We start from the raw sequence: 144,179 nt of genomic DNA on the forward strand, positions 1-144,179 counted from the left end.
ATTTGTCGCGCGCCCATCGGCATGTTTTGTGGATAGCAACTCGGCTAGCAGGCACTGATCTGTGAAAGGTGCAGTAAATGCCCTTGTGATTGTTTGCACTACTGTGTTGTCGTTCCTTTGCCCCAAGAGCGCGGGAGGCGAACCCTACAACTGCTATCTACCTCCGTAATCGAGGCGTGGGAATTTCCTCCGAGAAATGCGCACTAGTGCTATTTACATGAAAACTCATTACAAACTAGAGCGTAACGATAAATGGCCAAGGAATACAACATGTTCGATCTTACAAGTTTCTAGGTCTCATAATCGACAGGGACCTGTCATGGAGCCCTCACGTATGATACGTGAAAAAACGGTTGACAGGCATCTGCCAACTGTTCAAGCTTTTCACTGGTAAGACTTGGGGAATGTCGACAAGAGGTGTGCTACAACTATACAGGTTGCTTTTTCTCGGCTTTCTGCGGTACAGCTTGCCAGCAATAACCAACGCAGGCAAAACGAATCTACGCGCAATACAAGCGCTCAAGTGCTCCGGATCTGTCTAGGCCTGCCTCAGATTGCATCAACAGTGGCAACTCTAGAAATCGTTAGAAACTACCTTGTCAAAACCCACATTGAAATTGAAGCGCTGCGGACCCATGTAAGGTATCTTGCCAGGACTCCTCGCCACCACCTAGCCTCTCTACCAGCGGACAGATCACGCACCTCTTTCAGCCAAACGATAACCGCACATGGTGAATCAATGCCAGTTAATGCCAGTTTGTTTCACTCCTGCCGCGATGCCCTCCTTTTCTCCATGGTGACTCGCTCAGTCAAAGATGAACCTGACAATACCTGGCGTTACGAAGAAAGCTGACATATCATCACCAGCCCTTAAACTGCTCACGTTACTACTTTGTACGAGAACTCTACGCATATCTACACTGATGGATCTGTCCTACCAAACAGCTCCGTTGCGGCAATTGTGACACCAGCGAAAGTTACAAACATCAAATTTAAGACGACTCACGCGACAACACCGTCAGCAGGAGAGCTCGTAGTGCTCCTTACCGCCTTTCATTACATCGGTGAAGACCCGCGACACAAGCGTACGATCTTCTGCGATTCAAAGGCGGCACTGCCGTCTCTACTGTCCCCTTTACGACGCGGACCGCACGAACAGCTAGTACTTAAGATTACAAAGACGATCCACCATAAGTGATGCAGGCCATGAAATAACTTCCCAATGGCTTCCAAGTCACTGCGGGAGTATCGCCAATGAACGGGCCTATCAAGCTACCCGTTCAGCCCATACTGGGGACGACAACGTGCCAATAGCACTTTCTAGAACTGACGCAGCACGGAAGTTCCGCCTTCTTGCTCGCCAGTGCACCACGTCGCAATGGAATGAGCCACATTTCAGGAATTCCCAGCTATACTCCCTTGATCCCACATTAAGCCTTCGAGTCCCATCGAAGCTTCGCCGTAGAGATGCCACGCTTCTGTATCGACTGTGGTTGGGCGTTGCTTCTTACCAAAGCCTATGCGTTCCGCATAGGGATGGCCGCCACCGGAACCTGTCACCACTGCAGCCACAAAGAATTGATTGGCCATATTTTGTGCGACTGCCCGCAGTACAGTCCACAGAGGGAATCCTTTCGCCACGAACTCAACCAACTGGACCACCAACCACTGTCGGAAGGAATTCTACACCATCGACAGGACCTGGCGTCACAGAAGGCCGCGCGAGCGCTACTGCGCTTCTTGCGATCTACCGGCCTTTGTGAACGTCTCTAACTGAGACTCCCTTCGTGTGTGTGCCTCCGTGTGGGAATTTTTAAGCCCTAGTTCCCAACCCCAGTGCAAGGGACTAATACCGGAGACTAATATCTGGGTTAACCTCCCCGCCTTTCCTCTTCATATCTTTCTCTCTCTCTCTCTCTCTCTCTCTCTCTCTCTCTCTCTATATATATATATATATATATATATATATATATATATATATATATATATATATATATATATATATATATATATATAGTGTTACAGCTAACTTTAGCCAGCATTTCAAAATATGCCGTTGCACTCTAAGACGACGCGACCAAATGCATGTTGCTTACTTTTTTTATGTAGTGTGTCACGCTATCTTTCGTATGTTGCTTAATTATATAATCAGGCAAGATTAATTAACCAGCTTCTGATGCAACGAAGTTAGGCAAGAAATTCCAATTAGAAAGTTGTAGAGCGGTTTGCAAAACGTTCGATTAGACAGCTTCCAACTTCCTATCTATTAAGTATTAGTGTTTTTCAGCTTACTGCGGATGCCCGCGAAATACAAAATACTACGTGACATACCCGCTTGCGCGCCGTGATTGCAGCGCTCTCAAACTATCCGTGTACAAACGAGCATAGCATTTACCGGTGCGTGCTGCCGCTTAAAAGGCGACAGGGCAGTGACGAAGGCGCTGGCTGTGCGATTTACGCCACCGATGTGCTTCCCTCGCCGCGGTTCATGAAAGCGATAAGCAGGCGCAGCGGCAGCACGCACGGCTAAATGCTATGTTCGTATGTGCGCGGAACGCTTGGGAGCAGCATAAACACGACGCGCGAGCGGGCATGTCACGTGGTGTTTTTTTTTTTTTGTATTTCGTGGGTGTCCACAGTAAGTTGAAGAACACTAATACTTAATAGATAAAAAGGCAAACTGTTTATTCGGACGTTTTGCAAACCGTTCTGCAACTCTCTAACTGGAATTTTTTTCCTAGCTTCGTTGCTTCAGAAGTTGGTTAATCAATCTTGACTAATTATCCAATTGAGCAAAATACACAACATAGCGTGACACACTACATACAAAAGTGAGCAATATGCATTTGGCCACGTCGTCTTAGAGTGCATCGGCATATCTTTAAACTCTGGCGAAAGTTAGCTAAATGTTTATATATATATATATATATATATATATATATAGGCCTGTAGATCATGAACTCTGGAGATGTGTACCAGGGTTCTAAAGATGATATAGAAAACAGGCTCGAGAACAATAATGAAAGCAAGCATGATAGGGACCCTTGTGCCAGCAAACTGGGGGCTCTGCTTCAGGATTAGAACGACCCGAACGCACTGCTTCATTTACCGGTCTATTCAGCTCTTGCCAAAACGATTGATGAAGGAGGTTGGGAAAAACGTTGAATACAGAGAGCAGCAAACGTTTCTGTAAGAATGGAGGCTAATATTCGAGGCAATTCATCCTTCTTTCTCTGATTAGAAATGCAGCATTGCGATGCAGAAGGTTTTCCGCGCATGTACCCTTTATTAGAAAGTGCACGTCCAACGGAAACTTACCAACAAGTAATCAAATTAGCAGATTTAATTTTACGAAACAAGTTTTTGAACAACTCACGTCGGGTCCAAAAAGATGCTGATGTATTATCCCTTCATTTTATTTCGTTAGAAAACCTGCATCTAGTATTAAGAAGGTGATTACTATGTTTATTTTGGGGTTGCTTACTTGAGTTGCTTTATCGGCGTTTCTTTCTTCATCTTTGCGCACGGGACCAATGAAATAAGACGAATCTTTCTCGTATGCTAGAGGGCTGTTTCATTTCATGATGTTGGCGATTTTTATTTTCTGTCACAGACTTTGCAGAAAGAGGCAAGCATATATTGCCATTCTTCCTGTGTTTCTCCTTTTTTTTTTGTACGCAGCTATACACACCGTACGTGGAGGCTAACCTGCCCGGTTTTTGTAATAATTTGTTCGAAACATTTCCTATAGCACAGTAAAAATGTAAATAAATAACTCAATTGGTTAATGAATAAACCAAAGCTGTTCCAAACGTGGACAAACTTGAACGTGCTTATTCGGCTTACCATGCTTCTATCATGCGCATTGGAACTGTGTGTGAACCATTTGTGGACGGGTTCCCGACTTTTCTTTAGCGCTGTTACTATTTCTAGGATATTTATAAAGGGTCGGCTATGCTTGCTCTCTTTTGTCTTGCACAACAAAAAGTAGTCGGCATCACTTATGATGTCAGTGTCTGCTACACACGTGTAATATTAGTGACGATTAAATCGAAGACAGTCGTTCTTTGTTCGCATGCTTAATCCCTTCACATACATTTCCAATACATTTCAAGAAAAATGCAATAAGTCCGCACTGCTGTTGCCGAACGTTTTTCGGAAGGCGTCGAAACGCATAACAACCTATAGCGTCGCCGCCGTACCCGTCGCTGCAGCGTAGTTTTTCTTTCTTTCGCTCTGTTGCGTCTCTCCTTCTCGATCTCCCTGCGCGGTCGTCAGATGGCGCTGGCGATTCGGGAAGCGCCGCTGCCCACCTTCCCGCCTCGTCGTCCACGGCTCTTTCCCTTTCCGCCTCCCCTTCGGTGCCCGCACAACCCCGCTGCGCTCTCCGACGGATTCCCGCACTCGCGTTCGCGATCGTTGCGCGCCGGCTGCCACTCGCGCCTCGCCAAGCTTCGTCGACGTTCCGCGTCGCGATTCGGAAACCGGCGCGAGTGTCGAGAACTTGATTAGCTCGGCTTTCGCAACCGTAACTCTCAGCTGGCCTGCGGCTATCTCGCTGCGCGTCGAGTTCTGCGCGTTTCAGCTGGTCATTCGAAAGCTGTTGCGTCCTTATTTAGAAAAAGCAAAGACAGACAAGTCGCTTCTAGTTGTCGGAACTTTGGTTATATCGTATAAACTCTCGGTGAGCTACTTTCGGTGAGGACTAAAATATTGAGAAAAGCCAATTTCAATGCGAAGTAATTAGCTGCTGTTCGCCTGAATACGCAGAATTTTGCGCAGTTATTTACAATTTTACGTTAGTCTCGTTGTTCGACTTTCTTGCACTCGTGTCCCTGTTACGTTTAATATGCGCCGCTTGAAAACTAGCGGTCCACCTGAAGAAACCATTTGGACTGCAACAAACTGGGAAAAGCCGACGTCGCTAAGTCAAACAAGGATAATGCCAAAGGGTGTGCGTATTTGGAAAACAATGGATGTACTTTTATCGGCGGCCACATTTTGCTGTCTCCTGCTACTTCTTGGGCCAACTGCGGTTGGTGGTACGTACCTGCTTGAATACTTGCTTGATTGTCATCTACAGGGCCTATAATTCAGCTGTATAAGTGCTCGTTCCTTACTATATAGAGAAATATTCGTATTTTTTTATACGCCTGCATGAGTTTGAATATGTTTAGTTTTCCTTTTGATCCAGTCCACGCCATATCTATTCGTGTACAGAAACAGGTTAACGCTTATAGCGTCCTAAACCTTGTCTATTTGGCCTGACCAATTGTACTCTGACCACCTGCATCTCCATAGGGCTTTGTTTGCTTAATGTGTGACAACAAATTGCCCGAAAGATTGTCAACATATTTTTACATAGACACACGTGATCTGTTAGCCTTTTCTTCGGGACATGTCTATGGGTACGACGTGTTTTTTTTTTCTTTTCTTTCATAATATTTTTTATTTGTTAGTGTATCCATAGTGAATGTCAGTTGATGCAATCTGGATAGCCGTGCTTTTAGTTCAATTGAAAATTTCCCCTGTCTGTCAGTCTGCCTCCAATTTGGGGCTGTGGCTTTTTTTTCGGTACTCACATTTGGGGCTCTTCGGCTCTTTCACTCGCTGATAGATCTAATTTCGGGAGGAGACTTCAGTAGATCTCCGCGGTGGTCCCTCGGCACTGCTGATTTCTGTTTTATTGTTTCTTTCTGTTGCTATATTTCCTCCATTGTCCTGACCCTTAGTGGGCAAAGTGCGTATGTTTTCTTTTTTTTCTGCTGGAAGTACAGTTAGGTGCAAACCACATTTCGGAGAAATAATGAAGAAGCGACAAGAAACATAAAATGACTTAAGCCCGTAGAGATAGAGAGAGAGAGCGAGAGGAGTGATAAAGAAAAGGCGGGAAGGTTAACCATGGTCGCGCCCAGTTGGCTACCTTACACAAGGGAAGGGGAGAAAAAGATAACTAGGAAAAAAGGAAGATAACAAGGAAGAAGGATGTCCTGCGTGCCCGTTTGCTCTATACCTCACGTTAAAGAAGGATAGTCAGTGTGCTCGCAGCCGCTGATGATGGTGCACCGGTGGGCTTTGTGCAGTGCCACTTTGAGAATTATAGCTCTGAAAGTCATAAAACATCGCAAATCTAATTGACTTCAACGTTTGAACTGTGCGCAAGGAAAGTTATTTTGACCGTACAAATGTTTCTGTGTTATTGACGGCATGTACACTCCATCTGCTGCGTCTGAATAATTTATTCTGTTTGCAGGTATGAAAAATAGTTTCCCTGCCGTAGCATTAGTGGTACGCGTATATCAACACGCGAATAAAGTAGGTTATTTAAGTGAAACTTTGTAAACCTTCAAACAACTTCTTGCTTGCTGATAGTAGTAGTAGTTAACGACTTTATTGGGGTCCTGGGGAGCTAAGCGAGGGCCTGCTAGGTAGGTCCCTACCCAGCCGTTGGCTAGTCCCATGTCGGAACAGACAGGCCATGCCTCTTCTCCGCTCGTTCACGGGCCCTCTGGACAGCCAGGAGCTGGACGTCTTGTTTTGGGTTTGTGATGGCCTTCGTCCAGTCTTCTCTGCTAAAATCATGTAGCACAGTACTGCCAGAGCATGTGATTTACTGAGCTAAATTCAATGCCACAATCTGGGCAGAGTGGATCAATGTCCTGGTGGAGCATGTTCAGAAAGCCCCTAGAGGGGTAGAACCCCGTCTGGAGCATGCGGAACGTGCTAGCTTGTGGCCTATTGAGCTTATGATGGGGGAAAGGAAAATTCTGCCTATTCTCTCTGTAATGAGATGTGATTTCATGAAAAGTAACTGGTGGATCACTGCGGACGAGCTCTCCCGAACTCACCCGAGAAACCATCCCGTCGCGGCATACGAAACCTCGCGCACGGTCGTGGGCTATCTCATTAGGGTTCAGGTGACCCGGTAATACGTCTATTCCCATGTGAGCAGGGAACCAGACTATGTGGTGAACAATGTCAGAGGGATGTTTGCCTTTCAGATACCTGGCTGCTTCTTTGGCTATCAATCCCGATGAGAACGCTCTAACGGCTCCTCGGGAGCCCGTGTACACCGTAGTGCGTTTTGAGTCAAGTAATGCGAGAGCTATAGCAGCCTGTTCCGCCACATCGACCGAGGAGGTCTTCAGAGAGGCTGTCGAGAGAAGTTCTCCCCTGTCATTGACTATGGCTACGGAGAACTTGTTGGCACTGGCGTGTCGCACCGCGTCAGCAAAGGTCTCGGTTCCGGATGTGTTCTATAAGAAAGTTCTAGCCCTCGCCAACCTTCGACCTTTATTGTGTTGGGGGTGGACATTTCTTGGAAAAGGGTCTACAATAAAGGAGTTCCTTGTTTGAATATTTAGTTGCGTGGTATTTCCTTGATTGAAGCTAGGACTCAGGCCTGCCGCATCCAGCAGTCTTCTGCCTGCTTTGGAGTTTGATAATATAATAATTTGTGCTGATCTTTGTGCTTCTATTAATTCCGAAGTTGTGTTGCGTACTCCCAACATCATGAGTTTCTCTGTGCTAGCCGTGATTGGCACGCCGATCACCCTTTTGATACTTTTTCGCATAAGCGTGTCTAATTTATCTATTTCGATTTTCGTCCAATTGAGGGCCGCGACTATATAAATGACATGGCTCATAAGGAAAGCATGGTGGGCCCTAAGGAGTATATCCTCGCCTATGCCGCCTTTCTTGTTGGACACTCTCGTAATTGATCTAATAATGTTCTCAGTTTTCGTGGTTAGTTGGGCTGTAGTCTTAGCGTTGCAGCCCTTTGAGTCTATTGAAAGCCCTAGGATGTTGATAGAGTCTACTCTCGGGATGGTGTGCCCATCTCTGGTACGAACGCTAATGGGCACCTGATCGAGTGGGGTGAGTCCCCTAGCACCTCGTGTGGCCTGTCTGTACAGCAGGAGTTCCAACTTTCCAGGCGAGAGTGCCAGTCCAGTACCTTCCAAAAAAGACTCTGTAACATCCAGAGCCTCCTGTAGAGCTTGTTCGACCGTTGCCTCCGATCCTCCAGGACACCAGATTGCAATATCGTCAGCATATAATGCATGACCTACGTAAGGAATTTCTGCAAGGCTTTCCTACAACTTGCGCATTGCTATATTAAAGAGAAGGGGGGAGATAACTGCCCCTTGGGGAGACCCCTTCTTCCGAGTGTGAAATATTCCGAGACTGATTGCTTCAACTTTATGGCCGCCGTCCTGCTCTCGAGGAAAGATGCAATGAAGGAGAAGAACTTAACTCCTAAGTTCAAGGCTGATATCTCCTGAAGGATATAGTCGTGTGTGATTGTATCGAATGCCTTGGATAGATCCAGTGCGAGGACCCCTTTTACATCTGTGCTTTGAGAGTCGATTATCTGTGTTTCGAGCAGAAGCATGACATCCTGCGTTGAAAGCAAGGACCTGAAACCTACCATATTATACGGGAATAGTTCGTTCCGCTCGATATGTCTCGATATCCTGTTATGCACTGCATGTTCCGCTACTTTGCTAACGCAAGAATTAAGGGAGATGGGCCGGAGGTTCTCTAAGCTGGGTGATTTACCTGGCTTGGGGATTTGGACCACTGTGGCCTTCTTCCAACTCTCTGGTACAACGTCCTCCTCCCATACCTCATTTATCTCCTTCATTAAAGTTTGAATTGCTTTGTCGCCCAAATTTCTTAAGAGCCGCTTTGTAACTCCATCAAGGCCTGGGGCAGACCTTCCGTTTAAATTGTGCAGCACTTCCCTGATCTCAGCTTCCGAGAAGGGGACGTCCAGCTCTGGGGCAGGCGCGCCCTCATACTGACGGGGGTGGGGTGGGGGGAAGAACCTGGGCTTTGACCAATTGGAAGGTATTTCTTGGCTAGTTTCCGAAATATGGAGGCTTCTGAGATGCTTTCCATTTTTTCCTTATTAATTATTCGGTCTATGACTAGTCTCTGATTACATTTGGATTGTCCATCGTCTAAGAGATGTTTGAAGAGGGTCCATTTGCCTCCTTTGCGCATTTTTCCATCCGCTGCTGAGCAGGCGTCTCTCCATTGCTGTTTATTAAGTTCGGAGCAATGCTCCTCAATGTGTTTATTGAGCTCCGAGATCTTTTTCCTTAGCCTGCATTGAGTCTTTCTGTTTTCCATCTCTCGAGGAGAGAGCGTTTGGCTTCCAGGAGGTGAGCTAACCTTGCGTCCATCACTGGGGCATCAAAATATGTAACCATTTCCTTGGTGGCCTTCTCAACATCCATCTGAATCTGTACAAGCAGTTCACTGAACGTGTCGTATACTGCCTCATCTTCACCTCTTATTTTCCTAAAGAGGTCCCAGTCTGTATATTTATAGGTTTTGGGAGGAGCTGCTATTATTTCCATCCTTAGTTCTATTATGTAGTGGTCGCTCCCCAAGCTCTCCTGTAAGTTGGACCACTGAGCCACCGCATTTCTACTGAAGCTGAGATCAGGCGTCGTGTCTCTGGCGACTGAGTTGATTTCCTTCCTTCCTTCCTTCCCAGCCTCGTGGGGAAACGCGGGTCCGATACCAGCGTTAGGTTAAGCTCTATACTCGTTGCAACTAGGTTGGCCCCTTTCTTTGTTCGTGTTACATAACCCCAAGCCGTGTGGGGAGCGTTGAAATCTCCTGCGACTATTGAGAGCTGCGATTTCGCAGTGGTTGCGACCATATTTAGTAGTGAGCGGAGATTATGCTTATAAGCGGAAGGAGAACTATACAAGTTGAGAATGAAAGTGTCACACTTCTAAGGTGAACAGGATATTTTGCTTGTACACTTCGAAGCATGAGTAGAAATGTTTATTTGTAGCTGATTTCCTTGGCCTGGCCACTGGCTGAAATGCACAAAAATATGTGCGCCAAGTTTTATTACCCTTAGCCTGTGATGTAGTTTGTTTTTTCCTCCTCTAGCGTGCAGGTTGTAGCACTACATATATATCAAGCTAAATGTTTTAAAAGATACGGCCGCTGCTAAAATGTATCGGTAGTTTGCGAACTTATTGAGAACAAATAACACAACGCAGGGTTGGGTAGTCTCGTCTTTTTTATTATTTTCTTCTTTCTCTCTCTCTCTCTCTCTGTCTATTTTTTGCACTGCTTATGGTGGTCAGTTTTTCTCTGTTGTATTCGTTTATTTTATATCGCGTCATCTTCTTGCGCTGTTCTTCAAAAAGTAATTTTCGCAACTATCCTAAATCTGGACTCTATTATAAACTAAACGTGGTCTTTTACTTAGGCAGAACAAAATTCATCGTATGTTTGAGACGGACAGACGTTGCACGGCCAGGTTTGTCAAGGTCCTTATAATCGAACCATATATACGTACATTTACCTTGTTTTTATGAGAATTGGCAAGAGCTGACTCAAATTTTACCTGTAGTAAAAAAAAAAAGAAGAATCGTTGGCGAAGTTACAGGCCCCTGTGCAAATGTTCGTCTATTTTATTCTTTCTCCCCACGAAAGAGCACGACTCTATGCCGAAACGACATGGCAGCAGTCGAGCTGTCCGCTCATTTCAGACCTTTCCGTGGGCTCGTTCACTCGCTCGCTTGCCCGCTCGGTGAGTGCAAGAGCGGGCGCGGATTTGGCCCTATCATTATTCATTAATGCACCGCGCGAACCAAGTCCTTGTAAGCCGTTGTTCAAAATTAGGCGGCGCACTTTCTCCGATTTAATCTACTTCTTCGTGTTCCGCTCTATAGTCGCGAGCCATTCCATGCCCGCAGTACGAAGACGTATACGAGCGGCACTTCTGGTGGCTGGATGGCCGCGCTATGAGGACGTTCTTTAATTAAACTTTTGAAACCCGTACGCTAGGTCGACTCTATCTCGAAATGGAGGGAGCATTTGCAGGATATTCAGCTCCGCATGCGTGCTATCACCAGAGGTCCTGTCGGAGCAGACGCTGCATTAGTTGTGTTTAAATATGCCCATTGTGCCTACTCGTTCTCCCGGGCTGCTTCCTTTTTCACTTTAGTGGCCTCACGCACGACGCTACCGTTAGCGTCCTTCAAATGCCTTGCGTCTGCTGCTCTGAACAGGACGTCGTTGGTGGAGGAGGCAACTTCGTATAAGCGCGTGATTTGTATTCATGGATGCGATATCGGCCCTCCGCTGATTTTCCTACCGTACTGCATAATCCAACAGGCGAAAAAGTGGAGAACGGCTGGCGATCGGAGAGATTCGAACGGGAAAGGAATCGAGCAGGATGCTTCCGTGTAGCAGTCGTGATTAGGATAGTAAAGGGGAGAGCTCCAGGTGTCCTGTTCTTATGAGCATCGGCATCAATAATTTAAAGATTTGCGTGGTTCTTGTGCAGGAATAACAGTGCCGTTTTCTATTTCTTTCGCGTTTCAGTTAGAGCCCGACTGTTGCTCGCCAAGGCGGTGATGAGGGAGCAGGACATCGGGAATTGGGTTTGAGCTGACGATTAGGCTTTTCGCAGACATTGGCGATTTGTTGGCTGGTGGGAAATATCCTGCACTTTTGCCACGATAGGGGATTACTCGCGAAATCTAGTTCCCTTGAAAGTCGTTATGAATGCATTTTCGCCTTGGCGCTCCAGTTAGTACGCCAACACAAACTGAAATCTTTCACTCACTTCCTTATAGTGCAGAATAAAACTGCTAAAGGACCAGTCAGTTTTCTTTTGTAACTAGACTAGCTAGTTTCCAAAGCGACGTTAAAATTTAGTTTCACTTTACGACGCTAGGGAAATAAGCTATTGCGAGGTAAGAATAAGGCCTAGCTTATTTGACGTCTAAAGAGTAACTAACAGCGCTCGACGACGTGATAAAAATGATGATACGATGTAGGAGCACGTTTAAAAGCGAATACTTTCTTTGCGAACATTGCCGGGTTTCGGGAACGTGCCTGCGGCCTGGCTATACGCTTTGCCGAATAGTTCAGCCAACCACAGCGGAGCACGCGTGCCGCACACAGCGCTGCTTTCCTTGCAGCACCACCAGATGGTATTCGCCTCCGAGCATCCGTGGTAGCGGCGGCGCCGGCCAGGCGGGGGCAAGGGAAAAAAAAGAGGAACCAGAAAGCTCGCCTTCGCGAATTCGCGGCTTCACGGATATGAGGAACGAAACGCTTATGCGTAGAGAATGGATTCGAATTGCGCTACGTATGTATGCGCATGCTGCCTCTGAAACCATGGTGCATTCAAGGCGTCCGTCGTACTGGCTAGCTGTCAGCAACTCCGCTTAACAAAAGGCTCGGTATGACTTGCGTGCGCATGCGCTTTTGTGTGCGCGTATGTGTATATGCGTGCGTGTGCTCGTGCTTCGACTCCTTAACCACTCAGACCAAGCTTTGCCGTCTACAGATTCCAACTCGTTGGATGTGCTGCATTCTTATTTGCCTTTTCTTTGTTTTACGTTAGTGCCTAAAGGGAGACATGACAATAGACGTATTCTAATAAGTAGTAGTGAAGGTGTGCTGCCACCGAAAGTGCAATTTTTCTCCCATCTACACTGAACTTGTACGTAACTAATTACATGTAATTATTTATATTTACTCAATTACATTTCTTGTAGTTTTGTATTTGATTGATTACATTTTACTCAATAACGCTCACTGTGATTCACATACGTTTTTCAGTAATTTTCAGTAATTGATTACATGTAAGCAATTACTTTAATGACGAGACAAGCTGTAATACGCGACACAGCCTTTCAATTTGCCGGGAATCGCGGTATGTGCCCGCGATAGTGTCACGCAGCAGCCTCTCGAGTGCGCATGTTCACACAGGCAAACCCGGGCGCTCGGTATTTGTTCCTTAATCTGAACGCTAACCCAGATGTCGGCCGACAAACCGAACCGGCGCTGCTATGGGTCTATACGGAAGACCACTTCGGACGGTGATCCCACGACGGGCGATTGATCCTGCGGGCGATTTCTCCAGCTTTTTATTGGCCGTGCCACGAGCACCTCCTCCGAGCGCCAGCAACAATAATGCGCAGCGCTTTAGAGAGGACCAGGCCCGAGTATCGCGGTATCGAGTAACCACAATCTTGTGCGCAAAGTGCTCGGACGTTACAACAAGCGCAAGCTTTGACAAGAAGACGAAGGAAGATGTCTAATGAAAAATTTTAAAACCGATTATTAACGAAGATAACATGTAAATGGCTGCAGAGAACGCACTGAAAGTGCTAGACCAGCTCCTTTTGTTTAATGTATTTGTGACTTGATAATAAAATGTAATAATAATAATAATAATAAGGTTATGTGAAATGCGATCGATTACGTTTAGTAATGGCTTGATTATTTTCGTTGAATAGTAATTGGTTGATGTAATGAATTACATATTTAATGAATTAATTGTATTGCTAGCGGTTCTTTTTTCTGTAAGCGTACAATTAAGTCTGATTTGCGAGGCATGTATTGCGATAAGACATGTTAAATAATGGCAGTCATTGATGTTCTTGGTAAGCAAAATATGTAACAGCATAAAAAGTAAATTTAAATAAAGAAAAAAAAATTTGTAGACCTTGCGGTAGTAAGTAAGTCTTGATATTACCTGCCTTAAGTAATAAGAGAGGACATTGACGCCTGCCCACGCTAACCATACGTGGAAGTGGAACTCTGCATTTTAATATATACGGTGCTGTAGTTAGCGCAGAACGTAACAATACTGTAGCGCAGCAACTTCTGCTGTATTTATATTATTCAAATTGTGCGGTTTAAGCGTCTCCACGCTTCACTCTGTTCATGAGAGACTTGTAGTGGTATCCTACAAATAAATTTCGGCCACCTGGACAATTCAATGAACACTGGCCTCAATATCCATCAAAACCGTAATTATAATTGTGCTTGCTTGTCTGCAGTTTTTCAGCTAAATTCAAGGTACTTGAATTTTAAGTTAGGCAGCGAATCGTAATACAGTCCTTTTTTATTGGCTGAACATTGTATAGGAAAGTTAACTGCGACAGGCGTTTCAAGCGTTTCAAGTAATGTCTCCAAGGCTCTGTCACACAATCAAGGTTATATTGAAAGGCTTTCAGGTCAATGCTTAGAGAGAGAGAAAGAGAGAGAGAGAGAGAGAGAGAGAGAGAGAAATGCTTATTTGGAAGCGCAAGCCACGAAAATTTGGTGTAAAATGCGGCTTGGAAGCTTTACTCACACGGTCGCGTATAGTGGCCGGCGTTTTTATTCTAACACTTTTGAAAGAACTTATTGCCCTATTCGGTTCTTTGTTTTCTTTCGGATTGCGCATGAAGATTCCATTTGGTTTTTTAGTCCGCACCGTTCAATAAATCGCGTGGCAAAAGTATTTACCAGGTTAGTCCAAACATTTGGTTACGGGCACGGATCCTTCTAAGAACTCGCTTCGCTGATAGCAAGGTGTGCATCCGACAGCGGCGCTTTTTTTTTCTTGATGAAGCAGGCAAAGAAAGATGACAACTGCTTTAATAATGATGCAGACCAAAAAGGTGATCTTTCTTAAGAATTTTCTTGAGAATAAAGTAGCGGTCAGCGAAAACTATTGTTTTGATGTTGTTAGAATAACATACGAATCATTCTATGTGAACACATGTGAGCCGGTATTCTTGTGCGCAGTAAACTTTCATTCGACAAATAATTTGATCCGCTCTATAATCCTGCTATCTTGTAAGGTGTCCAAGATGTAATAATAATATTTAAACACTTTTTTTTTGTGGGCAGATCAGTTAAGTTGGACATATTTTGCGTGCCCTGCCAGGCGTTAACAGAATCCGGCTAACGTGCTTTTTGGCGTCTCAGCTATAGTTAATGATATCTGGATAGATGTTGATGCAAACAATGTAGGCAGAGTTAAACCATCTGTAGAAGCTTTAAGAATAAGCTTCCTCGCTCTTCTTAATGGTCTCCTGTGACAAGATCTCGCCAGGCTAACCACACGAAGGCTGAAAATGCTTTCTCAGTGTCCTAGGACACGGCGGCGTTGATGGAAACAAGGCATAGGATAGATGAGTTCGCATCGGATGCTCACAACACACTCCTTATTCGCATGTCGTTGTCCATCACGCCAGATTCGCCGCAATGACCGACGAAGGAAGTTCGGCTACAAAGCTAAAACGCAGAGTGTACCAACGCAACTCCGCCAGCACGCAGCAGAGGAGAAGCTTGACCTGCCAAGTCAATTTGATGCGCGTATGACCATGGACCGCTCGTGCACAGCACATATTTTTACGCTGACACGGCGTCGTGTTCCGGGGCTTGACATGTTTGCCGATGTTGACACATCCGTGTTTCCAAAACCTCTAAGGAGACTACCGCAACACGCGGAGAGCTAGAAAAAGACCTAAGAAATATTATTTGCTTATCTTATTTAGTTACATACACTGGCCGCTCTATGGCCGGTGTGCATACATAAAGTTGGTCTACATAGTTACATATAGCTGGTCTAGCAGCTCAGAGGTATGGCAAACTGTGAAATAGTTTAACAAATTGCTTAGCGCATTTTGACCGTACTCTTCCACATTGCTCGGTCCAGTGCACGCTATGCCAGATTTAAGATATTTGAGCGTGACTTTAAGATGTCGCCTGTGCTGGACAGAACAACTCTTTTGGCTGGATTACTCGAATAGGCGGACGCTATTTGCACTAAAAATTGAAATGCATAGGTGACTAATGAGAATTATTAATTAACTTGATGTCCAGTTCCTGTGGGACATATATTGCAATTTGCGGATTGAAGCCAGTGAATGCGCAAAACATATATATACTTAGAATAGCTTCCGAGGCTGACACTAGTTTAATATTCTTTCCCAAAATGTTCAATGAAATGTGTTTGGGTTATATTTGTTCCGCACTGCTTAAAAAAGCTTTTCATTATAACAGGAAACGGTATATCGCTGTACATTGCCACTATTTTGACGGCGCTTAATTCAAAACTGTTGCTTATTCCAAATTTGGCTCGAAGTCGTAGTACTTTCGGAGTTCATATCGTGATCTTGGCACGTGAAATTCCAGAATTTAACACAATTTCACTCATTTCGCTGAATCAGGGTTTGTGACCTGTGTACTACGCTAGGGCTTCATAGACGGTGCCACAATGCTGTCTGATACGCATAGGCTGCCTGTTTCGGAGCAACGACATCGCATGATGAAGTTCTGCTATGATGCCCATTATGACGATGATAATAATGATTATTCAGGAGAGTGTTCATTTACATAACTCGCATTGATATTACCAACAATGGGTTCTACAACGTGTATGTGCGCTCTCGCTTCTGTTCAGATAATTGTAGGGTGCCATCACCTTGTAGTATCTCGTTGGTGCTCCTTCGCTGTCGCGTTTACTGCGATGGCACTGCTCAATGTATCTAACATAGTATCGAGGTTTACAGTAATGGCAATTTTAGTTTTAAAAAATACTTCGTTAAAATTATTCATTGCTACATGTCATGCTTAACGACTTTATGGGTGCCGAATAATAATGCACTTATTAACGACTCTAAGTAATAAGTGGGATTTATTGAATCCCGCGTTTCGTGGCCACTGCAGCTACGTCCACAAAGGCTGAAACGAGTAATGCCGTGGGAGCGCAGCTTTATCGCAGATATTTATAATAAGAGAGAGGGGGTATCACTTGTTCTAAGAGTTAATTAGGCTAACGAGACAGGAAGTTCTGTCGCAATGCCTGGCTTCGAGGGTTGAAGAAATATTTAAGGCACTTCCTTGCAAGTGTCGAAAGCAACTGCGGAGGTTTCGTAAACTAGCTAATCTGTTGGTGCAGCCCACGGGTGGATTAAGCGAACGAACACGACGTCGTAGGCATACGGATACCTGACTGCGCATTGCGGGCTTAGCACGCGCTATGCGTCTAATTCTGACTCCGACAGACAGCTTGTGGCGAGAAGAGTAGGATGGCGCCCTCTTGGGAAAAGAACTTGCAGCTTCGGTGGCAGGAGCTTCAGGATCGGCTCAACGCTGCAGTGCAGATTATTTTCTCCAGCAGACTAAATGAACGACGGCCGTTCTCTCAGGCATTCCAAACTTGAGAGGAAATTGAGGCGTGAGCAGCCTGGAAATCGTAGCCGAACGACGACTGCGCGGCGCTGAAGGACCGACGCGATGAGGCGGAGGGCATTAAGCCACGCAGGCCCGCGTCGGCTGCGCCGCAGCTGTCAATAAAAGAGCTGTCGCAATCTGCTTGGCTGTCACGTCCGTGCGCAACGTCACGACTGATCTTTGCTTGCGCTTGTATGCGAGATCAATAGTTGCAGCTTGTTGACGTGCGCTTTGAAAGGCTCGCGTGCTGTAGTAATGCGCTTCTCCGTCATCTCCTCCCTTCGGCGCTGTTTATCGTGATTGCTTTGTATCCGCATGGCCCACGACACCGTGTTGATATCGCAAACGTCCAGGCTCTCTATTCCTTTCTCTGATCGATCACATTGGACACGTGTTGTTACTTTGAGCGGAGTTGCATGGTGGAGGCCACATCTGTGCGATAGGGCGGAGATGGTAATCGCGTGTTTATTCTTACTCAGCTCTGGCATAGCTTAAAGCACGGATGCAATTTATGCAGAAACTCTAGAACCTCACTAACGAGGGAGAAAAAATCGTGCGTAAGAATTACGAGACGCATGGTGTCAATAGAAGTAGGCAAACACACCGGAACCTGTCACAAATAAATAAATAAATAAATAAATAAATAAATAAATAAATAAATAAATAAATAAATAAAAGAGCGCACGCAGCGCGCATAGAGGCTGCCATTATGGTTTGTTGATTGGTATACGGGCCGCGTACAGGACAAATTTTACTGCGTGAATACTTTCAATCAAGTGGCCGCATCTGTTTGCTATCGAGCCGGTTTCAGCGTTTTTCACGATTTTCGCTTCTTGCATTTTGAGTGATACACGCAACTACCCAAATCTCAGTGGGAGCCGCATGCGCTTCGCCGTGTGTAATACTCAGCACAACGTGTTGTTAGCTCTCATATATAGTGCCTACTCACTTGGTAATGCGAAACTAGAAGGGATTTCAGCTTTGATGAAAGCAGAGTAAAAAAGAAACAAAAAAGAAAACTGGCATATTTTCTCCCTGCAGGTACGAACGATCACAGATGGATAGTTACGGAAGACAGAGTTTTTGCGAGAGAGACAGTCTTGCACGCATACTTTTAGAGATACACTCAGCAGCAACCTGGCTTGCTGTACCAATGAGAAACGTTGAATTGACGTTCTTCAACGATCGCTCACTATTTCAACCAATCCACTGATTGAAAGGCACATTGAATAACAGAGAACTCGGCTTGAATTGAGACGCAGTGACCGAGATGAAGATTGCTGGCCCGGTATAATGTAGGGATTCATTTAGCTTCATTCGCTTCATTCCTTATCTTCTTATTCGTTGTTCACGGCTGGCTGATCCCGTGGTTAAAGTGGTCAGAGCGCCATGCGGATTATAATGACCAAGTGTGACAAGGAATAGCATAGGAATAGAATCGTTACATTATTCCGTCCCTGTATTTATTATTACATTATTCGTTCTTTTTTTCTCGAGTGGATGTTTCAGCTTTGTTACACTAAGTACCTTGTCTTTCTCATGATATACGCTCAGCATGATATACATTGTTATTAATAAAGAGTAGCCGGACGTCATTGACTGTATTGCACTTGCATTTTATAAAAATTAAAATTTAGAGGTTCTGGTGGAGGTGTATCGTATTTTAAGATATTCTTGAGCTTCAAGTGCTGTTATACACTAAAAAAATTATAAATGAATTCTGGGACTTCGCGTGCCAGAACTACGATCTGATTATGAGGCACGCTATATAGTGCGGGACTCTGAACTAATTTTGAGCATCCTGGATTCTTCGACTTGCGCGCAAATATATGTTCATGAGCGTTTCTGCATTTCGTCCCCATTGATACGCGGCTGCAGCGGCTGTGATCCAACCCGCAACCTCGAACTCAGCAGTGCAACGATATATATAGCCACTGAGTTACTGCGGCTCTACGCTCTATATTTTTGTATCTTAGATCTTTTCTTGTATTTATTATCAAGAACGTTCAGATACCGCTTCTACGGTATTATAATTTCCCACTCTTTCATCATTTGAAAGTCGTCAACACGAATGTGGTTGGTATTGCAGCCTGTGAATGCTGCCAACCTCGTTCCAGAGCAGGCGTTTGAGCCCGCGAAGAAAATGTGATAATATACTTGGGTGCCAGAAAAAATGAAGAAAGAGAAAAGAAAGCAATAATTCGATAAAGAAACAAGTCAAGTGATCGCGGCTTTCACCAACCTTGCTAGTTTCAGGTTTTATGTGATTGCGAGACCAACTCCAAGTGCAGCTTATGTAAAAGGAATGGAAAACACTGACGTGTTCACGCACCATCTAAGAGTCTTGGTATAGGGAAGCTTACGTAAATGTCTAGACGAATCGAATTTAGGATTTCACATTTCCGATGCGCACGTGCAAAGAAACAAAAGAAAGCGTGATTAAGCTGACACTTAATGTGAACCGGAGCAGCACGACAAGTTCTTGTGCTGAATAAAATGAGAAGTACGGAACAATGAAGAGTGCATAAATTTGTCCAGATTTTTTTTTTAACCTGAACTGCAGAAATACCCCTTAAAATAAACATTTACATCTCAAAGGATGCGAGCCCTTATCGCTCAGTAAAAAAAAAGATGGGAAAAGAAGCCATACCAGTCTGAGAAAGAAAAACGTACTGCGACAAATTGAGCGTCTAGCCATTGTCTATTACTTTATCTGCCGAGACGGAGACGCTAACATGCAGAAAAGGTCCTTCACCCTAAGGCGAAACCCATGATGTTCTTTTAAATAAGCCTATATGGCCCAAAGCCCCCTTATTCAATGGTCTCTATGAGATCAGTAAACGACAAGCCGAAAGTGGACGCTTGATTCCGACGTGGCTGTTTTCCTGCCTCACAAACAAGATCTCTTGCAGAAAGGTGCGTCAAACTCCTAAGGCTCAAAGCCCAACACCATGTTCGCCTGGTCGTTGCATCCTGTATATGGACGCTGTATGTACGCCTAGCGCAGGAATAGCAGCTTTCACCAGTTTCGCCTGTTCTCACCTCTAAAATAATAAGAGATTTCGCGCGGCTGCAAGCCATTTATGAAGCCCTCCTAACAACATTCAAAGATAAAACCCCATAGCACGTCATAATTTACACCGATTCAACACCGGCCATCTGGCAACGCCTAACAGACGAAACACGCAATCGAAATCGTTCAGCAGATTCAAGCACTTCCTAGGCGTGGTGATAATGAAATGAACTCGGGGTCATGGCTCTGCACTACAATGCAAAGCAGCTACCCCACGAAGCAGCTACGCAGGCACCTCTGTCTGAGGACTTGCAAGGTCACGTTCTCTCCAAGGACCCCCTGGCATCACTCCTGGTCTTGAAGACTATAGGATTCGGGCAAGCGCGCGAGCCTATATTGCGCCGTGCGCCGTCCATGCTTGTCTGTTCTCATACTTCCGGAAGAGCTGCTGCGGCGCATCCCGACTACGTGCGCTGTCACTCCTGTGGTAGCCGCATCCTGGGGAGAAGACCGGCTCAGAATCCTCAAGCCAGCTTGCATCCCTAGGTCTCGTTGGATGGATGGATGGATGGATGGATGGATGGATGCAATGAGCGTCCCCTTTGGGTGGCACCACCAAGCTCTTGTTATTTTGTTTATGTACGGCCTATTTATGGAAAAGAAAACACGAAGAACTTCTCAACCACAATTTGGAACTTTGTTTTTGTACGCCTCCATTCTTTGTGGTTGCCCTACTTTTCTGCCACCAAACTTTCATTCACCTCTTACTAAACTTCCCCCCTCCCCCCGATTGCGGACATGTTTACTTTCCCCCTGCTATCGCTGAAATCAAGGGCTTCAAGGAGGCCAGATGGGCCTAACCGACAGCTAGGCCCATCTGGCTAGCTAACCGACAGCTAGGCCGTTGTCCGTGGATGTCCGCGACCTCCTTAGGACCTGTCCGCGAGCGGGGGCGCACCGCGAGCGCTGTCTTTCCGAGGAAGAAATGCACGCTAGCCTGCGACCATGGTGGTAACGAGGAAACTGTTCGTCACATTCTATGCCTGTGCCAGCGGTACTGTATGCACAGACTGTCACTTACCGCTCTGCTCGACAAGGTGGACCGTCAGCCTCTGTCGGAAAAGATGATTTTGCAACATCGATGGAACCATCACGTCTGAAGGCCGTGGAGGCAATAATGAGATTTTTTGCAATCCAGGGCTTTTTGCGATCCCGAAATTTCTCTCTCTCTCTCTCTGTGCATCATGAAAGAATTAATGTATTTTTGCTCTCACAGGGATGTAGCTGAATGAAACACGTATCCAATGACATACGAGTGCAACGAAGCTAATGTTTACATGTGGAGACTTCAAATGAGTTTCGGCATTAATCACGAATTCGATCAGGTTGCGGCTCCGGCAGGCGTTAGAAACACTTCAATTTATACGATAGAGATTTTCCAGCCGAATACTCCACTTTTCAGCTGCTCCGTTGATATTAGATGGCAAGGACACTAAATGTCAAACTATGTCTACGGAGGAGAAATATGAACCTATGTCTGGAGTTTTTTTTTATATATATATAGCCACGGCAGAACTGCATATTGAAGGTTGCCCTCTTTGGAGCCGAACGTGACTACAGGTTGTCGAAAATATTAAAAGCGCAGAGGATAATCTGGTAGCGACAAGTCCTTATTTCACCGAGTATTCGGCGAAACTTCGGAACATGGGGTCGCGGGTTTCACTGCCATCTGAGCCTCCACCGCTCGTCCTGCGATTTTAACAGCGACAAAACTGAAGGTACGAGCTAGAACTTTCAATTATGTGGGAAGTATCCTGCCCGAGTCTTGATGGCCAAGCCTGCAGCTCTAAAATGTCTGTGATAATTCTAGTTCTTCTTTCCGTCACCGTTGTATATACATTCATATTATGTATAGTCGATAGATGTGCAGTTGCCGTGCCGTAAGGAAGCTTTGTAGAAACTCTTATATGACCGAAGCTGCTTGTATATCGAAGAAACGCAAAGAAGTACGAATTTTTGTCGTTTTCTTTTTTTTTGGCAGCAATGCACTTGGAGTGAACTTTGAACAGAAGTAAGAAAGCGCCGAAAGACTGAAGAAAGCGTCTTGCTCTTCATCTGTATGCAGAGTCACGAGTTTGGATATTAACCCCGCTGAGTTAATATCAGCTTTCTGAGCTCCAGCGTTCCGAGCTCCCAGCAGCGCGGATGCAAGCGCAGGGTTCTCGGGTGCTCCAGCGTGTGGGTGGTTACGGGTACCGAGTTGAATTTGCATGCTGGAGTTCGTGGAATTCGCATCCGTAGGACAATAGTAAGTTCGGAGAACAGCTGTAGATTTTTTTGTCTTGCAGCAATGTCTGCTTCTTCGCGTATGTTCCTGCCACTCTCCCGTAAGGCGTTCGTTATGTGTAATATTCTGCCTGTGCCATGAGCCGTAGTCAGGATGCACTACCAGTTCTTCCAACCAAAGGAAAAATTCCTCGTCGGGACTTTATTATTGTTTGTGGCTGTTAGAAATGTCACGTGTGGAGTGATAACATCATTCATACATCTGACAATTAAGAATGAACCCCTGGCAACCTCCGTAAACGTCACTGTTTATTTTCGGTCTTGACGCCTAATTTTGGTACGTGTAATATTTTTCATTACACGCTGGCATGTGCCCTTTCCGGTGGCAGTTGCCAGCCTGCTCCTCGCTTTCCCTTTCCTGTTAACTGTGTATATATGTTCAAAACAAATAATAATAATAATCGCACGCGAAGTTACTGGCCGCACATGACACTGCGTTTTACACGATGCGTTTTTTTTAAATGGCAGTGCTTTGATCACCAACACAGAAGCGGTTATTGGTCTACTTTTTCGTAGTGACCTACGTATTAACTGGTATCTTCTGGCGATTCACTGAGCTGCGACGTATGTGGTAGGTAAAGAATAAATAGGTTGAGCAAGACTGACGCGTATTAGACATAAGCTACTCCTTAGACACTTGTAGTACTTGGCGTAGAAAGGCCGCATTCTCACTTGAACGGGGAGTCACCAAAATTAGCAGAACCTCGAAGAACACTATGTGAACGCTGAAAACGAAGCTGCCTGCTGGCTATAGGCACTACTACCGTAAACTCCGCGGCTTGCTACGTATTATTATTCTGCGAGCAGCGCCAGGACTCCATGCCCCACCCTTTTGAGATTCTCAGTGCCGTCCTACGTGCATAGTGTACCAAGTGTAATGTTACGTCCACTATGCTAGGCATCGTGTGTCATCGATTCAAGCGCGTCATTGGGCTTGTGTGTTTACTGCTTATTTCTTCATGTCATGTATGCCTATTCATTTGGTAGTAAAAAGGAAAGCGGGCAACGAAAGCTGCGAAGATTTACGCGCGCATTGGCATTGCTTGCGAGCTGGCTCAATCAATCAATCAATCAATCAATCAATCAATCAATCAATCAATCAATCAATCAATCAATCAATCAATCAATCAATCAATCAATCAATCAATCAATCAATCAATCAATCAATCAATCAATCAGTCAGTCAGTCAATCAATTAGTGTTGATTCGGAACACGGATGGGTCACACGATGGCTAACAGCGTGATAAGCCGATTTTCTTCAGAGACACTGAAAAACCAATATAGCATCTCTCAACCAACAGGGTCCACGAAGAGCAGAGAAAGTGCAAGAGAATGTAGGTGCCCAAGAAAAATTCGCTGTTTCGCCTGGGAGTGAAGCGTTGTGACCGATGAGAAGGTTTAGCCTTGCGTTTGAGCTCCTCGCACGTTGTTATAACAATACGGGGAGGCGTCATATAGCGCGACGCAGCCCGCGAGAATAAAAATTTGGAGAACGCGTAAGCTTTGCCTTTAAGAGTGGAACGTGATAGTATTCAAAGACCCCTGATTGCTTCTCACGCTTCCCGACAACTGCAGCTTATGTAACCGTAATGTTTACGGGGAAACGCTGGCGACGAACTCTATGCACGAAGGCGGGCTTTCTGGTAGAAACGCGGCCTCTTGCCTTGGCCGCATCGCGGCCGAGGCAAGAGGCCTTCTCGTATATTCTCGTATGCTTTCTCGTATATTCAAACTACAATCCTACGCTATCATGTCTGTAGGTTGTGTGTAAATCGTACTTTACGATTTTTCTGACGCATCTTAGTTTGAAAATTTCAATTATTCAGTAGCTTCTTTGTGCTAGATGTAGGGTCTGCGTGGTTTGGTATGCGTGGTTAGGTTTGCATTGCTCGGAATGATTGTTGCCAAAACGACGGTCGACGCTGGACGCCGACGCCGGATTTTCTGCGATACGGCGCCGCGATTAACGCTGTCGCGTTAATACTGTTGTCCCTGCTGTGAAGCAGGAACTGCGCCCTGGGAGATACCGGGCTTTTCGCAACGCCGGTGCAAGGATGAACGCCGGCAGCCAGGCTATGGACTGGTCGTTTTGTCGCCACCCAATGATATGATTAAACATGTTTAACTTGATGTTTACTGTGCGTTCCGTTCAAACTCATATATGCACCATGGTGCGGTATGCAAACTATTGCTCAGGAACACTAATACTATATGTGCGCATAACGCTGGCACCCTCAGCGGAAGCCAGAATGCTGCTCTGGCTCTGGCAGAACCGACTGAGGGGAGCGTGATCGTGCGTCCACTTGTATTCGTCGTTTTTGCAGCGAAATGCACTGCGTGTTTCTGCACTCCTTCACGCACGGGCAACGCATGTGCCGTCGACGCTAGGACAGCACGGTGATGGCGGCAGAGGCGGCGCGATCGTACCTTCAGCGTCCCTGTAGTTGCTATCGTAATAGGATGAAGTTAGCAGTTCCATCCTATATCCCAGCAGCGGTTGCAAAAATAAGCCTAATAGTCAAATTTTCAAGCTACTCACTCGCATGGGCTGCCAAATAGCACAACATGTGTTTACCGCCTTGACTTCATGTTATTTCTCTTTAACTGTTGCTTGATGCGACAGAAAAATCACCGGAATTCGATGTGGTATTGAAACCTTCATTTGGCCAATATCTGTATTTTGCTCTTTCGTAAAATTTCGCTATTGGAACAGCCCCAATAATGAGTTAGACGATAACGCTAAAAGTTATACTTTCCACCTTCACTGACACTCGATTCGATCATCTCTAACTCGATACCACGAGAAGTGTAGAGTAATTTTATTAAGTGCATGGGCGGAGCGAAGAAGCTCTCGGCCGTCCGTGTTCGATTGAGCGTAAAGCGCACGGTCGCCTATAAGTTAACCAGCGACTGCTACACGGCACATCGATTTTTTAAAGCACCATAATTATTCGCAGCCTTTGCGTCTGTGCAACAACAAAGGAGTTGCTAATGTTTTCGCGTAACTCGCTAGCCTCAGTGCTAGCGGAAGCATTAGTTGCAACAGGGGAATCTACTTTGACACCTGGCGTTCCGCTTCAGAAATACGTGATCGATGACACACAAGCAGGCGAAGGACGTGTGCGGGTGTGACTTAGTGGCGCAGCCACAGTTCGGGTGACGACGTTCAAGCATTCGAACATCCCCCACCCCCTACCCCCGCCCCCTTCTGAATCCTACCTCCGCTTCCCTAAATTAAATTCTGGCTACGCCGCTATTCGTAATCATCGAGCGTCAATTGAGGGAGGTAGGTTTAACGAGCTTAACGGAGGAGAAGTTGGCTTGAAGAGCATTTGAAAGGGATGCTACTTCACTTTGTTCAAAGAGGAAAAGGATAGTACTAAATAATTCGTAATTATCAAAATAAATATTATTACATCCGTCATAGAGATAAGAGAACAGGAAAGGAAAAACGATAAGGGAAGATGAAATGATGGAATGAACTTTGTACACAGAGTTCAATACACGGTACGGCTACTATACATGCTCAGGATGCAAAAAGACATCACCGTGAACCTATGCATGTCGACATGGTCAAGAACTTACGAATCAGAGAACAGAGTGAAAGCGATGGACTATCCTTTACTAGGATAGACATGCCTTGAAAACTCAAATTAATTAACTTCAGGTACCTGCAATGCCCCTAATAAAGTGGGTGGACTTCGTGTCAGCGGGTGATTTCTAATATCAGTCTCTTGAAACCTGGCGGGTGGAGAGGACAAATGTAGCATGGGGCAGGTCATTCTAAAGAAACAAATGTACAGTGATGTTTTGTTGACTGGCTATTCTTCCAGTTAGCATTGCATTTTTCTTTCTACCTCAAATTTTTGTACCAGCAGAGAATACAACACGAAGTTTATTTCATCTTGAAGCCACGCAGACATTTGTATGATTTCTATGCGTGTGATGTAAAAAAAAAAAATGTTTTGCCGTTGGAAGTTTCGCCTGTGGTTGCTTTGATCAGACCCAGTGAGAGGAATCGTAGTACTCCTGACGACTTGAGAAGAAAAAAAGATGATTGCGGGAAAAGTGACCGGCTCAAAAGCCGATCGACCACTGGCACCAGCTTGACGTGCAGTTTAACATTGTCATGATGGCGCTGCCAAATAGAGCTTTCCAGCCTCACTGAGATCATCAGAGACGTACTCTGCAGCTCGGAAAATGACTAAAAAGAAATTGAAAATAAACGCGCCACAAGTTGGTTGAATAGAAAAATACGCCGAAAGCGCCGACACCGTACCGCGGTGTTTGTGAATTGACTCCTCGGATGCTCCAGGTTGGCGACGGTCCAAACCCATACACTTCGATTCAGATGTCCTGGGCAACGCGCTTCAAATTAGGCCGTGAAAAATGATGCCACCCGGCTTGGCCTAGAAAAACAGAGTACGAAACCGAATAGAAGGCGGTATCACTCAAAAGAACAAACAAAAAGCGGGAGCAGAGTGCCATCACCATGGTTGTCGTTTCCGTGGCTTTCGACAAACGACGTCTCTCTCGCCGCTACCGCTTTCTCACTCCGGCGTGCGACACCAGCTTTGCTCGTTGCGTCCTCAGCCCTTGCGACGCGGTTCCAGAAGTGCTTCGTCGGGCAGGAGCACGTACCGCCAGTAGATTCATTGTTCACACTGCCAACGACGGTGTCTCGATATTTTCTGAGGCTTTCGAAATAAGAAAAGATGTTTCTAATTTGAGGAGAAAACTACAAAGCCGTGCTGTCAATACAAAAAAAAAAGAAGCGTCTGCCTCTAGGAAGTGCTACCAAATGTCTGATGGCATCTTCGAATATTCGTTTTATATGGCGTGAACTGGCAGATAACAATCCTTACATCACGATGCGCAAAACGAGAACAAGGTGAAAGCGGGAGCCAACGTTTCGACACGTGTACTTTTCTTTTTCAAGGCGACATATCCTTATATCAGTAAGGCGGCTCCGTCGTATGTATGACCACGCTTAATTATGACTCTTCTAACTCATCTGTTCTCGGAACACAGCTTGTATGCAGTCTCACATGTTCCCGAGGCACTGAATCGGATTTCTTTCCATATAAGTTTACGGCGACGAAATTGTTCGAAGAGGGCAAAATGATCAGTGAAGCACTGCCGCATACTGTACTCCCCCCCCCCCCCCCCCCCCCCACACACACGCACGCGCACATGCTTGCACACAAACAAAGTCGCGGGAGAGAGGTTGCACTCCTCTAACTCCTGAAAGGCTATGCAGCACTCTGGAAATTAGGCCATACGGGAAACCATCAAGACAGGAGTTCACACAAGTGGCTGGTTGTGCCTAGCGTGTCGTTTCTTTTGCTATCGAGAATGACCACTTCATGGGCGTCGGCGAGTCATGACACAAGCACATATACGTGCAATGACTCCAGGGTTCACTAGTACCGGGTGTAAGCTCCGCAAGGCTGCACTGTTCTAGTGAGACGATGTGCGGCCAGATATCATCGGCCACCAAAGCTGGCTAAGTTGTCTGCCCAGACGCGGGTGCTCGTCACCCGCGTGCGAGAAATTCTTTGCGCTACGTGGCAGCGGAAATTGCCGCGCCCGCTTGCATTATTTTTGCGCCTACTGCGTGCTGTTGGCATTGTTTCTCTTTTCATTTCAGATTCTTTATGGGCGCATTGTTTTCTTACATCGCCTTCAGTGTTAACACTTCTGATGTTCGCGATAAAGATACAGCTCTTCAAGCCCTAACGACCATCTTCATTCTTCTTTTACGACTGCTGAAGCTATAAAAATGACAGGCCTTTTCTACCCGGGGTATCTTTTTTCCTCAGTGCTGAAGCCCAAAAGCAATGCATCGTCTCAATTGTTGCTGTTACGCGTGCAGAAAAAGTATGCGGAAGCTTTACTGGAGTTGTCTAGATATGCGTAATCCCCCAAATTTCAGTTGGCCCATCCCGAAATTTCAAGTTGCACCACCCCCAAATTTAACTTGGCCCACCTCCAATATTTCAGTTGTCCCACCCCTACTATAGGCTTCTCCATGCATATTATATGGAGCCCTATGCATTCTCGGATGAATTTTATGTTTTATTTTGCTTTAAATTGTTCCTTATCGATTTTAAAGTCGCAAAACATATACATTTACGCTATTATAATGATTGAATGTGTTAACTTCGTAAATTACGTATTTTTTGCGCAAATACGAGGCATTACACTTCTCGCGTGACGGACAGATTTTGCTGAAGTACTCGCCAAAGAATACTTGCGCATTAATATTGACACAGTGAAGCCTGCTGACCCAATGGGTTGGCCATTGAAAGACGGCGAGGCATAACGTTTAACTGATGCCATATATGCGCGATCGAACGATTTCGGCAAGGCTTTCGCAGAGGAACGTTTTCGAAGCGCTAGCTGGTTCATGACTGAAGGCTGGACAGAAGCGCCATGACGCACGGTCGGCAGAGGGGAAACATTGGTGGACCCGCGTGCTGCGGTACTCTGTGTTGATGTTTATCGTAGGCTCGCCCTTTCCTTTTTTTACTTTAGCAATAACGCACTTGTAGAACACGATGCATTGCTGTGGTACCAATACCTATGTTGACATTGTGGACTTACTGCTGGTCATTGTGTCATTTAACTCGAGAACTGCCGTTGGGTCATAAGGTTGTCGCGCCTCTGCAGCATTCATTCCTTGCGCACACTTGTGCTGCCTGAGCTCGGCTCGTTCCGAGAGTAACTTCTCGGAAAATGATTGATCGAGAAAATTTTTTTTCAATAATGGCTTCTCGTGCTGATTCGCGCGAGTAACTATAGCATAGTGGCACTTTCACATAGCGACGAGTAACCACCAGCGGGAGTAAAAAACGGCTTACCATTTAGCATTGGCATGATGCCCTCAACGTTTAGCTGTTCTGAAGAGAGGGTAGTGTTCATGACTCGTCTGCTTGATTCGACGGTATTGGAGAGGCTGGAAACTTTTGCTGCCGGTTCCTTCAACTTCGCAAGGTCACTACCACGGCAGATATTTGGACAGTGGCTTCAATTGCAAGTGGCTTCAATTGCAGATTACGTAAACTGGACCCCACGCTACGGCTACAACTGCCATCTAGCCTTTCCCGCGGCGAAGCAACCTTGTTGTGTCGCTTGTGGCTGGGAGTGGCGTTCACGAACGCATACTCTTACCGTATGGGAATGGCCGAGAGCCCGATGTGCGACTCCTGTGGGTGCGAGGAGACCATCGAGCACCTATTGTGTACCTGCCCTCGCTGCGATGTCCAACGCCTCTCTCTGCGGGCAACTTTACGCAGACTGGACTCGAGGCCTTTCACCGAGTCAAAGATACTCGGACCGTGGCCACACCCGTCACTGGCTCGAAAAGCGATTCGTGCACTAGTGCGGTACTTGAAGTGCACGGGCTTAACAGACCGTTTATAGTGTCCTTGTGTATGGTGTCCCTCCTACACGTACTCAGTGGTTACTCTCTCCCTTTCATCCTCTTTCTATTCCCCTTTCCCCCACCCCCAGTGTAGGGTAGCAAACCTGATGCTGTTCTGGTTGACCTCCCTGCCCTTCCTACCCTTGTTTTCTCTCTCTCTCTGGACAGTCAACTTAGTTGGGCAAATATAACTCGCCAGAGCCTTCGCTTTCTCTGCCGCGAAACACTTCTGAATAATGTTGACTACACCGTTAATTGGACCTTTGTCGGACCGCAGGCTTTAGTCAAATTATCCGGAAGGTCGAATTAACGAACGGCGGCAAATTGAACGAATTCAAACCTTTCTTTATTGCTTGAAGTAATCTTTTGCCATCGATGGACTACTTCAATACAGTATTACAATAGCAGAGTAATACCGAAGCGACATGCTCTCGCGTTGGAACTAAACGAGTTGTTATTCTATTACAATGCATAATTTTTCACTGTGGCATTCTTCTGCATTTGAATTAAACAAAAAGTCGAATTAACCGAGGTATCATCAACGGGAGTCGACTGTACTTTGGCTATGTAAGCGCATATGCTCCCGATACCTAAAGGCAACACAGGGACATATGTGCTTTTCAAGTCGATGCTTATTAGTGACTAGTATGTTACGGACGTGAAAGACCTTTTTTTACATCCTAGTTTTAGGTGCGGAAAGCAGACATTCCAGACACGTGTTCGAAATAACAACCTCATGTTCGGTAAGTAAAGGAGTGATTTTTTCTAAATTAACACAGCAATGAAGATGCCACATCCTGTGGTAGGTTGCCGCGTTGACACTGCATTATGGATTTTCATGTCATTACGCGGTAGCCTACTTATGGTTGTCTTTCGGCGTATGTCCGAGCATATAAGCAATGACCTATACCAAATTAGTATAAATTTTCTCGAAAGCTGGTGGCAACAACATGGTTAAAACACATTCATTAACAGTTTCACATTGACCGCATACCTAGAGAAAAAAAGTCACGCAATCGCTTCGCACTTACTTTTCAGAAAGATTGAAGGTAATGTGTACAAAGGTCCTACGAGGACATTAATAAACATCATGCGCTACAAAATATGCTGTTTGTAACAGCTTTAAGGGTTAGGAAAGTCGACATTACCATGTTTCTGGCAAGTCCCGTTTTCCGTATTACTTCCGCCTCATATATACCTCGGCTGTGAAGAAACCGTTCGCTGATAGCCATCGCTAGCTTATATTTTTTTTTTTTGGTTCTCTCATTCGTGCTTTTGCTAGTGAGCCTTGTTTAATATGCTAATATTGAGCCAATTCGGACGGCTTGTGGAACTGAGACGAGAACCAGAGTGCAGCGTTAGCATTAGCCCCTCCCCCCCTGTACCTCCCCCCCCCTCTATAAAAAAAAGTCAGGTAAAAATAATGAAACGAGCTCAGAAAGATGAAATCACGGGCATGCTCGCTGACTCAGCATGCCAGTATTGGAGCTAAGAAACCACGAGAACCCGATCCCTGCCATAAATGATCCCTGTGCTGTCCGGAAGGAAGTATTAGGCACCACCGAATAGCGCGCATCGTTAGTCTGACGACCAGGTGCGCATATTTCGCTGATCGAGAATTGAAATTCAGGGGTGAAACAACGTACAAAAACGCAAAAAAGGGAACCTTTCTTTTTTAATTTGGTTGGTAACAACAAACTGAGACCAGCAGTAGACTGAATGCACACATCTGCAAAGCGCGAGTTTATATCAGTAAACAGGCACAAACAAGGAACGATAAGAATTACCCATATATATGAGGTTTAAAATAAAGACTGTTGAACAACGGCGAGTTTGCAAAATCAGCGCTGTAGCTTGGACTACAGTTGTAGCGGTGCTACCTACGAAATTCCCGAATGCAATACTCTGCCTTATGTTTCCAATTGTTGCCAGTTCTGCACGCTTATGCGCACGTAAATTCTTGGTCAAAATAAATCATCATAATCATCATCATCAGACGAAATGACAAGACTAAACTTTCAATTCTAAAACAATGGCATTTTTCTTTATAGGAACAGCTACTAATAATCTAATGGCATCTTCGAATATTAGTTTTATTCAGCACGAACCAGCCACTAGGAATTCTGACAACGCTAAACCTGTTGCGGCTTGCATTTAATGGCGCTTGATTACGGATGTTCTAACTCGTCTGGCAATTTGATTTGTCTGCCCATTGTTCCGGGCCAATACCCTCCCAGCGAGCTAGAGTGATTCCTGTCTTGCGTTAGCGGACTCAGCGTCATCTTCTGCTTGCCAATTTCATAAGCTAATCACACCATTTAATCTTTTGCCTTGCGTTTCCCTACCCTTTAAACACAGTTTGCTGCTGTAAGAGACCACTGATCACCTTTTTTATGTTTTACATATGACGTGGCCAACTCAACTTCACCCTATCTTTCCCAACTAAAATATTATCTGCCCTAGTTTATTCTCTAATCCTTACTGCCGTCTTTGTGCTTCTAAACGTTGCGCCTATCATTTTGCACCCAATAGCACGTTGCGCGCCCATTAACCTCTTCTCAGCTACCTCCTTCGCATGATGAGTGATTTATTGATCAAAGAGACGATAATAAAGAAGTCGTGGTTGTTGTACGTCAGTGATGTATTTGGCAAGCCAAGGACAGCGCTACGTCAGGCTGTTTGGGAAACAATTGGAAGCTGTCGCTGTCTATGACGTTTCATTCCAGAACCACCTGCGTTTACAGATTTATGTGGTAAGCGACTATAGGAGTGGGCTATTGATAGTCACCATTCATGTCAGAACACAGGACAAGTAACGTTTGCTAGAGGTCCCTTTCGTTGGGTGTTAGATTTAACATTGTGTAGCGCTGGCATCAAGGTTTTGTCGTGGGTAGCGGTTGACTCAGCAACCAACAGGGATCATCTTCCTGTGTCACTTAATCAATTGCCCAATAACATCTTTAGAATACCAGGCATGCACATTTGTGACCCATACGAAATTTAAGACTTGCTTGCGTTCAGCCGTTTGGAAACTTGCCAATGCCAATGATAAGGAAATCGCTTCAACCATTTGCTCAATTCTAGAGCATTCCCGGAAGCAAGCTGAATTTGTCATCCCTTCTGCTAAAGGCACCGCTTGTCGTTGGTGGAAAAATGAGTGTACGCGGGACTATAGAAAAAGAAAAGCCGCTTGGAATATGCTTCTGCATAATCAGTGCCCGACAAATTGTAAAAATTATCAGTTTCACGCTGGTGTATTTAGGCGCACTGTTAATCGAGCCAACGATGAATATGATATTAGGCATTACGATTATCTATCAAATTAAAAAAATAAGCATGCTTTATTTGCATATCGTCGTGCTGGGAAGGTGCTACCAACACTCTTAGCATTAGACTCAATTGTTTTGACCCCGCAAGAATTGAGCGTCTCCCTAGAAGAGATTGCCAAAGGCTTAAAAAATCGATTGACGGCCCGGCTTCCGGCTATTCATTCTACATTAGATCCTTCGGATGGCTTTACTCCAATTTCCCTATCCGAAGTAAATGTGACTTCACCATGCTTGCCGAATTCAGCCCCTGGCCCTGACGGTGTCACAAATGCAATGTTAAAAATATTGTTGCAGGAATCGCCTAACGTTCTTTTAGACCTGGTGAATTATTCAATTAAATATGCTTGGATGCTGTTGCAATGGAAGCTCGCCAAAGTAATATTGATGCTTAAGAAACAAGAGGGGAGGTATGTATTGGAGAACATTAGGCCCATTGCGCTTGCATCAAACGTAGTAAAATTCATTGAGAGGCTTCTTCACCTTCGTATCATGAAATTTATTAATGGGAATTCCATTCTTGGTCCCCATAAGATAGGTTTCAGTGCCGGCTGCTCCATCTGGCATGCCCACGTCGACTTAGAAAGCCGAATACAACTCACTCGAAGTCATAAGCATACGCTGCCTTAGTGACGCTCCATATCGCTAAAGCATACGACACTGTGGAGCACACTGTATTGATCAATCGGTTAACATCCTGTAGTGTTCCTGGGTATATAGTAGCGTGGATTCAGTCATTCTTAGGTGAAAGAGAATTCTATTACTACGAAAGCGGCCTTTCTTCTTCTAAGCACAAACAAACGAGAGGCGTACCGCAAGGCTCAGTCCTTTCCCCGGTGCTTTTTAATATTTTCATGAGCACACTACGTTGTCCTCAAGATGTAACTACTTATGTTTATGCAGACGATATTGCGTTTTTCGCATCTGCCAACCACATCCACACGCTATACCAACGACTGGAAACTTACTTTTGTGCTCTGCAGAGGTGGTTAGATGTTAATCACTTTATACTCAATGCCAGCAGATGTGCTGTTCTCGTTTCTCCGGTACGGGATATAGTGCACATCTGATTGTCTTACCACCTTCAAGACATACCACAGGTGGAATTTGTTAAATACCTCGGAATTATTTATAACATCTCTCTCAACTCGCCCCCACACATAGATCATGTGACTGGAACAGGTACCCGTGCAATTGGCATATTGCGTAAGCTGAGCAGTCGTCGAATAGGATTGAGAAGAGATACACTCCTTATGATATATCGCATGTACGTTCGCCCTGTATTAGAATTTGGTTGCGTTCTTTTCTCTGGAGCTCCAGCCTACATGTCCCGTCCTCTAATCCTCTTAGAGAAGCATTACGTCTGTGTTTATGTCTTCCTAAATATGTTGCAAATCCTATTCGTTATCTAGATTCCCGTGTTCCTCCTCTTTTGTGCAGGTTCCAGCTTTTGACAGTGCAGACGTTCTTAAGGATTTATGAATTACCGCTGCGACACCCCAAACAATCTTTATTTCACAACCTGCGTTGTTTTTCGATGTCAGCTGGCCGCGACTACACACTCCGCAAATTATATTGTCACGTGGTGGTGACGTTAAGAACACAGTGACAATACTGCGAAAGGCAAAACTAGATTTTATTGGGCGAACCTGTGCCCACAAAACAGGCTACACTTATAGCACAACGAAAGCGGCGAACACAGTCGGCGATCGTCGAAAACCTGATCAGCGAGGCAAGCGCGTCGGCTTTTATACACAGTCGTCGAATGTTCCAGACTAATCGTTCGGACCCGCGTGCCTTCCACAATGTTCTACACCATTCGCGTCACGCGATGAAATCAGATAACACAACGTTCGGCGACAACAGACAGCCCGGTAGAAGCATCGATAACTTTCCAGAAACTTCGGATACATGCAGGCGCGTCCCGCGCTGTGCGATTACATTTGTTAGGAGGCGAAACGTGGTCGCCCGATAAAGATAAGTACACGTGTCAATATTCGTGCAAAAATTACATGACTCTTTGGGCGTGCGCATATGTGGTGTAGTTCATATTCCCGACAAAGCTGTTGCAACCGATATTCAATTCGATGACATTTTCCCTAATAATGCAAAATTACTTCCACACCATATTCTAGGCGGTATATTACAAGATCATCTGAAGAACCTTCAAACAAACATTGTAATTGCGACAGATGCTTCACAATGTGAAGAAAAGCCAGGTTAGAGATATTTTCCCAGATTCTTGATTGGACATGTTCTCTTCGGCTGCCAGATTTCATACCGATCTTTTTAGCCGAATTCATGGCCGTGGTGCTGGCATTACTCAAATTAGTACTATCGATTACGTCAGCCGTGATAGTCACTGATTCGTTATCATTGTGCTCATCCCTTACTGCTTCTCGTGATTCTCGCGTGATGAGGACGTTTCAATCATTGGTACCTGGGTACTTGAGAAGCGTGCACTTTTATTTGGGTGCCTGGCCATAAAGGACTAATTATAAATGAAATTGTAGACTCTCTAGCCGAAGCATCGATAAGTGGCCTGATTCTCTCTTACTGCCCTTTGACGGCTCATGTTACCGCTGCTAGATTTCGCAGGAGTGTCATTATGCAGGCAGTATCAGCCTCCGCAATTACCAACTATGTGGATTACCGACATCTCCTATACCCGTGGCACAGAGATTTTGTCGAACGCGGAAAATTGAAGTGTCAATCACGAGGCTGCGCTGCCGTATACCTGCGTTGAACTTTTATCTCCATAGGTCTGGTCTGGTCCCCTTACCATTATGCTCATTCTGTGGCGAAGCGGAGGCAATAGACCATTTCTTGTTGTCTTGCAGGCGTTTTTCTGTTATAAGAAAATGACTACTCGAAATCACGCTTCGCACTACTGGTCTAAATTTATCAGTGCCCGTGATCTTTTGGAGCCTCCATTATTAGGTTCAGTCACAGAAATGTTTGCTTGGCAATCCAAAATTACCTCATTCAAACCAATCGATTTCCATGTTAGACTGATCGTTCTCCCTCCCCACCATAGCTTCCTTTTATTTTTTACCTATTATTAATTTTTTTTAATTATTTTTCCTCTTTTCTTATACCCAGTTTTCTTCTGATTATTTTTTTTCGCTCCAAACACAACACGTTTACTTTTAAACTCCAATGTCGAAATTGTCAACTCCCTTGTTGTTATTATTATTTTTCTATGCACCTAATTTAGCCACCCGATTCATGGCTAATCCTCCACTGTGGGTATGAGCTATGGCCACTCAGAACAGCAACAACAACAACGCTCCGCTCAATCGGCTCTGCTGGAGCCAATGCAGCGTTATGTCTCCCGCTGCTGGTGTGGCCGTTGTGCCATCGTCTCTTCTATTTTTCAATGCCAGTGCAATCGCTCGCTCCCCAATGAGAGCCGTTGGTACACCTCAGTTCAGTGAGTCGCCGCGATGCGACGCTACCCAGATTGTACGACTAAAGTCATTAGGCACGACTACTTGCGTCACGCGTGCGTCTGAGAGCGCGCTGAGCGGAATGAACAGTAAATGTCAAAACTAAATGTATCAATTTTTTACAGCGAACCTGTTAAAGGCTAGTTTCCCCAGGATCATGTCCGTGTATAGACACAAAATCTCGACGATAGTACAATGCCGGGCCGATCTCCGGCAGAGGTGAAGTAGGCGTTAACTATTTCGTTATCGCGAGAAAAAGGTCGTTTTTATTCGTCTCGAAATATATATATATATATATAATTTACCACTACAAATAAAATTCTAGCACACATTGCAGCATAGCATATTGTGCACAATGAAATGCTCTTTCCGAAAACATACGCTGAAAGAAAATATTAGGTAAAACATAAAAACAATGGAAAGCGCCATTCTTGCTGCCAGTTGATAAAAAAAAAACATGATATCTACAAGGAAATCATCATCAAAGGAAATTCAGAACATACATTTCAAAGATGAATAACCCAAGAATAGTGTCTGAAAAAAATAAACGCTTAGTACACCGCCTTTATTTGGATATAAAAAAGAAACTAAGACCAGTTCATCTCTCATGCCCTGCGGTGAAGCAGTTCCTGGATTTTGTTAAGCATAGGTGCACTCCGCACTTTTCCTGCAAAACGTCTGGTTTTTGTTCAACTTTGCAGTCCTCGTAAAACATTTTGCAGTTCCACCTTTTCGGCATCTTCTGAAGGTGGTCCGATGAGAAGTCCAAGGAACATACTTCACCATTTCGTCTAGAGTCGTGCACCTCTTCCACGACCGATCGCTCGCGGCGTAGCTGGGCGACTACAAGATTATGCATCCAAGCATATCTATTTGCATTTTTGCAGATTGTCTTTGTCACTTCTGCAGAGAAGAAAGGTAGAAATAAATGTCACGCCATTGTAAACTGTCTTACGGTGATCCGTAGTGCTGGGCCTATATGTGGTATAGGCGGCCTTCTTGGCGTGAACGCAAGTTTCCTTGCTGCCGATGCCAGCACATCATAACCAAGCGCAGTATGCACCCTGAACGTAATCAGTAGAGCTTACAGGTCGTGTAAATAGATCGGCAGATAAGCGTGTACAAAGAAGGAGATCTCTCAAGGCCGTAAAGGAAACTCGCCGGTGGACAGCTGCGGATGTCCCATGCTGACTGAAAACATCGTCGCCGTGAGAGCTTGAATCTGCTTTGCGTCATCTTCGGAACCATAATTCGAGTCGTCATTACTAAATTGAAGTGCGGTTGCAGCATAGTTTTGAGCACGACCCTTTTTACGCGACACAGCCGTGCGGGACGACGCCATGGGAGCGACTTTCGATAACTGCGCGGTGACACCGGCAGCGCCCCTCTAGATTTTATGAGAGAAGCGAAACCTAAACTGTTGAAAACTGGTTGAAAATGCCAGGTCCACATGTTGGACATGCGGCGGACCGTCAGAATTACACTTTGGCAGAATAAAACGACTCGGACTTTAAATCAGAGCTCACTAGTTAACAGCTGGTGTCATTTTCAGTTAGTTATCACCGCTCAGCCCTGTCGGACGGCGAAGCCGGCGATGTAATTTAATTCTGGACTTCGTGGGAGTCATTTGATTACAAAATTTTGATGCTAGTGCAGCGTAATCGTGAGCAGCATGCTTTTTTCTCGAGCGCGGCAGGAGGTGACAGCCACGCATCTTTTTGCTACATTATACGCACATTAGTTTCCAAAACGGTCCGTCAAAAATGACAACGTCACCAGAGTTCGAAAACTTAAACTGATTATGAAAGTGCAGTGCCTGTAACTACTGGATGGCCTTGAGTTGATACGAAATTGCTCCAACGTGCCGAAATTGGCGATCTAAAGCATCGATCACTAGGGATTGATTTGAATAGACGTGGTAACGAAAGAGTTACACTCTTCATACGTGGGCCGATCCCGAAGATAGTGAAATACCGGGTTGACCCGCGGTGGAGATGCAGTTCGCCATTAATTGGCCCACATACACAGTTTCGCTGGTCATCCTTCTTCACAGAGTGGAAGGGCACTAAGTTTTTTCCCTGTCGGTTTCTTGCACAGGGTTGGAAGATGAGCCTCATGCTTTGATTTAAGTACCCCGTACCGTCTCGAACTCATCTCAGCATTTTTTGCTTCTGTTATGCCGCTACAACGAATGTGACCAGCGTTTTACACAATCATAAAGAAAAATAAGAACGGTGACGAAAGAAAGAAAACAAAGCACTTGTCAGGGGGTATTCTTTCCGGGATAAAAATACCTCGGGTGGGGCTCGTGCGTTCTAATTTCCCATGGGCGTGCTTATATATCACGTGGGAAGATGATTTGAGAGGTAGATGCTTTTCGTCGCCTTCGGGCCAGGGCTTTGAGTGCTTGCTTTATTGTTTTGTTTCCGTGACGTGCTATTTCAAGAAGAATCATCGAAGCAAGCGATCATTGGTTTATCTCAACACGCCAGCGAGATGACGCGTGTTTGGCCCTCCTTTTATTGATACTTCGTTTTTTACGCGAAGTTTACGCCAGCGGCTACAATGGCCTGATGTTAGGGCGTCCTGACAGTAGCTCCTCAGCATCAAATAAGGTTCGTTGTTTGTCTGTCTGAGACGAATGTATGCAGCAGGCTCTTGATTTTGGAGTACCGCTTTGTTGGACAATGGCGGAAAATTAAGAGAATGATTTCTTGGGTTTTACGTGTCAAAACCACGACTTCGTTTTGAGGCACGCCGTAGTGTGAGATTTGGAATTAATTTTGACCCCCTTGGGTTCGTCGACGTGCACACGATGCACAGTATACACGGGCGCTTTTATATTTCAATCCTATCGCACTGCGGCCGTCGCGGCATTCGATCCAGCGCCCTCGTGTTTAGTAGCGCAACGTCATAGCCACTACGCCACCACGGCGGGTCGCACAAATGTTCGCAATTGCATTCGGGAAGAGGCACGAGCGCCTAGCCTTAGTCATGACATCTCTCTTCCGTGCAGTAGTGCAGCGCGTCCACGTGATCCCTTCTGTTTGCCATTCTGTTTGCATTTTTAAGACGCACTCACATGTCGCCTTTCAATAATGAACCTATATGGAACTTATAGAAGCGCTATGTGTAGTGCAATAATTATATTTAACAGCTGTTGAACCTAACGAAACCGCGTTATTTGTAATTTGTAATTTGTTGCGAAATTTCCCCGAGTGATTGGTTATGGAAGCAAAATAAATGTGACAGAAATGACGCGGACCACGCAGTTTTATTTGCTGTTCATTACCGATATCGTCCGATCGAAAAAGCATGAAAGATAACGTAGCACCGAGCACATGAATCTGTTTCAAAAACAGAACCATATATGAATACTCAGTGCTTGGAGGTGTCGAGACAGCAAAATTGTCCTGCGTCGCTTAACGATCGCTAAGCATACGCGCAAACACGTACTACATACACGCACACAAACACACACTGAACGGAGTAGCGGAAGTGTAAATAAGCAGAGGGGCCGTGTTTCCGTTTGAGGCGTCCCCAACGTAAATCTAATTATCCTGCCTCGCCGACGCCGGAACGCCGACGGCGCCTCTGGAACGAAGTGGATGCATATAGCTCGCAAAACTCTGTTTATGGTCCCGGATATTTGCGGGAAAAGTAACGGGTCACCCAGTGCCGCCGCGCGAGTTGGGCACGACGTGTATTGCAGACCAGCCCGTGGGTCATTCGAGGGGAAAAAGGAAGTATTATCCTGCCTTGAGCTTCCAGGCGTGCAAGTGGGCATATACTGTATTCACATCGCGCGTACGCGAGAACTTACTTTGTGTACGGAAAGTGCTGACGGGCATACTTTTACGAATAAATAACTTTATAAACGCAAATATTTTGTAATCGCACTGTGTGCAAACATCCGCAGCTGGAGTATTCAGATATAAGTTTACGAACTTTGTAGCCGTGAGCGAATTCAATTTCCTGGTTGCGTAGAGGCGCGGACCTCAATATTCCTAGATGCATTGTGATGAACGCACACAAATTTCCGCACAACAACTCCCAATTTCGAGTTGAATGTTCTGGATGCGCCAACGACTTGTTATTTGAAAAATTATTTTCCCTAGTCTGCATTATTGGCGATGTCTGTGGAACTTGCACATTGTGCGCAAAATACGAGCTTGTGCGTCAGCGCAGAAAATGTAAGTGCAAAGCTGTGTATCTTGCTTTTCGCTGCTTCTTAAGTGCCCTAGATTCTTCTAACTTGGAGTACGAAACAGAGAGCAGGGCGCGGTGGGTGACAGATGTTTGCAAGTGTGAAATGACCGCAGGAAGTGTCAACTTAATTTCAGCTCTAGCAGGCTTTCAGTGCTCTCTCTATGTCGCACACTTCTCACTGATTTCGCAGATTGTCGCTGTAAGCGGTCTTACGCATGCCGTCAGGCCTTGAGGCAATTAAAGCGCTGAACCTGCATTTCTTGCCTCCTGTCTATCCTTTGAAAAATGAAAATGGGAGAAGTATTTCAGGCGCAGAGTAAATATTGATTTGGAACAAATGCAATCGCCTGTTCTCAAAGTAGCTTGTATACACGAGCGGTTTATAAGGAAAAAATAAATAAAGAACATGCGTTACATAGCGAAATACTAAATATATTGACTGGTGAAGTATTTGAAAACCATACTTTCGTGCATTTTGCGGCAATAGCTCGAATAATAGCAGAGCAGAGGCAACAGGTTCAGGCACCAGGTTCAAACATCATTCTATGAAGTTCTCGCCCAAATCCCCGCTTCGGTACATAAGGTGGCGTCACGTATTTCAAACTATTTCTTTTCTTTTTTTTCTGGCTGTCGTGGCTCCATAAAAACCCCTCCAAAATTGCTAAGTTTGCAATGTGGCCTTCAGAATAGAATGTAGCCCATCTTTATCGAGAACATTGACACGGTCCGAGCACACCCGTCATAATGAAGGACATCATGGCCAGCTAGTACGGAAACTTCAAGGCGGCGTCCGAAGCTTGCGAAGTAGTTTGTCTGCTAGAGTGTTTCATAGGAACAGAGTTCGCGAGTCGTAATGACGAAATTATGCTAGGGAAGGTGGCCGGCGAAAGGCAAACAGTTCGCAAGAACGAAACGATTTGTGGGTTCATTATCGCAACAGCGGAAGTAAACACAATGATGATGATCACTAGAAGAGGAGGAAATGGAGCTGCTAATGAGAGGTATAACGTAATGATGTGAAAAAGAAGGCAGAATATAAATGTTGATAATGTAACGGGAAGGATTTTCTCATTACAACGCAACGGCGGGTAGCAAATGGGCAGCCACTTTTTGTGGGTTTATTTGCACTGAGAAACTATTCTACTATAAAGGTCACTATTGCATCAAGCCAACTTCATAAATAAATAAAAAAGCAGGAAATAAGCACGCAGTGCATTTATAGGAATAAATGTGTGCAGTTAAAATACTTTCGTTTTTTCTCATCTACAAATAATTACTAAATTTTCTCGTCCCTTCAACAAGTACTTTCCTCGAACTGGGTGTGCTACTTAAATCTAGTAATTATTTCTCCTGTTATCCTATTCCATGATGTTCTTTTTTATGCCATAAGTAAACAATTCTGCCAAGGTTTCAACAACGCTCTTAAGCTCTTAAATATTCTATAATAAAACATAAGCATATAAGAAGGATGCATTGTTCTGCGTACACTTGCGTAACTCGTGATACATCCTGCTGTACAGCTCGTCTGATAATTATCTAACAATACTTACCCATTTCATCAAAGTTTTGGTAATGTTAAAAGAACAAACTGTTTGGACGTCGCCGAAAGCAAATTCAGATGATTGTTCTGGGGGACTTATTGCGCTTCTTCATTTTTCTTTTTCTGCTGTGTTGCATGCAAAGTTTTTGTAGGAATGTTTAAACCGCGAAGTCCACCTTATAAAGCTCTGCACTAACATTACTAAGCAAAAACGTAGTGTTGTAGTGTTTCGAAAGTCCTGGGAATGGTGCGTAGTGTTCGAACTTTATGGACCATTCGGCCAGGCATTGTTCAGAAAACGTATACGGCGGCTCGTTTTATTGCTCCTTGTCGATAAGCGATGTCGCGCGCTAGCTAGACAACGTTTGATGAGAGCACCCGAGTCTTTCTTTAGTTCACAACTAATTCGCTGTGTAGCTTAATTTTAAGCGCACAGGGAAGTTACTTTTCGAACAAGAAGAACACGTCTCGAAAGTTGTGCTAGTCTTATAATTTCTTTTAGGCAGACGTAGCTCACTACTCCTACGCTTAAATTTCGCGATTACATGCGCCCTCAAGCTAGCAAATGAGAAATTAATTAGCATATTGTATGATAGCTGCAGCGCGAAAGACGCGCACAAAAGGAATAGGAGGGGACACAATACGGCGCCGTATTGTGTCCCCTTTTATTCTTTTTGTCCGCGAGTCTCGCGCTGTAGTTATTTTGAAGTTTCACCAACTTGCCCTGTTTTCTATCTTATTCTGGCACATTTTACTTAATTATCGAAATTATGGTTGAAATTTATCGTTCTGCTAATGTCCGTCTAGTGACGTAGCCTAACGCAAATAGAGAAGAGGTCTATAGATATATTTTTGAAGAAGTATATTTTTGAAGAACCCATTCTGTGAAATTAGGCAAGGACGGGCACACACCTAGTGGCGCATGCCCACCTGCACATACCCAGCCACACATACCCAGTTACACATACCCAGGGGTCTAAGTTGTCTATCTGGCAAAAAAAAAAAACAATACTTGGGTACCTAATTACAACAGTACTCGGGGGATATAAAGGCAGGAAAGTTTTGCTTTAAGAAATCTATGCTGATAATTCGCTTTGCTTCGTGTTTAACTTTTTGCCAAAGGTTGAACGAGAATTACCTTTACAGATAGTTAGGAACCTTAATACCTCTCGGAGCCCTTCTGGCAGCAGACATTTTGAGCATAGCAGACAAAAGCATAAAATCCTTTTTCTCGTTCCTGTACAGCTGGGTGTCTCGTATTGTAGGTATTCTTTTCTAACGTACAAAAGCAAAGCTTCAAATCTAAAAGACTCTGCGCGATGGGCCGTGTGAAAGGAATAGCAAGACTCGCCCTTCGCTTGTGACATATAGGGACTACATCTTTTCTGAAAGCAGGTACTCACCGTGTGCAAACATTGCCCGTGCGCTCCCAGATCAATACCAAGCTGTCCGATCGGGCGGGCTGCTTGAAGAGCGAGATATGCCCTGGAACCGGTAGATGACTTTCGAGCCGACTGGATTCTTAGTGCTGTTTTCCTGCCGCAGCACATGTGATCACACAGTGCGGGGAAACGTATTGCAAGAACGAACAGAGAAATAAATGCGTGTAGTAAAAAAATAAAATAAAAAAAAACACGTTTGTCGTGTGAGTTACGATGTTTACGCTGCGCTCTTTGATGCTGGTGGTTGGTGAGCAGCAACAGTGACACAAAATAAATAGAACATTAAGAAGCACAGAGCTTTGGCAAAGCATGTGCCGCAGTCAATAGTTTGGGTCTCTCGTCGGAATCATTTTCATGTGAAAGCATTATGCTCCCCATTACGCGAAAATCCGTCGGCGTATTCGGCGTGACCGAAAGATGGTAGCAAAAATGGCCGACGGCTCAAAGAACAAACACGCGTCACAAAATGCTCGTATTGACGTCAAATTTCACAGGAAGGTTTCTGCAAGCAAAGTAAATTAATCGTTTCAAAATTTGGTGAATTTAGGCCTGGGTGGGAATCGAGCCCGGGACTCAGGGGTGCGAAAGAATGAAACCACGTTTATTTCTCATTGTAATGCGCCGAGGGAGCTGCGGTGGAAAGGGCCAGGGGTGCCAGACGATCGAGCACGCTTCCCCAACGCCACAGCGGCTCCACGGTTCTGGCTGACTAAAAGTGACTTGTGTGCGCTTTATTCCACACGTGACGATGCAGCCAATCAGGAGTAGGTGGCGCCACGTCATGAGTGTATAAAATGAGTGTATAAAATAAAAAAAAACAATAATGTCCAATTGAACGCCGCTGAGCGGTCCTTCGGTCCTCCTCGCGGGCAAGAGAGCGCGTTGAGACACTTGGCACGTTTGGATTTGACTTTACCGAGGCGCAGTTAAAACGCAGGAGAGAGCTTGCGTGGACAATGAACGCATAAAAAAAAATATTTCACCGAAGGGACCACAATGTTTTCGCATTCACACACGTAAGCAGTGTTAAGTGCCATTGCAGAATTTTTTTTTTTTTATAACGAAAGGTGTATATTTTTGCTGTAGAACGGAGAGAAATTAAGCAACTGCGGTTCCCTTTACCTCAGGCAAGAAGCGATGTACTATAGAACATAAAGTGTGTTTGAATACATTTCACCCTCTTCTTCAAACAAAAACAAGAATGAACGCTGTGAAATCTGAAGTCTGAATTCTGAATTTCATTTCTTTTGCACTAATAATTTACACTAAAATTTGTTTACACTGATCCTTACCGAAGATTTTCCACTTCTCCTCGTTTTTTTTTTAAATTGTTGTTACTGTATCTGCTTCTGGCAGGTGATCAGTGGGGAAAAATGTTTACGCGCTGTACTTTCGGGCTTACACTTAGGTTTATGCTATCGCTCTTGGTGTTAAATGAGCGTTGTATGTTTGTGTGATAACAACAGAGAGTTGTTGTGAATCCCAAGACAAACAGGTCTTCGAAATTCATGGCAATGTTTTGTTTTAGGCTGTCTATATATATAACTTGGTAAACTGAACGCGAGTTGTTTTCTAAAAAAAAGAGCACGAAATAAATAAATTCGTAGCATATTTTCGAAATTTGTGGCGCCACGAGCTTCGTCGATATATTTCTGTTTTCCGACGTGTCGGCGCACACACGAATGTGGGGTGACAAATGAGAAAGTGCACAACAGTTCTTCAGCATTGGAGGGCTAGAGAAGCAGCCCTTATGCGACAAATAGCAACTTGAGGCGACAATGACTGTGTACATATGAAAATGGATCAAGTGCACTGTGCTGTTAAATATTTGTACACCAGTTGTGCCTTAAGTTTCTCCTACGAACACTATTGACATCAATATTGCGAGAATTATCGCTATTTAATGTTCTCCGCTCACTACTTTCCTGTCAGGCGCGGTAAGACGCGTGTGGCGTTTTTGTTACCATGTCAACGTTAGCGCATTCGCTGCTAAAACGTTATAATCTTAGCCCTTTCCAGCTAGTACAGTTGTTGCCAGTAATGCGCGTGACAGTCGATACCCGCAGCACCGTCTAGTCATGATGACTTGCGCTATCGACGCATGGGCAGTGCCAATGGCTTCTACTTGTTGACACATCTGAGGTTTGTGCTGCATGGCGCGCACCGTCATAAAGTGAAATGCACGCAGTAATTAAGAAGGTCGGTGTTACGAAATTAAGCGACGCCCTAAAGGACGCCTTGTTTTACCAGTGGAGATGTTGACGTCACAAAATGACGCGGGTCTTGAAAGAGTCTGAAAATGCCCCCAAAACACTTGCAGCAGAAATTTACTCATGCGCATTCTTGCTGTGGAACCTTTTGAATACATTTCGTCGCATGCAAAGAACTCTCAGCAAAATTATTAGGCTTTCACGCCAGCGGCTAATCTGTAGGTTTAAGATGAAATTCATTCAGCATTATGGCGCGTTTGGACAATGAGGGGCACATGCTTTCTTGTTATATCAAATCACGGTAAACACTTACATTCTCTCGGAGCAGTCCTTCTCTGCTTGAAGGAAGAGGGTTCAAAAGTAATTACCACCGCCAGACTTTTCATTTTTAGAAGATAATATGTTGCTCAATAAGGAAAACAAAGATTTGTGTTCATTTCACGCAGAAATTTAACTGAGAGTGTATCTGATCAGACAAATGAAATCAAATCAACGTAACCTCATTGTGAAAATGTCTGCCGCAAGATGTTCTTTCCTTTATGAAAAAGAACGCATTTGCTAAAGGCGGATGCTTGCACTACGCTGTTTTGCTTGCATTCCAGAACAAACTGCAATAATTGTGGACTCGGTAAATCTTATTTGTCGAATATGTTGAGGCATACATGACAGAATACCTAACGAAGTTAAGGTTTAAACAACTATGGTATATTCGATAGCAAGTCAGACAATAATCTGAGTGCTTCAAGAATTTCAGTGGAAGAAAACAAACACCTAAGGCGAAACACAATCAATCCTGAAACCTTTGTGTGACTACGAACATAGCATCTACGGTCCACTTGTGTTCTTTGTAGAGCAATTGGTACGCTGATTACGGCAGGCACTGTGTTTTGGCGTTGTGTAAAAAAAAAAAAAATAGTGTCATTACGTGTTCCGGAGCAATCCCGTTTTTCTGGCAACAACAAATCGATTTCGCTTTTGTCGAAAGAGCGGCGCATCTAACTGCTCAGTAAAAGAAGTAAGTAGTCACTCTAGCTTTTTGTTGGCTTTTCTTCTGCTTGCCTTCTGTCCGTTACATGAAGAATCGAGCGAAGTACGCCGCGTGACATAGCCTTTTTGCTGAAACAGCGCAATCAAAACGAGACCCTGCAGCAACATTTCCGAATATATTCCTGCGGACCTTCAGTATCTGCTTATTAGAACTGAAGATAAGGGTCAAAGTTGAAACTTTGAATTTCTCGCTGGAACCCTAGGGCCGTCACGTCAGTGTGAGGTCACAGATTGCAAATAGTTTTTTTTCTCATTTCAGGCTTTGTGGTTAAGTAAAAGTGCTTCAAAGTTCCGAAGTTCATTACTTGGCGGTGTCAGCATACGATGTCGTCCATATTTACCGGCAAAAATTTAACTAGGCCTGAGCAGACGGCTCAAAATCAATGACGTCATGGTGATATGATGCGAAAATTTCGAGGCGGCGTTGCCAGGCGTCTTAGGTATTTGCATCTTTTCTCACGTACCAGGCCTCTTCTCGCGGTAAGACTGGCTTTTTTTTTGGTATTGTGGAATGGCAATTTAGTAACACCTCTGAAATCATTTCTCTCTTCAGTGTCATCTTAATAGAGAAAAATCTGTTGTGCGTTAATGACCCCTGTACTACGTAATTTCTAACGGAAGTATATTCTGTTAATACGATTCAGCGAAAAATATCACACTTGCCTCTGCACCCTTTCAGATAATTGGTCGTGTTGTGACTAGGGAATGAGACAGACTTTAGTACGAAAGAGAAGGACAGGAACCCGATAAGCTTGTCTCTGTTGTGGTATTCTGTGGCTTGAATGAAAGTCATGTATGATACAGGCCAGAGAAATACAGTAGTGAACAAAAAGGCATAATATCGTGTAGTTGGGTCCTGTGTGCTCAACAACTCAGAATGTTGGAGCTTCCGGCTAGGTTAGGGCAATGGTCTCTTGAACATACAATGTCATCGTACTTTATTCACACCGCATAGCTTACACACCGTGTACATAATTCGCGCGTCATCACAAGGAATCAATGTATGACAACGAATCCGTAATATCAATCACCAGTGAAAATACGGGTGCACTATTGAGAGAAACTCTGATGATGGGTGGGGAGGTTAGCCGAACAAAATGTGCGGCACGATACTACAGGTTTAATATATGACTAGATCAAAGGACGAAGGAAAAGAAGGAGCATGGGCCCATCTAGTCACAGAACTCGGAAGCGGGCAGCATTGAGCACCATTGAATGCACAGAGTGTTAACTCGAGCTTTATTGCACCGTCAATCACCAAAATGTTATTTATCTCGGACCTTTTGGGTTCACATCAGAGATGGATGACGATGTTGTTTGTAGACGGTGCCACAGAGCTCGACTTTCCACTTTGTTCATTCAGTGGTACTTACTGCTGCCCGCTTCCGAGTTGTTGTGCGAGTAAAAAAAGAGAGAGACATGGGTTTTGGTGAAGAAGGTAAGAGGTTGGTACTGTGTTCTGCAGTCCTTGAGGGAGAACGGCTCAGCGCCAATTTTGTGAGTAGATGGGCCCGCGTTCTTCCTTTTCTCTCGTCCTTTGATCTATGCTTATATATTAACGCGATAAGGTTATGGGCCCCTTGTCGAAGAAAATCCGGTGTCGGCGTCCGGCGTCGGTGCCGGCATCCTGTGAGCGACAGTTGCCGTATATATATGATATACGGCTATATAGGTATAGGTATATGCCACACCTTGCTATATGACATGCGGTATATGAGTGTTATATTGCCACACAGTTATATAACTAAAGTTGCTCATATCTTGTCTTAGATTCTTGACAAAGTAATTCCTCGGAATTTAGAAAATGACAGCCCGCTAACAAATGTCATGAAAGGAAACACTTACACTGCAGGCCTTTTATGTTAAATATTCTCAGACTGAAATATTAAAAGTGCGAAACAGTAACAGAAACATTACAAAATTTGGCGCGGCTGTGCGTAATCTCCGAAATCGGCCCACGCAAGACGCCGAGTTTCTATCAGAAAGCTCGTCTTCGCGCACAGTGTTCGCCGCCAGCGCTTCCCGGTAAACATTATGGTTACATAAGCTGCAGTTGCCGGGAAGTGTGAGAAGCACTCAAGTATCTTTGAATGCGATCGCGTTCCTCTCTTAAAGTCAAAGTTCAAGCGTCCTCCAAATGCTTTCATAATTAAACTACAGTTCTTTCCAGTGGTATGCTTGCGCAAGCAAGCAGGCTTTTTAGTGTTGTAGTGTGTGCTTTATAATTACATTATTGTGTTCATCGTCCACGTCTTGCTGCACTAACCTCACTAGGATTCATCTTAGGAGCTGTGGATTCATGCTAGTAAGGTTGTACCTTCGGACGCATTAATTTTTTTTCGCTCTTCACTATCCTTGATGAGCTCACATGAATACGATCACAAGCCTTTATCCGAACAAGTAATGTTCTGAGAAAGGCAGGAAGAGAGACAGGACAGAGCGCAGTGCCGTTATCAGATTTCTGCTGAACGGGCGCAACTCCAGACAACTGACCAATGTGGTGGAGGTGCAAGAGTGCTCGTGAACATATGTTTAGGTGCGCGTTAAAGAACCCTAGTGGGTCACAATTCATCCGGAGCCCTCGTCTAGGCCGTTTCAAACAGTGTACAAAGTTCAGACGCCAGACCTCATCATCCATATACTATTTTGAAGCTGCAATGCAATCAAAATATACGCACCCCGCAGGCAGAGTAAACTTCTTTCTGCATGGTTCCTAAGAAATTGCACTTCCAGCTGAAGGCTCGCATAGTTTCCTTCGCCTGCGGGAGATTGCAATATTTGATAAATTAAATTTCATAAGCATCAAACGGCACGAGCGCAAGTGCCATAAACGCGTCTTCAGGTTTGATTGCACGAGCCTCATCATATTGAAGGCTCGGGGAGCGACTGGAAATCAGCAAAAGTATTCAGGCAAAAAATTGTTCGGAGAAAAGCTAGGCCCAATCTTAGAAAGCGACGCACTAAGAACTATACGCGAAGGTGGTAAGAAAAGTAAGCACCCACAAGGAAAGAAAATATGGCTGAGCCGAAGATGTGGACACAGCCGAATGTAATTTGAGAAGCCGTCGATAATGCGTAGCGCCAACTTCGAACCTGCGATTTAATTAAACGCGAGCCCTCCGCAGCCGCGGCTTCTTTTATTGATCGGATGGGCACAGTCCTTGTCGGGTTTCTTTCCTGTGTCACTCGCTGTGCATATTTTGTGTATCTGCTAAAAGGAGCACTTAAGCACATATGTTGCCTGTCAACCCACTAGCAACCCTTTCTCGATGATCAAGTCACGCTCGTTAAATAACGGTAGAGCTCCTACCCTGATTGACAACACTGGAGCAAAATCTTTGGGCCGGAGAGAGAAACACAGAAGAAAGGGGAAAGGCAGGGAGGTTAAACAGAATGTAAAATTCGGTTTGTTACCCGACACTGGTGTACGGGGGAGGGTGGGTTGACAAATAAGAAAGCAGAGAAACAGAGAGTTAGAGTGCAAAATAGTATAACTGTAATATTATGAATTGATGCGCACCAGCAAATAAAAAACAGTGGCACCTAAAAAAAAAGGTTCTCAAAAATTACAAACACCCGCCTTACCAGCGGAAAGCTGTAATACTTCCTTCTGATGTTGAAATCTGCTTTCTCTTCTCTTTCGCTTTCTTTTTTATTTACGCTTCAAGCGTGTGGGCGTGGTGTCCTTTTCAGGGGACAATTGCTAGTTCACTTTTCTTTCTCTTTTTGTGGTGCTCATATATGTTTGCGTGATTAATAATCAAACAAGTAATCAATCATTTTCTGTACCCAGGAACAACCCTAAGGTCTGAGTGCGGGCGCATGCATACATAAAACGAACCATACTGCAGGGACGTAAAAAGAACACAATGACTAAAAAGAACAATTTGCACGTGGGTTCTTAGCTGGGCTTGTTGGTTTACGTACGTTATTGCGAAACAGCGCACACGACGGTGCGTGTGAAAAACGGACAGGGCAGTGCGCTGGAAAATTTGTCTACCACGTTCAGAACTCATTGTAGGGCCTCTGCAGACATTCAGACAAGATTGTTGTCCTCTCTTGCTCAACGATGTCAGGCAATACTGCCAAGACTGCCAACGCCATCCTGGAGATCACCGCAGTAGTGGGAGGCGATGCCTGGCTACCCTGCAACGTCACGCCGGCGGCCGGTAAAGAGCGTCCTGTGGCGCTGGTCCTTTGGTACAAGGACAACGCATCGACGCCCGTCTACACGGTGGACGCGAGGTGGGGAAGCCTCTTGCAGGGAGCGCGACACTTTCCCGGGGAGGAGGAGCTGGCAGACAGGCTTACCTTCGAGGGAGCCCACCAGCCGGCGCTGCTTCGCGTGTCGCACGTCGAGCCCGCGGACGCCGGCGTGTACCGGTGCCGCGTGGACTACCGCCAGGCGCGCACCGAGGTCACGCTGTCCCTGCTGCACGTCATTGGTGAGCCAGATGTGGGGGGTTTGTCATGAGAGAAATTTTACGGTGATTATTGGGGGGAGAGAGAGAGGGCTCTTTATTAGAAAAACAGATAATTTTGCCGGCGCGTATATAACCGCTGGCATGCTACTCTGTATAGGGATGGGGAATTGGATGAAAAGATTCCAGAAAAGAGTGGGAGAAAAAAAGGATAAAAGTAAATATGAAATGTCCGAGTGGACTTGATACTAATATTTACAGGTGGCATGGCGGGTAAATTTAGGCTTTTTTATAGGAAGGATGCAATTTTTAAAGCTTTCCTATTTGACCAATTTCTGTCAGGTATTTGAACAATAAACCCAAAACCCGTCGCTGTTTTGAAGGGCCGGGCATTGGACCTAAGATGCTCGGTAACGTTAACGGTGCGTGGCAAATCATGTCCATTTGGTGCTCTAAAAATTGTCTCTCGTCGCGGTGATTATTGGTATCTATACTAACGTCCACTTTTTAACGGGGCGGTGGCAAATAGTAACCTAGCCTACTTTTTCTGGCTCTCCCTTTTTCACCTTGTGTATCCCAGTAGTGAAAATTAAAATCATGATGATGATGATGATGTAATATGTGTGTGTGTGTGTGGGGGGGGGGGGGGGTTATTCTCTAAGTCTCCATATAGTGGACACTGTCCATTTTGTCTGCTGCTGAAGTTCTGATTGGCTGAGCTAGGATACGCGTGCGAAGGAGAAAGGTTCATCCAGCACAATCAGCACCTCATAGCAGTAGACGAAATGGACATGTGCTTTAGGTGGACACTTAAGGAATGCGCCCCGCCCCCCTCTCCTTCCAGGCTTTACTACATCTATTGCAGTCAAGCATTTTTCTTATCTTTCCTTGCTCTTATACCTGCTCAATAAAACGTCTATTTCTATATTGTACAGTTACCTGTGCCTGTAACGAGCCCGGCTCTATTTATCTTTCCACTGCTTTAATTCCGTCAATACTTGACCGCTGAGCAGTTACTGCTCTAGTTCTCTTTCAGTTCCAGTGCTTCTGCAGGGTGCGCGTTCTCTACGGCTCTTGATGTGTGAATGTCTTGGCATTCCGTTACGATGTGCTGAGTAATCTCAGGACTTTTGCTGCAGCAGGCTCGTGCCTCCTCCTGTTGCGAATATTCGCTCTGGGATATATTTTTGTCCACAGGCAGCCCACTCAAGTTTCCAAAAAGCAAGGCATTGTCCATATAGGCAGGCCTGCAGCATCGCCTATGGTGGTGTTTCATCTATCCAAGTAACACCTGAAATATAGAGGTGCTGTAGTGGAGGGCTCAGGATTAGCTTTGTCCATCGGTGTTTCTTTTTTGACGCTGTAACGCCCAACGGTGTCATATATGAGCTACGCTGAGTTTGATGCCTCGAAATGCTGATTTAGCGCGAAAAACTGAGCAGAATGCCCACAGCAGTGTTATTGATAAATTGTAGGGTGTTTTGGCTATGGATAGCCTAACAAATAAATTGCTAACTAAAAGAATTATGTGTTAGTTGGGTTTTGGCTCAAATAACATTAAATTGTTATTTTTTTACAAATTTACTCTCCATGGTAACAAATAAAGGTTAACTATCGGTTCAATTTTTTTTGTCATGCTTAACTCTGTTTGGGCATTAAATAACATTCATCTTATTAATAGCACAGGAGCATTTTACTGTGCTGCCGCACTTGGAATGACACCGTCGTGAATGAGAATCAAACCCACGACCTCCTGCGCAGCAGCAGCTGTTCAACAAAATGCTGGGTACGGTAGTCGGAAAGAAAAGATTAGTGAATGGGGTTGTTCACGGCGATGAACACCCAAATCATGGGCAGGCGGCCGAAATGAAACAATAAGAAATTCACACGCTGAGGTCACCGTTTCATCTAAAACACTAAAAATGGATAGGTGAGAAATTTGCACAAGCGGATGCCGAAAATAACCTACCCGCAAAACTTCAGCTCTGTCATTCAATGGAAGCAGTTTCACTGACCGAGCAGGCGAAAACAGGGGCTTGCGTTTCTTTTCTCGCGTTATATTGCGATGTGATAATATTGCGTGATGCAAAGAGCAAAGGTTCTCCGTAAGAGTATGAAGTCCAGCCCTCTTTTATAAAAACTGTTATTTAGTCAGGTGCCCTATAGCATAGCGTAGGTGCGTATTGGAATATTGGAACTAGCCTCGTGTTCTAGCGATAATGGCGACAGCTTGTGTTGTCGTGTTCAACAAAATCGCGCCAGAATTGTTCTACTCACCGAGCGTAAATGCGCCTGCAACGACGTAATGACTGTGAAAACATTTTTGAGGTGGTATGTTTCATCTGCCGGCAGTAGCGTCGTAAGCATTTGTTGTAGAGTAGGTCGTCGATTATCATCATCCTGTTGCTGCCATTACAACAACAAATTAATATATTTTCCAATAATGAAATTAAAGAAAAGTCACCGGCATGGAACTTTCGAAAACTGAAGCTTTCGTCGCTCTTATTCTTTATGTCCTTACCAATCACGATTTTTGATGTATACAGATATCAGATGGTCGCATAAAGTTCTTACTTCGGAAGGTAAAGCATAAATGACACGACACTTAGTGCTTGCGAAGGGCAGCTTCATAAATTAGAGGATCTCTTAAGATCTCTCTTAAGAGGTGAACGGCGAAAGCCTACTTTTTCTCCTCTTATCATCCGCCTCTTTCTGTTTGCCTCTTCTCTTTTTCTTCTTTCTTTTAGTCATTACTGCTCACTACTAAGAATTTCTAGTCATTTCTAAACAATCGTGGTCATTACAAGCCGTCGTTAGACATGTTCGTCATATCATAGTCATAAGTAGTCATTACAAGTAATTTCAGTCACTATTAGTCATTACTTGTCATTACTTAGCATTTTCAGCCATATCTAATCTATTGTAGTCGTTACAATTCGTCGTTGGACATATTGCTCATTTCGTAGTCATTAGTGGTCATTACAAGTGATTTCAGTCTTTACTAGTCATTACTAGTCATTGCTAATCGTTTTAGTCCTTTCTAATCAATTGTACTCATTACAAGCCGTTGTTAGACATATTGATCATTTAAGAGTCATTAATAGTCAATATTAGTCATTACTATTCATTATTAACCTCTACCAATCTCTATTATAGCGTTATCATTCACTGTCACTATCAATCAATTTTAATTCTTTAATCTATCTTTAATCTGTCTTCATATGGCGTGATGAAGCGTCGGCAGACACTCCTGCGGTCAGGTCTGCTAACACAAACTTCACCATACGCCTAGAAAGATTTTCGCCTTAAAACTACTGCACGGTTTTATTTCCAGAGAGTTCAGTGGACCGAGCAATATGATATCTTTCAATAGCTAATATAAAGAGCCCAGAAAGCATATAATTCAAGGCTATTAAAAATTGTTACTTTCATCGCCATCAGTACAGTACGCTTCAGGTAGAGGCTGTGGCTTTACGGTGAAGCTCTAAGCAGGGACCCAACACATCATGGCCTGTCGCTCACTGCTGTCGGTTGACAGGTTGTGGTGGACGAACCGAGAACTTGAAAGGCAAGCTGTTTACGGATCGAACTTTTTCTTAGGAGAGAAAAATCAAAGCAAAAGATAGCTTGCGTGTTGTGCGGCTGACAGGCACGCTGACGTTCGTCGAGCCGAACGCCGGGAATTTACGCGTCATCGCTCTCATCCCTCAATATAATTTGCGAATATGACGATAAGTCCAAAACAATCAAACAAGATCCGCAGAGGATGGTGTGCGTAGCGCCGCTTGGTTGAGATCGCAATAATGACAATAATGACGGTAAGAACTAGGGGGAAAACAGAGCAGTTAGAAGAAAACTCCGGTAGGCTACCTCGCCTCCGCAGGTGCTGATAACAAAATATAAAAGAGTGAGAAAAACATTAGCATTACACGCTTAAGCGCTATGAGTTTTGTAGACCGCCAAGTACCCGTTGTGTTTACATAAAACGGACTCTTTATAGATGTTTGGTATGGAAGCATAATATTCACTCCCTGCCCTGGAACTCGTCAAGTGCAGGCGTAACGTGCTTCTGTGGGAGCCCAAACTTAACGGTAGTCAGGGATTAAACGTGCGGTTGTCCCATAATAGATGCATAGGGTTTTCAGTGACTTCACTTAAAAAAGATAATTACCTAAATAATTTATTTGTATCTATGATTTCACAGACAGATTAGAGTGAAATTTACACACCGAAAATAACAATTGGTTGACAGCATGCTGAAATGGTTTGTGGGGGCCCTCGTATTGCAGTGCCTCCACGAACCGTGATAGTGTTGGACGAGCACGGCCAGAGACAAGTGGACATCCTTGGCCCGTACAACGAAGGAGCAACTGTGATGCTCGTCTGTGAAGTTGAAGGCGGTGAGCTCTGCATTGGTCGCACGTGTACATATATAGGCGTGCTATGGTGCGTGGGAACTCCAAAAATGAATATCACAAATAAAAGCGAATAGATGATAATGCTGCTGGCCGGTTATTTGTACATCTTTATGCTTGATGATAGTATGAGTTTTTTATGAAAACGTCGGCCGTCCTCTCCGTTCTAATGGTGCGTAACGTCTTTTAGTCTGTGTTCACGTCACAAGCCTTGATTTCAACGGCCTTAATTGGTTTGATCGCCACAAAGAAAAGTGCTCTTATTAAGTGGCACTGAACAAAAAAGTAGAAATAAGCAAACCGTTCCGTTCGCGAATATAAGCGTAGATTGGTCGTGTCGCTTGTCCTTTTATGCGCAGCTTCGGCTCACTGTACAGGAAAGGCTTTCGGGTACCAGGCTATAAAGCAGACATAATATCGCTTGGAGGAAAGAGGCAACAGTAAGGGTCCTTATACAGGGGAGTCTAATAACAGACAACGCTTTACGTATGTGTAGTTGTATGTAGCTGTAAACAGATAACTGTGTGCGTTTACAATTTGCTTGCACAGGCGATCCTCCCCCCGAAGCGCTTTGGTTCCGGGACGGTGAACTGGTGGATACCAGCTTTTCGGTGCTGCGACCACAGGGCGTGGTTCGCAACGAGCTGCGCCTGGGTCCATTACGGCGCCGGGACCTTCTCGCCGAGGTTGTGTGCAGTGCTTCGAACACCAACCTCACGGAACCACTAACGAGTAGCCTCAGACTTGACTTGAATCGTGAGTTCGAGCACCGCCACCTGTGTACTCTGAGTATGACCTTTCGCGAGTCAGTTTGGCACGCTAGTTCTGTCTGCACAAAGCACGAAACTAACAAGCGGGACAAATGTTACGGGGTTCTGTATTGTGAGCGAGAAAAGCCCAAGTCGTGGTTATATCATTTTGCATTATCTGCGCTTCACATTCTCGGTAAAATGAAAGAAAAGCTGATCACAGGAATTATTTTTACCACGTGTATATTGAAGTAACTGCGGTGATTAATAATATAATCGCACATATTAGTCACGGCTTATGACTTAAACTTAACTTCCCAAAGTAATACCGGTGCTCTTAGAGACTACGTATAGTACAGCATTCCACATTAATATCTACTACCTGTAATTATTCAAGTTGCAACCACAACGCATTACACGAGTAGATATATGCATTGATCCTCCATCAGAAGACTGCTGGCGTGGCTGGGAGTCAAACTCACAACCTCGTGCTCTGTAGCGTACGGCCATAGGAACTGAGACACCGCAGTGAATGAGTGATTGGTATGCAATCCTCATCGGGATAAACGATGCGTGCGACATTTCACTATGCCCAGTAAAGCCGACCGAGGTGAAGGTTACACTGCCGGCGCTGTCCCTGTCCACGTCCGGTGACGCCGCCCTGGTGGCCGACGAGGTGGCCGAGGCCCAGTGCCTTGCCGTGGGAGCGCGGCCACTGGCACAGGTCGCCTGGTTCAAAGGTGGCCAAAGGCTGCTGCACGACCGCATCGTGTCGCAGGAGGCCGGCTCGACGCTGAGCGCCATTAGCTTCGTGGTGCGCGCCGAAGACCACGGCGCCAAGCTGACGTGCCGCGCCGACAATCCAAGCCTGCCTGGCAGCGAGACCAGCGACTCACTCCTTCTCGGCGTCCAGTGTGAGTATACTCTTCAGTGCGCGCTCCAATAAGCTGTACTTTTGATAACCTTGTTGCATTACAATGAGCACGAAGCATTCGCACACTCTACACTATGTACACCCGCGAGCAAAAGTATACGGACCACAGGGCCGCTGAAAAAAACTAAGTTTCGTTGTAGTTAACATGCATAAACTGAAATTGACGAGTACACTGAAACGTTCGCAATGCCAAGTTTGGGCTGCAGTCCTCATTTTCAAGTTGCATTCAGAGGCAGAAGAAAAAATTGGCATTATTGCGCAATCCCTGGTCTGTATACATTTGCTCATGCGTGTACACGCGCCCAAAAATGTCATTGATTCAAAGGAACGACAGTGCGATCTTCAATAAGTATTATGTAGCGCTCATTGGCACGTGGTGTGGAATCCTGCAGCCTCCTATTCACAATATTACGAACGCAAAACACAGGTATTCGAAAACATTAAGTCAGAACCGAAAATTCACCGGTTTCGTCTAAAAAAAAAAAAAACACTATGCTAGAGGCTAAATATGGCGAATAAGCAAAAGCAAAAGAACATACAGTAAGCGAAAGGGAGTATTTGCGTCAAGTGCACGCAGATGTTCATAAAAAATATTACGAGACTGAGCGCATCCACAATGGAACCGATTAGGCGCACTTGAACAACGGGTCTCGAAATGTTCCCAATAAGGGCAAGCTGCACCTGTACATGTTGTAAATGCTTCTGACGAAAAAAAGAAACCCTTTGAACACATAAATATATCAAAATACCATAACCTTTCTGGAAATTATCGCAACATATTTATGGAAAGCACCAGCGAGAAACGGCGACTACCCTTTTACGAGTAGCGTTCGATGACGTTCCCACCGTTTTCATTCAGATGTGCCAGAGACCGGCTGCGCCTGCTTACTCTTCTTAAGTACACTTTCCTTTCTTTTCCTTACTTCTGCGGAAAATGATCTAAATCTTCTGGCTGTAGGTTTTGGAGTGCCACCTTTACTTTCCGTCTAAGTTCTTCGTGATCATATTTTTCTTCACTGCTCACCGCGCTTTCAACGCCCATGGTTCTCCATTCACTAACTCAGATGGCTCGAATGAGGTAGCTTAAAAAGATGAGCTGTTGAAGGACGAGCTGTACAAGGTGTGCACGTATGCTAGATTAGTAAATTAAGCTTCGAGGATACATAAAGCATTAGTCCTACCGTGCGCGAAAGGTGATAAGCCAGAAAAAGTGCAAGGACAAAAGGCAGGTGGTGACACCACCTTGAAGTTTCCGCACTATCCATCCGTGACTTTACGGATTCGGACGTCTGCTCAGCGCTAGTTAACATTTGCCGATATTGGAAGAATTGCATTGCATTAATAAGCAGCTAAAGGTGTAACCTTACGACTTCTATAACTTTCTCGTCAGAAAAACGGTCCAGACGCTCAAAAATACTTTGAAATTTGCGACGTACAGCTGAGCGTACTGGCGCTTAGGTATATGAGCTATATTCAAGGGGGAAACACTGGCCCTCATTTTCTGAGCTATAGTACCGATTTTTTTACGCATAAATTAAATCACATTATCACAAGAATTATATGGAAAAACACGGGGAAGGAGGGAGATGGAAATTCATGACGATGAGCAAAACGAGGACAAGGTAAAAGCGGGAGCCAACGTTTCGACAAGTGGCCTTGAAAAAGACAAGATTTGCAGCAACCAGCCGTTATCGGTAAGTTGGCTTAGTGACCGATGTACGGCGGTAGTAAAATCGGATGTTCCCAAGAAAGAAATTGTTCTTTGTTTTTTCGAAAGTTGTGATCACATTGATTCCCTGCAGCCTAATTTGATTTATATGTAAGAGGAAAATGCGTCCTGTAAAGTAACGAAATTTATGTGATATTCAGGACGCGTTGCAAAACATAGATAGGAAGCCAAAGTCTTGTGAAGTGAGCTTTCCTTGGCTCCACAGTTCCTGCAGTGTTTACTGTAGACCGGCTCTGTGCTTTTGCAGGAACCATTCGGCCTTTAATGTTTCCTCACACGAGCTGCTTTTTTTTAATCCTATAGGGCCAATATCAACCAATTTTAAACAAGCGATTTTGTGCTTCGCTCAGTGGGAAATAGCACTGATCACATCTGAAGACCGACAAAATGTGATTACATAGAGTGTGCAGCGACCTCCAAGCCTAAATCATGGCGGGGGCGAACGAAGGGGATCCCAGCTGCTGCGTTGTTTGCATGAATAAAAAGAGTTTTACTTCGATTATCTTGCAAGCTGTACGCAGAATACAGCGCATTTTTTCACAATACGCAAGCCTGAATGCGCTCTTTGGAACGCAAATCGAATTTCTTCGGAAAGAGTCGTTCCATAAACCCGAAACTTTAAGCGCTTATTTAGTATACGGTGCAGTATAGTCGTAAGTCTTCATTGTACCGCGAGCTTTCTCGTGCATAATATTATTTGTGGCGCTATATTTTAAGCTTATAAGCAGCGAAAAAAAACTATGAAAAAATAAGCCTACTGACGATCTTTTGGTAAGTCAAAGAAGAATGGTGAAAATTACTGCACGAGAAAGAGGTTCTGGACATGAGTAACAATACTTCTAGTGGCAGTGAGCTAAGAACATTTGCTTGGACGCCGTATTTCGTGAATATTTAACCAGATAAGCAACAAACTGGCATGTAGGGGATAGAATATACCTGCGAAGTTTGACAATAGAAGCGTATCTATATATAACAGAAGAGCAGCCATATTTTGCGCCATGATATGAGGATGAGGTAAATCGCTAATTGAAAAGCAGAGCTCGTTATTTAATCAAATTACGAAATTATGAAATTATACAATGCGAGCAAGCCCGCCCTAATGCTTTGGTTGTATGTATTTTGTGAACTTCAGTAGGATTCATATTTTATCAACTAGGCCTATGGTTCTTTCGGATAAGTGACGCAAAAGTACATAATAAATTTTTCGAGAGCCGCATTTTTAAAAACATAGTCAGATGGTCGTTTGGAATAGTAGATTATTAACCTCGCCAGTGCAAATAATTTTCGCCCACGTTTTGCGCTCAGGGGTGCTATGCAATATGCGCCTATTTTCTCGCTCGCCTTAGTTCGCTCGATGGCAGTTGATCATTGCAAAAAGAAATGAACAGACAATACAATATCTAGAAGTATGATTGTTTGGGCTAGTTGGTTAAATACAGCAATGGGGGCCATATCGCTTAAAGACACGGACAAGAGCGAGACAACAAGGACGAGCGCTATCGAGATAAAGCCACTTAGGCCAGCACGAGTGCAGCTTGCGCACACCGCTTCCTCGTTTCAAACGCAGAAGAAAGGGCAATGTTATGCGCAGGCGTCGCTTATTGCTATCAATGCAATATTGCAATACCGCCGACTGTCTCGCTATCTGTCGGCAGATTCGGGGCAAGCCGCTTGCCACGCTTTTCTGGGATGCTCCGTGGGCGTGTCTTCTCTGTCTATCTGTCTATCTACCGTCGAATGGGAACAGTGCAGACATGCCGCATTCTCACGCAAAGCCCTTTCCTTTCTAGAGTGCCTTTCCTTTCTAGAGCGTCGGTGCCTTCAATGAAGGCAGCGACGGCTTGACCACGTAATGACAAAGTGGTGATGACAAGGTAATGGCAAGTGTCATTGTCATTACCTATGACAAGGTAATGACAAAGTGGTGACAACACAAAAGTGAATCAAAATAAGCTAATAAAACTAGAGGCGTGCCGTGGGTTGAATGTTCTTTCTTGATACAATTAGCTCATTAATTTGAGTACATCGCCTGCGCTCGCGGAGGTCAAACTCGGGTCTGACTGCGGAGCCCCTCAGATGTAGTTTTGCGGCAAAGCAAAGATGTGTTCACTGGTTCGATACCAGCGGTGCTCTGTTATCTGTTCGGTTTGTCGTGTCAATGAAGTTTTTTATCATCGCTGGCGTAAATGTCTCAGTATGCATGACAGTCACTATTTCCTATTTACGTGAAGGCGTGATACGTGCATTCGCAAGCGAAAGTATGTATTAGTTGTCGATGGGAAAACAAGTCGGAGCGCGAAATGCTTTAGACTACTTTGCGGTAAGCAGTTTGTACAGAATCATATAATCTGAAAAAATGAAAGAAAAAGAGCCCTAATGTTGAAGTGTGAAGTGAAAGCAAATGGTGCGGCGTTAAGAGGAAGCTTTAGCTCGGGCCCAACTCCGACGCGGCCTATTCAAATACATGTAAAACGCAAAAACGTTTTTATGAGATAACTCCTGGACCGATTTTGATGAAATTTGTTGCATTTGAAAGAGAAAGTCAAGTTCTAGTGACTGTTAGAAGCGGAATTTCGATTTAGGGCTTGAATTTTCTTAAAACGATTTTCAAATATTTGACCGTTTGAAAAAAAATAGAAGCACGAAGTTTACGAATTCATAGCTCTGCATCAAGAATTGATAGCGCGGTTATGTAAACGGCACCTATTAGATCATTCAAAGCGCACAAATTCAATATGTCATTTTACATATTACGTGAATTTGTTATGTTGGTTACAACGATTTTGCAAAAGTTGTATTTCCCTATGATTAATTTTTTTTATATTCATGCGTAACATATCAATTTTGTCCGTTTTAGATGTACTATTAAATGCAATTCACAGAATTGTTTTATCATTTTTAGTGGTTGAGTTGCAGGGTTGTAAACTTGATAGTTTCGTTTTTTGAAAATGTTCAATTTTTGCCAATTTTTAATAAAAAATTTATGACCTAACTAAGAAATTCGGGACCAACAGTCATTACATTTTAGATTCGTCTTTTAAATGCAACAAACCTCGTCAAATTTGGTGCAGCGGTTGCCGATAAAAAAGAATTCTTCTTTTACATGTATTTAGATAGGAGCACTCGAGCTAAAGCTTCCTCTTAAGTATGCTGCAACGCTATGTTCCTCTTATGACGTGTTGTGCCTTTCGGCGCACTCACTGAAATTGGCAAGATGCGGTTAGATACAAACTTTGGCAACGAATGTTCCTTTCTAAAGCTGCCGAGTTGATGCCGGAGCACGCATCCGTATTTTGGCGTCTCCCGCTTGGTGTACAATAAAGGCAATTTTGGTGCCACATTTGTGCGGGCAATGTTTACATTTCACCGAGAAATGTGGTTGATTTAACGCTTCCTAACACATACATGCATACGCACACACGCACACACGGGCACGCAACGCAGCCCGTGTGTGCGTATATATATATATATATAAAGTGTTGTTCAAACACCGGGGTTCAAATTACACAAACGGCTGATAAAGGACGTCAATTATGTCTGTCTGCATGCTTAACATTGCCGCTGGTAAAGCGTTCATAAGCATATATCATATTATTAATTTTACAGCAAATATGTTTATGGCTAGGGCTCTGTAAATGTTTCCTGGGTGCAAGCAAAAAAGATCTTCCTCAGCAATGGCTCGTGCCACTGTTCGCCCGTTCCTCGTTGTCTTTTTCCACAGCTGGCTCCGATGGCGCTCATCATGCCAGCGGTCCCATACTACCCCTTCCTCTGCGAAGGTGCTGACGCCACTGACTCACTGCCAGTCGGTGCGGTGATTTTGGTCTCAAATTCTTTGCCTCAATATATCGTGAAGTGTAAACACGAATGCATGCAACAAATGTGTACAACGAATGTATAACACGAACAAGCATGTGGAATAAATTTGTGTCCCTACCTTTGTTCAAAATTCTGTGTCACCTCTTTGTCGTGTGCTACACAGCTTCGAAGGTCATCCGCCTTCGCAGAGTGGAATGGTTCACGATATTTTTTCTTTAATATTACTGGGGTGGAGGCAAAGGGTGGGTACAGCAAAACATAAAAGCAACTATTGTTGTAACTATTAGGGCTCCCTACATTGTAATATTGTTGACCGCATTGTTGTGCAGATCCGCCAAGGATGTCACTAACTTCCTCTGATCGTCGGCCACGTGAGGGCGACAACGTGACTCTGCGATGCGACTGGAGCGCTAACCCCGCTGTAACCGCCATCTGGTGGCGTCAAGACGGCCGCCTATTGGAGTGGCGCGACGAGTTCGTCGACCTGGTGAATGTAACAAGGGCGCAGTCTGGCCTGTACGAGTGCCTGGCCTCGAACCGCCTGGGCGAGGGATATAGCAACCAAATCCGCCTGTCCGTATTGTGTAAGTTACCATGGCGACGTTCTTGGTATAGAGAGGCAACGTTATAGCAGATTAGGTGGAATTTGCGGTGGTTGATGCAGATGTGTTTAGCCTGGCCACCGATGCCTGCAATTGCTCTATTGGAGCGTCTTTTGCAATGTCACTGCTAAACAGAACCACATGTTGAACTAACCAGTCTCTGTTAACATGCAAGAAGTTGTAAAGCTTCTTTGCTGGCTAGGATGGACCCTTCTGGAAACACAATGCTTTGATGGCGCGTATGTGAGCACCGTTAGCGCGGACGCTTGAGAACATGCTGCCGTATGCTACACGCATGTTCACGGATAGGTTGTAGCGGAGCGTGCCGTGTCACCGCCGTCAAATATTGTGGCGCCATTTGGTAGACGAAAAGAAAGGTACTTTCGAGGCGACAATGGGGCTTTTGTTAGACTTGCAGCATCAAAGCAGACAACTTTCTTGAAAAAAGACGACCACTCACTCGCTCATACTCTTCTTACCTCGACGTCAGATGTTGTTAAGCGCAATCAGTCTTTTTCTATTTTTTTTCTACCCCGTATTTCTCGCTTAGGCGACGAAAGGCATGTAGAGCGACGCAATTCAAAGCCATTGTCATCGACGCGGCTATGTTGTCACGTCAGCTACGCAAGCCAGGTAAAGCCTGCTGCTCTAAATGAAAAGAATGTGTGTGCATGGGTGCGTAACACACAAGGCTACCCACATCACGTAGCGCACTCGCTGTTTGTAGTAGCAATTTTCTAGTGTGCATATGGACTCTACGCAAGGCTGTGGGATTCAGAATGTGTGAGAGTACACGCTTACGACAATACAGGACGACGCAGATACGAGCAGTGGTATACGTGGCGATCATTTTTAGGTCTTACGGAATATTTAAAGATCGCCCTTGTCAGATAACGTTATTCTACTCCTTGAGCGGGTTTATCCAGAGAGCCGAACATTACTGGCACGAGAAATCGAAGTAGATCTAATTAACTTCTTAATTAAATACTTTACGGCACACATTGCAATTTACGAATTGTGGCCAGCGAGTTTGCAAGGCGGTACCATCCACTTGGAATTAATTTTCAGTATGACACGAATTTGGATATATGTATCATTAAACTCCCCGTGAAAATACGCTATTTCACTTACTTTCTTAACAAAATACTTTTTCATGCATTAAAGCGCAAAGGTAACTAGAACGACCATGTATTTAGTCCCATACTTTGGCAATGCATATCCGAAACTGATTTGATTCTGAAAATTCATTCTAAATGGATACGCTTTACAAGCTCACCTGCTACAATTCGTAAATTGCAATATGTGCCTTAAAGTAATAAACTAAGAAGTCCAGCCATGCATGCTTGTTAATTAGTTGAATATGCATTTCGATTTCTCGCAATAATAATGTGCGCCTTTTCGAATAATGCAACTCAAGGACCAGAATTATGCTACCTACCACAGGAGATTTTATAAATTACGGTAAACTTAAAAATGATCACCCCGTATGGGCTGGTGACGCCTTGCCACAATGTTTCTACCCTATCAAGCAGGGGCATAGCCAGGGGGGGGGGGAGGGGGGGGGGGGGCTTATGGGGCTTCAGCCCCCCCGGAGATTTTTTCATGCTCTCCATTCACCGCCGATCAAAGCAACCCCCGGCGCCGGAAATCATTCTGGATTTCGTCTAGAATGTCGTTTTCACGCTCGAAAAGACATTTCGCCGCGCACATTGCGAACTAGGGCTGGATTTCGTGGCAACGCCCATGCACCGGGAGTCACATAACGCAAGCAGCCCCATCCGAGCACAAAGTTTCAAGGACGTTTTAATGGCGAATGGGCTCGCCGCGGCTTCTCGCGCAGGCCGCGGAATCCACGGAGCGCATGGATGTCAATTCCGAAACTTTATGGGTATAAATTTCTCATAAACTTTTGATGTGAAAGATGCATTGACATTTCCAAAGTTGGGCTTTATATTTTCAATTGTACATTGACTTTTCTGAAATCTTACATCAGAACATACAACGAGACAAGCCAAATCAACACACTATCAGACTAGTTGACAAAGCAGGCAACGAGGTCCGATTTCACTCGCATTTACAAAAGTGATACGCAGGTGTGAAGATAAATGTTCTTTAATGCTCTCATACACTGGGTGGAACATGGTTGCGTGATGTAATGGACGCTCCTGAAGTTGAGCAACGTGGTGTTGTGAGGTTTTTGACAGCTGAAGGTGTATCCTTAAAAGAAATTTGTCGCCGTATGGCTGCCGTGTACGTTGAACGTTGCATTTCATTGGTCACTGTGAAGCGTTGAAGCAAATGCTTCAAAGAAGGACGTGAAAGTGGCAAAGACGATCCAAGACCGGGCCAAAGTCCCTATGCAATCACCCCCAACACAATTGCAAAGGTTGATGAGCTGATTAGACAAGAACGGAGGATAAGCATCGACGAACTGGCAGAGCATGTGAACATCAGCCACGCTTCTGTTCACCCCATTATTCATGAACATCTCGGTTATCGGCTCTTGTGTGTGCAATGGATGCCCAAGATTTTGAACCACCGCCAGAAGACGGAGAATTTCGGCGCTGCCTTGATTCATCTGATCTGCTATGACAATGAGGACGACGACTTCCTGTCGGCAATTGTGATCGGGTCCGAACCATGGTGCTACTATTACAAGCCTGAAATACGACGGCAAAGCTTACAGTGGGAACATTCGAATTCACCCCCAAAGAAAGCAAAGGCCGTCATTTCTGCCGGAAAGGTGTTGTTCACTTCTTTTTAGATCGTCAGGGGTCATTACTGATAGAATTTGCCAAATATTGAGAGAGTATTAATTGTTTCCGATATTGTGAAACGCCTGATCGGCTGCGTGTCGCAATCAAGAGCAAACGACGTGGAAACTCGACGAATGGGGTCATCTTGTTCCACGACACTGCCCGTCCCCACGTCGGTGATGTGGTTAGTACAAAACTGGCAAAGTTCAAATGGGAAACGCTGCAGCATCCGCAATACAGCTCAGACATGTCTCCTTGCCACTTCCACATTTTGGGGCAACTGAAAGAACAGCTCAAGGGAACGAGATTCGTGATGGACGATGACGTGAAAGAGTCAGTTGCAGACTTTTTGAAGAAGCAACCCAAGGAGTTTTATAAGACGGGAATAACGCGACTCCTCAGTCAATAGGACAAATGTCCAGACAACTTTTAAATAAAATACCCCGTTTGTCGTACGGTCGCATTGGCTCACTTTCATTTGACTGGCCCTCGTATATTTTGCAGAAATCCTGCTTTTTATACGTGCTCTCTGTTGCCACTATAATTTCGGTGCAATTACTCACGATACACGACCGGGGACAGCTGCTACTGCGTAATATATTGGAACAAATGACAGCGTCATTGAGATTTTTCACTGGCTGTTGCATATGTACAAGAATGTAAACAAGGTTCTTGAATGACAAATTTTAATTACCATATTTGTCCTCAACTTGTTCATTTCATGGCCTAAAGTTCGTGTGATATGTTCTTTACTTATTAAATAGACAAAAATATGGAAGCACTGATATAGGTTAATTTGGGCGCAATTTTAGGCACCATTTTTGGTACATACGAGAACATTCTTTTATGAAAAAATACATATTTTGCTTGCATTGACAGTGCGTAACGTTCAAGAAATCGTTTGCAGCATCTTTGGCAATGGCAATGCAGTATGTATTTGATCCATGAATTCATGTATTTGATCCCTCGACAAATTGTTTAAGTGGAAGCTTTAGCGCGGGCCCAACTCCGACATGGCTTATTCAAATACATGTAAAACGCAGAAGCTCTTTTCTGAGACAACTCCTGGGTCGCTTTTAGTGAAAATTGTTGCGTTTGAGAGAGAAAGTTAAATTGTAGTGTCTGTTGGAAACGGACGTTCGATTTAGGGCCTGAATTCTGTTTAAAATATTTTTAAAAATTCGAAAGTTGGAAAGATACAGAAGCACGATGTTTACAAATTGATAGTTCTGCATCAAGAACAGATATTGCGGTTCTGTAAACGGCACCTATTATAACAGTCAAATCGGACAAATTTGGTATGTCAATTGGTATCTTAAGTGAATTGGTTACGTTGTGTACAATGGTTCTGCAAAAGCCGTATTTCCATAGTAATAACTTGTTTTAGAATCATGTATAACATAACAATTTTGTCCGCTGTCGATGTACTATTAGATTCAATTCACATAATTTTGATATCATTTTTCGTTGTTGAGTTACAGAGATTTAAACTTGATAGTTGCGTTTTCTGAAAATTTGCGATTTATGCCAAATTTTAATAAAAAATTGGCTATCTAAATTAAAAATTCAAAAGTTGCAGTCACTAGAATATGAGGTTTTCTTTTAGATGCAACAAACCTCATCAAATTTGGTGCAGTGGTTGCGGAGAAAAACAAATTCTCCGTCTACATGTATTTAGATACGAGTACCACAGCTAAAGCTTTCTCTTAAGGAGGAGGCCTGCAACGCGAGCCCCCCCCCCCGAATGACATTTCTGGCTACGCCACTGCTCTCAAGCATAACGTTTTAGCAACAATATAATTCATTACACTCATCTGATGGCGTAAGGTTGTCGAGAGAGACGCAGCAACCGTGAGAATATTCTCTGCACCTTTTCTTTTTTGACTAGAGGAAGAGTCGTGCAGAGCAAGAGTACCTATAAGGAAATCGGTGAAATACAGCTCGAAATAGACGCGGACAAGGGAGGAGCACAGGAGAAGCACTTCCTCCCTTGTCCGTGTCTATTTCCACATTGTTTTTCAAAGATGGATTCGTGCCAACTAGCGCGCATTCATACCCTCTTAAGTTGCCTATATAGCGTGGTTCAGTGGCGCGACAAAGCGTCTCAAGTATTGGGCACCAGCTCTCCTGACATCGCCGATACATGCCCCGATATCGAACTATGGTTCTCTCCTAGTAGGTATCCTCGATTAGACATTTCCCCATTATTCTAAAGATCGAACTGATCCGAAAACGCTACTTGACATCGACAACGTGATTAAGAAATGTGTTCGCTTCGTTACAATGTTTGTGTTTTATTCGATCCGATAAGAGCCGCGCATCGATGAATGATGAACGCAAGCAAGAGACGAGAGCATAGGCTGATTACTTTGACTTTTCAGAGAGGGAGAGAAGCAGACGTGGAGAAGGGAGGAAGAAGGAAACGGAGAAGGGCAGGGAGGAAGGGGATCTCTCTCAGAGCCTGAAGACCACCAGTCAAGAACAATAATAATATATCCTGGACCACACGGGCAACTGCTTTTCGACAAGGACAAAGAACGGGCGCTGGTGTATTCATTTCCCGAGAGAGCTATCTCTTCGGCGACCGATAATATGACGCGTAATGCGGTCATTTTATACGCTTAGGACGTTCAGTTCCTTTGCAAGTAATTGCTGTATTCTCGACGCGGTGCATGATTGATAGGCTCTAAGACAACAAAAGCAGCATAAAGGGCGAGGCATGGTTTCTCAGCTCGCTGTAATGCTTGCGGATACACCCCCCTTTGTTTAAGAAGCGCGAAGGCCTTATAGAAGACATGACACCCCCTTCCCCCTTTCACGCGGGTTTATTGGAGCCGAAAAGATTGGTGGCTAAGGAAGTGAGACGGCGATGGCCCGTTTGTTTCTTGCATAAAAAGTTCAACTACCTACAAACTGCGTTGATATATATATATATATATATATATATATATATATATATATATATATATCACCCTCCGCGTTGGTGTTGCCTTGTGCGGGGGTTGCTAATCGCAGCATGTACCGTAATGTTGTCGTCTATATTCGGCACCTAGTAGAATTTACAGTCGCGAATTTCAGCAGAAAATAATGAACAAGAAATGCCTCTTCTTAGGATAATGTCCAACTAGAATGTATTCCACAAGAACCAATTCAGCTTCCAGCATTTTCTGTCCAATATATCAGTTTAAAACATCGCAGGTGCATTATTCCTTGTTTTATTTTTTTAATTTCAGACACGCTTATGCTGAAAGACCGAGCGCTTAATGACTTTGTGTCTTGTAGTAAAAATGTGATAACGAAATATTTAATGGCCTAGAGGCCGTACGTGTGAGCAATCCGCAGCACACCATCATTCAGCGTTGGGACACTTGTCTACATGTAATATTACATCGAAAAAATGGCAGTAATATCGCTTAATTTTTCTTATGTGGATGAGTCTTCTTGGATAACAGCGTTGGGTGTCGTTCGTTGCCACCTTCACTCAAAATTATCGCATTGTCGTATTTACATCAAGCTGTGCCGTCGGCCCGATATCTTTACTATACAGTGATTGCCATTATCCATTGCCAGTGATTGCCATTGCCAGGTTAGTGCTTTAAAGTATTGGAAGTACTCGCGCAGTTGGTCGTAAATAGTCATTATAACCACCAATTGTTTACCGCCGCAATTGTACACACACACACACACACACACACACACACACACACACACACACACACACACACACACACACACACACACACACACACACACACACACACACACACACACACACACACACACACACACACGCACACACACACACGCACACGCTCGCGCACGCGCACGCGCACGCGCACGCTCGCGCACGCACACGCGCACACACACAGGCTCACGCACGCACGCGCTCACTCACACTCACACGCACACGCTCACGCACGCACGCGCTCACTCACACGCGCACACACACAGGCTCGCGCACGCACGCGCTCACTCACACGCGCACACACACAGGCTCACGCACGCACGCGCTCACTCACACTCACACGCACACGCTCACGCACACGCGCACGCGCACGCACGCAGGCTCGGGCGCACCCACACACTTCTTTCTTTTAATGACGGGATGTCACAGGAAAGCTCGTCGCCTTCGGTGGCACCGGCTACTTGCAATGTGGCAAACGAAGTGAAGTCGCTAAATATTGCGGAAGACACTGGATACAATCAGAAAGCATCAGCACAATCTTCTGCACATGTATCCTGGAAGCCACAGAAGATAAACATGTACAGTTGTGCAAGTAAATGGAAGTGCTTCTACGGGCTCTTTTCTGCCCCTCCATATATCTGACCTTCTACTGTCTTGTTGCTTTCGCGAGTGCAGTCGCTCCCGAGTGCGCCGATGGCCAGCGGGAGGAGTACGCCGCGTCGCCAGAGCTCCGCGTCGCTTGCGAGGTTCGCGCCAACCCGAGCGACGAGCTGCACTTCGAGTGGCTGGCCAACACCACGAAGCGTGCGGGCCGCATCAACAGCCTGGCGGTGAACGGAACCCGGGCCCTCGCGCGGGCTGTCGCCAGCAGGGAGCTGGAGTACGGCCTGCTCCTCTGCTGGGCATCAAACAGCGTGGGAAAGCAGCGCGATCCGTGCATCTTCCGCATCGTGCCGCCCGGTGGGTTACCCAACATGATGTAATCATCATCATCATCATCATCATCATCATCATCATCATCAATTTGTTTTACTCTTTCATAGAATTGAAGAGGGAAGCGTGTAATCAATACTTTCTGCGAGTATACTAATAACCTTGTAGAATGCACGTCGTAGAAAAACAAATTGAATGAAAGCTGAGGACCACGCAGGGCGATGTAGATCGGAATAGGCTCAGCGTTGAGAAGTTGGTGAACGACAGCACCTACGAGAGAGGGAAAGTGGAGTTGAGTTGAGTTGAGTGGTTGTAGGCTACTGGTGGGATTAGCCTTGCAGTTGCTGCCGGCAATGGCTCCACCGTAGCGACACTTAAAATACATAAATCATATAAATCAGACACAGACCTCACAACTACACATAGTCACTCCTAAGGTCACCATGTGGAGGCCAAATCCGTGTCCTCCAGGTAATCTAAAAGAAGGCGAGAAACCTCCTTCCTATCTAACTGGTTCCCGCGTGGGAAAACAATGTCCTGAAGAGAACTGTGGGGAATTCCTGTCTTCTTGAGGTACCCGAATAACACACTCCTTTCCGCGTTATACAGAGTACAGTACATAAGGAAATGTTCTATGTCACCGCACACACCACACGTTGAACATAATGGAGACAATGCCAGGCCAGTCTTGTACATCCACACAGGGGTACGAGGAGAGCCCGTGCGAATGCGGAGCAGTAAAGTGGCTTGGTTTCTTTTGAGACCCTTGGTCACACATGGCTTGTGAGGTGAGCTCCACAAAGAACTGAAGTAGCACGAGACCGCTTCTCTGAAGAGTCTCTTGTCCTCTTGAGGCACTTTTCTCAATGGATTCCCAGACAGCGCTCTATGGGCAAGGCTGTCCGCCATCTCGTTGCCTATGATACCTATGTGCGAGGGCGCCCATTGGAATCGTATGGAGAAGCCTTTGATATGGAGATTGTTCACCGAGCATAAGGAAATTAGGCATAAAGCATCAGTAGGGAACCCGTGCTCTTACCTTTGAAGGGCGGATTTTGAATCTGTAAGAATGACAACAGGTTGATGCGTACAAAACCGTAGCTTCTTTAGAGCTGCCTCAATGGCAACGATTTCGGCCGTTGTGGAGGACACGACTGCAGTGAAGCGAACCGACCAATCATACTTCAAAGAGGGAATGTGAAAAGCAGCTGCACTAGATCCTCTGACCTTGTCCACACAGCCATCAGTAAAAATTTGAAGATGACGTGCATATTCAGCCTCAAGATGTTCCAGTACGAGCGAACGCGTTGCCGCCAAAGGAGAACTCCGCTTAGCAGTGGACAGCAGGTGTTCTTGACGGTAAAGAAAACAAGAGTAGGTCAAGTCCTGCTGTGAGTAGAACTATCAGGTCACCTAGTAAGACTGAATGTGTGCGGTGGGGAAAGAACTGCAGCCGATGGTGGTAGAGGATTAGATTGAGTGATCCTCTCTCCAATCCTCAGCCTCTCTCCAATCCTATTCGTGCCAGTCGGCTGGCACGAATAACAGATAACTGGTAATTACCGGGACAGGTCCTCATAGCTGCAGTGAACGTACTGAAGCTCTGGAGGCGGTTGATTCTTTTTTGCGGAACAGTTTAATCTCGATTGAGTGTTTTTATAATGCCACCGACAGTTCAAGCGTTGTTAGTAAGGGCAGACATGTAACAAGAAGACACAGCTTTTTTTTCTAGTTCTTCATTTTTTTTATCCTTTTTTTCCTTTTTTCATTGCTCCTTAGCACACCCTGGTGACCCTCACAACTGCACCGTTGCCAGGAAAGGTCCCGACAGCGTTGCGGTCAGGTGTCGTCCAGGCCCCACGGGCGGTCTGCCAGTGACTTTCATCGCAGAGCTGCTCTCTGGAAGAGCCTCGTCGCCCTCTCAACTGCTGTCGCTGAGAAATGCGAGCAGCACCAGGTGGCCAGAGTTCAACTTTGCGGGGCTGCAGCTAGGAAGAGTGTACCTCGTTCGCGTCTACGCCTCCAACGCTCACGGACGCAGCGGCGTTATGGAGGTGCGATTCTCTGCGGGCCGACGACTGCTGCACGAGGCTGAGCCTGCGGCAACCATTGGTGAGCGCAGCTGACGTATCCACAGCGCACAAAGAAGTGCACAGCTGCACGGTTTCCGTTATATTTTTTGTAATCACTAATTAAAAAGAATTAGTGGCTCTCCCGTAATCGAGAGTAGATGTAAGCATGAAATGGCAACCAGCGAAGCAGATTGGTTGGAGATGATAGTAGCCGCAATATTAAAATAGGTGTAGTGCATGTTCGCAATGGCACACCCCACCATGCCATACTGCGTAATGGTCCGTAGGGACGCTGCCCAGCTAGAAGAAGAAAAACGGCTGAAGGCGGCACGACGGGCAGCGAAAGACGCCAGGGAAACAGAGCGCACTACCCAGCTAGGAAAAGCGCTTGAAGTAGGTGCCACGCACCGTGGCGCCATCTCTTGAGACGGCGCAAAACCCGCGTCGCGGAATTCACGGACCGCTGCCGTTCAAAAGAGCGCAGGCAACCCTGGCTCAGCGCCAAAAGATGGTAATGAAGTTTATGGTACCTTGTATCTGCCTTTCGAACGTTGCTTTTGGAAATGACGAATAAAACTTCAGCGTACCAGAAGTTACAGCTTGAGCGATATTGTGAACAAACATAAGGAAGAACTTGGAAGCAATATTTTTTGTAACTTGTTTGCGCAGTAAGTAGCGTATATAATGAGGTCCTGTACAAATGGTTGGGGCCCAGAGACCGCATTCTTTGTTTGACTGGTTGCCCGGATGATCTCGTTTGAGTGCGCGTATAACGGCTGTGGCTTTTGGCTCAAGGTCACTTGGAGGTCGCGACAACAGGAGCTAAATGCATTTCATGCTTAAAAGAAGCCGTCTAAGCAATTCATCTGTCAATCATTGAGCCAGCACGAGGTGTATATACTTTTCAAAAATGCCTGCGTTCTTGTTTGTTTGGCTGTATATCTGGTACACAATGACTGAATGAACGAATGAATGGAACGGTGATGAAATATGTACTTGGAAACTGGAGAGCATGCTAGAAGAAGGACAGTGGGCTTTAGTGTTAACATTGAAATAACGTTCTACATAAAACATGTAAACAAACCCACAAACTTGACTGAAAAATCATTGCTATAGCAGGTATAATGGGGTGATAATATTTAAGCTTCGCGGAATATTAAAAAATCGCCTGTGGCATTATAGGATAATTCTAACCCTAAGGCTGGATTATCCATAGAGGCGGGCATTACTTGCACGAGAAATCTAAACGTATATTCATCTAATTAACAAAAACTCACTAATTCACTTATTCATTAGTTACATTACGGCACACATTGCAACTTACGAATTGTAGCCGATATGTTTGGAAGGCGTATTCATATAGAGTTAATTTTCAGGATGACACCAGCTTCGAGATTATCACCATCATCATCATCAGCTTATTTTCATGTCCACTGCAGGATGAAGGCTTCTCCCTGCGATTTCCTATTACCCTTTTCTTGCGCTTGTTGATTCCAACTTGCCCCTGCAAATTTCCTAATTTCATCACCCCACCTTATTTTCTGCCGTTCGCGACTGCACTTCCCTTCGCTTGACATTTCGAGATATTCATTGCCAAAGTGTGCGATGAAATACAAGAACGTTGCAGTTACTTTTGTGATTTAATGCATAAAATTGCGCTTTCTTTAAAAAAAAGTAAGTAGAAAAAGCGTGCATTTTTGCCAGTAGTCTGATGACGCATATATCGAAACCCATGCCATCATCTGAATTCGTTCTAGGTTGATATGCCTTGCAAGCCCACCGGCTACAATTCGTAAATCGCAATGTGTGCCGCGAAGTAAGTAATTAACAAGTGAATTTGTGAATTTTTGTCACATAACTGATTATGTGTTTCAAATACTCGTGCTAGTGTTGTCCGCCTCTTTGAATAATTCAGCTCAAGGATTAGAATTAGATTCTGCCACAGGCGATCTTTCTTTAAATCTGTAAATCTTAAGGAAAGTGATAACCCCCTATGGTAAACCTGTGGTTGCAGAATGACCACACCGTGAGCGGATGCTTCACTTCCTCGTTAATGAATGCGCAGATGGCAACGCAACCAGCCTGCCAGGGCACGTTCTCGCTTTTCTCGCAACGATAGTGGTGGCCCTGGCATGCGCCGCAGTCTGCCTCGCCGTTGCCAAATATCGAAAGCACAGGAGAAAGCGAAAAGGTACGAAGTTTGAAGAGAAAAGAATCCTTTCGCATGCTGTGACTTCTTTGCTTCATTTCTCTTTTTCTGGTGGGGCTATAACCGCCCCCGCTTTTCCTACTCATGCACAGGAAAGTGTAATTGCTCTGAAAGTGAAAAAAAAAAGGAAATAAAAGAGTTAATCGATAAGTTATTTGTGTCTTCTTTTACTTTTTCTTTCTTTCCTGTGCTATTAAACGGGTGAGAAAGATCCGGATTTTTTAACGAGTTTCAAGCGTTACGCTGGAGTAATTATCTCGTTGCATTTCTTTTTTAAGCGGTTCAGTTGCTCGATGGTGAGATGCCGATCTGTCTTAATTACGCGCTTAGCCGGTTACGGAAGTTTAGTAAACGTTATCGTTTCGCCCATTCCCGCCGAAAGCATGGAGCCACGAATTGGGTGTATTTTTTAGTTGTTGCTCTTGCGAAAGTTTTCAGAGGACGTAGCGATAAGCGTTACACGGAATAGGGAAATAGAAGCCTGCCTCAGCGTGAATCGAGGTAACAAGGCGGAAACGAATGCGAAGCGTTGTACGTCTCCCGATGATATTGTTGGCTGCCTTGCGATATCGTCTAACGCATAAGTTGCTTTGAACTTTCAATTAATGAAAAGGGTCACAAAGGGTTGCACAGTGGTTTTAGAAACGCGGTGATGACATTCCAATTCACTGCAGCGAATGGTTGAAACGGGTAGGACCTTACAATCTCTTTTTTTTTTTCGTTCCTTAGCAGGCATGAAAGAATCCATCCAGCTTCAAAAGTAAGTCACACGATTCGCTTTTCATCGGGCGTTTGTTTTGAGCAGGTTGCAAGCGTCAACTTTTTAAACTCATTACTAAGAGAAATATTGGAATCTAACCTGTTGGCAGTGTGTCTACCCGCAATATCCCACCCTGCACTGATGCCCCACATGGTTGCTGTAGGTATAAATATATAAATAAATAAATAAATAAATAAATAAATAAATAAATAAATAAATAAATAAATAAATAAATAAATAAATAATCAACTATATAATTAATTTAAGATAAAGGTTATCGTGACAATAGCTGCGAAATTGTTGTGGTCAGTGATTACACGATTAATGTGTCGTGGTTTGAAGTGCTGCCTTGTTTGTGATTTGCTAACCGTAGATGAATGAAACGCAGACTACACTGGAGCCGGCTATTCAAAGGTACAGTTAACAAATAGACGCTGCCTCTTTCCCCATATAACATGCCAAATATACGCCAAACACACAAGAGTACCCAGTCTACAAATAAACCTAAATGTAAACAAGACAAAAATAAACCTACATCGAAGAAGCGACCCATTACTTGCATCCGCGTCAAGTCACAGAAATGTATGTCGATCGTGCAATAACAACATTGTTATACGCGCGCGCACGAACCTCATTGTTTTCAAAGTGCGCTGAAAGCAAATGTTTGACATAAATAGTGTTCACAGAAATCTGCAATTCAAATCAAATTGGTTATCTCGCTCGGTTAACATGCTAAACGTGGGGCACTTTGACGCACAATGGGTTTAAGCATCATTCCTGTCAAAAGCCTTTTGGGAGTATTTGCGACAGGACACGGCAATTCTCACGCACTATAAAGAAAAGTACATTCGAACGCGTCTGCCTATGCCGCTGTAAGTTTACACGATACTGTGAACCATTCAGTCGGGCAGGTTGTACGTATTTATTTGATTGCGGGCCAGAACTCGAGGAATTCTCTGCAGGATCTTGTGGAGGTTGTTTGCTCGCTGTCAATGCCAGCAGTGCGTTTGCAATGTTTATCTTAGCATTCTGAGTGCACAAGTAAGATTTGTGAGCACGCTTTTTGACAAAGGAAAACATTAAAGTGGTCGTCTGTGGGAAATTGTGGTGCATAAACATGAAATTCCAAGTCAGCTGCGACAGGGTGACAGTTGTTGGAGCGACCGCGCAAAATGCAGGAATAAGGAAGAGAACGAGAGAAATTTAGTACAAACTAAAGATACTTCGAAGCATTGATGACTGGAACGAAGTTAAATTATTATTATATTATTAAGTTATGATTACTAGAACAACCCATTTTGAGGGGGAACAACCAGCAACGTTTTTCTTTTCTTACGCGTGCGTAGGTCTTCCCCGCAGAAAGGCTTGTGCGAGTGTGGCTCTGGTGACGTGGTCTACCAGTCACCTGATCTCATCGCGAGCAAGTGCGGAATGTCAGGCAAGTTCTTTGGACTCTTTCGGGAACATTGAGCGCATTTTCGATCGTAGCCACGCCATCGTATCATTTATAATCAATTACGGAGAGAGGCAGGGAGTATAAAACGAAAATGCATGTGCACGAATAATGTGTTCCATATAACCACTAGCACATTATGAGCTCATAACTAAAAAAAAAGTTATGCCACGTCTGATCTTATGGCATGTCATTGAACCCTTCATACTAATAAATTGTCAGTAACGTTACTCATTCTTCAAGCAAAATACGAATAAGCTAACTGCCGATCGTTGTTTCCTACTATAACAGAGGCAAGCACAACGTTTCATAAGGGAGTGCATGGTGGTGATGGAGAAGCCATTGAGCGTTGCTATTGGGGATATCCAAGCACAAAACAGGGATGCAGAACTTCTGAAGTTGCCAGTACCGCGACTGATGAGCTGGATCAATGCCATCGACACGAGCGATGGTGCCATGTATGGAGCCATCTGCTATTAAGGAAAATGTTATAATGTGCGACTCTCACTTTTTTTTTATCTCTATTCAAGGAGATGTTGGCACCGGCAGACGGTGCCGGCTACTCCTCTCCTCTAAATGGCAGATGTACTCAAAATGATGCAAATGTTTCAAGCAAAGGGAAAATACAAAACATAGAGCGACAACGGTTCTAAAGTTGAAATAGGCAGGAACACTCAGCGTAAGTACGCGAAAACAAATGCTCCTGAACAGTTCACCAAATAGAATTGTTCTTGTATTCGTACAAATGACGATCCTCATTAGTGGCGCATTCCAGATACAGCACTCGCGAACACGTGCACAAGATCCGTGGGGACACGCTTATAAAAGGGAGCAATTTGCTGGCACTGTAGCTGCAAGGGCAGGCTGAATCTACGTCAGTGAACTGCAGAGCTGCGCAGAAATTTGCCAGTAACCACCGCGGTAGCCCAGTAGCTATGGCATTGAACTGCTGCGCTCGAGGTCGTGAGTTTAATTCCGGCTGCAGTGGCCGCACTTCGATGGGGGTCTAAGTGAATAACGCTCGTGTAGCTAGATTTAGCTGCATTTTATAGAGAACCACAGGTGGACAAAACTATTCCGGATTCCACCACTGCGGCGCGCTTAATAATCAGATCGTGGTTAAAATCGGGTATAAAACCAGAATTTAATCTTTTTATAGCTGCCAGTGGCACCGTCCACAAGTCATCTCCGGCGGAGCCCGGCAATTGTATACTTGCGAGGAGGAAACATTTTCTTTTAACAGTGGACCGCTCTGTACATCTGCCGATTTCTTGGCATGCGATTTTTCCTTGCCTTTCTCTTTCTCTCCTAATTTTTGCGTTCGTCCGGTATAGGATGGTAAACCGAATCTGATGGTGATGATTATTACGATGATATTCTTAAAAGTAGTGGCATTTGCCCACTCAGAAATATTGGCCAAAAGTAGGGCGGATTCCATATTTTTATTAGGGAGATGGAAAAAAAGAAACCAAATGTATATCTACCTAATCGTTAGATGTCTGCGTCTCCTTTTTCTTGCTCTTGCTAAACACGCTACGCTGTCTTTTTACTGATCACGCAAGGATGCTTGTTACCGGCACAAGCTCGGTATTACATTTTAGTATCTTGCACAGGGGCGCATTTGTCTCTCGCTTATACTCTGACACAACTAACTTAGGTGGCGACATGTTTACTACTTTCGCTGCTGTACTTCGGTGCTTGCAGGTCAAGCCGACATCACCGCAGTGGCGCCCGTTCTTCACAGCAAATCAACGGGCGACAACGGGTTGGATCCGTGCTACCATGAGACCGGGGTTATCACGGTATCCCTGTCGCCGACAGTACAAATAAAGGTTCGCATTGAGGCACATCGCTGTTGTATATAATATCTCAAACACATCACTGAAGCTTCGCTTCACGTGGATTCCGACATGTGCGTTGAGTTTGCATAATGTTTCTTCTCTCACATTTCGCTCTGTGAAAAAGAAAGGCGTAAATTTTTTGGCTAAGATCGCTCTTTTACCCTTCGAGCCTTCTCGATTTGCTGGAAAAGGCAAAATATTGCTTTTGGGAAGGCAATACAGCATAGCGAAAGTCCTTTAAAATAACATCGTGAGCCGAGAAACCACTATGTATTTTGGTGTCGTCATTACACGTAGTTGCAAATTTCAATCTTCTTTGACATGGTTCAGCCATTGATGTTCGTACTTTAAATTGCTCAAGTAAAAAAATTGTTTCCTTGGAATGTTCTTCAATCCATTCAATCTAATTTTATAAAACGATGCCAATCCGGGAAGCGAGAGACACGGGGAAAGCTTTCTTATAATGGAAGAGGTCAGCCTAGCTATAGTTTGGGAGAACAGGTGGCTGCAGGGCCGGCTTTCTCTCTTTCTCACACACACACGCACACGCACACGCACACACACATGCCGATGTTAATAAATGCGAAGGAAAACTATCAAAGCCAGGAAGGAAATAAGTATGGAGGAGTGAAGGTGTAATCAAAGAGGGCATCTGCAATAGTTGAACGTCCAATCACCGCGCAAACTACTACATCTGTGAAGTCAGTATATGTAATGCTTGTGTCAGTACACGAAAACAAACGTTCTTATAAAAAAAAAACAAGAAAACTAATGGTCTGTGCGAGACTGGGAGACCACTAAATCTGCCACGATGGGCAGCTTCTCCGAGAATCCAGAGATGAGTTCGCCATCGTTAGTAGTGGTGTTCTTTCGGGGGCAGTTGTCCTTTTGGGCAGCAAACGCGGCACCTGAGCACCTCTTTCTGCGACGCAAACATACGTTAGCGAAGGTTAGTCAGTCCACTATCATGCACGTAGACCGGTATATGGTCCAAGATTACAATAAAGTTCGCGAGCAAACGATATGAATGTCTTATATGCGCACCAAGATGGTACCAAGAGACGAGAAAAAGAAAAAGTGAGACGTGTTCTTTCTCGTTTACAGCAGTAGCAGACCGCGAGCGGCTGAAAGCGAAGCAGGCCTGGAGCGGACACCGGCAGCGTTAATACCTGTCAGCTTCAGGATGGAAAACGGGCTTCCACGCTGATACTCGTGTCCCCGATAACGATGACATTGCACGAGGCCAGATCCGCCACTCATTGACCAAGTACTGCTCACATCACAAGAGGTAAGGCTTCGTGGAATGATACAACTTCTTGAAACATGAAACGACCAAAATTTGCTCCAAGGGAAGCACGCAATCTTTGACCGTATTCCGTATCTTCGCAATCCGTATTCTTCGCGACTTGGTCGGGGCATAGTTAAAGATCGGAACGACTTTTGAACTGCGCTCTCAGCAGTTCATCAAGTTGCAGATGCGCTTCCTGCAGTATTTGCGTTTTGGGTGATTTCAACTTATGGGTGTGGTGTATTGATTGGTTGGCATTAGACTAAGGTTGGCATTAAACTAAGCTTCTCTTTTATAACACCATTAAATGAAGGGTAAATTCGTCAGTAGTCCACAGAACCTATATGGGATCCTCATTAGGTGTCTGCAATTATGACTTTTGATTGCTTTAGGTTATGTGAAACGCAGATAAATGTTTCTCCCGATGAAGATAAGATAACAGCTTGACACTTTTTAAGCCCTTGTTGTGCAGCTGTGCTCGTTTGTTTTCAATCGAGTTAGTTACCGTTTAATAAAAGGCGTTGTTGGGCTAGTTGGTGCATTGCATTAAAAAAAAGAACCAGCCAAAGAAGGATGCCGGCAGGGAACATACAAGAAGACAGGAAAGAGGCTGGACTACCAATTGTTTATTGGACAGAACGGTGTGATGGTCATGTGACAGAGTTCCCTTTATTAATTAGAGCTCCGTTCTGTCGAATGAACAGTTGGTAGTTCAGCCTATTTCCTGCCTTCTTGTACGTTTCATATTTGCGTCTTTTTTGGGCTGTTTCTTTTTCTTGATTTCTGAATAGTTACCTTTTTTCCCTCGGCGCTACAACGTTACGCACTTCATACGAGAAGCTCATTTTACGCTGATGTTCGCCTGTTAGGAATCCGTGCATGTTACAGCAGTTATGAGCAATGAAACTAGAATAAAGTACGTAATATCTAGAGTACTACTTCCTTGATGTGCCATATCTACACCTGTCTCGAAGTGTGCAGTGAACAGAGCTCCACAGAGAGTATACCTCACGCTAAACTGCTTTTACTGGGGCACTTATCGTTATCGTAAAATGCAAGTCTGTAGATAAGCGGCGGAGACAGGGGAACGTGTTCTCGGACGATCACTTTCGGCGATACTGCCGCCTTCGCGTTTCGCGTTACGTAGTGCTCAACCAGCCAATCAGCTTATCCGGTTTCGCTCAACCAGCCAGTCAGAGCGCGCCTGGTGACCGAGGCGATGATATCGCCGAAAGTGATCGTCCCAAAGTACGTCCTCGGGTAATCGGCGCGTTGCAACATCGATCAGGGAAGCAGCGCATCTGAAGCGTTTGAGTGGAAGCAAAAAAAAAAAAAAAATGTTTTCATCAGCGACTGTATGTTCGATTATTATTGCCGATGTTATTGCCATCAAAACAAAAACAAAAACTCACACGCAAACGTTTTGTATAAACAAAGAGCAAGAATGACATAGCATGAATAACGACGCTGTAGTAGGCCCCCTGCTTAAACGTATATGGCAAAACCGCTGCATAAAGAATGAAAGCAGGCGGAAAGCAGCGCAGAGCACAGAGAAACGGTGGCAAGCAAAGAACGCCGACATGGTGCGACTCTTTCAGGCGAGCCTCCATAACTCCCGATTACTTCCACGCGAGCGCTGCTTCAGCGTTCGCTCCCGGGAGTCCGCGTGCGTGGCTTCTGTTCTCACTGAGGCTTCGGCAATGGGCTCAGCGGATCGTAAAATAGAGCGGCTGAACGGTGTCTTCGCCGAAAACACTTCCGCTCACGTCGCGTGTGGTTGCACGCTGCCGCACTGTACACACTTTGCTTGAACGCTTCCTTGGGCGGCCGGTATTGTCTCCCCGCGTTTTGGCGCGTGCCGTCGGAAGTGAGAAGCGAGCGCAGAACTTTCGTCAGTTGGTGCTTGTGACGCGGGCGGTCTTCTGTTTTCGCTCGGTGAGCTTGTCGAGCTTGAAAGTAATAAGAGACGGACAGCGGGGTTCATGTTGTGCCACGAGCTATGTTGTGAAAGTATGAGTGCAGGAATAGTTGCATCTTGAGCTGTATTACCGGAATCTGGGTCAGTATATAAGTGCGCTGCGAATTTTTAAGGGAGGGCTGCACATCAATTTAAGCATATATATATATATATATATATATATATATATATATATATATATATATATATATATATATATATATATATATATAAGCGTTGAGTTAGAAATGTTGTCTGGCACTGTTGTCCGTTTTATTATATTCAGTAATAAATCGGAACAGCTGTTTCTTTCGTGTGTTTGTGCGTGCGTGTGTGTGTGTATGTGTCTGAGGAAGGGATTGTGTCTTGTACTTGTCCATGTTATGCTTGTACTTGTGTTTATATCCTTTCCTGTCTGAAAAGCACGCATTCGTTGTGCCCCTAACTTGCCACCATGTTTCTTGTTTTTTCGCTCCGTATATATTTCCACGTCTCCAAACGTTACCATTAATAATAATGATCAATCAATCAATCAATCAATCAATCAATCAATCAATCAATCAATCAATCAATCAATCAATCAATCAATCAATCAATCATGTTTATTTAACGCGACCAGGAACAACCCTACGGCCTGCGTACTGGCGCACACATTATACTACTACTACTACTAATACTACTACTACTACTACTACTACTAATAAAAATAATAATAATGCATTATAGCTTGCAACATTCCCTCTTGGTCATGTGTTTCACAGGAACCACAAAGTTAGCCCAGTCTTGGGATGCGGAGAACGACCGCATATCTTGGATAGGAAATGAAATCAACATCTTTGAATGTTTCGAAAGAGCTCCAAGTTTTGTCGCGTTCGCTGATTTATGACTTTTCAGCGATTTATGACTATTCAGTACGTTAGCTAGGATATTATTTTTTGCCATGCGAACTTCCCAGTACTTTCGCCCTTCATTATACCTTTCTCTCCCCATTTTTTTTTCCCACGCTGTAAAGTAGCAAACTAGACAGTCTATTCTGGTTAACTTCTCTCTCTCTTATTCTTTCTTTGCATTTCCCTTTTCCAAAACCTTCTTTCCACTTACAGCCTTCGTCCTCCGGAAATGCATCCTGCGAAGTTGCCTTCCGTACATCTAACCCACCACTGACACAGAGTACGTCCGTGCTACCGGAGCATTTCACACGACGCTTCTGCAGACACAAGTAAAAATAATAAAACACGCTGGTGTCCAAGACGGTTGATGTTCCAATTACTGGCCGTAAGTATGAAGACGCGTGAGGCACGTTCATTAGACGCGACCGGGACGTTCAGCGCACAGATTAGCCGTAACGTTTTTCGGTGTCAGCACGTTCATCTTTCGATGTTCTATGGGTTCGCCTTAATTGCGCCCGAAGCACGCTATTTATGGCTATGGAATGAAGTGGGCTCCTTACGGTCCGCATTTCGGCCATGATAATCAGTACCGCGCTGCACTGTATGAACGCACAGTGGCAGTGCCGCGCTGCGTCAGAAATAAGTCGTAAATAAGTATCTTAGGGTTGTCGCTTTATGGGAAAGTTTACAGATCTTGATTCCAGTCCCTCAACGGACCGTCAATTGTGAGGCTGGTTGTCATATGTAAGCAAATGTTCGTACTGGACGAGAAGTAAAAAACAAATATGTAGAAACATTGAGCGTGAAAACGACGTGAGTGATATACATGTGCCGGAACCCGCTGTCTTTGTAACCGTTGTTTTCTTTGTCTAGTCATTCCTATTTTTCGACAGAACATGCGATATCCTCCCATATGTGAAGTAGCAGTTCTTCATATTTTTGTTAATAAATATCTTCTTCCACGCTTTTTATTCACACTTTCATTTATGCATTGTAGAGAGCCACTCAAAGGAAAGGCTTAAAGGGGCCCTGCGGCCATCTTATACCTGCCAAGTTCGGCATCGCAACGCATTCATTGAGTTATTTCGAGGTGAATGCCAAAATAATTACGAAAGTTGACGCGAACAAACAAAAGGTATTCAACTTACAAATTCAAAACAAAAGCAGACGACTGAAAGAGGTATAACCTTTCGTCTTTCGCTCGCCCAGCGTGGTCTTAGGTTTCTTCCAATCAAAACGCTGCTTGCGTCCCGTGGTAACGGAAGTTTGCCTCACATTGCGGCCTTCCTTTTGTAGCCCCCCTTCATATGGTGGCGGCATCTAGTTAAGGCGCCTGCAAACGCACCTTCCCACACACACACAACACTTTATAAACAATCATCGGATGTTTGTAAAAAATATGCAGAATGAACTTCACGCACTGTGATTAAGCACGTGCTACGCGGGAATGCTCTTTCTCGCATTATATTTCGAATGTAGGACGTTAGACGGTGCACCTGGTGTGAGTTGCTGAAGAAGTTTATTTGTATTGCGAAGATGTGTGCACGCTTCATACAGCTTCAGAAAGCATAAACCCCTTTTTATTGCCAAATTCGTCGTTGTGTGTATGGCATCAACACGCACAATGTATTCTCCATGCCCAACCGATCAATACGAACAACATAAGTCGCGTGCTTTTGTGTCACATCCACTGCCGAAAATGGTTGATGTGTGACACCGCAATTGGTGCGGGAAATGATTTCATAAGCAAATTAATATATCAAATGATCTGATTTCGGTACTTTAAATGGCGCTAAACGGATCGCCAAGTCCTGTAGCGAGCAAACGTGGAATAAAAAGAACATGCGCAATTTGGGGCGCAGGGCCCCTTTTAGTGCCAGCCAAAACAGCGATATTTGACCCAACTACGACAATGCCAACGACAGAACGACAGCGACGGCTGGAATACGACAGAGACGACAGGATATTGACGACGATGACGCGATGACCGTGATGATGATAATTGCGCGTCTCACAGCTGAAGAAAGCTCCACCATAAGTCACAGTAGTTCGAAGATCATGGACTACTGAACGCTGATAAATTTTATGATAATAGTGAAAGATGTCCCAAAAGCTGAAGGAGGTTCTCTAAACAGCCATTTTTGTAATGAAAAGAAGTGGGCATGTTCCGCCACAACGTCGAGCTGTGTACAACAGGCGTACCGTCGTCTCACCGTTATTTCGCGTTCCGGGTAATTCGTGAGCCGAACTGCCCGAGCAGCAGTTTCCTGCAGTGCTAGCGAATCTGCTTGCGCATACAGCAGCAAGGATATTATGCTCGATACCAGCCGAGTATTGTACTTCACTTGTTTTGCACGCCCTCGACAACGTCCGGTAACTCAGCCCTCTTCGATGAGAAACAACCTGAAAACAAAGTAATCCTAAGAGAAAGAAAGAAACAAAAGTATGACGTCGACGAGCTTAGCTTGCTTCGCTTTTCCTCTTCAAATATATTTCTCATTGACTTCGCGCAGTAGGCGTGTTGTGGGTTGCTGGGCAAACTCTTCCACGTGACAAAGAGAAAGAAATAGAGCTGTGTTGGTCGTGTTATACGTGGTACTGATAACCGATGGTCAGCTCAAGTAATAGAATCGATACCAAGGGTAAGAAAACGCAGTCGATGGCGGCAGCGAGAGATAGATGGGTATGAGATTAGGAAACTTGCAGACATAAGCTTTGTTCCGTTGACGCAGTATAATTGGATGTCTTTGGGAAAAGCTTTCTTCCTGTCGTACACTCAGTAAGCTGAAGATGATGATAACAACAGCACTCTTTACCTATTTGACATTTAACGAATATGTTTTATATTTATTCATTTGCTTTTCGCCGTAGCTGCCCTGTATTGTTGCCCTGTATATATGCCCTGTATTGCTTTCTGACTTTAGTTAAAACTTTACTGCATTCACAGAGCTCAATATCAACGTGAGGATTGTATTACTGATCAATGCTTCTACAATGATGCCGAGTAGACCTACTGCGAGAATATTCATTCAGCCCTGTCATCGTAATTGAATGAGTGGGTTACATGAGGGTCATGGGGAAACGTTAACGTTTGTCAAAGACCTTAGTTTGCACGAAATGGATATATTGAAACACCTGTCATAATTTCGCATGGCATATCGAGGCAGATGTGAAGGATAGGGAGAGGGGGGGGGCGTTAAGATACAGAGGGAGAATCATTAAGGTATTTTGATGTCGTGGCCACGCAGTGTCTTCGGATATATTGCTTTTGTGCTTGAGAGAATCCTGTGTTTCGACGTTTGTTTAACACCTGCTTTACCTATGTTTTTGGGTCGTCGGGTTAGACAGTGATTTATCTCCCTATGTTCTGCTAATACCGATGGATAGATTCATGTTTGTAGAGCCAGTAACGTTCTAGTTGATTTGAAGCGTGATTTAAGATGAACTAATAATCGATCGAATGCTGCATCGAGGGCAGGACAAAGTTGCTCTTTGGCCCGAAGGAAGTGTACACATTTACGTGCCGCTCCATTGCGTTGTGGTCCGACCAAGGCATTTGTGCAAGCACTAGAAGCTAAAGCATGAGCTGCGAAAGTAAAATCAATAAAAGTGGGCCAGTGAAGCTGGTGCATCGAAATAACCGAAGTCCTTGGTTGCTTTGCATATTATTATAATTTCTTTGCGTAGATAAAACTACCATCAAGGGAGAGAACAGTGCTAGAGTCAGCGGGAAAAAAGTGGGAATACTGAACCGATGATCAGTCTTTAGTCGCGGATCCGTTCTCCGCCGTGGCCCGCCAACAAACCTCAGGGGAAGAGGTGGCCGTAGAATAAACGAGCGAGAGGCCACGCAACGGGCTATTTTTTTTTTTACTTGATAAAAAATGAGCCCAACCTCGGCCGAGTCAGCGCGATTACCCTTCAGCCTCGTTGTCGAGGCGGTAATGCGCGCACACCCAGAGCAACACCGTTTCCCAAACTGCTGTGGCGATGGACAAAACGCGCACTTTTGTGTCATTAAACGCGGGTGCCGCTTCATCTGTCGGCCCACGAGACGTGAGCGCCTCGGTTGGAACCGCGTGGGCGCAGCCAGGCAAGGGTGACGTATATAATACATGTTGCTTTGGCGCAGCAGCTTGTCGTAGCAATGCGCGCAGGGCGTGTTCTCGTGTTGTGGACCCCTCGGATGCACGAAGCAAGGCAAAGCACGCAGATGTCTTTTTTGTTCCTTGAAAATTAGTGCCGCCACATTTCTGGGGAACTGTACATGTGATACACTGCAATACGCAAATAAAGTGATCGAGAGTCACGGACTGCAGTCTTGTATCAACCAACTAGGTACTGCACATTAAGGGGCATCTGATGACACGGGAAGCACAGAGTGAACGTTTGCGTAAATCTGTGAGGCACACAAAACGGTATTCGGAAACCGGCAATAAGATATCAAACGCTAAATTAAGTTGAGGTGGCATTGGCAGCACCTTTTTCAAAAGCAATAGCGAAGTCAAATTGAGTGCAGTATTATAACCTCGTATTGCATGAACATCACGACATTTGTTAGCGGCAGAGATTGCAAGGAGCCGTCCTGCATCGCCATTAACTGCAAATTGCGCAATAAGAAGTACTGTTCTATTGCTCGCTCTGTTCTGTGTAAGATCTGCCCATCGTTGATATTTCTTTATCCGGGTCAGCATCTTGCGTGTCAAGTCCTTGGATATTTGAGCCGTGATGTCACGACGAAAGGCTAACGTTTCCGATCGCTCAATGGGAGAATGCAATCGCGGTCATTCAATTTTTTTTTTTTTTTTTTTTTGGTGGGGGGAGAGCACGGTTTTAAACGGCCTTCCGGTCTTCCTGCATAACGCCACATCTTATTGTACGCCCTCAATTCTGAATTGCTTGTCGGAAATAACTGTGTGCCACCGGCCTTTGCTGATATATTTTCAAACATAATTGGCCAGCGACCCTAAAGAACCCTTCCCGCGTGTGACTTTCGTTGTGAATATGATCACTAATTTGTAAAAAAACTGTATACAGCGATGGCTCACACCATTGTTGTCACGCATGTTCTCTTTCACGAGGGGCTGCGTTTTCCTTGTGAACTACCCTCTTTCGCGTACAACTAATATTTGTGTGATTTCAACGATCGAAAACATAACGGCGATTCACGAGCGCATCGCAATCTTTTGGGGCACCTTTTGCTTCAACCATAGCGTGTAGTTAAAATAAAATATCGCCTAATTAGCAGGTAATGCGCTGTGAAGAGGAAGAAAATATTGTCGTAATGTGTACAGTAATGGTGCCGTAGTGCGAGAGCGCCTGCTTCCTCGGATAGCGCGGCGTGCCTTGGAAGAAGGTTGACGATGGAATATATATATATAGAAAAGTGCCTCTTTCAAGAAATCAAGCTTATGGAAAGGACCCTGACCCCACACCTGGGAGGGTCCTTTGATTACTAAAGTAAATAAATAAATAAATAAATAAATAAATAAATAAATAAATAAATCGACCAATATAGTGGTCGATCGCTAACGGAATACTTTCGAGAGAAATCTTAAGCAGAGCCTGCTAATTGCGTAGCACTTGTAGCGTGAACGTGAAAGCCGCTGCGTAAAACTGAACAGGTTTGCGTGTCACTTGGTGAAAAAGGTGTTACATTATTTCTGCCCTGGACTCCCATCTATAAGACGCTTCAGTGTTAAAATATTCGACGTCAAAGAACAGGATTATAACGTGATAGCGTTGAAGAGCTAAATAAAGTCCGACGTAGCGTGAGCGCGCGCAACAACAGCGTCTATGTTTCGACCGATGGTTCGACGCATTGGCGCAGCAAACGGCAGTGAACGCGGCCAACATGCTCCGACGCACCCGGCGTCGAGTGATGCTCGCCCGCGCGCCGATAACGTCGTCCTATAAACGCCCCTCAAAGACCGTTGTCGCAGAAAAGTCGGAGTGGGCGTCCCGCGTCCGGCACCCGGCGTCCCGTGTCGACCGTTCTTTTTCGCGAAATGTCATTCCGAATCACGCAGACACAACCGCGCAGGCCCTCCGTGAAGCGCAGATACGTCACTGGACTAATTGCATTTCTCAACGTAACATGCGTCAGAAAAATCGTTAAATGCGAAACATGATAGCGTCGGAGTGTAATTTGAATATATGAGAAAACACAATTCTGTTACGCGGAAACTAAAACGCAAACCCCTCTTAACGTTTTCCAGATGCCGTGTGAGGTCTGTCTTATCAGGAGCGGTGCGGCCCGCTCGGTTCCTTTCAACACCATAAACAAAAAAAAAAAAGAAACATAACCACAGAGCACGCTTTCGTGCATAGTCGGGGATCTTTGAAAGATATCGCGTTCAACTCTTAAAGGCGAGGCATAGGTGTCCTCCAAATTTTCTTGTGGATCTGTGCCTTTCAGTCTTTTGCGATTTTACTCTGGCAACAACACCAATCCTATGAACAGAAACTTATTGATTACGCGAGCTTTATTACAACGCGCTCATTTACCACTGAGTCTCTTGCCTGTTCCTGCTTGACTAGCAGCAACATCATGATCATCTCGACTATGTTATTCTAGTACCTACACTTCCTAGCTAAAGCACATGCACACATTCTTACCATGTTTCTCTATCTCACGCACACGTGCGTACGTAACCAGACTCACAAGAAGAAATCGGTCACGGATTCTCGTTTGTTCCCAACTCGGAGAAATATAATAGGATCGAGGCTTTTCTTTTCGCGTCTGAGCTGCCTTTCTTCCGGCCGCGTTCGTTGCGCGTGCCTTCTTTGTCGTTGTTGTTGACACGTGGGACGGAAGCGGTGAGACAGCCACGTCATTCGAGGTTCACTGAGCTCTCACCGGAAGCGGAAGAGGAAGCGAGCGAGCAGTGAAGCTTATGCGTAGACAGGAACAAAAATCCCTTGAGATGCGATCTCGAGGCAAGACTGAGAAGCCTGCGAGAAGGAAGCTGAGGTGTTCTTATTTTTGCGTCCTCGCCACTGGTGTTGGTGCAGCTCTTTTTGAACGTCAAGCGCAACAGTGATTCAGAGGCCCAGAAAATTCCGATGAAGTCATAAAAAGACTGTCGAAGACGGCGCAGTTTATGCTTGTCCCTTCTCAACTCCGGAAAGGCAGAGCTTACACAGAACGACAGAGACACAGGCACGTCTTAAATCACGCAGCTGTGCTCTTTTTTTTTTTTTTTTCAACTCAGCATTGCATTTAAATCACAGGCTATCTTTTTGCAGCGTGACCAGCCCGGAACATTCTCTGGTTGCTTGGAGACTTCTAATGCTGATGATATTCAATAACCTCCTCGAATTATAAGACGCCGGAGACCATCATGTCGAGACAAAATTATGTTGCTGTCCAGACAGTGCTTTCAGCATGAGAGCGTGTAGCGTTGGAAAACATTTTAAGGGGTACAGTAGTGTCTCGGCTACGTAACACATCGAGATGGAAGGACAAAAAAGACAAAAGAAAAAAATACAAAACAAAACTTGTCGCCTTAACGAGTAAAAAAATAACTGCAGCAACTACCGCGTGCCGTAAGTGTTTTGTGCTTGGGGGCATTACTTTCAACATAGAAGGGGCTGTTATGCCTGGGCACCCATGCTCCAACGCAGGCGAACATGCACCGAAAATAAACTGGCCAGAATTTGACAATGTCATCATTCGGACGAATCTGAATAGAATAGTATCTTGGATTTTGTTTGCTTTTATGGTATGCGGGTACCAGTATGAAATTTTGGGAAACAACGGTGTACAGCGGCGTCTTCCTTTCTGGTTCCGGAAATGGTCCAGGATGCGAAGTCCGAGACTACCGTTGACAGATCCCGTTATATACGGTTGCAAAAAATAGTTCAACTACGGTTGCAAAAAATAGTTTAAGACCTTTTACTCTAGCAAAACACTCAACTTGACTTTGCACAAGATGACCTTAGTAGCCGTCGCGCCACAAAAGTTCAGTAAGTACAGCTACATAGCGCTCTTTTTAGCCAATGGCAAATGACGGAATTTGCGCTATCGCCTTGCAACCATGATGTTGTGGTTCATCCGTCGCCATGGTCATGAGTGGCGTTTGTTAAGAGCCTTACTGCTAGATCTTGTACACATAAATATATACTCAAGAACGATGATGAAGGGAACAGCCCATTCGATCAAGCATCGCATGTGTAATGCGGAAGAAGGGTGTTGGACTCTCACCGCCGGCTAGTTGTGTGTTCACCCACAACTAGCCTTTTTCCTTTTACGTTATCATTTCTACATTTAGGCGAAAGCACAAAATATCTTCCCTCTGCTTTTGTTGCTGTCATTTGTCTGTTGGCTTCTTGTCGTCGTGTCTAACAAAGTCCCTTGGTTCCACTTATTCTTCTTCCTTGGAAAAAAAGAAAGCTGGTTTTATATCAGGACAGTGGGCACACTTAGGCGAAACGACCATTATACGCATTGTTTTGTGCCAAAGACTGGTTTGTGAAGCCGAGAATTGGGGCTAACCCTTCCGGTTCTTACTATTTATGCGTGGAACCTGCGGTGTGAGCGTTATTCCCGCTGCCGCTGGCAGGTTTGGTTCTGTCTCGCTCTGTCCAGGCGTTTACTTTGCTGTCAGAACACCGTACACTGCCAAGCATAGTACAAAAGCAGCGGGTGAAAGGCGAATGGCAGGCAATCGTTTGTACCACAAGAAGCCCCGTGGGAGAAAACGTTGTTAATTGTGAGAACGTTGTAGATAGGTCAGCACATTCGAAATTAGTGATTCGAAAGATTCCTTCGTAGTGCGTTCGGTTCCTTTCCGGAATTCTTGCGGCACTGTATATTTAGATAAGTGCGAAAAGACCACGTCATAACATGTCAAACTCTGCGCAAAGCTTAAGGTTTCCCATAAGCGAGGATTAGTTCGCCCACCAATTTGCTATTTAACGCCCCGCAAGAACTGTGGCAACATTCAGGTTCTCTATATACGTGAGCGAATACCTGGACCACGCCAAAAGAACTACCAAGCCCCGTGTTTACTTTCGTGAGCGATGATATAATGTCGCGAAGCTTATGTCACGCTTGTCTTATGTTTATTTTCCGAGGATATTTCGCGAAAAGATCACGGCGCTTATATTGTGCAGTCAGAAACGCGAGCTTCCCGATCGGCTCAGGATATCTTAGAAAGACTTAGTAGTTCGCGCTCACAAAGAATAACTGCCGTAGGAAACCTTAGGTAAAGCAAACTATAAGTGAACAGATGAAACCCACGGCGCAGGGGCCTTTGGTTTTTCTTGCATGATTCATTGCTATGACAGTAACCTCCGCAAGGGTGCATAATTTTACATTTTATTCTAAAGAACACGCTGGTACCTAAAATGACGATAACGGATGTGCCAGTTCTGACGGTTTGGTTAGTTTTGTCAGGTATAACTGTGTCATCAGTAGGAGCAAACTTGTAGACCCACGCGTATAACCGCAACTGGCACCAAAGTTACTTTTAACTTTCTGAACTAAATATTACTCCAGTTAGTTTTACCATATAAAAAAGAAACAAGAAGAACAAATTTAGTATTGCCTAATTTATTGCTTAAGGTAAGGCTGACCTCAAGGACGAAAATTTTAGCCTTTCTTGTACATGTTTCCGAAATGAGAGTGGGAGGTCGAGCTATTTATCTAGCGACCGGCAGTGCGACTACCGTACGTCTATATTTAAAGAAAGAAGAAAGGTCTGTATAAGCTCATTCTTGCCTGAGCAGAAATAGTTACTTCGCTATATACTCTTGCAAACAAAGTTGCCTACACTACCTATGTTCTTACGTTGTGCGCTATATAAGTGTGGCATTCTCGCGAGTCTTTACTGCAGCGTGAATGCCCGAGGGCAGTAATCAGTCCCATGTGCCGATCATCGAAATAACGATGGTCGTGGACGCAACGGAGTACCATGTGATGCAAGCCGCATAAGCGCCGCCTGGCAGTAAGGTCGGCGATTTTCGTCAGTGGAAAGTCGCGCTGGACGATGGCGAAATGCTTACGACGGTCGTAACGCCTCGGCGAGAGGGCACAAATGGAGTCGGAAAGAACGCCGTGGGGGCGTAGCGTGTATGGCCTTTTCCGCAACGACCCCGCGTAACGTTAAGTGATCGGCGTTTTTATTGAGCGAAGTGCTCGTGCGGGTAGCGCCGGCCTCCTCGGAAGAGAATCTAAACGTTAAAGGAGCGCGCTTGTTCTGTACGCACTTCTGCAACAGCCGCCCCGAGGGAAAAGCGAAGCTCCGGGCGCAACGTGGAAAACCACCCGCGAACAGTTGAGTGCACAAAAACGAGATGCAATGGCATTTCTTCATTCAGTGTTTCTCGCTCGCATGGTGTGGACCAATGCCAAACGCCCCGCCGGCAGTGTAATTACGAAGAAGGTGGCTCGGTGGCGCTTGGTCATCTATTTCTGCGCTGGGGAGTGCGCTGCCACTGTGAATGGCCGTTCCGATGTGGCGCTTCTACGTTTTATGACGAGAGTTCAGAGCAGACAAAAGAAGGAGAAGCCTCCTTTTATTCATTGGTTTGTTCTGCCTTCTCTACGTTTGCGTAGCATATGCGTCCCTGTTTCTCCACATGGGGTGCGTGCTTGCGAGACAGTTCTTCAAAAACAAGAAAAGTGTGCAAAGTTATGGACATAAGCAAAGCGTTTATTAGTGCGCATTGCGGCAGATTGTCTAAACTCTATTTATACGGCGCTGCTTTTGACCAACAAAAAAAAAAGAAAGGACACAAGAATGGTGGCTGTAATGGTTTGATTACGCATTACTCGGCTCTGTAAAATGGAGCATGACCGTACGGGTGCATGTTCGGAAAAGCCCGAGGAAGGCAGATACGGTTACGTGTAGACCAGCTTACGATTTTGTTGTTTGACGCGGCATTTCACTTCCGTGTTATTTATGACTGGCTTGCGCAGAATTAAAAGACGCTGTTCATACATGCGTTTAATTGTAGGATGTCGATTTGCCATAGGCGTAAAGGCCACCTATAACAAAATTCTTGGTCAGGTAAAAGCCTAGATTCGGATGGTGTACATACAGAGTAGCCTACGTGAAAAATATTGTTTGAAAAACTACAGTGCATGTGTCATAAAAGGCTCCCGATAATAGGTGTGTTTGATATCAGAGCTGAAAAACAAAAGACGCCGCCATTACCGCTTACCGGAAGTATCGCATGAGTCGGATCGCGCGACTCCTCGGCCTCCCCTCCGAGACTGGGCAACGCCTACCGCGGCGTGCTGAAAGTCTCGGAGGCAAAGCGCTGGGACTTACGCCATAGCCGCTAATCACCGGATTAACGCGTCGTCATCTTAGGTCTTATTAAAGGGCTGCTAATAATAAAATTAGGGGATTATTATGCTCACAGCCTTGCCAAGATTGATTGAGTTGTATATACTGTTGTAATCGCACCGTTGGCACGAGTTGTTGGGGTCTCGGTGCTGACGCCCGTTATTGCCAATGGGTCGCAAGCCCCAAGGGTAGCGTTGGCCTGGCGGCCTGGGGCACTGGAAGCATCCGAAGGTCCCGGCAAAGCATGAGAAGACGGGTAACAGAACAACTTGTTTATTCTAACATAGCAAAAGAGCGGCCGGTCAGGTCGACCGGAGTGGAGAGACGGGAGAGCACGTAACTCAACAGTACAAATCGGAGCCTCTCTCTTGGCGTCCGGGGGCAGCTGCTCTTATACTCCCGGCGTCGCGGTCCAAAAGGGAAGGAGGGAAGGTCACGGGATGAAGGTCACGGGACGGCGCAGCAGGAGCCCACGACGGCGCGAACTGTCGGGCCGAGAGACCTGCTGAACCGAGTGTAGTGACGCATCGCCAACCCTCACCCGCAAGACGGGGCGAACAGTTGAGCCGAGAGACGTCCAGGCTCCTCATTCGGGGAACTCCGCTCCCCGGCTGCCGCGCTTTGACAAGCGAGGGCACACACACACACACGCACACACGAAGACACGTGGCACTGAAACACGCCTGGACACGCTTGGCGGGTAGGCGTTGCGGCGGCGTCGAACAGGCCAAAATGTCCGCCGTTTTGAACAAAGCCCCGGCGTCCGTTGCATCCGCGCCGGCATTACCGCGCGTTGTAGGCGAAACGTAACAATACTATATACTACTTTCTTACCAATTTAGCCAAAGTGAAATCTTGTTGCAGTTTGCATTTACTGCGAATTGATTCTCTGCAAAACAACACTGCTTGCTGAATTTCAGTATTAATTTCAAGTTTCTAACCTTCGTTCCAAGTGACGATCGGCAATAATCGGATTCAATAATTAAGTGTACAATAGGTCTAACATATCTCGACTTGCAAAGCAAGCAATATCTAGCTATGTTTCATTAAACTAAGCCAGTTCTTACATGGATACTGGTCTTTAATATGGGTCATTCCACGCCAAGTGTCGCAGACGCGTCTCTTCACTATCCCAGATATTGCTTTAAAGGTCATGATTATTTTTAGTCCCTTGCTCAGAGTGATTCCCTAAGATAAAGATTCCTAGTTGATGGCGTACTTTTAAAGTTTGCTCAAGTACGAGAAACATGCCTATGCAAGAACATAAGTATAATGTTTTAGCACCTAACGCTTCACAATTTCGCCTACTTAACCTAAAGGAATTTGTCTCCGATATGTAAAAGTGCTTATAGGCAACCTTGGTCATAAAATATCCTTTACAGGTCTCCCGAATTCTAATAAACATTTACCAAATTGATAATTTTCCTGGCAACGCTACTATATATATTTCTTTATTGTATATATTTTTTCTGTATTGTCTCAGAGCTGTATATTAAACTGCAATTATTTTAGCGCCAAAACACTGTAGCACTTTTCTTAAATAACATGGTTAACATACAAGAATTTTGTTTTCGTCCACTTTCGTCCATGATTTTTGTAATGGGGCATTCATCATAAAAATATAACACATAGTGCACTAGACAGTGCTGCTTACTGACGTTCAATTTCCGTCGTTATCTCATTTTAATTTCTTTCAAACCGAGGTATGCATTTTTGAACTTGGCCCCCGTTCACGTTTTGCCTAGTTCCGTGCTACCACTTCACTGCAAAGCGAAGTGCCTCTCTTTCTTCAGGTAATCGGCGTGCAGTATCTTGTGTAACGCCAACTTCCACAGAACGCGAGGGCTCGACTGTGTTGCCCAGTATGATTACCTGTTATAAGATTTATCTTTGTGTTTTATTCTTGTGATACCTCACAGAGTGGAAATTCTAGAATGCTTTAGGAAAACCCAGAAAGATTATTACAATAAACAAATCGATGGTAGCGTTGCCTTAAAGCAATTGTCAATTTGGTAGATTTTTGTCAGACCCGTCGTGGTTGCGTAGTGACTTTGAGGCTGTGCTGCTAAGCATGAGGTCACGGGATCAAATCTCGGCCACGGCAGCCGCATTTCGATGGCGGCGAAATTCAAAAACAGCCGTGTCCTACTAATCCGTAGTTTCCTACTACGGCGTACTTCATAATCAGATCGTGGTTTTGGAACGTAAAACCCCATAATTATATATATATATATATATATATATATATATATATATATATATCATTCAGAATCCTGAACTCCTATTAGGTATCTTATGACCAACGGTGAGAATAGTCACTTTCGCCTATTTAAGACTAATCTTTTTAGTTTCAGTAGGCGAAGTTGTGAAGCGTTAGGCACTAAATAACATTTATATTAATTTTCTCGCAGAACCATGTATCGCGTACTTATGATGATGATGATAATAATAATGAATGATAGGCATCCCTTTTCAAACGGGGCGGTCACAAATAGTCACCTGGCCTGCTTGAGTTATTCAGGTATGCTATACATGCTTTTCATTCTGGCATTTTCGTATAAGTCTCTTTCACCTTTCTTCTCTTGCTCGAAACTTGTGCATCTATCTTTTATCGCTACCTATGCATGTAATGGAACCGGCCGTATCGATCTCTTCCCTGCTTTCTTTTTCTAAGAATACTCTAAACGTCTCTTGCTTATCTCGACTGCTGACCGGTCAATGCTTTCGTCCACTTTAAATACAAGCGTTTCTGGAAGGTGTACGTTACCTACCGGTCTCAAGTGGTGAAAGCCTTCGCATTCCATCGGGATGTGCTGAGTGGCCTTTGGATTTTCCCAGAGACCGCTTACCGCCACCGCCCCGTTTGAAAGGAGGTGCCAGTAAGTCATCATAATAATCATAATCATCTTTAGCATTGTATCGTGCCACTTGTCACGTGCTGTGAGATGCGCGTCGCGTATCGTCGACACGTGCGTACTTTACATCGAAGTTGCATATTATTACACCAGAAGGCCCGCCACGTAGTGCATCAAGACGTTAAGTTGGACTAGTTGGTTAGGATTCATTGTAAGGTTCGTAATGGCGCAACACAAGACACGACACGGGTAAAAACGACGACGCGGCCCTGACTCTCTTCTTTGCGTCAACTTGAACCTTCAGGACCCAGCCTGTTTGGCAGCCATGATAGCCGTGTGCGTATATAGGGCCAGAGTTGCGTCTTGGCACGCCAGACAAGGAATCTGCGCAGCCGACGTGCAGTTGTAGTGCGGGTGGCTCAAGCCTTCGGTTGGACATTCACGAAGGTTGGGCGAAATTCTCAAGTCCGAGTCGTCGCGACAGGTTAGAACTCTTAAGCACTTCGAATCGCGTGTGCAAATTCTCTAGAGAGTCCACCCACCTTCACGCCAATGTGGGCAGTGGTGCAACATAGCTGATTCCACCAGTGAAGTCCTTTGGCGCGCTGTTCGGTCTACGCTCCCGGTGAAGAAAAAACGAAAACTTGTTCAGGGTCATGTGCTTAACCTGAGAACGATGCCTATTGCCAGAGAAACACAAGCGGGTATTGGGTCTCGGCCCGAAGTACTTCATTGAACCTCACCTGACCCCCTTTGTGAGGGTGGCCACAGCAAGGCCGGTCTCAAGATGTGCCAAAGATGACAAAATTTTAAGGCGTAATTCAAAGCGTGTAGATGCTATTTCTAGTGCAGGAAGAGGGTGGGGTAGCAAAAACGTGCTTAGGCCCCTAGTTCATTTTCTGTGTGAAAAAAATTTCCATGTGTTAGCAGCAGACAAAGAGGGGCAACTTCGTTGCCGTGAATTCTGATGTGTATTCCCAAAAGTCTGAGGATGCAATTCTGAAATATTTGAAAGGTGTAAAGGTTAAGGCTGCGAAAGTCAAGCAGAAAGCACTATTTTTGTTAGAAGAAATGAATTTGCAATGTTTAGCGGCCAGCGTAAAGTAATAAAAAATTTTGGAACTACTGGTTTTCTTTACTGTGAAATCGCACGAAGTTGACATGCCATTCCGGGCCATAGTCTCGGAAAAGGGCAACTGGCAGTTAATTGTGTCGCGATTTTTCCAGAGGAATCTTGTGCGCTTAACAATAGTTGATCCTTTCCGATAGCCAATTCGGATACTGTGTGCAAATATCCGAAATGCAGTTCGTTGAACATCCGGTGTGCCTTCAGCGTAGATGTGGAAAACTTATATCACTCCCTTCCACATTCCCAGGTTACGATATGCGTTAAAAACCGCATAATGTGTGACAGTGATGAAGAAGCCTTCATCAATGGTTGCGGTATTTCAATAGAAGCCTTTCTTGAACTTCTTTCCTTTTACTTGAGATCTACCTTTGTTTCATGGAGAGGGGGTCTGTATGTACAAAAATCGGGGGTATGCATTGGGTCGTGTGGAGCTCCTATAATTAGCGATATTTTTCTAGGTTATATTGATAGGCAACTAGAGGGCCACCTTGCTAAACTTTCCCGTAAGATTTTCCGCTATGTTTATGATTTCGTTATATTTTAGAATAGTGACATTCACCCCGAGGGTGTTGATGCAATTTTTGCGGTATTCAGGCAGCATGGCATGGACCTTGATTTTACCTTCGAAGTCCCTAAGGAACGTCAACTGCAGTTTCTAGATCTGAGGTTAACCTTTGATAAAAATCAAGTGTGCTGGAAACATGATCCCAGGTCTGTTAAGCCCACTTTGAACTCTATTCTAAGGAAGTGAAGCGCGTTATAGGGAAGACTATCCTAAATTCTGCATTAAAGAAGTCTTGTTTTCATATGTCTAAGGCTGCTTTTTCTGATCAGGTCAATCGTTTACTGGACGCTGGTTACCCCGACTTGATTATGTTCTCTGTGTGTGAAAGTATGGTTCGTGGCGTCAAGAGCATAAATGACGAAGGTGGTAAACTAAATTAGAGGAAAAAAGAACAAACGCAACAGTACCGTATGCACACAAGTTGGCGCATGGACTTAAGAACGTCGGTTCAAAGGACGGCATCGATGTTTGTTTTTCTGCGCAACATAAGATAGGTCGCACATGCCCGATAGTTGGAAATATGCTGAAGGATAAGCAAGTAAAGGGAAAGTGCACTGTCAACCATGTGAACGGGTACATCACTTGTGTTAAGCAGGTTGTATATGCCAGTCCGTTATCTTGTGGTAGAGAGTACATGGTACAAACGAAGCGCTGTGTGAATGTTCGATTTGGGGAGTATAAGCTATCTCTTCAAGGGGTTGCGCCAATTTATCACCCGGAACATTGCAAGTCGTGTGGTTGTCACCCCTATTTAAAAAAAGAACTAATGTCGTTTGTAAACACGTGAGCCAATTGACAAGAGAAATCGCTTAGCTTGCAATATAAAGATTACGAACAAGGTGTGTATCAGCGAACCATATATCGTCTTCATGACAAGGAACAGCCCCTCTTTTGTCACCTTTAATTACGCGTCAGATTGTCACAGTTGCCTTGATGTATCTGTGTGTCTCGCGCATGTCATGGTTTTTGAACTGGCACCTATATATATGCTAGACATATCTTCAATAAAATATCAGTTGAGAATCAGCGCCGTGTCGTTGTTTGTTACCTTCCTTTTGTCCATGTCTTGTGTTGCGCTGTTACGAACCTTGCAATGACGCCGTGTAGCAGTTGCACAGGTAGCGAACGGTACAAGGTAGTTTTTTTCTTTTCAAGTATGTGTTTCATGCCTACTAAGGGGGATTGGCCATGAAATGGATGGATTGTCTTGAGGAAGAAAAGTAAGGTTAAGGAGATGTATACAAATGCTAGAATGATAAACATGTATAACATAGTTGATTAGATCAAGCAGTGACAGTTAGTCACCTCCCGTTTCAAATACGATGGGAATAAATCAGCACCGTCAGCATCGATTAGTGCTACCTGTCACGCGATGGGACATGCGTGTTGCGTAACGTCGATTCGTGCAAACTTTGCAGTGCAGTTGCGTTGTGTTCCACCAGGTGTCCCGACATGCAACCATTGAAAGTTGCATGTAGCTGGACCTGGTTAACTCAAGCAGGCTAGGTAACTATTTGTTGCCGCACCGTATCAAAGGCGATGGCAATAAATAATTATTGCCATCATCAACATCAGTATCGTGCCATGAGTCAAGGGATTATACATGTGCACAGCGCAGTCTCGATACCTGTGCTTACGCTTCGGAACACCTTATGGTGCCTCCTCGCAAAGTACGAACCGCTGCTGAAGGAGTGAATCGTAGAGCTATGCGTCCGGCTGAACACGTCGCTGTGCGCAGAGCAGCACTAGCCATAGTTCGCCGTCGACGCCGGGTGTGCAGTTCAGATCGGTCTCGTCAAAACGATGCAAAGAGACTTCGCCACAAAGACTCTCTAGTGCGTGCTGCCGAATGTGGCTTTTTTCCTTCCCATTCTTGTAAATCGATCCCCATGGTCTTCTTTGTTCCCATCCTTTGCATCCGATTCACTGTCTGTGTTTCTCTCACTTTCTTTTTAGTCACTCTCGATTGTCTATTTACACTTACAACTGCCCTGAACTTGGTTGCCAATTTTCTTGACATCTTCCTCCGTTCTGTGTCCGCGTTTTTCAGGTACATATACTTGTGCACTTTAGCCGACAATTTATTTTGATCCATGTTGGTGAGCATTTCTTCAAAACTGATATTGTTCTGCGCTTCTCTGATTTTAAAGCTGGCCCAACCAATGTCAATCTGCACTACCTCATTTGGGATTTTACCGTGGGCTCCCAAAGCGAACCGGTCCACCAATCTTTGGTTAACTTCCAACCCCGGAAAGATATAAGATCTTATACACAGAATGACAGTTGCGTACGTTAGCGCTGGTGCCATCTATTTCCTCGATTCCACGTACCACCTCATGCTTATTGTGGCCGCAAAGTCTTCTATGTTTCATAACATTGTATTGTACTGTCTTATTCATAGCATCCAATCAGCTTAACGTCGAAACATCTCTAATGCTGCGCATCTTACTAAGCATTTTGGCCCGTCGGAGAGGTGATGCGCGCCCCTGTCAGTACCGCCCTGCCTCACTCCGGTTGACTCACAACAGCTGGTGTCTACAACGCCCTTGGCACACCATTATCGTTCGCACACCAAGCCGGCGAGCAAACGCCCTCTCGGCTGACGAACTATGGACGACACACCAAAGATGGGCTGTCACCGCTATGTCTATGTTTACTTGCGACCCTCTCATCGCACACGTCGCGCAGTGCAATATCTTCAGACGGCACACACCACAACTTTATGCTTTCATACCATGCATGCCTCTTTCTTTACGAACAAGACGGCTCCTCATACCGCTATTTGGTAGAAATTTGCCGTTCAAGGGACAGTTTTTGAGCCAGCCTATAGGGAGCGTTAGGGAACCGCGTAGGGAGACCGTGGCAGGTAGCAGCTGGTGTTTCTTGTTCGCCCTCTTTCGAGGTTCCGCGAAGGCACCTCGCGCGAGACGATCTTGTCATGAACAGCCGGCCCGCGATAAACACGCCCGCGGCTGCCGCTGCTCAGAAAAGACAAAGAGAAGAATGGCACACGCTCATGGTGCCCTGAAGAAATACTAAAAGCGCGCAACGCATCTGGCGTACCACAATCGAGCACCTCCTTGACTTTCGCCGCGGGGAGAAGGAAAAAGAAAGCTAAACACAAATGAGCAAACCAAGTAAACATGACACAAAATAAATGAGCATCTACGCGCGGCTTATGACCACACGGTCAGACGCGGCCGGTCGCGCAATATACTGGAATTCGTGAATTGCAGCAACACTCTTACAGCTTTGTTGTATAAGTGACGACCGAGGCCAGACTTCCAAAACCTTTTCGTCTTCGTGTATTCAGTGGTCGAGCAGTCTTAAACCGGAGTGGAGGAATGTCCCTGGTCGGCGAAGGAAGGGCAGTGAAAGGAGGTATTCGTAAAACAATTGACATTGCACACGCAGAAAAAAAAATCAAATACAGGAAGAACGAGGTCAGTAACATTCAATGAGGATTTAGATTTACCATTAATTCCTTCTTTCTTCGCAAGGGGGGGGGGGGGGGGGGGTGAGATGATCGAATTCCCTATAGGAGAAAAACTACACTGTAAGTAGCATGTTGAAGACTAATGTAATTAAAGAAGAAATTTGGCCCAGTTGTACGGTAGCGTCCTTGCTAAATAAAAAAATATAAACATTACTTATTTGCATCTGGGTCCAGCACATCCGATGATTCCTGTGTTTTCACCTGACATTGAGTTGAAGTCTAGCGTCGTTGAAGCTTAAGTTGAATTACAAGTCTGTGTGCTTCTCGTGTGCGTGTTGTCATTTTATCACTAGTTAAACAAGTCTCAATTCAAGATTAGTGTCTCTCATTTTGATGGATACGACAGAGGAGTTCCAGCTCTTTACGTATAGTTGGTTGTTTTGGAAAACGGGTTCCCGTGAAACTGTACGCTAAATACGCGCACTCGTTTGGGAGACCAGTGTCCAAGATTGTAGATAGATATTTCAGCAGGAGATCGGTTAAAGAAGTTGGAGAGGCTTCCTGTTACTGCGGTTCACTTACATATGGGCTAAGGTGCTATATGATTGATGCAAATTGCTCTCTGAAATACTGGTTAGCGTAGAAAAAGGAAAACGAATCAAAGTTAGAACGCATGTGCACGCGGTACAAGGTAAATAAAATAAAATAATGTAGCTTATGCATTTTTACGTGCCAGAACCACGATATAATGATGAGGCACGAGGTGGCTGTGGACTCCGGGTTATTATCACCTAAGGGGCTTTATTGTTTACATAAATCTAAAAACACGGGTGGTATTACACATCGCCCCCTCCCCCTGGAAACACAATCGCTGCTATCTGGATCGAACCCGCGACCTCGAGCTCTACAGCTCAACGCCATAGACACTGAATTAAATTAAGCGTAAAACAAAGAAATGAAGTTCAAGCGCATATACCCTATCGGTGCTAAGCAAGGTTGCACTAAAATAATTTAGTATTTCACTCAGCACATAATACTCTCTTTGGAATGACTAGAGAAGGTTACGGTCCAACAACCTTCTTTCTGTTGAGAATTCCAGCTCGTATAATATGTACACGTGAAAGCGTTACAGGCGCCTGGCCCATCCGTCGGGGAGAAAAACGTTGAAGTTGTAAACAGCGCAAAATGTGCTGGAACGGGCGCCCCCGTAACGGCCACCCGGAAGCGTCACGCGGAGCCTGATTTGTCCCGGGACACGTGTTGAAAGGCGCATTTACAGCAGCCTCAGAGGGACGCATGCAGAAGCGCATTGCAACGTTAAAACGTGGCGGCGGGCCCCTAATTTTCGTCGACGCTCCACGGGGCTTCCAACGAGGAAGCGTAGACGTGACGTCGGGTCGATTTGCCTCCCACCATTATTCCGGGCGACGGTGACAGCGTCGGGCGCTGAATGGTTGGCATGTGCTGAATTAACTAAGATGAACTGTCGGGCCATAGTTAATACGAATGTATCTTGCAGGCAGCTCTCGTAGAACGAGGCGCACGCGAAGGCGGGGCAAACAGTGACGTTTTTTTTCTTTCTTTTCCGTTTCCTTTTTTTTTAGGTGCTATGTTTGTGTCACTTCTGCCGGTGTCGCGTCGGTTTTGCGCCTTTCTTAACGCGTTTAGCGCCTCAAACGACGCCAGTGAAAAGTGCGAAGCTGAAAGGCGGTCTGTTGACAAAAAGCGTTACGGACTGTTTACAGACAAGCGTGCGTATTCACGCTGAGCGACAAGACATTCTTTTTCTGGGTGGAAAGATACTCGTTTCAAAGAAAAGACGTTTGCTTTAGTAGCTTTCTCGTTGCTAACTTTTCAGAGTATCGATTATTTGTGTTCCACTGAATGTAACGTTGAAGTTTGTTTCAGGTTTGCGATCTAGTTAAACTCGTGATGAGCAGGGATTGTTCACATTTCGTGTTAATGCAGAAAATATGTGCTGTCTGAGCTATTATCTGTACAGAGAGCGCCAGACAGCGTTGCACATTTTTCACATTTTATAGGTAACGTGGAAGGTTTTATTAAAAATCGTAGTATCAGCAGTGCGCACTGGGATAGACAAAACCTGCGCGCGCGTCGCACGAGGGTGGGATGGCCAACATGTCTGATGGGTCCTTAAGCATGGTGGTCGACGCGCACCTGCGCACCATAACTGCCACCTTCCTAAACAGCTTTTTATGTCTCCTCGAATGCCGACAAGGCTAGAGTGATGTTGCCATTGCAAAATAACCGTGAAAAATTGCACAAATAATGAAAATAACCATTGTAACCATACACGAGCAAAGTTTTGAAGCTATGAAGATGACTTCCAGCCTATAACAAAACTACGTACCTCGTTATTCGAAGGAAGGAAGGTTTTTTATTTATTTATTTATTTATTTATTTATTTATTTATTTTATTTATTTATTTATACATGTACCTACAGTGTCCCCTAGGGGCATTGATGTAGGAAGGTATACTATACAAAAAAGTCATGATACAAGGACTGATAAAATACATTATGCAGTAAAAGTGAACAATTTAACAGCATACGATAGGTCGTACAACATAAATTGGCCGCACAATTGCCCTTGACATCAAGAATCGTGGTGAAAAAAGCGGCACTAGGCGAAGACATGCTTTTTTAAAAATGAAGGAAACGCTGTGCGTGGGGCAGTTACAGTCCGCACCGGGAGGCTGTTCCGCTCATGTATTGTTTTAGGAAACAAATGTATTTCCAAATGCATTTGTTCGACAGATATACTCGCGTACTTTCAAAGAATGGTCCCTTCGTAAAGAGATGTAGCTAGGTGACTGTATGTAGTTGCGTTTATCGATCCCAGTTTTGTCGTTTAATGTGTTATAGAAGAGACATAATTGGAGATATTTACGCCTTGATGAAAGTAATGGCCATCCCAGTGCGTTGACAACTTCACTTGAGCTTCTGGTGAAGTTGCATTTGCCCGCCACAAACCGGGCGGCACTTTTCTGGACGCGCTTCAGTTCGTCCATGTTTACGTTAGTTGTCGGGTCCCAGGCGGTGCAGGCGTATTCTAAAATTGGGCGTACATTTCATACGTAGATAATTTTTTTAAGAACAGAGGGTGCTTTTCTGAAATTATGTCGTAGAAAGTTTAACACGCGACTGGCTTTTCCTGATACCTTATGAACATAATCATTCCAGGAAAGTGTGCTGTTAATGACAACCCCTAGGTATGAATATTCCGCAAGAACACGTAGCGGTGTCTGTTCCATGCAGTAATCTGTAACCAGAGACTGCTTTTTTTTTTGTAAACATAATGACACTGCACTTTGACACGCTGAGCTTCATTTTCCATTTGCTACAACACTATTTATTGAGTCGAGGTCTTTTTGCAGTTCGTAATCCTTCGTGCACTTAATTTCGCGATATATGTACCAGTTATCTGCATAGAACCTGATATAACTGGCCACACATTCAGCAAGATCATTATTATAAATTAAAAAAAAAAAAAAAGAAGCGGCCCCAGAACGAAGCATTGTGGCACATCCGATAAGACGGATACATGTGATGATGATGCGCCATCAAGGACGGTGCATTGTTTTCGGCATGAAAGATAGGCTTGTAACCATGCTAGTATGTTAGGGGATATGTTAAGACACGATAATTTTATCTAAGAGGCGTGAGTGCCTTATAGTGTCAAAGGTCTTGCTGAAATCGAGGAAAATGCAATTCATTTCGCTACCAGAATGTAACGTTACGGCGATGTCATGTGTAAATTATATTAATTGCGTGTCGTAGGAAAATCTTTTTCTAAAGCCATGCTGTGACGGACAGAAAAATTAGTTAGCCTGGAAGTGGTTTATTAATGCATAAATGATGTGCTCAAGAGTTTTGCAGGACAGAGATGTTAAAGAAATAGGCCCATAATTACAAATGGACGTTTTGTCACCATTCTTATAGGCGGGAGTGACGTTCGCCCGTTTCCAGTCATCATGCAATGCCCCTTGCGATAATGGTTTTCTGAACACAGCTGTAATAAAAGGGCAAATAGAACCAGCACAATTTTTGAGAATAAAATTCGAAACCTTATCTGGACCTGACGCTGAGTTTGCAGTAAGGTTCTTTAAAAGGGATGCAACACCCTATTTGTAAACATCTAATTCGGCCATTTCCGATGACGCTTCTGTATTATAGGCCGTAGTTTGAACAGCTGACGGTACTGAAAACATCGTCTGAAAATACCGGTTAACACATTCACCTTTGCTCGCATTATCGGAGAGGTGTTCCATCAATCATCAATCATAAATTATATCCGGAATACCGCCATGAGTTTGTCTTTCTTTTAAAGTATTTCCAGACAAGTTTAGGGTTGCTTTTCACCTTATTACTTCGGTCACTCAAGTGTGCATTCTCTGCCTCACGCAAATCTTTGGCTAGCTTCTTTCCAATTTTTTTTTCATCTGTACGTAAGTTTCAGTGCCTGTCGTCTGACAATATTTATGGTATAGACAGTCTTTTTTTATTTATGAGGCTTCCAATTTCCTTGTTTAGCCAAGGCTTATCATCTCGGTGTTTGGCTGATATGACTCGCGATGGGACGAAAATTTGGGTTAGCGATAACAGTTTTGTCTTCAGTACATTCTACGTGGTATCCACGTCATAATACAGACATAATTCTTGAAACTCGGGAAAGAAAGCGTCATGACTCCTCGAAATGGAGGAATAGTCCCCTCTTTCATGTAAAAGCACTTTGCGTGGCACTGAAGCGTGTTGTTGCGCCACGGCACAACACGTTTTAACAACTACCACATCATGGTCACTAATTTCCGGCACTGTAACAGCAGGAGATGCAAGGCGTTGATCATTGCAAAAGAACAAGTCTAACACGTTGGCTCTGGAACTGCTGACCCTCGTAGTGACTATCACAAGCTGATATAACTGATGAACATACGCAGCTTTTTTGATAGCTCTATGCAGTAATGACTCACTGTGAACTAGCGGTTTGAATGTGGTCCACACCACACCTGGCAGGTTAATGCCACCAGCAAGCTTTACATAAGTTGTGTTGAGAGTTCACAAAATATTGCTTAAGGTAAACAAAGGCTGCGGTGTAACATTGCTAGGAGGCCTGCAGAACGAACCAACAGCCACAGTGGAGCCATTAGTCAGAATTATTTTACACTACAGTTTCACATGAGTCACTATGAGTATGGATTCGGACGCTGCTAAGACTGTTGTGGATCAGTACGAAAACACCACCGCCGTGAGACGTCGGATCCTTTCGATATACAGTATATAGGTCAACGGGAAAAAATCATGCTCTGTGATGGTGTTATCGAGCCAAGATTCAATGCCAAAAACTATATGTGGTTTAGTCATTTCTAATAACGAGACAAACTCTGTTTTCTTATTTTGCAAACTGCGACAGTTAATCACAGTGGATGTTGGTGCACATTTCCTAGCTTCTTTTTTTGGCGGTATGATATTCCGTTATGGTGGCTATCTAGAGATAGGCACAACGCTATATGCGGTGCTGTTGTGCACGAAGATTTGGCCATTCACGAATAATATGTTGAAATGAAGCCTAAAGTCACCGCCCTTCTCTTTGGCATATTTTGTCAGCTTTTAACTCTCTTGCCTGATTTTGGGCGAATAGTCTTCGCTTACCCCGAATTCGGTTCCCTTTAGCTTTCCGGAAGTTTTCAATACATGCTCTTTGTCTTTAAATGATAGAAACTTCACTATTACGGGCCTTTCTTTGTCGCTGTATAACGGCCTAATCTGCGAATTCCTTTAGTGGCTTCTAGGCCAATATCAAATTTTAGGTTACTAGAACAGAAGGATATTAGTTGTTCTTCGTATTGCGCCCACGTTACACTCTCAGTCTCTGGAAGGCCATTCAAGTTCATTAAGAATTGCAGACTGGGATTGCTGCATTGAGGGTACAGTCATGATGCCTTAAACATCTTCTATTCTTGTGGAGGTGTTAGAGGGCCCTGATTTTGCTCTATATCTCCGGATAATATCATTTTTAGCATATGAGCGTACGCAGCAGCATTTGTACGTAGAGCAGACATGTAGCAAAACACTGTGCACAATACAGCGATGGGATCTGACGCCGATTTCTTAAATGGTCTACCTTGTACAGGGAGATAAAAATAACTAACCTGAAGAAATACAAAACGTAAGTCTCCGGCAACCAAGGAGGCGCCAGATCCCGAAGTGGGTGAACGGTGTACGTGATTTTGTAGTCTTTCGTTGTCCCAGGGTTTCCAGTGTTGCCCGCTGCACTGTCGGTTGCCTTCGAATGACGATAACGCCGGCAGCGCTGTCATGTCGAGTGGTATTCGGGCCGAAGGAAGGTGAACAAAATTTCTGGCAGAAGCCTTGTGTTACGGCAATGTCCTCCAAACCTGGACACATCGTCGCTGCGGTAACACGTAGAACTACATCATATGCTATAAAAAACCAATGCTTCAACATAACTTTGCAGCCTAACTTCATGAACAGCCTGTTCATACCCTATCACAGTGGACTACTTATACCATCTGCTGATATCACTGAACATCTTAGTCAAATATACCGATACATAATCAAAACTACCCCACTTTTTCGGTCACTATTCACAACGCGTACCCGCCTCTCACGCAGACGTTTCCTAACGCTTACTCATTTTGCTTCCGGTTGTCCATACGGGACACATCTTAAATGAACAACAAAATTAAATTTGCGCGTAACCCATGCACTCACAAAATCCTTTTAAAAAGAAGCGGGTCTGCTGATAACTATTCTCACGCACGCTTAGTCGAAAACTCAACACTGCCGCCCTTAACGCACACGAGCGACCTAACCACAAAAATTATGTTTCCATCTATCCGCACAGGAAACGGGCTCATGGAAATGTGCCAATGCTTGTCAGAGCCAATTATGCACTTACTGAAAACCAACGCGCTTAACCTTAAACGAAAACTTGGAAAACACTTCTAACAAAAAGGTTAACTAATACACGCGCGCGTTACTATAGGCCTTTAACAAATAACTTTGACGCTTCAGGTCACGCATGAAAAGAAGAAAACCTGACAACTCGTTAAGGAACACTTTGCGAAACTAACTCCTTACGCATCTTTCAAACTTCAGAGCTTCCCAAGCGAAAACCTAAACAAAGATCATAACTTATGAAAGAAACTATAGTCTCAAATCTCGAAACTTCTCAAACCCTCAAAAATAAACAAACCAGAGCGTTTGTTTCTACGGAACCTTTCTTTTTGTCTGTCGCTGTGATTGTTTACGACGGACTCATACTTTTGAGCCATACTCGAGGTGGTTGCGGTAGCCAACCTGTCTGACGGGTCCGATAGCATGGTCGACGCGCACCTGCGCTAAAGTGAACTAGACTATTGTCTTGTAGACTATACCTGCGAACCATAATTGCCGTGCGACGGCGAGTGGTTGCGTTTGAATAACTTGACCGATGTTAGTTAATGGTCCGCATCTAACATCGCGTATAGTTAGGACACCGTCCGAGAAGTTCAAGCGCAACGCTAAACCTTGCTATCGCGCGGTAAGTATTTCGCCCTTCGGCAGAAACTGCCACTTTTTTTTTTCTCTATCTCTCTGCATGTGCTTTCCATCTTTATCTTTCTGTCTCCCCTCACCTCTTCCCCAGTGCAGGATAACAAACTGAGTATTTATCTTCTGGTTAACGTTCCCGCCTTTCGCATCGCACTCTTCTTTCGAACTCTTCTGCCTCTTGTGCTGGGCAGTTGAAGGCAGACCTTGCTCTACCACAGTGACGATTGAGCGTAGCCTTGATAGTGCGTCCACTTCGCCTCGTCGGGTTTGCAGCGATGCGCGCTGCGCTTTTCTGGCGATCCCTCAAAACCTCCGCATGCCTTCCCCGCATGCGCCGTCGATAGCAGGAATGCACGACAACAGCGACAGCGAAAACGCCCCTTAAGTGTGCTCATAATTTGCTATCGCAATAACATATTCATGACTAGCATATATAACTCTCGTCAACATACAGTAAGCGGCTTTTGCATAAACATCTTCGTTATCAAGATTTTAAAAAATTATTTGTGACATTTAATTGGGATGGTCAGTGCTCGGTGAAACATGACGGCTGAGATTACCCGTGGTTCTCTGTTGTAAATTTATCTGAGCTTAATGATGTCACCTTTAGGGCTGACGAAAAATTCTTGAAGCATCTAAGGTCGCGCAGATGTTATCATTATTTAAAGTAAAGAGCGCTAGTTTCCTTTAAGTTGCGAAAATGCTACCCTTTCTAAACTCTACTATGCTCAGAGCGTGTGAAATGGCACTGATGTAAGCGGCTGGGGTTGTTGCACCCTGAGACTTTTTACATCGTTTCTATCTTAAAAGTTCCCTGAAAATGTTCGGAAAAATTTCGTATACGCGTAGGGTACAGCTACAGTAAAACATCCGCGCCGCAATTTAAGTGAAGCGTCTCATACCAAGAGAGCTACGGACGATTAAAAGCTACGTTCCTCCCTAGTCATGCTTTTTCTCCTCCCCACGTTCGCCGAGTAATCGGAGCTAAGCTCCGCCTTCATTGGCTATGCATCATTACTTGACGTCGTGCCGTCGACTTGCGGCTGTCTTGGAGCCAGCGCGCGAAGCCTCTCAAACCTCTCGGCTAGCCGCCTGGCCGTCGATGCCAAGCGAGGGATTGACGTGCGTTACGAGCGTTCGATGCGAGTGTTCTGTCGCTGCGCTAAGCGTGTCCGGTATTCCGGTAACCACAGGAGAGCTGGGCGTTCTGATGGTTGGGCGGAGGCCCGTAAGCTAAAGCCCCTCAATACTACTACCATTATATTGCAGGAGCTTTAGCGTAGACGTACGTGAGCCCGTGGGTGGCCCGATCGTCCTGCACGGTGATAATATTTCTACAACGAAGTGTAAAACATTTTAAGCATTTAAAAAGTCAACCTGTTTATGATTGCGCTCCTGCCGAGCATTTGCACCAGCAGCAAAGTAGAATTGTCTTGAAGCCTTAAAACGTAAATATATTCTAATCTGTTTTTATTCCAATCTCCTAACGTCAAATTTACGCAACCGCCGACGTAAGCATCGGGCGCTAACCCGCAGCATTGTTTGAAAAGCCCACTCAAACGCGCTCCTGGTTTATAGGAGGTCATAATTTTAGCTTTCGAAACGAATAGCATTGCCTACATTGAGCAGATTTTCTTACCGAATTGGCCGAAAAGAGGCGAGGTGCACGCTCAAGTGGAGAGGGTTTCGATAGGGTCGAGCCAGCACAGTGAAAGTAGATATGGGTGAAGAGGGTGGTGAAAAGGATGGTGCCGGCGTCTACGATTGATCCGCTTCCCCTTAGCTCGCAGTGGCTGGTCAAATATCGCGGTGGCGTGCAACGAAAGGTTAAATATGCCGCCAGAACGGATCCTCAGCAAAGAAGAGTTGGCCAAGCGATGTCGTATACGTGCCGAAAGGGCTGGATAACGTTATACTGCGACGGAAAAATGTTTATTATACGGAAATACATGCGTGCTCCCCGTCCGCTCCGAGTAGCTAGTGCCAGAGCAAACGGCGCGCAGCCATATTCTATTCCTTTTGGAACGGGGCAGTCGCCGGCTAATCAGAAAAAAATTGTTTTGTTCGGCATATTAATGCCTCTTTAACACGCACACGTCGCTTTGACGTGGCGAGTTTTCACGGTTTTGGGACGTCGCGTTATAGAGAGGCGAAGTGGATGCAGCCCAAAAACGTTTGATCAGCCGCAGAGTATTATGGCGAAAAAGGCGTCGAATCAGAACTAATTATTTTTCTTTTGCTCGGTATAATCATTCACAATCAGTGTGCACACGTCATATGGGGTGTTTTAGCGATTTTCGTGACGTTTCGTGAGAGACAGGCGAAGTGGCGGCGGCCCGAAAATTTTTTTGACCAATCATGGAGGGCTGATTGCAGAATTGGAATAGGAAAGTTTGAAGTAGCTTTCCGTTATAGCGGCCTTGGTTACTGCGCTTTTAGCTCTGTGCTTGTTTGAGATCTGTGCCACCAGGTGGCTGCACCATGCAGGCTGTTCACGTTTGTGCCTCCGCTCATCCTGTAAAACGTTCACTCCACTTGCGCTTGTGTTTACTGGAATTCCGAACACACTAAACGCTATTGCGGTGGTAAATCTACGGCGGGAAGAGACGGCTGGAAATGCGTAGATCTTGGCGCCGAGTCAAAGATACTCGGACCGTGGCCACACCCATCACTGGCACGAAAAGCGAATCGTGCATTAGTGCAATACTTGAGGTGCACCAGTTTGAGAGACCGTTTATAGTGTCCCTGTGCATAGTGTCCCGCCCACACGCACTCAGTGCTCACTCTCTCCCCTTTTTTCCTCTTTCTATTCCCCTTTCCCCCACCCCCAGTGTAGGGTAGCAAACCGGATGCTCTTCTGGTTGACCTCCCTGCCTTTCATGTCCTTGCTTTCTCTCTCTCTCTCTCTTGGCGCCGATCGGATACCTACAGGTCGATGCGCTGCAGCCACTTCGCTCGTCTGCTGCCTTGCAGAGGTCGTAGGTTGATATATTGCCGATCGCTACGTTTGAAGCCTACAATGCAACAAGGGCGAACCATGTGCTCGTGAAAAGAAAGATCGAGACCAACACTGACCATGCAGCTCGCGTCAACACGGTGTGCGCCGGAAGTGCTTGAGTATAATGATAAATTGTTGTTGTGCATTCTCTGTTACTTTTGTTGCGACAGCAATTCTATGGACACCCCAGGCGTACCTTTGCCGTCACAGTCGCCGTGATATTCCGTATAAAGTCCAAGGACAATAACACCGTTGCCGCACGTCGCATGCTGTAGGTGCGAGTGAAAACGCGCGAGAGGAGCCGATGACTGCGGCTCAATCTAACACGAGGAAGGGAGAAAAGTTGGGCGGAAACGCGTCGTCATCCATCGCGTGAAAGACTCCGAAGGGAGGGTATGGGAGGGGGGCGTTGTACTCCGGCAGCAACTGCGTATTGCGCGACCACATCCGAGGAGTGTCGACGATCGAGGCGCCATTTCGCGCGTGCAAGGGAGGAAAGCGGGGAAGAAACACCCCGTCCTCTGTCGCGCTAAAGGCACCGATTGAAGGGAGGGGCAGCGTTGCACTTCGCCAGCAGCTGCGTATTGCGCGACCGCGCCCGAGGGGCGACGACGATTGCATCTCAATTTCGCCTGTGCAAGAAAGGAAGAACGGGGGGGGGGGGGCGAGGGAAACGCGCCGTCCTCCGTCGCGCGCATGGGGCCGAGTAGGGGAGGGGGGCGGAGTCACACTCCGGTAGCAACTCAGCAACTCAACGATCTGCTTCAGGGGCTGAGTCTAGGTATGACTGGCTCATACCTTTGTGCTTGCTACGTTCTCGCCGCTCAATTTGCTCTGAACTGATACACAGTACCGTCTCCCGATAAACGTGCCGTCTTCCGCCCCGCGAAAGGCCGTGCGGGGATGGGAGGGAGGGATGGGGGCGTCGTTGGTATCCTGCAGCAAGTGCGTATTTCGCGACTGGGTGCAAGGATCCATAGAGTCTTGTTAAGTTTCACGCAGAAAACTGAATAGGCCTCCCGTTTATAGACATTTCTTTCCCTGTTCCTACTTTCTATTGTCTGTGTCTCTGTCATTTGTTTATTTCGTATTTTCTTCCCTATTTCTTTGTTTCCTATCTGCTTCTCCTCTTTTCATCTCCTCCTCCCGAAAATAGTAAGCAGGCGTTTGCCCCCTCTCGGTGGCAGTTGTCAGCTTGCTCCCTACCCGTTTCTTTTCTGTGTTTGTATGTTTCCATAAATAATAATAATAATAATAATAATAATAATAATAATGGCAGCGGACGATCGCGGCTTAATCTCGCGCACGAAACGGAGCGAAGTGGGGAGGCAGCGAGTGAAATAGTGGGGGAGTGGGCTTCTACTCGGCCAGCAACTGCGTACATTGCGCGGCGGCGCGCGGTCGCCCGCGCCGTGCATTGCAAGCGATCTGCAGACGGCTCATACCTTTGCGCGTGCTGTTTTCTCGTCGCTGTTGGCGTTGAAGCGATAGACAGCACGAAGGTCCCTTCGCTCTCTGCTGCTGCTGTGCTTCCTCATGCCAGCGTATGGACAGCGAGTGCTCGCGGTCTTTAAGTGTGATGTGTTCATGTTTGCCTGTGAGCATCTGACACCATGCTTGCTAATTTAGACAGTAAGTGAATGTTTGCACGGCCGTTAAGCTACTATCATTGCTGCTTCTAGCTCTCTACGCATTTGCTATCGCAAACGATGATTCGCCTTTCGATCGAAACTGCGACTTTTTATAAAAACAAATTAACAAACATTCCAACTATGACGAACAACATTTCGTCATCATAAAGTTAGAAAAATTATCTATGAATCGCCCTGGCTAGCCAATCAGATATCTAGCCTTACTCACGTCGGATGGCCAGCACGCGGCGCCGCTGCGACCGGTAGCAATGTACATTTTTGAAACCATATAATAAATTACACGCTTTAATCGAAACGCTTAGATGCGTCACTTAATGATCACAGTGGCCTACCCTAATGACTGAGTATGTTTGTACAAAATTGTCGAAATTGTTTCAGGGCCCATTTAAAGAGCCCCTCATCAGGCCACATAACAAATTTTGGTTATACGCTGGAAGCTGTTACGTGCGCTCTAAGGAGCGTCCTACCGCAGTAATTTTTCAAATTGTTTCATTAATAGATGAGATAGAAATAGTTCAGTGTCGCGAACCCATGATTTAAGGAGGCGAGAGTCACCTTCAACATAACACTCTCTCCACTTGCCCCCCTCTAGCCTCCGCAAGCGAAATTCCTTCCCTACGTTCTCCAATACCGGAGCTGGACGATTGCGTACTGCGGGCATCACGGGTCCCGTCTTCCTGTTTTTCTCACTTTCTTGCTGCGCGGCGCACTTCCGCTGACAGTCTGTCGCGCGAGCTGTTGCGTTTGTTTCATTTCGCGCAGAGCACGATTTTGCCCTCTTTGCACGAGAACACTTGATGAGCGGTACGAGTCAGTGCTGCTCGAACAGTGAGGCAGACGCGAACAGATCACAGAGCATGATCGCGCGCTGGAATTTTATGGAAAACGACGCAGTTTCGCTCTTTGCGCGCGCGACTGCACGACACGGGAACAAGCAGACGAAACGGAAGTGCGTCTCTCTTTCTACGATACGAAGTAAAACAAAGACACGCAGACACTCGGTTTGTAGGTTTTATTATTTCTCGAAACTTTAATTTGTCTATTGAAGCAACAGATCAAACAAATAACTGATGTTGCCTTGAATAATTATCAAAATCACGTGTCACTATGAGTGACGTCACAGCATTGTTATGTACGTAGGCGCACTTGTGCGATATATACGTCGGAGAGAGAGATTCTTCGTTGGAAAGGTGCTGAAAGGTTGGGTGAAGTGCAGCACAGTGACTATTTCCCAGTAGAGGATACTTCAACCGCGCTGCACATAGCTGCACACGGGTATGGGGATGAGAAAGGGGAGTCGACTCTCCGGCTGGGAGCGCGGCGCAAGTGAGCAGAAGGGCACTGCGTTTGCATTCAAATTTACTCTTTCCGCGGCGTGCAGGATTGTAATATTTAGTAGGCACAATCCTTAGCGCGCATTTTATGCGCCTATCGGCTCGAAACAATCAGACCTGGGGAACGGCACTTTCATGAGCCTCCTCTTAATGATAAAGCTTACCTATGCTGTATTCCTGAAGTGCGTTCTATCGATCTAGCTTGCCAACATATTTGTATTTTGGGCTTCTTTAACCTGGCATGTCCCTTCTCACTCCGCATAGATCTCTTGCCTTTCTTTCCGGTTATCGCTGTCTGCTGCTTTAATGTGTTTCGCATATATACGTTATGCTGTGTATGAGCACTGCCGATCACCACGGTGCTCGCAGTCAAGAATGGGTTTCTCATGTCTCAGTCAGCCGTTCTCCCTATATTTATGTCCCTTTGTCGGTATATACCTACGCTCCCTTTAATGTACTTCTCCATGTGTTATGAGCTCGGAATGCCGGCTCCAGAAGTTCGCTCGCACACAGAAATGGATCGTCACAACGAGTGCAGGCTAATCGTGGCAGCAAGCATAATTAGGGCAAACAGGTCTTAGGAATGAAAACCCTTGTGCACGCGTGGTCCCCAAAGTGCACTCCGTCTAAGAGCGATCTTTAGTCTTTATGTAAGCAAAGATATCTCGGTGCGACCTTGCTCTCACCGTATTGCTCTCTTGTAATCCCCGAAGTGTTCTTGCTGCTGATATTGCCGTTGGGTCAACAAAACAGTGCATACGCTTTTGCGGTAGTCGGCCAGCGCCTATATAGTCTTGCTCTATTTCCTCCGTGCGACGTGTACAGTCGTCAAAAGAAAAAAAAAATATAAGAACGAATGTACGCAAATGACTCATTTAAAAGAGGCAAACTTGTATCTCGCTCTTTCTCTTACTGGAGCACAGCGCACTGTGTATGTGCGTGCAAGAGGGAGAGTTGAGGGTGGACGGCGTGAAGGAGAGACTCGTCATTCGTGTCTAAAGAAATGTCAATAATGTTCGAAGCGGAGCGCGTAGTTGTGATAGTATGCTGCGCTGGCAGCGGAGGCAGGTAAAACTCGAGCAGTGGCTCCATTTCAATGGGAGTGTCTGTTTTTTGGTCCCCTCCTCCACCACCTTTTCTCTCGAAGTTTGTGTTGTGGAGTTCGGCGCACTCCGCACATTTGTCGTCCATGCCTCGCTTTCCGATTCACTCGATCGGCGGGTCGTGCTGTGACTCTTTACGAATCTAAGCATTCTGCGGTGTGGAAAAACACAGTTTACTCTGGGAGCCGCTGTCGGGAACACCACTTTGGTACGGCGGAAAGGCGGTGTGGTGGGTAGCTCGTGCGTGAGGTCGTCGCTGCAGCCGCAATGAGAGCAGGGCGCCGATGTATACTTGTTTTGTCTAGCGGGGTTAGTTGGTGAACGGACACGTCGCAGTAGTGAAAATTTCAGTCGTTTCCAGTCGCTTTCACAGCTCTTTAGCTGTCCGCCACGTAGAACACGTTTCAGGCGTATCTGCGGAGTTGCAGCGCCACATCGTTCCATCGATTTCGTTGTGTGCGAAGACAACGTGGTCGTCATGGCCAAAAAGCTTATCATATGATAGAGGTGACACATGTAGCACAACATTCCGCTGCCGTATACGACATAGTATATTGCACGACGTGCTCATTTTTAAGCTTTAAGGAATTTTTAAAGATCGGCTGTTGCAAATAACATTGTCCTAGTACTTGAGCCGGGTTATTGAGAGGCGAAAATGCACAAGAAATTGAAACACGTAATAAACTAATTACCCTAAGCCACTATATAACGTCTTACTTATATGTCTTTATGGCCCATATTGAAATTTATGAATGGTAGCCTGTGAGTATGCAAGGTGTATCTACTTGGAAGGAATTTTCAGAATGACACCAGTTTGTAGAGATGCGCCGTCAAACTCACAGTGAGAATGCACTGTTGTTCTAGTCACATATTTAACAAAACGCTTTTTTATGCACTGAAGAACGAAGGTGACTGGAACGCCCATGCATTTCGTTGCCCACTTAGGCGATGAATATCTCGAATCTGTTGTCATCCTTTAAATTCAAGTTGATATGTCTTGCACACTCAACGGCTACAACTCATAAATTGCAATATGTGCCGTAAAGTAATTGTTACGAAGTTAATTTATTATTTTTGTTAATTAGCTGAATATGAGTTTCGATTTGTTGCGCTAATAATGTTCGCGCTTTTGAATAATCAAGCTCAACCATAAGAATAATTTCATCTGCCACACGCGATATTAAAGCTTACTATCAAACTTAAACATGATCACCCCGTATGCTCATATGCTGTAGATTTATTAATTAATTGCCCTTATGCTACAGTATAATTCATCGTTCTTTGCATTTCCTGATGTCATGGACACTACCTGGTGCTCCGCCGGTGAGCCTGCAACAAATATACGCTCGAATATGATTCTGCGGATGACATCAATATGTGCCATAAAGTAATTCGCTAGAAGTTAAACAGTACTTTTTGTTACTTATTCTGTTATGGATTTCGATTTCTCGTGCAAACAAAGCCCACCTGTTTGAGCAATTCAGCTCAAGGGTTGCAATTGTGCTATCTGCCACACGTGATTTCTAAAAATTGCCTAAATTCATTCGCAGGAACAGCCGGTATACACAAACTGCCCAGCAAGAAACACGACGGCCACACGCAAAACCTGAAGCAAGAGGCAATCCCCACTCTGAAAAAATTGACAAAGGCGGGTGCGCGTTCGCAGCTCAACTGAATTCATATTTTGCCAATATTAACGTATTAGTACAGCATGCATAATGGATGATGAAAGCCTCGATTGGCCTTTTTTTTTTCTTTTGCATCTGGTGCAAACCGTCTTACGATGTGCGCTCACTGAGGCTTGTTGCTACATGTTTTAGGCAAACAATAACAGCGCAAGGATTGCACAAACGGAAAGCTGACTATCACCAGCAGCCAACACTTCGTATGTGCCTTTCGTTCGTGCTATTCCTGGGATGTTGCTCTATGACCATTCAAGATCTTAGAAAATGCGCGTAATGGTTGAAAACGTGCATATTTATAATAGGTGCGCGCAGTTATGCCGGCCTTGCTAGCTCTTAAAGGAAAATTAGTCTTCAGTACGGTATAACTATGTTCCATACTTCACGAATAGGAAAAGTGACTAATGTGCTGCGTTGCCAGTTATTTAATAATGAAAGCTCAGCGTTTAGGCCTTCGTTCCAAATTCAAGCGGTTACGTGTATGCTTGAATTCTGGATACGTGTTTTCCCTGAGAATCATAGATAGGAAAAGCGCGAAAGGACGTAGACGGCAGAAGGACACGGGACGAGCGCTTACTATCAACTGAAAGGGTTTTATTAGAGACTGACAAATACTGGCCCGGAGAGAGCAGAGCCGTGCACATATCCAGGGCACGTGTACGCTCCTGGGTCACGATGAGCGATAACAGGTGACGGACGTCAAGAATGCATATGGCGTGTCTCACCGATTTTGCTTCATCCGATCGCTGGGCTCTGCCTTCTGGCGTTACTGTCACCATGAGTAGCTCCCGCTTGAAGTGCCTGCAAGCCTGGCTGGTCGCTTAGGGACGGGATGTCCGCCTACTATCTCGCCGTCCAAGCTTTGAGCGTCAAGGCCTTGCGCTGTCTAGGAGACAAAAGAAAATATAGCAGTACAACTAAGATATAGGATGACGCTGCACGACCTTCAACTTATGCTTTTGTAAAAGGGCATTGGCTGAACCTTCCTCTATCCAGCATGCTTGCACCAACCGTCAAGAAGAGGAAAAAAATAAGAGTAGCGAAAACTGCAAAATATTTTTTGGGGTGTAGTTATAGTGCTTACCAGTAAGTGTGTGCACAAATGAATGTAATGTTTTGTCCGGTTAGATATTTTTGTACGCCGTGTTCATCTCTCTGTCTCTCTTTGCATGTCAGATACTGCACGTCAAGTTTTTCTTTTTCGTGTAACGTTTTGTCTTTAAAACATATAGTCGCTTTCCGGTCAGAGATATTTTTCGTGGTCTTTCTTTTTGTGTTGTAATGTTGGTGCGCCTTGTGTGGCGCTTGTAATTTTTTGTCGGTGTACTCTCTCGTGCAGGCGTCAGACTTAAGTCGGTGACATATGGATATTTTTTCATGTGAGCAGGATAGCCGGCACCATGTTCTGGTGCGTATGTCTGCGGAACGTAATAAAACGTGGAGCCGTTTTATCGTACATAACATCCGACTAATGCTGAGGCATTGTGCTTGTTCCTCGTGATGCCTTACCATGGTGGCCCAAAGGCTTTGGAATTGTGCTGCTAAGCGCGACGTTTAGCGTTCAGTCCCCTGTCACTATTCCAATGGAAGCTGAAGCAAGCGCGCTTGTGAGAAGGTTTGGGTGCACGTTTAGAGAACTTTAGGTGTTCTAAGTTAACCCGTATTCCAGCAAAGCGGCACCTGTCATAGCCTCTACATGGGCTGGGACAATAAACCCCGTCAGTCATTACATTTGCTGCAGTTATTGTTTCTTAACAGACATCATAACAAAAGAGATGTCGACACATGAATGTAGCGCCGGCTACTGCTTGTCACAAGAACATGTAGCGTCTTACACATATGTTCCTGCACGCTCTTATTCATCTCTCTCCTACTCTTGTACATGTGACGTATACATATACATACATCATATATGTACTGCACGTATATGTTATCATATAGACTCTTTGTTCATAAGAAACATATTAATCAACTTCAGCTAAACGGAACAATGAGACATCTCATGTAAAAAAAAAAAAGGTCACAGGATCTCTTGTGTTATCCCTAAGGCGACTTGAAGGCGAAAGCCGAAGTGCCGATGCCTTAAAGACGGACACATTATGTACACATGCCCTTTAATTCGCTTAGTCTGCTTCGCTTAGTCATCCCTCCTAATTCACTTAGTCATCACCTTAAATCGAATAGTCAACCTCTTTATTTACTTACTCATCCTCTTAATTCGCTGAGTCACCCTCTTAATTTGCTCATTCATCCTCTTAATTCTATTAGTCATCCTCTTAAATCGTGTAGTCATGAATCTTAATTCTATTACCCTTAACTTGCCTGAGTCATTCACTTAATTCGCTCAGCCATCAATCGCAATTTGCTTAGTCATGCACTTAGTTCGTTCTATAATCCTTCTTAATTCGCTTGATCATCCATCTGGCTTGCTTACGGGGGGATATGAACCATTGATGATGATAGTTTGTGTACCTTTCGTGTCGTCGATGCGTTTTCGCTCAAGGACTATGAATGTCGACTGAACGAGGAGACATATAAGGCGTTCGCCTTAATAATGTCGCCAGCTTGGTCATCAATCAGAGCGCAGTCTGAATGGTGCTTGCATCGTATCCTATACTGTATTTCCTAAATATCTTTTTTCGATGGGCAGCTTGGCTAACGTTAGCTGTGACACACACATACACAATATATATATACATATATATATATATATATATATATATATATATATATATATATATATATATATATATATATATATATATATATATATATATATATATATATATAAACGGTCAGAGACGTGTCAATTTCAGGTACTCTAGCAACAACTTCGTTGCTTTCTGCGCCATGGTCCAAGGAAATTCGCTTCGGAATATGGTTTGGAGCCCAGCCGGCTTTACGCTGTCCGAAGAGAGCGGCATCGAATCTCATTGCGGGAAGAAAGGAAAGGAGGTGTTCAATAGCTTCTTCGGTCCCACACGCGTTGCACGTAGGCTTGTCACACATTCCAATGCAGAACTAGCAAGCTTTCGAAAATGCCACACCGATCTAGAGGCGGCATAACAATGCCACGTCGCAGCGTGAAATTTGTGATGACAGTTGCAGGTTTAAAGAAGGATCTCATTTAATTAGATGACGCTTCGAGGAAATAGGAGACGACCAATAAGTGTTCGTGGTAATCCGAGCTAAGAAATGAATTTTCCTTGCAACGTCGGTTCTCAACAGGGCGATGGGAACCGCTAGAATTAATTGAATGGCGATGCTGGTATCTCCTGACAGCCAGTGAAATATTATGTCGTGTACTCTGTAGAGTGCGTGATATTGATCGCTGCTTATCTCCTGCACTAATTTGCTCATTCCTGTAGAGTAGGGCAAACTTCAAACTCTAAAGGGCTGCCTTTGAATCGGGAGATATCACCCAGTTGCAAGGCCGCGCTTGTGGGATGTATCTTATAGCAGTACATAGGACAGCAAGCTCTGCCATCGTATATATTGTTATACGTCACAATATAAATTTAATTGTTATTACCGCAGCTGGAACTGGATGCTTGTATGGTTTACCTTCCTTCCTTTCTTCTGCTTGCTTTATCTCTATATCTATGAGTCTATACTAATGTGTATTATAAGGATAACTGCAGTGACAACTTCTTTTCCGGTGGTAACTGTTCGTACAGTGCTTACCTCCATTTTTGCGAGTACTACGGTCGTGAACGTCACCCGTGTGTTTTTATACAACCAGCACATCACATCTGTTAAAATTGCAACGTATGGTTAACCTCCATTCGTTTCTCTTCATTCCCAACTGCCACCCACTTCCACTTGGTTCATAGGTGGCCTATTTCCACACTACTCATCATTTAATATTATCAGCAGTGTTTAATATGATGAACAAGCCTCCTAGTTTACCTCGCGCCAGACGAGTGATAAGTGGTGTAGTGTGGAGGACGAGTAAAAGACAGGACAAGTGCTTCTTTTCCGGCTGCACTCTGGCTCTGCCTTCATGCCAGGCGTGCTAGAAAAATGCCGCACGTACGCAAGACCTCGCGCCGAGGCCAGTCGGCTCGATGCTTACACTGACGACGACGCGCATGGCAGCCCCAACCCCGGCCCCACCAGCCCAGACTGCAAGCAGCACGCACGACGCACCGCCAAGCGCGTGTCGTGGAAATGTCCGGCACATGAAGCGGTGCGGAAAACGCACCTCCGTCAGGAAGAGATACCGAGCTAGGAGGATTGGATCCGTCTGGCGGGCGGCTTAGAGGTCTATCGCGCAACCCTGGAGTCTGTCCTGGCTTTTGCCATAGAATGCTGGCTACTACACCGGTTGTTCATCCTTCTCCTCGCATCGTGCCTTGCACTCCAGACACACTTTCCCACTTTGCTATTCCTCGTATTCGACCAATGAGCCATACCCTAAACAAAACATTTATTCAATCAATTATTTATCATCTCTTTATCCCCTCTCGAAGATTACACAGTTCATGTGGCAATTTGGGTCTTGGAATTGTAATCATAATCAAAGTCATGCTAATTTGTTTTATTTTTATTTTTCTTAACGCGGCACTCATGTTACCGTATTGTCAGTGACATCATGTGCCTCTCAGCATGTGGTAGCGTTCTCAACAGCAACGTAGCCGTTCCATAGCGCTAACTAAAATAAATACCCTATAAAGGTGTTTATATGTGACTAGCGTTTGGGCCGATCGCGGTGTTCCCCGAGAAAAGCGCTGGAGAGATGGACCCACTAGAAAGAGCTGGAGAGGATGGCCCACTTTAGCGTTCCTCTTCTTCGCTACAACCCACAAAATTTATTACGTGGTTATTGGTACGGGACAAACGTAAATCTTAAAAGTTTAGAACCTTCTTTGTTTAAGAATGTGTGGAACAAGTTACTTCCGCAAAAGCAGTGTCAAGACTATTCTCATTGCTTTTAAAGTGCTTGAAGCGTCTTTTTATTGTTTGTATGCATTGCTGTCTCTATGCTTCTCTGGCAGCTCATGAGAAAATATTCTGGTAATGGGGTATGCCCGATAAAGCTGGTTCTAACTAGCGACCACGTCAAGCAAGGAATACATGCAACCATGCCAGCCTTTGCTTCTAAGGCGTCAGAATTTTCCCTTGTAAACAATCACGACACGATTAGTCCCAGAAAGAGAGAGAGAGATAGAGAGAGAGAGAGAGAAATTTATTTACAGAAAGGCAGAGAGGTCGGCCTGAGCTATAACTTGCTCTGGCCTGCTACTCTACACTGGGAAGGATAGTACAGTTGCAAGCCGCTTTTCCTAGCTCTATAAGTGTGACTTTTTAGTCGTATTGAGTGTCAAATGCGTGGCGTTAAAATACACGTGCTGTGCTGTGACAAAATTGCTGGCGACGAGTTTACATAGGCGCCGTTTAGTCGTAATTCTGTTCGTTGTCTTTCTCGGTGCCTTTTTTTTTCTATTTTAAGTATTCAAATCTACTCTTGCCAAACAGAATCGGTGCTCGCTAATGAATACTTTGAGCATATGCTGGGCGCTGCCAAATGCTTTTATATTGTTAAATTTGCCATTGTGTGAGTTCTGACTGGCTCACTAGGTAGCCGGGCCTTCTGAGATTGGCTAACGTGTCAAGATGACGAAATTTCACAGCCTCCGGTGCAGCTCCATCGGTTCACATGAGAAAAAAAATTAGAAATTAACAAAGTTGCGTGCGTCTGCCGTGCCCCAAACGTGCCTTCACTCGATTATTATTGAAACATATTGCGTCTCGCACATTTCTAACGGCATCAGGTTGGTGCGTTTAGCAAGGTTAAAGCTGATTGTATTCTTTTTTCTAAATACTACAGCCTACGCTTTCCAACTTAACGTGAACTGCCGCCATAATCTAAACAGTCAGGCCTGGCGCATGGTCTTCACGCTTTTTCTTTTTTTGCACAGGTTTCAACAATTATTCTGTCCAGACGTTTTACCTTGCGAAAGCGAGGGGAAGCTCAAGTGCGCTACCGTGTCCAAATCCTAATGAAAGCGCACGTAGCTGCCACCTCGCTGCTCCTCTCTAATTGAAGAGGCGCATGTCTGAGAACCTCGCGTGTTATTATTTCTGGATCTTTCCTGCCAGGCAAATATTGATGTAAGCAGAAGAGCGGAACACTCGAGAGGTCAGGCGAAGGTGCCATGTTTTTTTTTCTTTAATTCCAGCCATCTCTTCTTTGCGAAAAAAAAAGATTTTTTTTTTTTCTCAGTATAAACTGTACAACGTGCAGTGAGGGCCTTGAGCCGCATTCAGCCTTGACATAACATAAGGTAGTCTGCGGATGGAGATATGCAGAAAGAAACGACAGTCTAATAAAAGAAAAGAAAGGAAAGTAATAATGTGCAAGATTGACACCTCTGAGAAGTGAGACAAATACTTCTTTTTTGTTTAAATGTAATAGCGCTCCAGCAAATTGGTGGATTTGCTCACACTAGATCTCCTCTCTCTCTCTCTCTCTCTCTCTCTCTCTCTCTCTCTCTCTCTCACCGTTTCTCTCTATACATACTAAAGCGCCCTACCCTCAGTGTAAAGTGTAACAAGCTGGACGGTCTTGATTGGCATCCCTGTCGTTCCTTCCAACTTCCCTGGTTTTCATGGGTTTAAAATAACTGTAAGAAAGCTTCGGAAAACACGGAGAATGCGGGAGATGGAATTTCAAGACGATGAGCAACACGAGAACATGGCGAGAGCAGGAGCCAACGTTTCGACAAGTCCACTTGAGCCTATGTCGCCTTGAAAAAGGCAAGTCTACTTGTCGAGACGTTGGCTCCTGTTCTCACTTTGTTTTCGTGCTGCTCATCTTAAGAAAGCTTCAATTTTTCCAGAAGAAACTTTTTCAGGTTAGTCGAGTCCAGATGAAGTGTACTGCGTGGGCGAGATAAGCTGACTTCGGAGGGGAAGTTTGTTTAAAGATGCATTAAAATACTCTAGCGAAGTAGTCTGCAACTGGATGCGAGATATCATATGTGAAAGATTAATCTGCTAGCCATTGTAGCGCAAGTAAGCACGGACACAAAAGGACAGGGGCCCTATAATGTAAAACTATTCCAATATGTTTCTATTCCAATCTCCTGATGTCAAATTTGCGGAACCACCAACGCAAGTACCAGGCGGTCACCCGCAGGGTTGTCTGAACAGACCAATCAAACGCTCACCTCGTTCATAGGAGGTCACTTTCGTTTGCTTGAAAAACGACTAACATTCAATACACTGAGCGGCTTGTCGTATCTAATTGGCTGACAAGAGGCGAGGAGAACGCTCAAGTGGAGGGGGATTAGATGGGGCCAAGCCACTGCACTGAAAGTGGATAACCGGATGAAGAGGGTGGTGCTGGCATCTACGATTGGTCGGCTTTCTCTTACTTAGCTTGCGGTGGCTGGTTGAAAATCGCGGCTGCATTCAACGGAAGCTCAAGAATGACGCTAAAACGGACCCTCAGCAAAAAAGAGTTGGCAGAATGAGGGGGTAAACGTGCCGAAAGTGCTCGAAAACGTTACACGGCCACGCAAGAAGTTTTATTATACGCAAATACACCCATGCTCTCCGGTAGGTGCGAGTAGCCAGCGTCTGAGCGATCGGCGGAAGCCATCTTTTATTCCTTTCGGAACGGGGCAGCCTGCGGCTATTCCGAAGAAAATTCAGTTTTGCTCGGCATATTAATGCATTTTTATCGCGTACACGTCACTTTGACGCGGTGAGTTCTTGCGGTTCTGTGACGTCGCGTGGCAGGCAGGTGAAGTGGGTGCAGCCCGAAAACTTTTTACCAATTGCCGAGGGATAATGGCGAAAAGGAGTCGAATAAGAAATAACTATTTTTCTTTTTTCTGTCAAATCATGCATAATCAGTGTGTACACATGATATCAGATGGGGCGGTATCGCGGTTTTCGTGACGTCGCGTGACAGACAGGTGAAGTGGGGGTGGTCGAAAAGGTTTTTGACCAGTCGTGGAGGGCTGATGGCAGAATTGGAATAGAAAAGTTTGGATTAGTTTTACGTTATAGCGCCCCAGGACAGTACGCACGCTCGTGGTGTCCTGTCCTCTTCTTTGTCCGCGTTTCTTTGCGCTGCGATGACTTCAATACGTATCAACCAACTCGCCCGAGAAGAAGTTTTATTGTGAAAGATTGGCTTCGATAGTACTTACGCTGGTATTTCTGTTGTGGTTAGTAGGAAACAAGTATATGTATTTGGAATTATTTCGAAATGGCGCCACATGCAGATGGGGCTTAGGTTTTACACTAAGCTTTTATGACCAGCCACGTCTTCAGTTGGTCACAAAAGTTTCGGTATTTCTTGATGTAACCTTTTTTTTCCTCAGAAGGATTGAACAAGCTGTTTTACGTCGAAACAGCTGTGACACGTTGTACGTTATGGGCGCCTGTGGTCAAAGACCACCGCTTTCCCGCAACCCATCTCGCCAGTCATGACCCGCATTCCGCCAGCGGCTTCGAATAAGAGCATTCCTGGGAAACCATCGATAATAGCGCGCACGGTGCTGTCAGAGGCTGCGCTCTGGTCGATTGCCGGCTCCATAGGAGCAAGCAGCATTGTGGAGCTTGATAGGGGAGATGGCTGAGAGTAATTTTGTTGGCACAAGGAAAAGAAGTTGTGGGAGAAATCGCTCGATGTGAACTCGTTCAGCTTTGACAACCTAGTGCACAAAGGTAATGAATTAACTAGCAGTGAACATTACACGTTTACTACTTTCGGGGAGGCAACCCACCATTACTTACAGTGATAGTAGAGCGGCGGCCAGTTCATTCATTCACAAGAAGAACGAAAAACGTCTGCTTCTTTTTGTCCTATTGTAACGCCATGATGATTCTCTTGGCTCAATAACACATTCTATGTTGTTGGTGTCAACAACGCAGCCCTCTTCTGGCTGACCAACTCTGGGCTGTCCAGCAGGCCCACGATGCGGCTGAGAGGCTCGGCCTTTCGGTCCCCACGTGAAAGCGCCCGCTTCGTGATGACTCACGATCTGCAGGACCTCAATAAAGTTTTACCATACCATAATTCCTTGGACTAACGAAGAAGACGATGATCAGTGGGACGTTGCGCGTGTGCAGCCATGTTGGCCATCTCTGTAAATAGTCTCTGTTTATCAATCGTGCTTCGCTTTCATCTACTTAACGCCCCGTAACAATATGAATAAGTTCTTAACTTCTCGCTTTGGTTCTTGGTGCATAGTTTAAGTGTTAACCAGCTGCTATTGCCTGTGTTTTTAAACTCAGGGTGAAAGGCAGTAACTCGTTTGGTTCACTGTACTTTCGGTATTTACAGCTTAGTCTTCTGTTATGCCTTTACGAATGCAAGTTTATTAGTAGTGAAATTGAGAGTATACAAGAGTCCAGTCAGTTCAGGACTAAACATGATGAATGAAGAAGACAAACACCGACCACAGCAAATAATAATAATAATAATAATAATAATAATAATAATAATAATAATAATAATAATAGATATCGTGCTTTGCGTACGTGCTTCCGTGCGCGAACTCTTCGTAAGTTCACAGAAGCACAATTTCACAAAGAACAGAAGTTTACGATCGCGCTTGCTGAAGATTGTGTTTCACAAGGTAATGATATTAACTGGGAACAGACATAAATATAGAACCTAAAATTTAAGAATTTATAACATATGCTAAAAAATAGAATTTAGCAATGTGTATTCATAGTATACAGGGTGTCCCACGTAATTTGAGCGCAACATTAAAAATACGCAACTGCCTCGTAGCTGGACAGAACCGAGGTAAAGTTGTTCGCCGTCGCTTGGAGATTCTGAGCTTATATGTTTTTTTCATTCCGCCTAGTTACATAACTAGTTTTAATGAATTAATCAAATTCTCAGATATTATAATTAGGGGGAAAAGGGTCAATGAGAAAATTGTAGAGCAACATGAAAGGCTCCCGATAAAGCTTTGTGTTTCTCGATACATGCTGCATTAAAAAGTTTTTCCGAGCGTGAAAGGAGCCCGCAAACAGACGCTAAGTGCCTCGAGCGGCCAGTCGCGCGATTTTGCCTGTATTCGTGGGCTTCTTTCACGCTTGGAAAAACACTTATATATAGCACGTATTGAGCTGGAAACTTGTGTCGGGAGTTTTTCATGTTGCTCTACAATTTTATCACTGGCACTTTTCATGTAATTATATTTGAGAAGTTGAGTGAGAATAATTATCTAATTAGGCGGAATGAAAAATATAATCTAAATATCTCGAAGCCAAGGCAAACAACATTACCTTGGTGCTGTCCAGTTACGTGGCATTTGTATATGTTTAAAGTTTGGCTGAAGTTACGTGGGACATCCTGTATAAGGTTGCGGCCCATCCAATATTTTGCCCGGATGCTGTCAACCAAAACAATAATAATTTGCCGCCAGTATTCGCTAGAGATGGCTTGATCAGATTGTGCAATGTACTTAGGTGACTGTTTCGTCGCTTCTTATTAACGCGACAGCGTTAAGGAGCTCGTGTCGCAGAAAAGCCGGCGTCGTCGGCGTCGGCCGTGAGCGATAAATCCTGGCAGGCACTTCATGAATAAAAAACAACCTGCAAGATGGGCTGGGTGGGAATCGAACCAGGGTCTCCGGAGTGTGAGACGGAGACGCTACCACTCAGCCACAAGTTCGATGCATCAAAGCGGTACAAAAGCGCCTCTAGTAAATTTGGTGTTGCCTTAGAAACGAGCCGCAGAAAGTTATACTGCGGTGTATATCGGTAATTATGAACATGTAACTTACAGAAGTCGCAGTTACACGAGTAGCGAAGTGCGTTTCCGCTACATTTCTTCTGCGCTTTCCGCACACGCAGAGTCATCTTGCGGCAAACACAGAAGACCCCCTCCTATCAATGTACGGCGCTGCCCCGAGAGGTGGCGCGCCACGCGCGCATTGGGGCTGTGCGGGGACCGGTGCGAGGCACGTCGCGGCCCGGACTCCCTCTCCCCTGACGACGCTTCGCCTTGCTTCCTCACGGGTTGCAGAATCAAGCGTCCTCCTTTCTTTAGATCACTATCTGTCTATCTCTCTGCTCGTACCGATCACGACGTTTGGCTGGCGTGCATCGTTTCCCCCTCCGAGACACCGAGTTCTTTGGTTCGTTCCGCTTGCTCAGGCGCACGTATCGTTGCCGCGCCGAACGCTGCGTTGCTCGACGCTCACCGCGTCCGATGCAGGGCGCCTCGTAAAGGCCCGTTTATAGTCCGACGTTATCGGCGCGCGGGCGAGCGTCGTTCGCGGTCAGTCACGCTACGTCGGTTGCGCTGCGCCAGCCGAGATGCCATCCCCTCTATACTTCAACGCGCGCGCCGTCGGCTGCTATCTTGGGAGCATGCGCAGAACGTTCGCCAAGTCGCGCGCCGTCCGCAAAAGCCGCCTGCGGAGTTGTGTTGGCGCCTTTTTCTTCGCGCGCAATGCATTGTGGTGCGAGAGTTCCGCTGACTCCGACGCGCGAATGGCTCAGGAGCCATATCGGCGCCGGGCCCGTCGGGGCGCGTCGGAAGCCGCCGGTGCGCCCGACTATAGAGGGGTCGTTTTCGCCGACGTGACGTAGCGTGCGCGCGCGCGTACGTTACGTCGGACTATAAACGGCCCTTATAGGGGTGTCGTTTTCGCCGACGTGACGTAGCGTGCGCGCGCGCGGGCGTTACGTCGGACTATAAACGGGCCTTAAGTGATCGCTGCGCCGTAGCCCATTGTCTTACACCCCTTGGCGGGTCGACGGGAACGCTGTCGCGTTCCACTCTTGAAGGCGAAGCTTAAGCGTCCTCCAATTTTTTTTATTGTGAACAATAGCCTCTTCAAAAACTAAAACTCGGACATCTACAAATATCTGTGTGATTTCTTCTTCATTGACCAGATTCTTTAACAGCCAATGATTTAACTTTGTCATTGTTTCTAAAAACCTGCAGCACACTTTTAACTTTTTTGTTTTTACTAAAGCAATGCTTAAATGAGGATTACACTGGCCTCATGTGAAGAAAAATACAGCAAGCTAGTGCGACCTAGCAGATCCACAAGCCGATTTCCAGTGAATCTGTTTCTTTGGAGCAATTACATTGAGAACTTCAGTCATTAAGAACTTTAGTCGCCTGTAATGAAATCGTGCACTTTAAAATGTTGTATGCATTTGAATAATCCGTTGACCTACCCGCGTGAAAGGTTGCCCGCATAGGACGTTTAGGACCATTTTTTCAAGGCATTATTTCAAAAATTTCTACCTCCGTGGCAGTTAATGCTCTCTCATGACCGTGGGCTAAATTCAGCGTGGTTGGTAAAACACGCTCACAACTCTTCGCAGCGTGGTGGTTGCCTATACACATCACCTTTAACTTGCCAGTTATTTTCACCCAAACCTAAACGTACTTCGGTAACTTCACAGGGGACACTGCAAAAACGTGCTACGAACCTCCTATGATGCATGAAAATACTGAGAAGACGAGTGTTCAGTAAATATTTTTGAAGCTCTTATGTAAGCCAGAAACGTTAGACCTTCCCCACAGATCACCGTTAACGTTGGCCCCATTTACCTTGAAATAAGTTTGGCATGACATGCAGTTCTCATAGCACTCAAGGGCACATTGTGGATGAAGGCCGTATAACGCTTTCGAGAATTTTCTTAAGAAACGTTTCCCTGGCAAACGCCCTTGAAATATTGGTCAGACATCACGCGTAAGATCTACGTTATTGTCTCGAAATTTAAGTTTTTTCGCGACATATGGAGAGCTCCCCTAGTGGTTTCTAAATTACGCTTGTAAAGCTGTGGAACATGTGCATAAGCAATTATTTTTAAATAAAAACATTAATTAAACTAGAAGAATAAACGAAGACGAGTGGTGTATCCAAACGTTGGCTCAGGGGTAAAAATGTCCTTTTCCGCCAACCATTGATCACAGCAGAGGCTGGTATTTCGAGTAGTAGGGGCCCCTCATGCAAAGCTCCTCGGGGCCCTTGAGGAACCAATAAAATAAATAAATAAGTAGTGCAACGGTGCCGATGTAATAATTAGTATTGCAAATCAATTCTACGGAAGCCCATAAGCTAGAGAAAGGTTATAGTAAGGGAGGAATTCCAATCCATTCCACGGTGGCATGAGCTACACGCTATGGGTTTCCTTTGTAGGCTCATGATACGTACAGTCGGCGAGATGACATTCTTTCCCTTTCACAAAACATAATATTGCGTAAGGAGGAACGCTAGTTATAATCATACGAAGGCTCTCCCGGTTATACCCGCGTGAGTCGGTCAGGCTTAAATTTCGCCCAAACGGGGTATTTTGCGGCGCATGCAGTTTGCCGGTAATGTATTCTGGTGCACTGATGGTTCAGATCTCGCCAATAATGCATCAACGCACAAAAAAATGCATTGAATGGGCAAATAATGAATTTGGTACTTTTCTTTTTAAATATTGATAACGTGCGATTTTTTTTGTCCAGGACAAAACCGCAGAAGGGGCAGAAATAAGCGCTTGTCATTGTCTTTTCTTCGGGTTTGCCTTCATCAAAATATTCCGCTGTTATACTTTAGGTAAAGAAGGTGGCGAGCCGGGCTAAATAATTGGTTCGTGTTCGTAATGAACTTGAACACAAACAGCGCAACAAGAAGAACAACAGACAGGGCTCAGTCAGGACAGGGCTTCTTCAAACACAGCCGAAATTTTTATTGGACACAAATAATATATAAGTAGTCACATACTTTCATGTGTACGTCCAGCAGAGCATAGAGATGAGTTGTGTCATCAGAAGCGCTGTTCTGTATGCTTTTCGGGTCTGTCTTCCATTGTTTCTTTTGTATTTCCTTTTTTTTGTGTTTGTATAGCTAGTGGTGCTTCAAGATCTGCCATTATGAATACGTTAAATAATGTACAATCGTCTAGCCCATTCTTTGAGGTTACTAAGTTGGATTTGGTGCATTTATTTTGTTTCATTGATGCAGCATGCAGGCAACGCACCTTTTGGTGCAATAGTTATCTGGCGTAAAATGACATCTTTAGCTGTGTAGACTATTTATTGGGTGCAACACTATTTATAGGATGCAACATTCAAGCAATGTGCCGAAGGGTACATTGCTTGCGTGGGCCATCCAAAATAAATCAAAATTTTATGCATCGTCTGCCCTGCGACGCCAGCCAATGTAGAATTTCCAGAAACGTAGCGGTGACGCTATTTCTCACTGTCATGGTGAAGCACGCCGAGCGTCATGCTGCTCCTTAACGATGACAGACGACACCGGCGCCTTTCCGTCGCAATAGAATCAATTTTTTTGTTTCGTATGCGTCTGACATTTTGTCACAGGCGACGCGTTATTGTTATTTATTATGAACTAAACAAAGAATGCAGCGCATACAAGAAAGGGTATTAAACTGCGCTCAAAATACCACTTCTGTGCGCGACTGGAGAGTGAACGAGTGGGTCGTTTAGCTTGGAAAGCTGTCTGCAACTCGCGCTCCTCTGTGAACGACATACAGCGTTATGTATGCACTCTAAGCATACAGACAAAAAGACTACCGAATTCCTGACACTTGAGCAATTGAACAACGAAATAAAGGGGGGGGGGGGGGGGCTGAGCGGCAGGGCTACCCGCAATACGTCAACCGTTAGCGCATTTCAGGTAATCCTTCTGTTCGTGAGTATTTAATTTTCTTGCGCAAGTTTCAGCTATTCAGTTACATTTCTGTCTGTATGCATATAGTGTGTGTGGCAAGAAACGCATCGATATTTGCTTTGTATTTGTTCCAAATGATCGTTTTGCAACGATGAACATCGGAATTTTGTAATTCAACACCATTCAGCTTCTGTTAGGGGGCACCCCATGCAGCCTTTTGTTGCGCCACACTGCGTGCCTGCATCGAGGCAACGGGTGCTCCCCTCCCCACTTACCCGCCCTCGTTCTTCTGAAATAGTTGCCTTTGGTGACAATCTGCAAAGTTCCAGGAAACTGCCGAACCCTTTGCGTGGAACCCTTTCCGGGGGCACAGAGTATCACAACGAATCCACTGGCGGCCTTTCACCCCTACCGTGGAGTCTGGTTTATGCAGCTTGGACTTCTGCTTCGACGAAAGAGGAAAGCGACGCAGTTGACGTCAGCATCCGTCCTTCGGTAGACCCTCGGTAGTGTCTACGTCTGTAGCGTTTACTTCCAAAGGCGCTTGGATATTGAGTAAGCAGAACTTTTCGATCTGAGCAGCCTCTAAAAAAGTGAGTCCCTCCTCCAGCAACGCTTAGGAGAGACAGCGATGTCGATAGCCCGCGTCGCAAATTGTGCAAGCCGCCGGTCGTTCTGCTTTCACAGGAGTGCGTGTCGCTGTGGTTAACCACCTACATTTTGGCCTTTTCGACCACTTTTGAAAATAAAAAGCTGGTGCAATAAGCTCGCGTTGTTTTACAGACATTTCTCATATTTGTACCGCGTTTTTCCCCAAGTACACCCCTACGTTATGGCTGGCTGTCCCCCGTCGTCGTTCTGTCGATAGACAAGCCAAGCCAACTCGTCGAAAACGAAAGCGAAGGCAGCGCCACTTTTCTGCTCACTACAGACGAAGGCTTACCTGCACATCTTAAGTCAGGAAAACTTGCAATAATTAAAAGCATACAGCATTTCGATATAATAAAAAGACCAGAAACCACGCACACTAGTAGAAGGTCACGTGTTGGACATATTCAGCTTCATGTTTCATGCGTGGGGCGTTAAGGATGATTTTTCGCGCCTTTCGTAAACAAATTAAAATATAAATCCACATTTAATGAGAAAAACATGGCTCGTTCTAGCCACTACTACAGGGAATCATTCCATCAGCGGGGTTATCTCGATTCATGTTCTTAGCGCTTGTCTGTCCCTTTAAGAGGAAGCTTTAGCTCGGGCCCAACTCCGACGCGGCCTATTGAAATACATGTAAAAACGCAAAAACGTTTTTCTGAGATAACCCCTGGACCGATTTTAATGAAATTTGTTGCATTTGAGAGAGAAAGGTAAATTCTAGTGACTGTTGGAAGCGGAATTTTGATTTAGGGCTTGAATTTTGTTAAAAAGATTTTCAAAAATTCAGAAGTTTGAAAAAGATAGAAGCACGGAAGTTTACAAACTAATAGCTCTGCATCAAAAACAGATATCGCAATTCTATAAACGGCATCCATTAGACCATTCAAAGCGGACAAATTTGATATGTCATTTTACATCTTACGTGAATTTGTTACGTTATTTACGAGAGTTTTGCAAAAGTTGTAATAACACATTGACACATTTTTTGATGTTCATGTGTAACATATCAATTTTGTCCTCTTTAGATGTGCTATCAGCTACAATTCACAGAATTGCGATATCATTTTTTCTTGCTGGGTTACGGAGTTGTAAACTTGATAGCTTGGCTTTCTGAAAATTTGAGATTTTTGCCAATTTTTTATAAAAATATGACCACCTAAATCGAAAATTCGACACAAACAGTCACTAGATTTTAAGTTTTTCTTTTAAATGCAGCAAACCCCGTCACATTTGGTGCAGTGGTTGCCGAGAAAAACGAATTCTCCTTTTACATGTATTTAGATAGGAGCACCCGAGCTAAAGCTTCCTCTTAAGGCCGAGCCTGTCCATTGTTAGAGAGAGTCGCCACCAGCCTCCCCGTCGGTCTGGTGCGCTCTTAAGCACCGCTACCTGTATGCTAATACCTGCTATATACACATGCTGTATAAAGCTTTTCGTCACCTCTTCGTTCGCTTTAAGAGTCTGTCTCTCGTCCTCGACCCCGAGTCGCAATACCTTTTAATATCGGATTCTTGAATAAACTTCTTTTAGAGCACAGCTCTTAATGGCCCATTCCTGCGGCGAGCATCTGCGCCGGCGGCGGTGGCGTAACCGAGCGAACGAGCACAGCAAGGAAAGATGAAAGAGAGAACGCGGAGCAGCAGATGAAAGACGCGAGCCGCGAACGGCAGAGACCAATGAGAGCGGCCCCTTCAGTGGCCTGCGCGCGGGAAACTGGTTTCATGCGTACCCGCCTGACCGCTCAATGCGTACTCGTATCGGTCCTCAGCCCAACCGCTCGTTTCAAGTTCAAGTTCAAGTTCAAGTTTATTCTTCTTCTAGTACAGACTAGAAACGTCCTCCCGGGTTAAAAGCTGCCGCCAGCAGCTTGACTGGACCCAGGAGGCGTTATACATGGCAGCGCGATAACAGTAACCTTTTTGGTACAAAAAACTTAAGCAGAAGTTTACTAAACATAAAATTGAAAACTCAGATACATGCTTATGAAAGGATATGTAAGAAACAACAAGACATTTTTGTACAAATAAAACAAAAAGGCAAGAAAGAAAAACATGGTCATTTATATGCATCGTTATACATGAATGTATATATGTTATAGGTTAACGAAATACATCTTCAACTCTTTACGAGAGAATTTATTAGCGTAAACATGACTATTTAGAATTTTCGGCAAATTGTGTTTAATAGATTGTAACTTATACTCGGTGCGAAAGCGCGGTACAAGCCAAGGTTCAGGATTTCTGAAATGCACAGTTATGTCATGGTGCTTTAAGGTCGCTAGTGATGTAAGAAAATCTCTCCATTCTTTCCTTGCAAAATAAAATATTTGTAAAAGACGATATTCGTAGTACCGATCTACCCATATGATTTGGTATGTTTGTGATAATGTTTTTGTTGTTGATCGGGCTTCAATATTAGCAATGTGTCGGAAAAGTGCCTTTTGTAATGTAACTATTTTATTTATGTTAGTTCGTGTTGTCGTTGCCCATACTAAACTGCAATAATTAAATTGCGAGGTGAACAATGCATGATAAATTTGTAGCTTGGCTTTTGTCGGCATGTAAGCTCTACAGCGAGATAGTACACCGGCGACTGCAGAAAACTTGTTTCGAAGGTTATTAAAATGAGCATCCCAACTCAAATGACATGAAAATATTACTCCAAGTATTTTGTGTTCATTAACTAGTCATATGTGTTTGCCTAAATAAGTGATTGAATGTTCCAACTGAAAAGGTTTGTTTCTGGCTCTGAAAAGAATAGCTTTCGTTTTAGTGGGATTAATTCTGATCACATTTGAATGTGACCAATCAGATAGTTTCATTAGCAATGCATTACACCTGATAATTAGTTCGTTTGCGTCTTTTCCACAGAAGAGTATAGTGCTATCATCCGCATATATAAAGAAATCAACTGTAGGATCTATATTTACTAAGTCATTAATATATAAGTTAAATAATAGAGGGCCCAAAACACTCCCTTGGGGCACTCCATTTTTAAGTGTCAAGAAAGAAGATAGGACGTTGTTAATACATACACACTGAGTTCTATTTCTGAGATATGATTCCATTAAAGTCAGTGGATGTCCGCGTACTCCATATATTGATAGTTTATATTTAAGAATGTCATGACTGATGGAATCAAATGCCTTGCTAAAATCGATGAAGAGCCCGAGGGCGAATTCTCCGTTGTCTATGCTTTGCACAATACTTTCTTTCAAGGATAAAAGGGCGGCTTCCGTAGATCTACCTTTTCTAAAACCAAACTGTGAGTTTGTTACTACATCATATCTGTCTAGAAACTTTGTTAGGCCTGTAGCAATAATTTTTTCTAGCACTTTGGAAAAAATGGGTAGGACAGATATTGGTCTATAATTAGAAACATTATTTATATCGCCATGTTTGTATAGCACAGATAATTTAGCTCGTTTCATGCCGTCTGGGAAAGTCGCCGATTCTATGGCTAGATTGAATATATGGACCAACGTGCGGATAAATGGCAAGTGATGTAAGACATATTTTATTGGCTTAATTTGTAAATTGTCAATATCCAATGCATTGCTGTTATTAAGATTTTTTATTGTTGTAAACACCTCATGTTCGTCAGTTGGCTCCATAAATATAGTTTCTGAAACACATTTATCTAGTGAATGCATGACTTGGGAGTCATGGGTGTGCGTAACGCTTGCATTCACAAAATGAGTATTGAAATGGTCTGCCAGTGGTTTACCGATCAATTCGCAATTTGCGTAGCTTATCGACTTGGGTGCACTACTTTTAGTTTGACGACCTAAAACGTTATTTATTATTTTCCAAACTGCATCCGGATGTTTCTTGTCGATTTCAAAAAACAGACGTTGATAGTAATCTATTTTTGCCTGCCTTAGTATTTTATTCAGTTTATTTCTTTCGGTTTTGAATTCCTGAAGTTTAATTTCTGATCTGGAGTGCAAGAACGCATGATAAAGGCGGTTCTTCTTTTTTATCATTTTGATGTGCTCGCTCATAATCCACGGTTTTCGTATCGTTTTTGATTTCCTAACTTGCTTGTAGGGGAAATTCGCAGTATAGATGCGCACAAATAGTTCAAGAAACTTGTTATACGCTTCGTTAACATTTTTTTCTCTTAACACGGAATCCCAGATTTGCGTACCTACAGCTAGACTGAATAAATCCAGTGCTTCGTTAGAAATGTGTTGGTAGGTAAGTAATTCAATGTTTTGTTTGATACTGTTATCTAATGCGTACACTATAAAGACTGGGCAGTGATCACTAATATCATTAGAAAGTGTACCCGCGGTGCAGACTGAGGTTTCTATATTTGTAATAAGAAGGTCGAGGGCAGATGAGGTAGATTGAGTAACCCTCGTTGGTGTAGTGATCAGATTGGTAACGCCAAATGATAGTAGTAGATTGTTTAAATCCTGCACATGCTTATTTTTATGTAAAATATTTATGTTGAAGTCGCCTCCACAGACAAAATGAACATTATTAAATGAACAGAAGTCCAGTAGCTTACCAAAACAATCAATGAAATTCTCAATACTTCCGCTCGGAGGGCGGTATATTACTGATAAGACCCTTTTCTTGTCCTTGACAGTTAACATGTCGCAGTCAAGACTTATGAATGTGAACTCTGGCATCAGTTCGTAATGGTAATACTAAAAGTAATTTATACTAAAAAGTATAAAGGGCAACGCCACCCCCTCGCCTATTCTGACGGTTTAAGTAAAAAGGAGTATATCCATCCAGGCCGACGACATCGTAGCTATTTTGAAACCAAGTTTCAGAAATCATGATGACGTCGAACTGGAAAGAAAATTGGTTGAGAAGACAAGAGATACTGTCACTTTTGTGAATAGTGGAACGGGAATTGAAATGCAAAACAGAGATAAGCTTGGTATCTTGTCGATGAACGTTTTGTGGTAGCGCAAATTCAAAATATTCCATTTTGAACAGAAAGTACAAGATTTAACACAACATTTAGCATATCTTCGAAAGGTCTTCGTGATGCTGTATTCTTACAATGGGTGTGTCGTCCGACTGCCTCGCGAATATTTTGCCATTATACGACCAGACGGACTTCCATCCATGGTCACGTTTTCTACTGATAGCGATTCCAAGTAGTTGCTTTAGGGTAGGGCATAGGTGCTCGTTCACGTAAATTTTGCGAGTGTTATCATTTCCAATATCCTTGTTAGAAAGACGTGCCTTCTTTGCCTTGTTAAGCACAGTATCGCGCTTGGTCCTGGATTTAAACTGCACAATGATATTCGAGTTTTCTGGGTCTCGGGTGGGTACACGGTGACATATTTCAATGTCAGTCTCGACAATTTCTTCTTTGATAACTTTCCCGATCATCTGAACGGTGTCCAGCACATTCTCATTATCTTTTTTGACGACGCGTTGTATTTCGAGATTTTTGTTTCTCGAGTACTGCTCCGAGTGCACAAAGCGTTTTTCAAGTTCTCGGGCCCTGCGTTCGAGGGCGTTGCATCTTTCTTGAAGCACTATATTTTCATTTTCTAGTTTTCGTCTTGCAGTTTCTTCAGCATTCAGTCTTGTCTTCAGTTCTTCAACTGAGGCGTGACCAAACTCAATGCTCTGAATTCGATTTTCGTGCTCTATTTTCATTTCTCGAATCTCATTGCGCATGTCCCTTTCCAATGCCTCACGATATTGCTTTAGTTGATCCCTAAATTCCTGTTTCACTTGGGTGAGTTCAGCTTTCATTTCCTCTTTTAGTTTAGCTATTTCCTTAGCCATACCTTATCAACACAAAATATGCACTCCACAAAGCAAAGAAAAGCAAATAAAACAAAACAATGAAACCCGGCAGCAGCGACGGTAAATTGTATGCAATAGTATTAGTACAATAGTACCTTAAAACACCAACCTGCGGTAAAAATGCAGACAGGCGTTCAGCGTTGTAGTAGATGTGTCGTCGCTGCTGCCAAGTGCACTATCGTCTGCACGCGTCAGCTCCTACTCGGGCTTGTTTGGTTTGCGTGGTTTGGTCTGATTCGCGCTTGTTTCGGTTGTCATGATTTGCGATTGTTTTGTAATCCGATTGTATGCGGGTCACGAATTGTATAGTACTTTCTGGAAACGAAACGGCACCAGCGATTACACTGGAACCTTCGGCCAGTCATGTATAAAAGCCGACGGACTTTTTTCGATTGCCGACTCTGCTACATGTCTCTCATATTCTTTGACTCAATATATTGCTAAATGAAAACATGTATAGAGCTGCGCTCGAATTTCGCATGGAGGAGCATCGAAATCGTCGGTGAATTTTTTTCTTTTAAATAAACACACTGTGGCCGATGTCGCGGTCCTCTTTTTCCATTTCATTCCTTACTTCTGGTTCTAGAAAACCTACAAAAAGGAAACCTTTTATCTGCAGCTGCCCCATACTATTGGCACAGTCCTTTATTTTCTACAAATACCTTTCCTTTCTCTCTTTTGTATTGTCCTCCTCCTCCAAATAGTACAGCAAGCAAAAATGCACAGTGTATTATTACATTGCGAGAGCCAGAGTGTATTCTGCTACTTGCTTAAGGAGCAGGCACTGTCGCTCAAAAGCAAAACAAGGCGTCGTTTATCGTGCGATGTTAGATGGCCAAGCCTCATCCATCACGCAGTTGCACCGGTGCCAAGAGGCCGAGCCCGACGAAACCTTTTCTGCATGCTCGCCTTTTATAGCGATTTCTTCGCCGTGCACTTTCCTGCTCGTGGCGCTCAGGCATGCTGATGACGACTGATCATTGCAGTCCATGAAAGGATCATAACCTCAGCTTTCGAGTGCCGTTTAGAGCGGTACTAGTTAGTCTGATCGAAGCCGTTGAGCCGAAAATGCACCGTAATAGCACGGGTCACTTTTGCTCTTGTTCTGCGTAGGAACGAGGGTGTCTACAGACACTGTGCAGCTTGTGTGATGCGCGCAGATACCTTCTTATTGGATCACGGGTGTCACCTGGAACACGCAGCACTCACTATACCTATGTGCATGTTACGTTCTTTACGGGAAAATTATTAAAAGCGAACACGACTCGTGGCTTTAAAAATAACGTGTAGGGGTGCATAGGCATTTCTTTTCTCTCATACGCTTATTCTTCGTCACTTTTCTTGCAGCGAACAGCAGTTATATGATAATAAATGTGTCCATCCATTCGCAGTAAATGCGAACGATTCTCATTAGAGAGAGATAGACAAAGAGAGAGAGAAAAAAAATGTGCGGGGCTGCGGGAAATCGAATCGGCACTTGTGCGACTGGAGCCCATAAGTCACAAACGTATACATATATGGCGAATGTTATATATTTATATGTCCCTCTATAGGTTCTTAAAAAGATACGTTATACTCAGATTATACTAGAAAGCCGAAAGAAACACCCAAACTCGACCAAACTCCCAGAAGCGTATATAGCATCGGAAGACACCCAGGAACGGCTTAGAAGGTGTTGAGAATACTTTGTGTTAACCTGTGTATATCCGACCGCGGCATCCACGTTTCAATGGAGGCGAAATTCAAGGACGCTTGTGTATTTAGATTTAATTGCATGTTAAAGAACTCCAGGTAGTAAATATTAATTCGGAGTCCCCCATTACGGTGTACCTCGTAATCATATCGTCGTTTTGGCACGTAATACTCCATAATTTACTCCTTTTTTATTTTTTTAAAGCCCTGCGTACATCGCGTAACCTACGTAGTCCGGGTTCTACTGCGCTCAATTGTTAAAGCTAAGAAATTGAGAAAATGGGCTAGATGTGCCATTGGCAGACCGAACAGATTGCCCGGGCTCCACAGAACGGTGCGCAGTAGGAAAGAAAGCGCTGATGCGGGTGGATAGGAAGCCATACAGGTGAATATTGAGTAGCTTCGTGCCGGCTCCCGGCCATCAACGCAGTATAGCAACACCAAGAAAAAAAGACGCTCGCCACGAAACGGAGGATGGAGTTGCGGCCGCCGAGACTTTCGCACGACTGCTTGTTGCAGCGTTTGATGCAAAACAATCTGAAAGTCGCTGGAGCCTATCACTCTTTTTTACTTTCCACTCTCGCTGCGCGAATGCGAAGTAGCTGACTATAGCGCAATGAAGCCAAATGTGTTAAATATGCCGGATGTGTGTGTACATATTGTCGCGTATACTCTGCTGAAGTATACACACTGAATGGGGATCCAGGCGTTTGTCCTTCACGAAACGAAACCGTTGATGCGCGATGCCGAGACGAACCTCGTTCTCTTCTTCTTTAGTCCCCTTCCTGTGCCACTGCATGTGGCACTACCCCCTCTTAAAAAAAATAATAATAAAAGAATGAAAACATACATAGGCTTGACGTGAGAGCGCCGAGATACAAACACATAGGCTATAGTCACAATCACTGTGGTGTGCGATATAGTCACAAGGCACCGAGGGACGAGCAACAACAAAAACTAACCTAAGCGGCTGAAGACGTCGGATTTTAGCGGCTATGATGCGGTTTCAACCGCACAACATGCACAATCTCAGATTGCGGTTGTCGACGTCGGGGAGGCTGACTTCCGTCAGGAAGGACTTCGTAATTCACGTCGCTAATTCGCTGCAACACTTTGTAAGGTCCGAAGTAGCGACTCAAAAGCTTCTCGGATAGTCCTTTTCGGCGCACGGGAGTCCAGACCAAAACTTGATCGCCAGGTTGGAACTCGACTTGTCGATGGCGGAGATTGTTGTTTCTTTATGTGCACTCGGGCAAGCTGACGGGCTTCTTCCGCTCGTTGCACGAAGAGTTCGGCATCTTGGGCGAGATCGAGGTGATCGATGTTGTCGCATGGCAGCATTGCTTCTAACATAGTCTGCACTTCACGGCCGTAAACGAGGTAAAACGGCGTGAAGCGTGTTGTTTCTTGCGTAGCAGTATTATACGCAAACGTTACGTATGGGAGTATCTCGTCCCACGTCTTGTGCTGTACGTCTACGTACATAGACAGCATGTCAGTCATCGTTTTGTTCAGTCGTTCGGTCAAGCCGTTTGTCTGCGGGTGATAGGCAGTTGTCCGTCGATGGGTTGTGCAGCTGAGTTTAAAAACGTCTTCAATGAGCTGCGCTGTAAAGGCTTTGCCTCGGTCTATGATGACGTGCGATGGGGCGCCATGCCATAGGATGATGTTCTGTATGAAAAACTGGGCAACCTCGGAAGCTGTGCCTCGAGGCAACGCCTTTGTCTCAGCATATCGCGTTAAATAGTCTGTGGCGACGATTATCCACCTGTTGCCAGAAGATGACAGTGGAAACGGGCCCAGAAGATCCATGCCGACCTGGTCGAAAGGTTTGCCAGGTGGGTCAATCGGATTCAGCAATCCCGCAGGCTTCACAGCTGGCGACTTTCGGCGCTGGCATTCACGGCAGGCTTGGACGTACCGCTTAACACACTCGGCAAGTTTCGGCCAGTAGTAGGATTTGCGCCCTCTATCAAGCGTTCGCGTAAAACCCAAATGGCCAGACGGAGGCTCGTCATGAGAGGCGAATAAAACTTCGGCACGGAGGTCTGCTGGAACGACCAAAAAGTATGTTTTGTTGGTGGCAGCGGAGTTCTTCTTATACAAGACGCCATGTCGTAAACAAAAAGACGACAATCCTCGAGCGATGTGCCGGGGTATTGATGGGTTTCGTCCTTCCAGATGTTCGAATATAGGTCGTAGTGAGTTGTCTGCGCGCTGCCGTGTGGAGAAATCAGTAACGCTTACGGCCCCAAGGAAAACGCCGTCGTCCTCAATGTCT

The 144,179-nt window shown here is 44.8% G+C and overlaps 1 protein-coding gene across 2 annotated transcripts; it reads left to right on the plus strand.

The window, feature by feature from the left end:
- The first annotated feature begins 4,418 nt into the window (after positions 1 to 4,418).
- On the plus strand, positions 4,419 to 84,497 carry LOC126531688 (synaptogenesis protein syg-1-like). Of its 2 annotated transcripts, none has more exons than XM_050179354.2 (14): positions 4,419 to 5,042; positions 51,090 to 51,458; positions 55,724 to 55,834; positions 56,399 to 56,605; positions 57,195 to 57,512; positions 63,410 to 63,664; positions 70,799 to 71,083; positions 72,836 to 73,168; positions 75,194 to 75,319; positions 76,067 to 76,097; positions 77,444 to 77,535; positions 79,255 to 79,382; positions 80,496 to 80,679; positions 83,740 to 84,497. In XM_050179354.2, exons 1-13 carry the CDS (start codon positions 4,850 to 4,852, stop codon positions 80,499 to 80,501), a joined length of 2,454 nt encoding a protein of 817 aa, XP_050035311.1. In that variant the 5' UTR covers positions 4,419 to 4,849; the 3' UTR covers positions 80,502 to 80,679; positions 83,740 to 84,497. The 2 variants fall into 2 exon arrangements, with proteins under 2 accessions (XP_050035311.1, XP_054927357.1); XM_055071382.1 differs by having other exon boundaries at positions 76,070 to 76,097.
- Positions 84,498 to 144,179: the final 59,682 nt, after the last annotated feature.

Source organism: Dermacentor andersoni, chromosome 5 (assembly GCF_023375885.2).
Source record: "Dermacentor andersoni chromosome 5, qqDerAnde1_hic_scaffold, whole genome shotgun sequence".
Taxonomy (NCBI): Eukaryota; Metazoa; Arthropoda; class Arachnida; order Ixodida; family Ixodidae; genus Dermacentor; species Dermacentor andersoni.

Coding starts and splice junctions, on each gene's coding strand:
- LOC126531688 (XM_050179354.2), top strand. CDS start 4,850: ATGCGCCGCTTGAAAACTAGCGGTCCACCTGAAGAAACCATTTGGACT. Junction 5,043..51,089: donor TGGGCCAACTGCGGTTGGTG/GTACGTACCTGC, acceptor CAACGATGTCAG/GCAATACTGCCAAGACTGCC. Junction 63,665..70,798: donor AATCCGCCTGTCCGTATTGT/GTAAGTTACCAT, acceptor TCGCGAGTGCAG/TCGCTCCCGAGTGCGCCGAT.